At 48.0% G+C, this 106,846-nt stretch overlaps 2 protein-coding genes and 1 non-coding gene across 4 annotated transcripts; all 3 read left to right on the forward strand.

The window, feature by feature from the left end:
* The first annotated feature begins 6,251 nt into the window (after positions 1–6,251).
* Positions 6,252–84,791, forward strand: FAT2 (FAT atypical cadherin 2). 2 transcript variants are annotated; one of them, XM_050961496.1, is made up of 24 exons: positions 6,252–6,469; positions 19,274–22,568; positions 23,318–23,632; positions 36,555–36,616; positions 38,414–38,725; positions 39,508–39,718; positions 44,114–44,253; positions 46,387–46,662; positions 47,096–47,306; positions 49,112–53,164; positions 56,405–56,601; positions 57,688–57,841; positions 58,761–58,994; positions 59,813–60,202; positions 62,027–62,241; positions 63,206–63,343; positions 63,967–64,110; positions 65,955–66,152; positions 67,450–68,257; positions 70,483–70,628; positions 75,970–76,411; positions 78,618–78,771; positions 81,591–82,183; positions 82,858–84,791. In XM_050961496.1, the coding sequence occupies exons 2-24, from the start codon at positions 19,304–19,306 to the stop codon at positions 83,385–83,387; spliced, it is 13,188 nt and encodes a 4,395-aa protein (XP_050817453.1). In that variant the 5' UTR covers positions 6,252–6,469; positions 19,274–19,303; the 3' UTR covers positions 83,388–84,791. The 2 variants fall into 2 exon arrangements, with proteins under 2 accessions (XP_050817453.1, XP_050817454.1); XM_050961497.1 differs by having other exon boundaries at positions 56,408–56,601.
* Positions 28,162–28,246, forward strand: TRNAR-UCU (transfer RNA arginine (anticodon UCU)). Its single transcript is given in 2 exon segments — positions 28,162–28,198; positions 28,211–28,246. It is a non-coding gene; the product is annotated as a tRNA-Arg (tRNA).
* Positions 84,792–95,261: 10,470 nt separating the features above from the next.
* Positions 95,262–100,004, forward strand: LOC127055213 (melatonin receptor type 1A-like). Its single transcript, XM_050961925.1, has 2 exons — positions 95,262–95,736; positions 99,220–100,004. The coding sequence occupies exons 1-2, from the start codon at positions 95,553–95,555 to the stop codon at positions 100,002–100,004; spliced, it is 969 nt and encodes a 322-aa protein (XP_050817882.1). The 5' UTR covers positions 95,262–95,552.
* The last annotated feature ends 6,842 nt before the right edge of the window (positions 100,005–106,846 follow it).

A 106,846-nucleotide genomic window follows, 5' to 3' on the forward strand; every position in this document is an offset into this window, starting at 1 on the left:
CCTGGGAGAACGGTGCTCAGGGGTCCATCATCCTGGCACATCTCTGCTTTGAATGGAGGATAAAAATGAGACTGCCCAGATGCCCAGTGCCAGCAGGTCTGCTGTGTGTTTGATTGCATTCCCCACAGAGTCCCACCTTCTCCTGGGCTCTATTGTGGCATCTCTCTTTCACTCATCAGGGTCCCATCTGTTTGCAGGAGTGATGACATCCTCCTCAGCATGCCGACATCCCAACCTGCACTAAACCTTCTGTTTCTCCGAGTTCCTGAAGCCGTCATGGTGCCAGATGGCTTTGGCTGCAGATGACTTCATCTCCTTGAAAAGCACAGCATACCCTTCTGCAGTGCATTGTGGGACCTATTATGAATTTTGGGTTGGATTTAAACTCCTTTCTCATTACACGTTCAAAAAGTCTATGACCTAGCAAGGGAGAAGCTGATCCAGAGAAACACGGTCTAGCGGTTAGGATATTGGACTGGGGCTAAGAAGAACTGGGGTTTATTCCCAGCTCTGCCAATGACCTACTGTGTGATCTTAGACAAGTCACTATACCTGCCTTGTCTATTTAGGTTGTAAATGCTTTGGAGCAGGAGCTGTCTCTCGTTATGTGTTTGTAGTGCACCTCGCACAGTGGGTCCCGATCGCAGCTGGGCCCTGTTGATGCTTCTGCAATATAAATAATAAAAATAAAAGAAGGGAAGATCAATGCACTGAGTTTAGCTCCAGGGACCAAATTCATCTCAGTGGAACTAGGATTGGCCAGGGGGAAATTTGGGAGAGTTTGGTTTGCCTCCCATCTCTTTTCTCTTCCAAATCACTATTATTCACTTGTTTATACTTACCTTGCACCCAGCACCTGAGCAGATGTTCCCCAAATTAACCAACTGCTTCCAGAAATCAATTAGCACTAAACAAACCCATCCCCAACCACTGATGAGATCATTCCTGCTGGATCCCAGCCCACATGTGGGTTGAGGGAAAATTGAAGGAGATGAATCTCAGATCATTGCATCCCCCCTCTTCCCCCCGACTGGGCCCTATGAGCAATTTAGAGGTCACCTTTATAGGGAAAAAAATGTGTGCATGCCATTTTTGCTCTTCATAATGGATCAGGAGGCACCACAAGTTACCATTTTCTGCTAGTCTTTTACATTAGGAATTTAAGTCTTTTCCTGGAAGACCCTATGGCGCACAGGACAACCAGTAGGTTTATGGTTTCAAAGACACCCATCCGAGTGAAACCTGATTGACTGAGAAGGGAGCTAAGTGTCAGTGAGCCTCTGCTTTTTGTTTGGCTTTACACTCGACATGTAGCCGGATCAGGCCCATGGAGAGTTGAAACCTCTGTGCCTACACTGTATGGGGAGAAGTTTCCATCACAGCCAACTCTCCAAAGCCCAGGGGCAGGAGCTCCACAAGGAGTGATAGATACAAAGCTCAGCCCAGGCCTACTCTAGCTGCACCTCAGGAGATAATCAACCATTTTATCCTTGAGATGTGAGCAGGAAGTGTTACCCTGACTTGAAGCTGTAGAAAAGGGAGGGTGCATGAGCAACAGAAGTTCTGTTTTTGAAAAACACCCCCCTTTCCCCTTCTTCTCCAGTCCCCCACAAAGCTAATCTGTTCCTATTGTTTCACTCAAGCAATGCCCCCTGCCCTGAATGTTACCGCAGGCTCACACACTGCCTACATACAGAGCAGTAAAGTACACCAGAGGCTGAGGCTGGTAGGCCAATCCGGTATAGAAATTATGTACGGCAACAAAGAAAATAAGTTGTCTGTCCCTGAGAGGTAAAGATCTCCCTGTCTGGTTGGTCTTAGTCTGTCTCTGGTCTCCCTAAATGCTTATCAGACAGCTGACTGCACCTCCACATGGGTGGTCTACCACGTAAGACATATCCTGTGGGTTTCGGGCCTAGCTGACAGATCAGCCTTACTAAAGTAAGATCTCTTTGAAAAACAAAAGGACACAGTACCACTCCTCAACTGATATGTTACAGGCAGATCCTGGGTTAAGAAACCAGTTCTTACTTACAGAGATGAGCCAAGATTGTAAAAAAGTCCAGCTCCTAAGTTTTCATTTAAGCATCTAAATAAGTGGCCTGATTTTTAAAAGTGCTGAGCCCCTCCATGAGGACATCAGAGTCTAGCTGTAGGCATACCCAGTTCTGAAAAACTCAGCCACAGTGACTACAGTCATGAGAAACTGGAGGTGCCCACAATGCGCTAGGTGCTTTCTGAACATCAATAAAAGTATCCTCTCGGCCATGACCTATAGATCCTTCCCAATCCTGGATTCACATGGATGTTCTACCAGGACTTAATGAGAAATGCACCCATCTGGAGGAGGATACGAGTTGCAACCCGCAATGAAAGACGTATGGACAGCAGGGTCCCTGTAGCCGTCTGTGCAGTGAAGGTACTGGTGATTTCCCAAGCGCCTGTTGGAACACTCTGTTTCTCTTTAAAAATGCTTTACAGGAATCAGATTTGCAAGACTGTATCCTGGATGTATCAAATGGAAACCCTGGAGAGGACCCAGGAAAGGGAATAGCTACCAGTAATTAAACCTTCTAATTGTCAGAGAAGTGACAAAACCTACGACATTCTCCATGCACTGGGAAAGGCTCCGTTGGATCCAAGGTTGGGTTCACATCAAGAGATTTGGATGGGAGTGAGGGAAACGTCGGCACCAACTAAAGATGTTCATTTTTGGTTTGTTTTATCAGCTTAAAAAAGTCAGAGGGGAAGTGTGGGTTGGACAGCCCCAGTCAGGAGCGGTGCCATGGTTTTTGCCGCCCTAGGTGGCAGCGCTCCTCCTCTGAGCATTAGGAGGCGGGTCCTTCACTCGCTCCGGGATCCACCACTGAATTTCTGCAGAGGGCAGCAAAATGCCGCCCCCCAAATCCTGCTGCCCTAGGCGACCGCCTAGGCTCGCCTAGTGGAAGCACCAGCCCTGGCCCCAGCCAGAACCAGACAGGATGGACAGGCTCTGTTCAGTCTTCCCACTCACAGCCTGGCTAATGCCCTTTGCTTGCAGTCATTGGTAACTTTGCAACCTGCATGCTTCTACAGAGAAAGGAAGAACTCCGGGTTCATTTATCAAGCCAGAGCCAATGGGTGTCATTTGGATTCAGTATTGGTCTGTGCTTTGATATAAGGATGTACCCAGGGAGGGGAGAAGGCAGAGTCAGATAATTGCAACAGGACCCATAGTCCCACCTTCCACAAAAGGTCAGTGTAACGACCAGACCTCACTAAAGCTCTGGATTCTCTATGCAGAATTTCTCCTTCTCTCCTACAACTCCTGTCCCTCCCTTGAGGACTGGGATATCAATGCAGGGAGACACTAAGGACTGGGGTTCCCCCTTACCGCAAGGGCAGTCTCCAGTCCAAACCATCCACATCTTTGGGTCTTAATTGCTTTTTCATTAGGGATTTCCCTGAGCTAGTCCCTCATCCTTGTCCAGTGGATATGAGTGCTACTGTCTCTGCCCCCTTTTCACTTGGAGAGAGAAGAGGAGTGGCTGACACTAGTGTTTGCACTGGTGTTCTTTGCCTGTGTTAGCTAAGTCAGACAAGGCCCCCTCAGTTGATGTGAAGCTTAGAGACTATCCTCTGACCCATAGCAGGGGAGACAAGGCATGCTGCTCTTTGAGACCGGAGACTAAAACCCACCAGCTGCCCCACTGGGAGCACACGGCACTAGCAACTTGCTCGGTCTGGGAGCCACTGGTTTAGAGTGAGCGGGGGATTCTTGGTCCCTGATCTAGTGGAAACTGGGTGGGTGTCTCAGTGACCTTTTTTGCTTGCCGTCAAGGAAGTCTGTGTGTGCATGTGTGTTTGTCTGAGTATGTGTTTGTATGTGAGAGCATGTGTTTGTGTAACATTAATATGCACTTGGGTATGGTGCTAACCTGCGTTTGCCCATGGTGTAGCATGGGAACTTTACTCATGGGACTATTATGCCCAGCGCTTGCTGAAATGGCATTTTAACACAGAAACGTGGCAAAGAAAAAGGACTGAAATAGGGAGACTGACAATCTAGGGTAGCAAATATACTATGCAGGTGTTAGAGTTGAGGGCGGGGGTGTCTCACAGATGGCGCTGCATTGTCCAGAATGGTATTGCCAGCCATTCTGGCTGAGAGCATATGATTCGCTATACCAGATCAGACCAGTCACCCATCAGCTCTAGTATCCTGTCTCTGCAGTGGCCTATCTCGATGCTTCAAAGGCTGGTGAAATAAAACAATGCACCTGGCCAATTGTGCAAGACTTTAAATGTGGGAAAATCACCTCCCAACTCTTGTGGAAATCAGCTGATGCCCTGAGGCCAGAGATTTGATCACTCGTAACTTAGCACATCAAATTACAATGTCAGTAGTGTTTATCAAGTGAGCTAACCTCCTTGAAATCTAGGCACCAACCCCGGATTCTCTCACCTTCTGTGGCTGTGAGGGTCACAGCTGTGTGAAGTAGCGTGGCCTTCCATTTGTTTTGAATATACCTACCCTTATTGTTACTGAGTGAGCCCTTGTTTTCTTCTTCTGAGACATCCCAAAAATGAGGGGCTGATTGTTCTGTAAACCCTGTCATGTTTATAACCCGTCTTGGGACTTATTCAGTCCAGGTCATTCCTAAAAGGGCACGATCAACTTGAAATCCAAGTCAGTTTCAAAAACTGAGGCAGGTATGTAAGTTGCGGGGCTCACAGCGTCCTCTGCCAATTTTTGTAGCTCTCCATTCACCTTTTCCTGTTCCCATGGTGCTGTGAGAACTTCCCACACAAACAGCAAAGGCTAAGGTCCTGGTCTGGAACTCTTGAGTTCAATTCCCAGCTTTGATGCTCTCCTGTTGTGACCGTGGGCACATAACTGAATCTCGCCGTGCCTGAGGATCCCATGGGGATAATAGTACATCCTTCCCTGCCTCACCGGGGTGTTGTGAGGATAAACCCATAACTACTTGGCAGTGCTGAGGGCTATATGAGCAGACAGAGAGAATTAAAGGTTGGGATCTCCATGGAGGGACTCTTATGGCTCTATGGAATCTCTTTGACTTCCTTGGGACTCTTTGTGCAGATAAGAGTCTCCGCTTGTAGTATAGGCCCTTATCTGATTATGCAGGGGAAACAGTGAACCTGGCTATACACAAATGTACCGCCAACCGCACATGTTCAGAAATCATGAGTCAAGCCCCCAAAATCATGAGACTGGCTTAAAAATCATGGGATTAAAAAAATTACACTGACATTCTTTTTATTTGCCTCCTGGCACTGGCTCATTTTCAAGCTTCTCTCCACATCCATGAAGGTCAGAAGTTTCCTTTTTGTTTTAAATGAAAGCTCAACTTCTCAGGTAATAACCAAATTCCAGCAGCTGGGGCTTTAAGATCCCAAGTATCATGGGATTCGGATAAAATCACAAGAGCTGGCAACAAGGAAGGGCTTTTCAAAAGCCCTGGCCAAGTTGTGCTCCCATTGATGTCAGTAAGAGCTTTATGATGGACTTCAGGGAGAGCAGAAGACTCCAGTGCTGAGGGCCTTGAAAAATCCCATCCAAAGTGCTGATAAAAGAAAGAACTATTTTTTTCTCTAATCTCATTACTTTGTAGTGCTGTTTATGCAGAAAAAAAAAGGGAAAATATCTTCAGACTCCACTGTTTGTGCTCAGCAATACATGTAGCTAACCCACACACAGGAGGTGTGTGGGTTACACTTGTATTCCGCTGTCTGCCTGTTGTATCCCCCTGTTATCTCTTATCTTATGCTTAGATTGGAAGCTCCTTGGGGCAGGGGCTGTCTTTTTGTTCTGTGTTTTTACAGCACCTGACACAATGGGGCTCTAGTTCACGCCTGGGCTCCTGGGAGCTACCACAACACAACCCATCAATGCCAGTAACATCTCAGGTGCCTTTTCAGCGTTCAGCTCCTCCAAGATCTGAACAGAATTCTCCCTCCTTTCCCCACCCCTCCCCCCAGCACCTACCTGGTTCCTAGTTAAAAACAACCCCTGTTCTTTTAAACTGCATTTCTGGATTTCATGGCAATGCTGGCTAATCTAACAGTAAAAAGCTCAGCCATTATTTGTCTCTGAGGCTTGGGAGTCTGCCCAGCTCTGACTGACAGACAGACACACACACACACACACACACACACACACACACACACGTGTTCCTTTCTCCAGAGTGAGAGCAGTGCCTCTCCTCCTCCCCTAGTCGGTCAGGGAGGGCTGGAACTTCAGGGAACAAGTTACACCTACTGCACTGTTCTTGCTAGCTGCTTTCAACCTGTGCTGCAGGGATTTCAGCCAGCAAAATCTCCTCTTGCTGGAACTTCTCTGAGCGTCTCCACTTCACAACCACCATGGATCTCCTGCAGCTTATGGAGTGCTGCACAGTGACCGACGACTCGGCGGAGGGGGCAGAAAGACGATAAATTTCAGGAAAGGTCTTTCCTGCTGCAACAGGTAAGGGCATGCTGCTCACTGCTTTTGCAAACTCAAACTGACTCAGGGAGCCCTGTGCAGCAGAGTCTAGGGGGAAGCCCAGGGAGGATGGACAGATCTAGGATTGTCAGAAAACCGTGCTTGTATGTGAGTAAATAGATTTAACCTTCAATTTGAAACAAATAGCCCAAGCCTGAAGATACATACTTTTAGCAGAAAAAACCCCATCCCAACCAACAACTTTTTGTTATTCTTTCATTCTTTCCTTTGCTCTTGTCAGTCCTAGTAGAAGGAACTGTGAACTGGGCTAGGGAAAGCTGATGTACAATGTTTGCATTTGTTGAGCCGGGTTCGAGCAGGGCAGTAGCCTTTCCAGTTCATTCCTGTAAACTTTACCAAGAGTTCTGGGCAGACCGTCACATCCGGTGAATGGACTCCGTACAGCAGCTCAGATTGAATCCCCCAGGGAATGCAAGCGAAACTAAAATGATTTAACAATGCATTGTGTGCAGGCTGTATCTACACCATGCTTTTCCTTATTATTTCCCTGTTATGCTACCACGAGGGCCAGCTCTACTGGACCGTGTACAGGAAGAACCCTAGTGTAGGCAAGGCACTGACATTTTTGCTACCCTGACGGCTAACCGCACTCAGAGTGAATCTAGACAGCAAGGTGGTGAAGATGTCCGGGCCCCTCGCACCTTGCCTACCCAGGCACTCCCACGTCTGTCGCTGCAAAGGTGGGAAATGAAGGAAAAAGCTCAGCGGAAGCAAGGCCTCGGTGTTTGCTCTGCATTCACATAGGCGTGGGCACATACAATGTGTGTGTGTGTTTGTGTCAATGCATGTATGATTCTTTGGGCATTTATGGAGGCCTGATAGCAATCTACACCTAAATCCCTTCGTAAATGAAGATCAATGAACATGCAGCTGTTCTTTCCCCAGCACACATGTTGCACTGCAGACAAGGGAAAGAAGAGAATAAGAGGCACTCATGCACTTGCAGCATGGAGATAATATATGAAAGCCCTTAGCAGTAGCAGCAGCAAGCAGGTAATTAACCTCCTGAGGGAATGAAAAGCAGACCAAGTGGAATGCAAGAATCCATAAGGACAAAGATCACCTCTCCAATGACATCTGTTGCTTGGGATAGTTAGAAAAAAACCTGGCTCAATGGAGCTTTCTTCTAAAAAAGAAATGCTATAACATTTACAAAAGTTTGAAAACTCTTTATTTTTGCGTGATTCCACCAATTCACAGGTTGATGGGCACTGGCACATACACCGGTGGCGAGGCTGGGGCTGCTGCCAGGACTGTAGGTTAGCTCATAGTTATCTGGGCCTGAAGTGGTTGAAAGTGGCATTGGGTCTGAGGTGGGAAGGGGAAGGTGTCTGCACAGGTAATATGGATGCTTCATGGTCCCAGCGGCATCAGTTGCAGTTTGCCACTTAGAAGCCTCGCTTCTCCCGGCCACTCATAGATCCAGGAACCTTCCAAGCTGCGGAGGGGAAGACTGCCGGCTGGGTGACTGGGCTGTCCAGCTTGCTAGCTAGTAAGGCAAGTCCCACTGTGAGATCAAGAATGAAAAGCAAACACTTTGTGTCCCACCTTTGAGGAAAGTTGGGTAGTATCAGCATTTAGTGATGCTGAAGTCATTTGACTTCTTGTTGTGCTACCTTATCACCTCTTAACATCCAGCACTATCAGGCTTATCTGAAGTAGTTCAGGGACATCAGACTTTGAGATAAATGAAGTTGGGGGTAATTGGGGGATCTATTGTGTAAAAGAACCAGTTTAAGATTTTATTCTGCAGTTACAGGCTTGATCTATCCACTGCCCTTGTTTGCATCACCTACACACGCACACAACCCCCTTATAATCCTGAACATTCTTTTTAAAATGAACCCAAACTGTACTCTCTGCAGGGGCCATTGTTTTCCGAAGCCCTTCCCACCTGCTAATATTTTTAGTCTGTGGGAACTTTAAAGAGGAAGCTTTTGCAGAAGCTGCTGGGTCTCCTGGCCCTTTAAACAAATAAGCATCATTCTTGGGGGGAGGGGGAAAGGAGTAACAAACTCACACCTGGAATCAAACATCTATTAGAAACCAATTCATTTTGCATTATGCTCGGTGGACTCTTGGCTCCAGTGCAAGTCACACAGGATCATCGTGCCAGCCCGTTGCAACCAAAATGGTATTTTCGTTGTGAGCATGTGTTTATTTGTGTTCACCTCTGTGCATAAGTGGGGTGTGTGTGTCTGTCTGTCTGTCTGTGCATATATCAGTGGGTATTCGTAAGTCTCCATCAGTGCAAATGCATAATAGGATTAAGAAGCATCAGACCTTTTTTTGGAAAAGCCAGTGCCCCATTGTCCTGTTAGAAGTCTGATTAGCTGAACAAGCAATTTGTCCTCTCTGCTGCGGTTTTCCTTGGCAGGCGGGCAGGTTTGTTGCAAAGAAACTTTCCTTCCTGGTTCTTGGAAGAAAGAGCTGGGCGGTGTTCGAAGAGGACAGAGCAGATTGTGGGGTATTTTTAAGCAGCAGAAATGTTTGTAGCTAGGAAATATTATGGACTGATCATGGTGTAGATAGAAACTGCAAATACATTCTTTAGGTAGAGACATTGTAGATATAGTAGGTATGTCATACTTAACAGGTAGGCAGAGATTGCATTATAGTTCTCGCTATGTAAGATACTTATATCTATTCCGAAGCAATAGGTTGATATAGAGAGAGTGTGAATAGATATCTACTGCTCCATATCGATCTACTCTGGATAAATATTGTAGGTAGATGGCTACACTTTAAAAGCCTATCTTCAGTAGACAGTGTAGAGAAAAGTCCCGAGGAGACACCTCTTGCTATTGTAAACTGAGTTGATAAGATCTCATTAGGACAAAGTGTGACTGTGACAAGCAGCCCATTGTGACTACCTGCAAACATACCAGTCTCTACGGTTAGCCTGCTATCCCCATCACATTTGTCACCGATCACACACTGTCACATACCCAGATGGTGAACTGTCTGGGGTAGGGACCATCTGTGTTATTTGCTTGTACAGCATCTAGAAATACACCTCTACCTCGATATAACGTGACCCAGTATAACATGAAATCGGATATAGCGCAGTAAGGCAGCGCACCGGGGAGGCGGGGCAGTGCACTCCAGCAGATCAAAGCAAGCTCGATCTAACGCGGTTTCACATATAGTGCGGTAAGATTTTTTGGCTCCCGAGGACAGCGTTATATCGGGGTAGAGGTGTAACTAGTGAGAACGATAGTATTACAGCTCTGCTTGGGGAGACGATCCCCCTGCATTTACTAATGGCATGCAGGCCTGGTATTTTAATAGGCTATCTGGGCAGCAATTCCATTGACTGAAACACCTGCCCTGTGGAATTTAACAGGGCACATTTCTGTGGAACAGCTCCCCAGAGATCTGCCAGTGAACCTTTTGCAGTGCGCAGCTGAATTTGTTGACTCACCCCCATTACCCTACTTTACACACACACTCTGAACTCAAGGAAGCCTCTGGAAGAACCAGTGCAGAGGAGTCAAAGCTGCTGTAGACCGAGCAGAAAATTGGCTTGGTGGGGCACATGGGTCCTGGGACCAGAACTAACAACCAGCAGGTGAATTGGGTTGCTGACAAAGAAAGTCAGCAGCGGAGATGGGTTATATAAATTCTATTAATCAAATGATATATCTGGGAGAGAATCAGAATTCTCTTGTGAGTCTGTTTGGGATAGAGAGGCTGGGAAGGAAGCGTAAGTGCTAGCAGGATTTCTGCAGGGCAATCAGGAGGTGCAAATACAGCACAGACGACGCATACCTGAGCTAGCTGCGATCAGGCTAGCAACGTAGCTGTGGCGGCACGGGCTAGCCCCCTTAGTGCATGCTGGGGGTCGCTGGAGGGACTGTACTCCGATCGCTCTCCATGCCACCCCGTGCCCTTGCCGCCACGACTAACCTGCTACCCTGCTTGGTCAAAGCTTACTCAGGTATGTCCACACACGCTGCTGTCGCACCTCCCAATGCAGTGCAGATAGACATGCCCTGAGTTCCAGATCCCTTTTCTGGGGCCAGTCCTGCAGGCAGATGGGAGCTCTGTGCCTAGGCAGTTGGCAGGAGTGACTCCCAAAAGATTCTGGGCAAGTGGCTTTTAAAGAAAAATCAATATGAAATAAGGTGTTAGCAGCCGGAGCACAGAGAGACAGGAGATAAGTAGCTTATGTTTGATGCAGCAGAGAAAGGGGAGCCAGTGGCAGTTTGCAAACAGAGCGTGACATACTCAATGTGATCAGCTAAGAAAGTTATCTTTGCAGCAGTGATTTGAATGGACGTGAGTTGGGTGAGATTGCATTTGTTAAGGCTAGAGGACGTAGTAGTAATGGGGACAAGAGATGCTGAGCATTTTCGCTGTGTGGACAGATCAGAAAGGCCATAGCTTAGAGCTGTTATGCAGGAAGAATCAGCAAGCTTTAGACACAACCTGGATGTGAGGCTCCAGCCAAGGGAGTGCTATCACCTCAACTAATTCTCATAGGACTGAGGAAGGTCCTCTGGAGGATAAGGTAGCTGTTGCTTAAATTAAATACCTCCCTAGTAGGGAGTCATTTATCCACTTGCAGGATGTTCAGCATAGCAGGAACAATTATTTAATGGGTCATTCCAACCTCCGTCATAAAATGCACACGCACCAGGTTTTAAATGATCAGCCATGCTGTTCCTGACTGTTAAGCCATCAGGAAATGATTTTCAGTGCTCAGGCCAAGCTATTTTAAAAACGCTGCTTGTGATTGAAAGGCTGTGGAGGGTAGCAGGATTGTTGTGAAACTAACTATGTTCTTACAGGGGGAGGGATAGCTCAGTGGTTTGAGCATTAGCATGCTAAACTCAAGGTTGTGAGTTTAATCCTTGAGGGGGCATTCAGGGATCTGGGAATTGGTCTTGCTTTAAGCAGAGGGTTGGACTAGATGATCTCCTAAGGTCTCTTCCAACCCTGAGATTCTATGATTTAGAGGGATGCTGTCCAGTCAAGTCTCCCCCAAACACACTTTCACATGACATACAGCATTGCTGACCCCAAATGCTCAAAAATCACAAGTCAGCCCCCCACAAAAAATCACAGGATTGGCTTAAAAATCATGAGATTCTAAAAATAATAAAAGTAGGGTCCTTTTTATTTGTCTTCTGGTGGCATAGTGCTTAGGGGTCACATTTTCAAGTTTTACTTCACAACTATGAGGGCTGGAAACTTTCTTTTCTTTTAAAAATGAAAACAGAGATTCTCATGTCAACACATGAATCCAGGAGCTGGTGCTTTAAGAAAAACCCCAAATATCATGAGACTACGATAAAATCATGCGAGTTGGCAACACTGACACCTAAGACTAATAGAAATGGTTCCATCACATTGTTTTTATTTTTTAAAGTCCAGTGGAACCCTTTATTAAACTGCAACAACCTATCTCTTTAGCCCTGGTAACTCAGACATGACAGGATAATGCTAGTGCATGAGCACAGGGCAGTGAAACTGACTCGAAACCATCTAGCTACAAGATCAAATTGACCAGCCTTTTTAACACTGACCAAGCAGAGAAAATGACAAATTGTAAACAAACAGCATGAATCATGAAAAGCAAATCAGATTTTTTTTTCAAGAGGGTTCAGTGTTAATCAAAGGTGGTGTCAGTGACATGGATAAATGTCCTCTTTAAAAATACATACTTTTTAATCCTACATTTTCTATATTGAACAACAGTAATTATTTTCTGGTTGATTTCATTTTGCAACGTTTGGCCCTAACTGAATTTCTTATGCTGTGTTCCTCTTGTTCAGGTACATACTGAGCTAGGAGAAGGTGCATTCCTGGAGTCCTTCCCCCCTCAGGTTTGGCTCCCACCTTGCTAAATAATTTGCTCCCTTAGCTCTGTCCTGTCTTCCTTTGTGACCCTTGCACTTTAGAACCACAAGAAAACTGACCCTGTCATTTGTAATTTGAGCAGCTACAGGGCTTTTCCCCCCTTACAACCTTTGGCGAAGAGGTAGGCGTGTGTCTACCTGTTTGTCCTGTGAGAAGTCTTCTGACCGGGCTTTGTGCAAAGTTTTAAACAGGTGAGTGGGAAATGAAGGGGAGGCGCAGGACAGGGAATATATGACACAGGGTGGGTAGATATCCTGCAAGAAATAAAAAGCGGGGGGAGGTACCGAGAATGGGACTCCTAAATCCAGTCTTTCCTCCAAGTCTCATGGAAAAAGGGCATTTCTAGGAGCAGAGTTCAGGGTGTAAGCAGAGTGCATTTCTAGGAGCAGAGTGCAGTCCAGGCCCTTATGGTGAAGAAAGCAAACAGAAGGTTTGAGCAGACCCTGTGATTTCCTGGACAAGCACACAGTAGTTTATACCTCTGAGAATTACAGTGACAATCATCCTCCCCCTGACTATACACCTGAGGACCACAAAGTCCTTTCTGGGGGCGTGGAGTTTGAGACACCTAGGCCCAGATCCTCAACGGTATTTAGGTGCCTAACTCCCATGGGCCTGATTTTTCAGAGGTGTTGAGCAGCCTCCCATCCCAGTGACGAAGCTGTGGGGGCTCGACCCGTCCAGATGTCAGGGAGGTCTGAGCAGGGCATCCAAAATCTGGGCACCAAAATGAGAGGGGCCGTGACGTGCATGTGTCATGCAGTGGAAAGAGGTGGAATAATGCGATTTACAGCTTGAAAGTCAGGGATCCCTTGTGAATGTTGTGGGTCTGCTGGGAGGTATCATTACTCTGCATTGCACTTACACCGCAATAGAGCTTTATTTTTAATTTCTAAGGCTAAAAAAGAGAGAATGTTGGGGACTAGAGTTGGTAAAAGAAACATAGGAGGGCGGAATCCACAGGAAACTGCCCCCTTCATCAACATTTCTCTCGTTCGAAAATATTCAAGGCAGGCAGCAGAAATGGGGCTCAGTTCATCCCATAGACTGCAGTGGAGTTCCCTGAGGGATGAATTCAGTTCAACAGCTATGTTCAGTGTTAACTTGCATGAGATGTTTTTTTCTGCTTCTCTTGCGGGGGGATGGAACTCAGGGAGTTATTTGGCCCTGACTTCCCTTCCTTTCTGCAAGGCTACCCCCACTTTTCTGAGGCACTCCCAAAAAGCAGACAAGCTCTGTACACCGCATTATGCCTCCACTTGCTACTGCAGAAGCACAAGCTAGCATTACTCTGGGAAATTACCAGAGGCAGTTCACAACTTTTCTTTATGTCAAATGCTTGCTGTGAGCCATACAGGGTAACTGGGCCTGGCCTTTATCATAAAGCTATTAGTTATCATTTTGTTTCTGCATATTAAAAGGATTTCCCCCTCTGAGCCTCATCACCACACTAGTCTCTTCATTTCAATTTGTCAGACTTCTTCGACACGCTTTTAATACAGAGTCAAAAATGGGATATTTAAGTCAGGTTCACCAAGATCATTCCTCAGTTAAAATGTAGCCTGACTAAAAGCATGATAGAAGGGTTTACTAGATACTTGAGTCTATAAGATTCAACCCTTCCAGGAATTCTGATCCCCTCTTGGTCCTCGTGAATGAAGCTGAATCACCGAGGAATGATCTCCTGGCATTCAGCTTCTGGCACTTTAACAGGGAGCAATGTACAGAATGGTAGAATCCCTGCAACTGTCTGTGCAGGGAGGATTGTGGAAGCAGAGCACAATAGTGAAGACTGTAGTGCTGTCAGGCCTTCTGCAGGCAGAGAGCAGAAACACATCCACCTCCCATGTGCGCCCAGATAAAGGCCTCAGGAGGTGAACGGATCCTGAGAAGGGAAGTAAGTGAAGGGCAGAGGATGTGAGTTTTGTCTGCTGGGCAATGAACAGCTTCCCTGGGACTGAACGTGAAGTGCCCGCTGTCTGTCTGGGGCTGAAAATCATGGTACAGGATGTGTGATTTAACCCCCATAGACAACTTTTGCCACAGCCAGGTGTACAGCCCAGGTCACAGTATTCTTGTGTCACTCTTGAGTCACTGCTCCGAAGGACATGGAAGGGATTTGTTTTTCTTGCTTCCTATAGAAAATAACCTGTCGAAAAGCGTGTCCGTTTTGAATATTAACATTTAATAGAGAATAATGTCACTCCTATAGAATCCTACAGGGTAATCAAATCATGGAAAGGATTTCATTCTCTATTAATCTATAGGCAAAACCCAGACCCTATGCAGGACGCTACACCTAAATCATGATTCAGGCATCCCTGAACTAGGCAGCAGAAACCTCAGAGTTATGTACCACCCCTCACCTTAAAGCCTCTTCTCCCTTAATGCCCTTCTCCCTCACCAGGCTAGTTCAGTACATCCTGCACACTATTTCCTGTTTATTGTGATATTAAATTCAGTTTATTTTACACCCTTCACATACACAGCCTAATCTGTAGGGTTTCAAAGTCACAGAAACCTCCTATGGTTCTGCAGGGCCTTACTGGTTCCATTCCAAATTCTATCTGTCTTTTCCAAAAGGGTTTTCCGCTGAGTCCTAGGATAGGCCATAACGGACCAGTTTTGTTCCCATGGGCAATTCTTTTTCCCCAGCTTTCTGGCTGAGCTTTGTCAGTGCTTTCTTAGGTGTTCTGGTTCCATCTCTGAACCGTTTTTCTTGTGAGTCTAGTCCATGTGAAAGGTATCAGGTAAGCAGTTCCAGGGACAGAAGTCATGCCCGAGCATCAGCAGTGTTGGGGAATCAATCCTTTTGCTTCCCATCGCATGTGATCTGTAGAAACCTGACCCGCAGGAGTGAGAGGGTAATCCCAGCTGTGAGCCCACTGACCTCTGCTGACATTAGGGTGCCAACAGTGGTGGTGGTTCTTCAAATGCAGACACATGTCCACTGGGACCTGGTGACTGGGGAGCCACCAGATTCATTGCACATAAGAACCTACCAAACAGCTAATAGCTAATGGTAACTTTTGGTCATTACCAGCCTGGGCTTGATTTAAAGCAGCAACAAAGAAGCCAAATGCTCTGTTTCTCATTACCAACAGCCTGTGAAGACCTTCCACTTCTTCAGGAATGAGAAAGAAGGGGACGAGGGAAAACCATAATAGGTGTTGGAAGGGAAGGAAATGCAGCCTAGAGAAATCAGATGCAAAATGGCCACCTTAGGGCTGCAGCTGCTTGTTTCCAACTCCCAGAAGAGCATGCTGGGAAAGGCTCCTATAAAAGGGTGAACCTACACTAAGGAGTTTAGTAGCCATGGGACAGTCACAGTGACTGTAGCTCATAGGAAACCGCTGAAGCTAGGGATCTGAGTGGAGGCATCTTGAGGATTTTAGAGCTGAATTCTGAGATAGTTAAGGTGTTTTTGCGTTCAGATTTTTTTAAAAAATCTGCTGCTTCCTATGCTTGAAGTTTAGCACCAATGTACCGAACCCTAGAACACACAGTCTCTTCACAACAGAACATTTCTTTTAAGAAGGAGGGAGTGAACTTTAACAGACTTGCAGCACATCATATCTTAAGGAGCGTCATATTCTATTCTATTTTATTCTATTCTCTTTTATTCTATTCTAATCCATGCTCCTCTCTACAGTAGCTGAGCACCATCCAGTAATACATTAACCAACATGATGACACATTGGTCACCTGTTTGTTTTCTCATCCTCTTTTCCTATTCCCACCTACCCACAAAAAAAAAAATCTTCAGCTAGTTCCACTTCATACGCTCTCAGATCTTTGCTGTCTGAATTATATGCAAGCTTTGTAAGAGAAACAAAGTCTTCCCAGGATGTTTCTGGTTCCTTTCCCTTCCATCACATTACCTAAGTAAAGAATGACCTCACACTTGGAAGCTCCAGGTACTGGCTTCCTAGGGTGATTAGATGTCCCAATTTTATAGGGACAGTCCCGATTTTGGCATCTTTTTCTTATATAGGCTCCTATTACCCCCCTTCCCCGTCCCAATTTTTCACACTTGCTGTCTGGTCACTCTATGGCTTCCAGAAACCATCTGACTGAACCTACCAATGTGGCTAAAGCCTAAACCTAAAGCCTACCCAGCATTGAGGAACCCAAGGTGCTGTGCCAAACCTGAAGGGAGAACAGAATAAATGAAAACTGCATTGAGTCATCTCCTTGCACTGGAAATTTAGAGCTCTAGTGCAAGGGAAAGGATGGCCCATAACACTTCACTGGAAGAGGCTGGGTTTTTTAATAAGACTGACATCCTCCACTCTTTAAACTCTATGTATCTCCTTACTCCTGCCCACGAATAAACCAAAAGACAACCTGAGGGTGTGACTAGGTTAGGAAAATAAGAGCACAGCAGTGTTATTCACGCTATGATTTTCCTGCATGCTCAGTTTCAAAGTTTCCCCTTTTGGAGAAGTCCAATCAAATTTAATAAGGAAGACACCAATGGGTGCTATCAATATTTAGTCGGGGTAATAGAAATTACTCTGCAAACCTATTGAATTTGACACATGATGTTCTCCTTTCTATAGACTTTTAAAGTCACTCAATAGAAGAGATAGGATTCTCCATTCAATTCTATAGAATGGTTAAAAATAACCTCAGAAAGATTACTGTTTTCTAGTAAATTCTATAGGGCCATGGAGTGCTGGAAAGGCAGGTGGGTCCATGAGTAGTTCTCTTAGGAAGTGGTCAGCAGAACGAAAATGTTAGAGAACCTCTGGCTTCAGTGACTGGGCTTCCCTTGGGCCCACATGTGGGAGAGTTTGAAAACAGGGATTATTGTCCACTCACAAAATGAAAAGGGGGAAAAATCTATAGAAATTTCATTGCTATTTCAGGAGATCAGGAAGGGAACATTCTAGTATTGGCTAAGTGCAAAATTCTGCTGTCACATTTGCAAACACAGCTTCTATTGACTTTAATGGGAATTGCACAAACACACATGCGGGGTTAGAATTCGGCCACAGTTATGTTTGTAAAAATAATATCAGTGGTTGCGCATGCTGAGATAAGGGTAATTAAATTGACTGCTTTAGGGCATAGGTTAATAACGGCGGGAGTCAGGAGGAATGTTTTGCCATATGCTAAAGCATTAGGCATTGGCCCTGCTAGAGAAAAGATAGCAGACGTGAAGGTTAATTGTCTGGTGCCATTTGGAAAATCCTACCTTCTCTCTCACTTTTTCTTTTATTGCTGGCTCACTCTCCTCATGTGTATAGTATGAGACAAAAAACTCTTCCTGCTTTGCAGTCCTATGGGACACACACACTCAAACAAACCCACATGTCTTCTTTCTAGGTTCCACCATTAAAACGTTGTGAAGGAGCAGCTTCAGACAAGTCCCTACATGTTGCCAGACTCTTTCGCTCTCTTAAGTAGCAAGCAAATCTTTTAACACAGTGCTCAGACTTAGAAGAAACCGCACGTCTCTCTTGACAGATTAGCCTTGTCCTCCCAGGACTTTTTTAAGCACACGTGTGTTGCATCGTTTGCTCAGGACTCAGTGAGTGTCAAGTTTTTTGGAAATGAAATAATATAGTAGGAAAGATTTTGCCAGCTCTGTACCAAATCCACATGACATTTTCTTTTGCTTCTCATTCTGGTATTTGCACTTCCCCTGTGACCCATGCTACATGTGCAATAGCTAAACTTCAGTTGTCTTGTTCCAGAAAGGAAGGCGCACCAGTCAATTAGACTGCTGGATGACAGACCTTTACTTATTCATGAAGGCTGGGTGTGAATGGTAGTGTCTAGTGGACAGCCCTTTACTGGCCATCTCAGCAAGAGAAGCTGACATACACGCGCACAAACTTGGGTTTGGTTTAACTAGGAAATTGAACCAGTCCCGGCTTTTAAAGAGATGAATCTTGAAAAAGCATCTGGAAAAACAAGTCTTTCTTGTTTAAATTAGTAAGGTGCCAAACAAGTGGCAGGTGCTCGATATGCAATTTGAAGTTAAAAGAGGAAGGGACAGTCCTAGAAAGTGATCTCCTGGGATATCCAAGAGAAATAGAGGCACCTAAAAATATCTTGAATTATCAGTGAATATCCCCAGTTTCATCCCCTATGCAAAGAGAAAAGCATTCATCTAGCTTTATAAAAAATACCCTGGCCATTTAAAAACCATTGTCACCCTTGCTAATAACATTTCTCCATATTAATTACATGTCTGCTGCCCTTAAGTCACGTCACAGTCACATTCATGATGATAATGTTATTAATCCACAGACTCAGGTGTGATGCTAGTGAAGGAACCTGGCAGCAGTGACAGTAGGATTGTACCTGCCGCAGAAACACTCGTGTCTTGGTACTCAGCAAGAGGAAGGAACCTCAGAAAGCACACAACAGCTCAATGAGGTTTCAGTAAAATATGGGACATCGCCTCAGCAGGATTCAAAGAAGGACTGGACATTTATAGGAATAAAAAGGTCACCCTGAGTTGTAATAGCTATTGCTAAAAAAAGAGAGTTTTGGAAGGGACCGAAAACCTCATGCGTCAGGGTTTAATGCAATCTCTAGCTACTAAGGATTAGAATGAGATTAGGGCAGATTTTCCCACATCTCCCCATGGTGGAGTTTCCATGAGGCACCTGGTGCTGGCCACTGTCAGAGATAAGACACTGGACTAGATAGACCATGGTTCTGATTCAGGCTGGTAATTCCTGTGTTCCTATTTTATGACATTTGCTGGAGAGTGATACTGTTTCTTTAAATCAGGTCCTGCTGGATGTGAGCATAATGCATAGTTCAATTACATCCTTACCTTGTGTTGCATCTTCTTTCGTGCTGTAACATGCAAAATTTAATATAACTGCCCCCATCCATGTTAGCTAACAGACTAATTGTTTGTTCTTTGCCTCCCTTCAGGGCCCAAGGAGACACCCTGCCTCACACACCATGGCCGTTGCTACAAAGAAGCGTGTCCTGAGCTCTGCTTGTTTTCTGATGCATTGTCTGGCCTGTGTGGGGAGCTCTGAAAAAGGCAACTCATCCCCCTTGCATTTTACCCACCCCTTTTATAACGCCACAATCTATGAGAATTCGGCCCCTAAGACCTATGTAGAGAGCTATGTCAAAATGGGCATTTATGTGAGGGACCCAGAGTGGGACGTCAGATACAGAATAGCTTCCGGGGACAGCGATAATCTCTTTAAAATCGAGGAGAACACGCTTGGGGATTTCTGCTTCTTGAGGATCAGAATGAGGAGCGGGAACATGGCGCTTTTAAACAGGGAGGTCAAAGACAATTACATGTTGATAATTCAAGCCACAGAGAAAGCCTTTGCCTATGAAGCGTGGGCCAAAGTGCTGATCCGCATTCTGGACAGGAATGACTTGAAACCTCTCTTTTCACCCCCCTCGTACAAAGTCACCATCAGTGAAGACACACCTCCGAAAACTGCCATCACTGTGGTCAGCGCCACGGATGCTGACGTGGGTCAGAATGCAGAGTTCTATTATGTCCTCCACACCCGCTCACACTTGTTCACAGTGCACCCCACCAGCGGAGTAGTGATGACTTCCGGGAGGCTGAATGGTACATACCGAGGGAAACATCAGCTGCAGGTCCTGGCTGTGGACCGAATGCGAAAAATCTCTGAGGGCAATGGCTTCGGTAACCTAGCTAGTCTGGTGATCCAAGTGGAGCCATCTGCCAGGAAGCCCCCAGCTATTACCTCAGTGACCGTGACACCAGCTGACTCTGCTGAGGACCTCCTCTATGCTACATTGTTTGTGGAAGCTAGTGGTTCAGAACCTGGGATCGATTCAGTTGATATTGTGGCCGGAGATCCAGGAAGGCATTTCAAAGCCATGAAATCCTTTGTTGGGAGCAATGAGTTCATGATTGTGTCGACCAAAGAGATCAACTGGTTGGCTAACCCCTCTGGTTTCAATCTAAGTCTGCAGGCCAAGGACAAGAGCAAACCACCTCTGTGCTCACAGATTAGAGTTATCCACATACCTCCTTCCAAGTATGTCTCTGCCAGATTTCAGAGGGAAGTGTACAAAGTCCAGCTCAGTGAATTTTCCCCACCTGGGAGCCAAGTTGCTATGGCTAAAATCACTCCAGCCTTTCCAAAACTGAAATATATTTTGAGACCCACCCCTGCCAGCACAGGGTTTAAAATCAACCCTCAAACCGGGCTCATAACTACAGTCAGAATGATGGACTTCCAAGACCAGTCTCACTTTGAGCTTGAAGTTACAACGGCCAACAGTCAGGCCTACGCCACTGTTGTCATTGATATCATTGATTGCAACAACCATGCTCCGACTTTTACTCAGTCTTCCTATCGTGGCACCTTTGATGAAAATGTCCCACCTGGCACCAGTGTTTTAACAGTGCAGGCTACAGACCATGACCATGGGGAGAATGGCTTTGTCACCTACAGCATAGCCAACAAGAAAGCAGTTCCATTTGTCATTGACCCATACTCAGGCATCATCTCCACCTCCACGCCAATGGACTATGAATTGATGCAGAGATGGTACCATCTGCGTGTGTGGGCATCAGACTGGGGATCTCCCTTCCGCCATGAGACTGAGGTTTACGTTTCCCTCATTCTGAACAACCTGAATGACAATGCCCCAGTGTTCGAGAAGGCAAACTGCAATGGAAGCATCCCACAGGACTTATCTGTTGGGCACCCCGTGGTCACAGTATCTGCCATTGATGTCGATGACCTGCAGCACGTAAGATACCAAATCACATCTGGCAATGAGCTGCAGCATTTTGACCTGAATCCTGTCTCTGGAATCATTTCCCTTAGAACCTCTCTCAGAGATCTTCCTGCTGGGCAATCACCACTCTATTCTCTGAAAATAACTGCAACGGATGGAGAGAACTATGCTTCACCTACATCTGTTAACATCACTGTGGTCAGCCCAGGCTTCCCAGTCCATGTGCAGTGCGAAGAGACGGGGGTGCTGCAGCAGCTGACGGAGAATATAATGCACTCCATCGAGTCTCTGTCTCAGGACCAAGGCTTGGAGGAGGAAACCTCTGTGAACCTGTATCATGTGAATCATCATGCACCTCAGTTTGATGACAACTTTCCAAGGTCTATCGATATCATGGAGATTGCCCCAGTCAACTCAACCATTGTTGACCTTGCAGCTGTTGACCCCGACCCTGGCTTTAATGGTAAACTGGTCTATGTGATCACTGATGGAAATGAAGACAGTTGCTTTACAATTGACATAGATATGGGTCTCCTCCAAGTTCTCTCCCCTTTAGACCATGAACGAACCAGCTTCTACATCCTTAACATTACTGTGTATGACCTTGGCACTCCTCAGAGGTCATCATGGAAACTCTTGGCGGTGAATGTGCTGGATGCCAATGACAATGCTCCTAAATTCCCAGTAGGTGCATATGGGGTGGTGATACTAGAAGATGTAACACCAGGGACAACTGTAGCACAGGTGAAAGCAGAAGATGCTGATGCAGATGACAATGGGAAGGTAAAATATTCCCTCCTAGCCCCCACTGATAAATTTGTCATTAACAGTGTCACCGGGGAGGTGACGGTGACTGGCCCCCTGGACAGAGAATTGTGGCCTCAGTATGTGCTAAAAGTAGAAGCCAGGGACCAGCCTAGAATGGGTCACCAGCTGTTTTCAGTCACTGATCTGGTAGTGACTTTGGAAGATGTAAATGACAACTCCCCACACTGCATCCCAGCCCTGAACCATGTGAAGGTCCCTGAGGACCTGCCCCTGGGGACCATTCTGCTCTTCCTGGAAGCCTTTGATCCTGATGCTGGCTCTGGGGGAGAGGTAAAATATAGTCTTACCAACAATGAGGAGAGGACGTTCCACATGGAGAGGCTGACAGGGGCTCTCCGGGTGGCGAAAGAGCTGGATTATGAGACGAGGAACTTTTACAATCTGACCATACAAGTCAGCGATGGCGGGAGGCCCATCTCTCTCTCGTCATTCTGCCACGTGGCAGTTGATGTCCTTGACGTCAACGAGAACCTACACCCTCCTCGCTTTGCCTCCTTTGTGTTCAGCGGCAGGGTGCAGGAGAACAGCCCCGAGGGCGTGTCGGTGATGACGGTAACAGCTCAGGATGGCGATAAGGGGAAGGATGGAGAACTCCAATATTTCATCCGAGAGGGCACTGGCCTGGCAGTCTTCCGCATTGAAGAGGATACAGGTAATGATGGGCCAGTGTACGGGTATGTCAGGGGGCACAGTGAAGATTGGTTTAAATGACATCCTGTGGTTGGTCTGAATTTTGACCCACCAGAACCTTTCTGTATTCTGTTTTCAAAGTCCGTGGGCTCAGATCATCCTTGCTTGTGCAGGGAAGTGGAATGTGCAACCCCATGAGTTGGCAGGGGCAGCTGCTCCCAATGGGAATTCACCAAGGTGTGGATCTCCTGCCTTCCTATGGGGTTCTGCAAGGGGAAGATACCTTGCAAGAGCAGCCAAAGTCCCATAACAACCCCACCACCTGAAGCTGCTCAGGGATACTTGGGATTGGTGTATGTCCCAGACACACTTTCCCTGCCCACTTCCTGGTTTTCATTGCCCACATCCAGGACTGCCTGGGCCAGCCGCAGACCCAACAGCAGAGTGAGGTTTGCATGCACCTTGTTCAGCTGGACTGATAGGGTATTAATTCAAGACTCACTTCAGCCGTCAGGGTCTACAGCTGCAGCATTTCACACCTTTTTCTCCCCCTCCACCACCCAGCAACCCCAAGGTATGCAAGCTTCATGTCTGAGATAAGCCCTACCCCATGCACCAGATTCAGTGCTGAGACTCAGATCTCCTGCCTGGTAACACAGAACTGGTAATGGACCACACACAAATTCCAACCCAGAGTTTTGAAGGGGATTGCTGTGCATGTTTTTTGGAATTCTTGGAATCCATTGAAAGAGCTTTTGGTAACTCTCCTAGGTACAATTCAGACCGTGGGACCACTGGACCGAGAATCTACCTCTCACTATTGGCTGACAGTGTTAGCTGTTGACCGAGGTTCAGTTCCTCTCTCCTCGGTGACTGAAGTTTATATTGAAGTCACCGACATCAATGACAACCTGCCCCAGATGTCGAGACCAGTCTTTTATGCCTCTGTCATGGAGAACTCCCCACTGAATACCTCTGTCCTTCAGCTTGATGCCAGGGACCCAGACTGCAGCTCTGCAGGGAAGCTGACTTTCCACATCGTAAATGGAAACCCTCAAGGGTTCTTCACCATTGACCCTGTCACAGGTAAGGACTAAACAGACTCAGTGCCTCCATCGTTCACACGGAGCGTTGCACAGAGCATACTCAGTGCAGGAGCGAGCACGGCTGCTAAATTACGGCTGGCCTCTGATGAAGTGGGTCAGTTTAACAGTGACTCTTTCAGATATCCAAATCCCCAGATACAATGTCTGCTTAGAGACCGATTGTCTGTCACGGGCACTCCCACAAGTGGTCACAGTCTTTATCTGCAGCCGAGTGGCTCTCAGAAAGAAACAAGGTTGTTTTACCTCTTTGATAGCCTCAAAGAGAATCAAAGAAATTGTTTTTAATGTTTACAATCAACTGCCCGGCTGAGCCGCGTAAGCCAGTGGCAAGTGTATCAGCACCAGCAGGAAATGTCCTTTTGGAAGGTACTCTTTGGTTGTAGAATAGAATGATCTCCATATGACGGGATCAATCAGCATAAATTCTGCTATACCCGGGGACTCCTCTGGTTCGCCAGTGCGATTAGTGCAGTATTGACTCAGCCTGCTTCTGCCATCACTCCAGACTATATCTTTCATCCCAGCATTAGTTGCCAGATCTGTTAGAGCCTTCCAAAGCCCACTGATGCTTAGTGTAAACAGCTTCCCCAAACTACGAGAGTCTGACAGGGGGCCGGTCTGAAAATGAAAGCTCTGCCAGGCCTCTCACTATATCAGCTCTTGGGAACCGGGGAAAGGAGGGCAAAGACTCTGAGTATGGGATAGGGTTGAGTAAATGAATCTGGCATGGGCAGCACCACGATAGTGCAACAGGTTAAAGTTCTGAACTATGCTTACTTCCTTGCTCTCAGTATGCTACAGCAGCTGGATGTACCGAAAAGGCATGTGAACTAACAGCTTTTGGCAATGGATGTTGCTCATCAGTCTTTAGTAACCCCTCCCCTGGCTTGTTAAGAAGGGTGACTGGTGGTCTCCAGATGTTGAGATATTGTAGGGTTGACCAGGTGTGGGGAGGGCAGGTATGGTATAGTATAGTAAATGGTTAGAACCTCCAGGTTTCAATAGAGACTCTTTTTGTACTCCCTGTAAGATGGTACTGTATGTTGGCCACAAATGGCGACATGCTGGATAGTGTTACATGGTGGGCTCTGGAGTCCTCCCACCCATCTGTCTTCTTCAGCAACTGCAGCTCTACGTTCCTCTGCACCCCTAGTAACTATTCACTCTGCTGGAGAGTTGCAGCATCCACGTAAAAACAATATTTTAATTTTATGTTAAATAACCAGGCTAAAATCCAAACGAGCTGATTCACCTCTAAGGGAAATGTCTATACACAAACAGAAAATGTGTACTCACATGTAAGCTGTCTCCTATCCCTCTCTCTGTACTCTCCATCTCAGGGGTTGTGTGCATCTGATGAGAGGTGACCTTATCACTTGGTGGGAGGACTCTTCCTTAAACTCAGAGCTTGAGAGCAATGAGAGGACCTGCTTCCAAAATTGATCTAGTTTCCTTTCTCTTCCCCTTTACTTGCATGTCACCCAAAACCAAAACGATTGCCTGGAAACCCTGACATGCTCCCCTAGGTTTACATGCAGGTATATACAGATATTAAAAAGAAGGCATTGATTGCTGTTGCCAGATAAAGTAACAGCTTGTCTAAATTTCTGGCCTGTCGGCAGTTTATTGTTAACACAATGCTGATTTCACAATGAGGAAGGGAGCGTATTGGTTGCCCCACTAAAATGGCTTCAACTACAATCTTCTTGTGTCTCATTCTGAGGCTACCAATGGCTGAAAAGTGGTGGAAGGTAGAATGCTGCTCTTTGTCATCAGTGATGATTTACAGTGTGTTTGACATGGGGATCTACTTGACCATCTCAGGCCAGTGAATAACCATCACAGTTGTGAGGGGAAAAAACATTCACCAATGGGTGATTTTTACCTAAATTTAAAGAGACGGGGAAAGGGGTCAGAGAAGTTTCTGGCACCATGAAGCCTCTATTGCTTTTAACACACGCTGAAGAGGTTTTTCCAATATTCTAGCTCTTTATTCTAAGTGCTTTTTCAAAGGCAAAAACTGCCTCTCTCTCTTTCTTTACTAAATGGAGGAAAGACTGTGAAAGGTTCTAGAAGGGTTTAAATTCCAGAACCAGCAAAGCTCTAAAAGAGGTTATAAATGATCACTTCCAAATTCTACCACACTTACTCTGAGATCAACCCAACGTTCAAAGACAGGAGAATATTTTGAATGATTGAATTTGCTGAGGCAGAAGTGGCTGTGACTGGACATGACTGGGAGTCTTACTTTCTTTAAGTTCTTCGGTTATGAGCTATGAGTAATTTCAAGTGGAAACCACAGAGTCTATTGTTGTTAGTCATGCAATTTTAGCAAATACTGAAGAGATGAGAGTCGGCACAAAGGTTTCAGAGTCATGAGCCAACAGCACACTCAGAAGGAAACTTCCTAAACTTGGAGAAGACCACAGTCTAGGTCAGGGGTGGGCAAACTTCAACCTGCAGGCCGGATTCAGCCCATCACGACTTTGGACCTGGCCTACAGGATTACCAGCCCTATTACACAGCAGGGCTAAGAGGGGATCCCAGCCTTCCCTGGCCCCGCTCCGCTCCCAGAAGCAGCCGGCACCACATCCGTGTAGCTCCTGGCGGAGGACAGAGGCAGAGAGCTCTGCATGCTGCCCTCACCTGCAGGCACCGCCTCCCCTCCCCGCAGCTCTCATTGGCTGGGAACAGGGAACAGCAGGCGAGGGCAGCATGTGGCAGAGTCGCCTGCCTCACCTCACCCCCAGGAGCCACTGCTGAACATGCTGGCCACTTCTGGGATTTGACACGGGGCCAGAGCAGGTAGGGAGCATCCCCTTAGCCCCGCTGCATAACGATGCTGTGTGCCGCTGCCACCCCAGAGCCACGCGAGGTAACTGGTGACAGGCCGGAGCCCGCACCCCAACCCCCTGCCCTGAGCCCCCAACCCCCTGCAGGTCTCAGTGTGGTTCCCTGTGGACAGAGGGCCCCTTCCCCCCAGTTGTCATTTTGCTGGTGGTCTCAGAGAAATCAAGAATTGCAGGGGCCACAGAGATTACACTCCACCTCCCAGTCCTAGAGAGAGGTTCCTCTGTTTGGAGTTGAGACACACTGGCAGACACAGCCCACACTGCAGCTATTCTGTGGAGCAATAGGAATTCAGTCTCTTTAAGTCAGTCTCTCAAGCCACAAGGCTTTACAGGGAGCAGAAAGGGCCCCCCCGCGAGACTGATCCCTCAACAAGGGGCTTCTCCAGACAGCATAGAGCTAGCATAAGGGACTCAACCCTGTCCCCCCTCTCAGCTACCTGAGAAAGGGCAACGAAGGGGGTAATAAACAAAAGGTTAATAAGAAGAGGGAATAAACCCAGCGAAGATAAGAGCTTCCTGCCACTGGCAATGGAGTATCCCCAGCCCAGCCCAGCCCAGCAGATGGTACAGATGATTTTTTACGAGACACAGTCTTAGCTGGAAACGTGTGCAGACATCTACATTGGATTTGCCTAGTATTCAGAAGTCATTCTTTGATGTAAATTGTGTTCCAGTGTATGGGGAGTTTGCAGGTGGCACTGTGCAGGGAATTGAAGATGTCGGCGTTACAGGGTGGTTTGGGTCACTTGTCCTGTAGACAAGGAAATGTAGAATACATGGTAACCACTTTGCCTCAGAAAACTCGTACCTTCTTCCCTTTCATCAACTACTCTCTCAGCCAGTTTCTCTTCCTCAGGAACACCCTCCACCTCTGAGCTCTCTGCTACTACTGGGTTCCCGCATCCGGAGGGGCTAGTGCTTCCACAAACCCATTTTTTTCCCTGTGTGTTTCTTTCCATGGAGGGAACGAGAAAGTCTTGCAGAGATGGCTCCCCTCCCTCTTTAAACCCGAGTTCCTCCTTTCAGGAGACCAGGGCTGGGAAACATGCCTGAATGCATTCTCCTTATCCATCACCTATCAGCTGGGCTCCCAGCGTGCAGATTTAAGAGTGCTTTGAGACATATGGGCACCTTATTCTCAGGGAGGAAAAGGTCACTTTCTGCTTTACTGCTGTGAGCTCTAATGGGGTGTGGTCTTGTAAGTTAGTTACATTGGCTATAAAAATCCCACAAATGCCTGAACAGGAGGCAGCTGGGAGCCTACTACCTGAGGATCAATGTGGTTTATGCTTAGAGGTATGCATAATTTTCTCCAGCTCTGCCTTTTCAGAGGCCATCTGCTATCATGGCATTCCCTATGACTTGTAGTAGCTGTGTGCCCTCAGATATGTCATGTCTTGTACAACACATGTATAGCTTTGTCTTGGAGTAGGCGAGGCTGAAAGTCTGGCAATGAAGCTGCCTGTCTGTAATGACCCTGCAGCAAGCAGTGCCTGATGACATGCTCAGCATGTCATCTCCTACAGACACAGTAATCAATGTCGTTTGTGGATCTTCAGACTTTGATTTTAAGAAGGACATCTGAGCAGGAATGTGGCAGTTGCTCATGGGCTGCTTTGGCATATAACATCCCCAGTCTTTTCCCTTCAAAAAAGGTGGCTCTGTGGCACAATGGATAGCGCATTGGACTTCTAGAGGCTGAAGGGATTCAAAGGTTCTGGGTTCGAGTCCCAGCAGAGTCACATTTTGGGGAGGGATAGCTCAGTGGTTTGAGTATTGGCTTGCTCAACCCAGAGGTGTGAGTTTAATCCTTGAGGGGGCCACTTGGGGATCTGGGGCAAAAAATCAGTACTTGGTCCTGCCTAGTGAAGGCAGGGGGCTGTACTCAATGACCTTTCAAGGTCCCTTCCAGTTCTATGAGATGGGTATGTCTCTATATATTATGTTGGGCATTGTTTTAACCCAGATCTAAGACACCTGTTTTCTGTTCCATCCCACTGAGCACACCATGCCCATCTGACTGTAAAAGATTTAGGAAACCACAGACTGTTCTAACATCAACTGTGCAGTGTGTTACATGATGCTGGCAATACTTGTGGGGTGGATTTTTTCTTTGTCACCTTTAAACAGAGGGCTGCATACAGTACTGACTTGCAAATGAGACTGGATTTAAAGTCCTTGTAAAAGCTGAAGCCAGAATAAGTCTTGGGTTTCTACCTTCATGCCCCTGCAACAAGCCTTTACATGCTTGGGTCTGTTCCAGCTGCAAATCCTTCGGCTTTTATTACCAGATCTCACATTCCTGAATTTGACTCTTGGAATTAGGAGCTGGAGACACAAGCCAAAGAGGTGCTTGTGAAACCACCCCTCACTCGGATCACCTTTGCAGTGACCTCCATTGAGCAGAGCACAGGAGATACCTCTCTTCAAAGACAAACCATGGTTCTTAAAGAACCCTGGAAAGCATTTGCTTCTTTCCAAATGAATTACAGAAGTGAAGACTGTTCACTCCTAATCAGCAATATGCAGGGCAGATCTGATGGTATCGGGGTGACCCTGATACCAGGGAAATCATTCTCATCATGGAAAGCATTCACTGCTGATTTCACTCAAAATACTGAAATCCAGTGCAGTCATAATCTCACTTCGTATTCTTAAAGGAACAGTACTTGAGGCTTGCGGAACTCACTTTCACAAGACATCTCTGAGGCTAAGAGCTAAGCATGATTCAAAAAAAAGGGCTGGATATTTATATGGAGAACAAGCACATCCACTGTCACATTAGATGGAATCATTTTACATTGGATAGACATTCTCATGCTTTAGGGAATAAGCCAACCATTAATGGGTTAGGAAGAAGTGTCCCCTGTATAAGGGACTAGCAGCTAGAACCCAAGTCTGCAGAGCCTGGAGCAGCTGATATTCCCACAAGCCCCTAGGCAGCCATGCAGAAGTATAGCCAGGGAACAGGGTGGAGGATAGATGCCACAGGGAGTACCGCCCAGGAGATCCAGAGTGACAGTATCATGAGGCTTTCTGATTGGCCAACTGCACCTACTTAACCCCAGGAAGTTGTCTGGGCAACCACACAGATGGTGGCCTGCTGTAATGCCAGACTTCACCTGGTCTCTGCCTCCATCCTGACTTTGACCCCCTGATTCCTGCCTCTTGATTCTAGCCTGGTACTGCCTCTCATCTCCAGCCTGACTCTGGCCCTGATTCCTGAAGACCTCAGCCCAGCTGTGACTGCTAGGCCAGACTGCCTGTACCCCAATCTCTTACACCTGCTGGCTAGCTTTGTCCAGAATTGTCTACTGAGGGGTGGTTCTTGAAGCTTCCTCTCATGCATGTGGTGCTGGCCACTGTCAGAGAGAGGATGCTGGAATGTATGGACCCCTGGTTACTTCCAATGTCCCCATGTTACTACTGGGCTAATGTCATCCCAGCTGTAACTTTCTAAGGACCAGTTGCACAGCCCTTACTCACCCTGGTGAAAATGTGTTTTCCCCCTTCTGGAATATCATATTATTTCCATATGAACTGTCTCAGGCAGCCTTCCCATTCACTGCCCAGGCTGTGCCACTTCCCCAGTGGCTAGCAGGGGAACCTGGGCCTGTCCACTAATCCAGGTTCCTGCTCAGGGACCCTCTAATCACCAGCCAAAGTCTGCACCATCCCAAACATTGCTGCCCTTTCCCTGAGCCTTTTCCTACTCCATCCCTATCGGGCTTCTGCTCCACCACCCTTCTAGGTAAACTCTTCCTTCAGGGCCAGGATCCCAGGACTTTCTCTCTACCCCTGGGTCTCCTCCTTTCCCTCTCTAAGTCCGGAGAATAACTGCAGGCTTCCACACTGAGCTCCTTTCTGCTGTAAATGTCCTTGCTTTATACTAGCCCCACCTGTATCCTTAATCAGGGCTTTCTCATCAAGGCTCATTCTCCCTCAGATGTGGCCTATTGGATGACTTAATCCCGCCTGGGCCATATTAACCCTTTGTGGTCTAGTGTGGGGTGAACATTCTGTCACAGGGAGATATAAGGAAAAAGGGGATTGTTAGATCATCTAGTCAGATCTCCTGTATGTCACCGGCCATTAACGTTCACCCAGTTGTCCCTTTAATGAGCCCAATAACTTGTGTGTGGCTAAAACGTATCTTCTCGAAAGGCATCTAGTCTGGATCTGAAGACATCAAGAGATGGAGAATCCACCCTTGCCCTTGATAGTTCGTTTCAGTGGTTAATTGCCCTCACCCTTAACAATTTGTGCCAAAAGAAAGAAAGAGGGAGAGGGGTCTACTGAGGAGGTGAAATGGGAGAACACAAAAAAAGAAAGAGGGTGAGGGAGGTAAGAAAGCACATGAGAGGGGGTCCGGGGGAGTAATGAAAAGAAGGAACGGGACAATATAAAAGAGAGAAGGGATTTCAGGCAAACTACCTCCTCCTTTTTCAGGACCTTGTGGTGAAAAGCTCAGGTGCTCTTGACCTTGGAGCTCCCTGTTTTAACTCTTTGGGTTCTGCTCTTGCCCAAGCTGGGCATGAGGTCAGAACCCTATCACCAGCTCTGCCAGCAGAAGCTGTTGTTTTCTGTTGGCTGATACCAATGCGCTGTTGATTGCTGCTCCTGTTCCAACATGCCTGGCTTTCTTTTTCCTTATTCTGACAGTGAGCAGGAGGCATTCTGTTGCTGCAGGCAGAAATGATCTGTTCCCATTGCTCAGCACATGGGCTCGGACAGGCTGCAAGCACAGGGCTTGTGCATTCCTGGCCTTGCAAACTTTTCTTCCAGCTGGAAAAGAACTTTAAAGCCGATACAGTACCTGAGTTAGTTTGCAAGTGATCTTCAGGACCAGCCTGAAGATTATTAGGAGGAGACGACCTAGGAGTAAACACGTTTGTGTTGGTTCTTGTCTGGGATTTTGTAAAAAGGCCACCCTGCTCAATGATTAACCTGGGCAGTAAAAACTTGAGGGAGTTAACCGCTCCAATGGCATCTAACCTCCATGTTGTGTGCAGGGGCTGAGTTGGCCTCTGGAGCTCCAGCCTCCTGGCTAGTGTGCCTTTCCAAACAGTGACAAGGTACCTTTACCATTAATGAGCACTGGGGCAAAACCAAGGAACTCAGCCCAAAAACCCAGAGTGGATTTCAAATCCCTTTAGAGAGCCTGCTCGGTGTTGGCCAAATGAGAAAGGAAAACAGCAATGATCGGGGGAGGGTGCTTTTTTCCAGCTCCTAGGAGGAAGTGTTTCAAACAGCTGTGTGTAAACATCTCTTCAGGGCACAATAGCTAAGGGAAGTAATGGTTTTGCCTTCCACTCTAGCCCTCTGATTTCAGAGTGTGCGTAACAGAATGGCAACAAAGAAAAAATAGGTATTAATTCCATCTGGCTTCCCCTGAACTTCATGTCCGGTCTCAGCCTCTGGGGCTCTGAGTGCTCAGCTGCCAGAGTTGTGTGAACACACTTTGCATTTGTGTGCCTTGGCAGGCGTGCAGCACTACAGCTCTGTTTGGGACTTAGAGCAACTAACCATTAACCACATGCGCTTTCTGGGCTCAAGGCAGGCTGGTTAACAAACCATGGAGAGGCATCACCACCAGCGACTGGGCATGGGATGGGGGGCACAGAAACAAGTCTGCCCTAGTGGAGCTTACCCTGGGGTCAGAAAGAGAAGCCAAATGGAAGAGGGACACCCTCCCCCCATTGTACACAGAAGTTATGGACATAAAGCAAAATCACCAGTGCTGGTGAGCAGGGTCCTCCATTATCCACAGGGAAGGTTTAGCATGGACCATGATACTTCTATCATAGAATGATGATCAGCAGGACCGAGTCCACCCACCCTCTACTCATTTCCCAGCTACTGTGATGCTCAGCCAGAACCCAGTTTGTTTTCAGTTCCACCACCAGCCCAGCCCAGAGAAGGATCTCAGGCTGGCCTCCTTTTTGTGACTAACTTTCTACCAGTGTGACAAGGTGGGTGAGGTAATATATTTTATTGGACCAACTTCTGTAGGCGAGAGAGACATGCTTCCGAGCCACACAGAGCTCTTCTTCAGGTCTCACAAGCTTGTCTCTCGCCAACAGAGGTGGGTCCAATAAAAGAGATCATCTTAACCACCGTGTCTCTTTAATATCCTGGGACTGACATGACTACAATTCCACTGCATACATTTCCCTCATGTTCCCCCTTTCACATCCACTTACCCACCTGGCATCCACCCACCTCTCCCAGCTATTCTCCCGTAAGCCATTGCTACAGGATTCAGCAGCCTCCCCAGGTGCCATTGCTTATGACTCAGCATTTAGGCCCTGATTCAGCATGTGCTGAAGTGTTTTGCTAAATCAGAGACTTACTTGTTCTCATAGATATATTTATTCCTGCCTCAGCGTGGAGGGAGACTTAGATGATTTCTTGAGGTCCCTTCTAGCACTACATTTTTATGACTCTATGACAAGGGAAAAGATTCAAAGATTCATTGATTGCTGTCTTATTGCTTCTTGCTCTTCTATCTCTGCTCAGATGTAGAAATGATGATGGAGTGTGGGGGGCGGGAATCCATCACATGTATCCAAACGTAGTCTGTTAATGTATCTTATAACAAGAGTAGCTTAAGAAGACCAGGTTTACTGTTCGAAATGCATCAGATAAATATTTATAGTGGCAGCTGCCACAGCTGCAGGGTGTTTCTCACAGCCACATGCAATTTTCTGCTGCCTGTGGCACTTAAACACTTGTACACAAAAGTACCTGTGACAAAATTTAAAACAGCAGTATCCATCCAGTAAATTTATTAGCCCTTGGATCAGAAACAGGATTTTAAAACATTTGGGTTGTCATTTTTGACACCCCTACAAACGTTTAATGGCATCTGATGCCTTCCACTCTCTTTTTAAAGGCAAATCCAACTGACAGCAGGTGGCGAAATGAAAGCAGGGATGATGTAAGCACAGCGTTGCCAGTGCGAATTACATATCCACTAGACAGACTGATACAGGCCCACACTACCACCCAGGCACACTATTCAACAATTAGTGTTCAAAAGTCCTAGGTCAAGCCTCAAAAATCATGAGATGATCTTAAAAATCATGAGTGTTTTTAACTATATATTTGGGCTTTACTTGAATTTGCTTTCTGGTTCCTGAGCCTTTGGAGTACATGCAGTTGCATTTTCAAGCTTTTATCCCTAACTGTGAGGGCTAAAAACTTACTTTAAAAAAAAAAAGCTGAGATTCTCACATCATCATTCGACTCCAGGAGTTGGGGTTTAAAGCACCATGTGTCCCAAAATTTCTGATAAAAATCACTGGAGTTAGCAACAGCACCACACACATGTTCAGTAGCATATGAAAAATACATAGAGTCTATTCCCACAGGGGATCTGTAATGTGTAAGGCAAAGTCTAATCCTTCCCCATTTATTTTCAAAGGTACTTTCCGCATATGGAGATATTTCACTAGGAGCTGGCATTTGTGTAGCAGACAATGGATGAGATTCAGGGAGGCCAGCCAGTAGACACAGCTGCTGTGTAGTATGGTTGCTGAGGGTGGGCAACACTGTGAAACAATGTGGTTTTTAAAAGGTGCCTTTAGAATCATAGAATCGCAGGGTTGGAAGGGACCTCAGGAGGTCATCTAGTCCGACCCCCTGCTCAAAGCAGGACCAATCCCTAAATGGCGCCCTCAAGGATTGAATTCACAACCTAGAGTTAGCAGTGCTCAAACCACTGAGCTATTCCTCCACCCCAATGTGGTTGTTAAGCCAAACATGCACTTAAACGATGGCCTCATCTGGAATCTCTCAAACCCTGTCCTCTCCCACCTCTGCACAGTGGTCATGCCAATAAAGAGAGATGAGGAGAAGAGGACATTTTTGTCATGTTCCTTATAAACTGTAAATAATAATAATGCCTAGCTTTGCAATGCCAGATTTCAAAGTGCTTTTCAAAAGAGGGTGGTATCATTATCCCCATTTTTCAAATGGGAAAACTAAGGCACACAAAGGGGAAGTGACACCCAGTAGCAATGGTGAGAATAGAATCTAGGTCTCCTGAGCCCTAGTCCAGGCTACTAGGCCACACTGCCTTGTAATAGGGTGTGTAGTCTAATGGTTAAAGCAGGGGACTGTCAGACAGGCCCCTGAATTCTATTCCCAGTTCTGCCACTGACTTACTCTGTGACCTTGTGCATGGTCCTCAACCTTCCCTGCTTCCATTTGTCCATCTGGAATAAGGACATAATAATATTTATATTGCAGAGATATTAAAGGTGCCAAAGCACCTTCATGAATGTCTGGAAAGCTGTTTGGGATTCTCAGATGGAAAGTGCAATAGATAGTGCATTATCATAGTAAGCGTAATTACAATCATAGAATCATAGGATTGGAAGGGATCTCGAGAGGTCAGCTAGTCCAGTCCCCTACACTCATGACAGGACTAAGGATTATCTAGACCATCCCTGACATGTGTTTGTCTAACCTGCTCTTAAAAAATCTCCCATGATGGAGATTCCACCAACTCGTTAGGCATTATGATTGGTTATCGTAAGTATTATTATTGGTCCAAATCTGAGGTCCTCGCACAGGGTTCACACAAATTCCCATTGACTTCAGTTGGAGTTTGCGTGAGTAAGGGCCCTCAGGATTTGACACATAATAAATCAAGCAGTGACTGCTGGCCACTGCAGAAACAGGGCTGCAACACAGAGTGCTCACAGGTAGGAGGCTGTTCATTGTCAGAAAGTCATGCATTATATATAAAATTTCCATCAGCTGGAAGAGCTGGTTTTGTTGCTTCTTGTTCTATCCTTAGAGGCTAAGGTGAACAAGTTTTCTCCCACCTCCCTATGACACCCTTTTAGATACCTGACAACTGCTATCGTGTCCCCTCTCAGTCTTCTCTTTTCCAAACTAAATAAACCCAATTCTTTCAGCCTTCCTTCACAGGTCATGTTCTCAAGACCTTCAATCATTCTGGCTGCTCTTCTCTGGACCCTCTCCAATTTCTCCACATCTTTCTTGAAATGCAGCGCCCAGAACTGAACACAATACTCCAGTTGAGGTCTAACCAGCGCAGAGTAGAGCAGAAGAATGACTTCTCGTGTCTTGCTCACAACACACCTGTTAATGCATCCCAGAATCATGTTTGCTTTTTTTGCAACAGCATCACACTGTTGACTCATATTTAGCTTGTGGTCCACTATAACCCCTAGATCCCTTTCCGCCATACTCCTTCCTAGACAGTCTCTTCCCATTCTGTATGTGTGAAACTGATTGTTCCTTCCTAAGTGGAGCACTTTGCATTTGTCTTTATTAAATTTCATCCTGTTTACCTCAGACCGTTTCTCCAGATCATTTTGAATTTTGACCCCATCCTCCAAAGCAGTTGCAATCCCTCCCAGTTTGATATCATCTGCAAACTTAATAAGCATACTTTCTATGCCAATATCTAAGTTGTTGATGAAGATATTGATTCATTGATTTAAAGGGCAGGAGGGACCATTATGATCATCTGGTCTGACCTCCTGCATAACACAGGCCAGAGGATTTCACCCACTAATCCTGCAACAGGCTCACGCTAGAGCATATTTTTTAGAAAGCCATTGACTCTAGAGCTAAAGACTTCAGATGATGGAGAGTCCACCATATCCCCATGGTTAATTACTGTCACTGTTAAAAAAGTGTACCTCATAGCCTGGATTTATCTAGTGCCAGCTTCCAGCTGCTGACTGGGAAAGAGATTCTTCCCCTCCATAAAAAGGAACTTCAAAATTTTGCCCAAAATACTGTAACATTTAGAGATCAGTGTTCAAAATAGAGAAACAGGAGGCAACATTTCCACATTGCACACCACTTCTACTCGCAAGAATGGGAAGTTTGCTAGTTTGAACCAGGAAATGTTCTCTTCCCACAGTCCTCTTGCTTTTTTCCATCCATTTACTTAAGGGGGTAATGTCGGCATTGGAATCTCTGGCTCTGGCTGGCGAGTTGGAAGAGCAGTTTGTGCCATCCCCTCCTATGAGGCTTGGAACTCAAAGATTATTTCTCTCTTGGCAGGTCTGATTTCCACCACTTCTCGGCAGCTGGATCGAGAACACAAGGCTGAACATATCCTAGAGGTGGGTAATGACGAAGCTGTAATTAGCTTTATTTACCTACCAGTGATTCAAGTCCTCAAAGAACATTGCCTTGCAAGTTGGCTCACAGAGAAAGAGGCTCGTACCATCAGCTTCCAAGCGCTGGGAAAGATAATTAAATGTTCTGCTTTTTTTCCCCTGTGTTGCTCCAAGTGCCAGCTGCACAATGTTTTTGAAAAGTGCCTCAAGATTTCCTAACGGAAGAGCAGAGAAACATAAGGCCTGTTGCCAAACCATGGGGAACAAAGGGTAGGAATTACAGTTCTAACCTCTAACAACATAGACAATGATTCATTTGTAAGAGGTCAAGCCAGAGAGATTTGCCCTTATTTGTCTTAGTGTATGACATAATCTGGGCCTCGTCCTCAGCAGCACTGACCTGCCGTTGGATTGGAGGGAAGGGAAGGAGGCCTCCCCAATCCTGGAACACAGCTGCAGCCAAACTAACCCCCAGTACAAGTTAGAGAAGGCACAGCAACCATATGGGCCATTCCACCAGCCCAGGATTGCCACTTGGCCCCTGTGCAGAAAGGAAAGCAAGGGTGGTACAGAACAACCTAGGCTGCCTTTACATTACTAGGAGATTCCCCTACAGTAGGGCGATTCCCATAAAGCTAAAGGAATCCCCAGTTGCCTTGAGGAACCAGCCCCCTCCTTCCTAACAATAATGTTTAGTAATTCTAGAACACTCTACACACACATACCTTTTCAGTGTCACAGCATCCCCAAGAGATCTGATTATACCCATTTTATAGAGGGATAAACTGAGGCACAGAGAGGTTAAATGACTTGCCCCAAGACTTGGGGCAAGTCAGTATTAGAACTCAGAAGCTCTTGTCTCCAGTGCCAGTGCTCAGTCACATCAGTACATTTATCAGCATCTTCCTTATTTCTAAATACGCTATAGTTCCAGGTGAGGGGGAATTTTCTTGCCCCTTTTCTATATGTCTGTGGATTCCACGGTCATTTGGGACATATTTCAGCACACTACCTATTCTGCAGTTTCAGGACCTTTGTGTTCCTTTTCTCCCACCCTCCAAGAGTTTCACAAACACAATAGTGAAATGGCCAAATCCTAAACCTTCATCCCATTCGTTATAGTCCCTGTATACAAAACATCATCAATAACTTGTCACACAAAGATCACAGGTCTGCTCAATCTAGGTTAAGTCACCTTTTTAATGGCTTTTCGCACAGAGCTTACATACACCATAGGGAGGTCATGACTGCCTGTTCATGCATCCAGAACCCTGGAAGAATGTATATATTTGTGTAGCAAGATTAGAACCGGATTCAACCACATCCATTTTACTCCACTGATTTCAATGGAATTACTCCTGATTTATTCCAGTGTAAATGAGAGGAGAATCAGGTTCTTAGATTTATATCTATAATGACCCGTGGCCTGAACTATTAGTGGGATTTGAACCTGGGACCTTTAGTGGTAAAAGCAGGTATCTCTAACCCGTCAGCACAAGGTGTAGTTGTAGTAAATGCATCTCCTCTTATGTGGACCAGCCCTAAACAATACCACGTTGTGTGACTTACATAACTTCTGAAAGCTGCAGACCTCAGAGAACAACTTGGTCACATGCAGTTGGATAGGTCTGAAATTTCATCCAGGCAGAGGAAGTGACATTCAGATCATGTTCACGGACAAATACACATACACACAACACACCTTATATTTTCACAACTGCCCTTCATGATGAGGGTTGGCTGTTGTGCCCTGGGTCATGACAAGATGCTCCTTTACCTAGTCCCCTGGTTTGCTTGCAGGTTGCTGTTTCGGACAACGGAGATCCAACCCTGAAGTCCACCGCCAGAGTTGTGATCCAGGTGCTGGATGCCAATGACAATCCTCCCAGCTTCCCCCACAAACTCTTCATGGTTCAGCTCCAAGAGAGAGCTGCTTCCGAGGCTCCACTGCCAGTCTGCAGGCTGATTGCCTCAGACCGTGACATGGGACAGAATGGACAGATCACCTATAGCATGGAGGAGTATGATGAGGGGATATTCACCATCAACCCTGCAACAGGCATGGTGCTCTCCAGAAAGGCTTTCCCTGCCTCGGAATACAACATACTAACGGTGAGAGAGGCACAGAGAGAGACTGCACATGAAGGGAGAAGAGTAGGGAGAAAGAAGGCAGGAAAACAGAAGTAGGAGGGAGGGAGAAAATGAGAGAGGAGAGAAAGAAGATGGATAAGATGAAAGGGACACATGGAAGAGAGAGGGAGAGAGAGAGAGAGAGTGAGGAGGGGGAGATGGACACAGATGAAAGGACAAAGAGAACCAGTGAAAGTGATATGGAGGTATGAAAAATGGAGGGGAAGTCTGAGGTGGAATACACCACATTCTTCCAGGGAGAATATCACCTTCCACATGATCTCACCTGGGCTTGGATCCGAGTCTGAGCTTTCCCATAGTTTTAGAAGTGTTTAGATTTGGGGTTCTGGTTCAGATCCATTGCAGAGAGGAGCTGGGACCCAACTCATAAAGTTTCAATTGAGGTTCAAACTTCTGCCAACTTCAGGGGCCTTTGGATCCAGGCAACTGGCCCAGGTCCCTCTCTGCTTTGCCACAAGCAAGAGTCTGATTTGGAGTGAGCCTGGGAAAGTATAAGGGTTTGCTTCGTGACCAATAGGAATTTGGTTTGCATGACAGCACTGTGAAAGCAGGTGAACCTTTGCCCATATGACTGAGGTTGGCTTTGTGGTTTACGGGTGCGTTCAGGCTTAAAACTCAAAGAGAAACTGCAAGGAAGTATCATGCAGAGCCGGGCCCTGAGAACTTCAGCCCAACCTGATTAGTGTGTGAGATTGCTAAACCAGCACTTCTCTCTGAAACCCGGCCTGTGTATTCATTGGCAGGTCAAGGCGACAGACGGCGGCAGCCCCCCACTTTCCTCCAGTGTGCGGCTTCACATCAGTTGGGTCTCTAGCCCAGGCCCGTCTTCAGAGCCGCTAGCTTTCGATGAGCCCCATTTTAACTTTGCTGTGATGGAAACAGACCCTGTGAACCACATGGTGGGAGTGATCAGCGTCGAGATCGGACCCAGCCAGCTCTGGTTTGACATCACAGGTGAGGCACCAGTGGGAAACTAGTGCTGTGGTGTCTAAGAGCTGGAAGAATTTTGCCCTAGTTCCCTTGGCATTCAGCACATACATGCCCTGAGCTAACAAAGCTGTTTACTTAAGATTATAGGAGAAGCCTCCATGTATGCATTGAATGGCATTCAGGCTGACTACACAGTAAACATAGCTGCCCCACTAAAAGAGTTGGTGCCCAAGAACAACTACCCATCATATTTTACACTGACATTTCTGGCACTTACCCATCTCTAATGAAATCTCCTGCTCTGGAAGATGCCGAGGGTGAGACAGACTCACATGGGTCATGGGAAATGTGGCAATCCTGGCCCTGCAGCTTGGTAAATCACTTTTTGGGTGTTCTGATTGGCTGACCCGGTTACCATGCTTGCTTTGCTCAGGGCACTGTATGATCTCTCTGGAAAACAATTCCTTTTGGACGACTCCTCTTCTTCCTCCTCTGAGTCTGCTCTTAAATATCCTATGATTTCTATCAGATCAAGTTTGATATAGACCAGGGGTAGGCAACCTATGGCGAATGCGGCACACAAGCTGATTTTCAGTGGCACTCACACTGCGCGGGTCCTGGCCATTGGTCAGGGGGCTCTGCATTTTAATTTAATTTTAAATGAAGCTTCTTAAACATTTTAAAAGCCTTATTTACTTTACATACAACAATAGTTTAGTTATATATTATAGACTTATAGAAAGAGACCTTCTAAAAACATTAAAATGTATTACTGGCACCCAAAACCTTAAATTAGAATGAATAAATAAAGATTCGGCACACCACTTCTGAAAGGTTGCCAATCCCTGATACAGACAGTGTATCCTTCCCTTACTTCTGATGGAGGTGCTTACCCATGACGGTTCTCCTTTTTAGGACTCCCCTCTGGGACAACTTTGTGGGAAGGCAGACTGTGAAGCTGGGATGAATTTGTTCCTGGATCGTACTGGGCAGAGATAGTGGTTCAGAACTGTCATGCCCTTCGGTGCTCAGTATGCACCTAGTAATGGGACTATGGCATATGCCTATTTAGACTAGTCCTCGCTGGGGTCCAGTCTGTAGGGATTGTCCTTCACAGACAGAGCTTGAAGTGTGAGAGTAAATCCTTCTCCCTCCTCTAGTGTATTTGGGCAAGGATAATGAAGTACAAATACAATTAACAATGGGAGTCGACATTGTGTAGTGTTGTAATGAGGCGAGACTCACCCGGTGGCACCTCCTGCTGGTCATCCAGGGAATTAGTGTTCCAGCCTCCAGACCACTCTCTGTCGGCCGGTGTCTCTCCCGCGCTGGGCACCCGTGTCCCTCCCAGACCCTAGTGCCCCTTTCCGCTGGGGTGCTGCTCCCTCGCAGTACCCCTCCAGTCTCACTGGGTCTCCTCACCCAGGGGAAATCCCCAACTCCCTATCCCCATCTCACCTCAGTCATGGGCTACTGCCAGTCATCCTCTAGCCCCCGCTCACTGGGGCAGACTGCAGTGTAAGAACCACTCATCATAGGTGGGGAGGGTGGTTGGACCTGCTGCCTCTGTCTACCATGGGCTGCCCCTTTGCACCTCAGTACCTTTCAGGCCTTTAGCACAGCCTGCAGCTTTCCAGGCCAGAGTACCCCAGCTCATCTAGTCTTTCCTCAGCCCTGCTCCAATCTAGGTACTCTGCTCAGGTCACTGCAGCCAGGTCCCTCCATCTCAAAAGCTAGAGAGAGAGTCTCAGTGCCTGGCTCAGGGCATTTTTATAAGGGCCAGCTGTGTTCTGTTTGGGGCGTGGCCCCAGTTGAGGCTGTTTCCCCAATCACAGCCCTATCCTGGGCTGTTCTAAGCCCTTTAAGTGACCACCCGCTACAAGCACTGACAATGCCAATGCAACATTTCTCTTGCTTTATTATCGCTTGCCTGGGTTTTCTAGCCCCAAGGATATTTACTCTGAATTTAATCACAGCGTTTATCTTCCCTTACAGTTCACACCCTTTCTGACCTCCTGCATGCTGAACACCAAATTCAGAAAAGGCCGTTGTTAATGCAGTCTAAGTGCTACCTCACCAGGCATCTGAATCCGCACTGTTTAATTTATTTTATGCTGCTGATGAAGTTGTGATCTGCAGCAGAATGCAGCACTGCTGATGCTGCAGAAATCAGGCAGCCTCGGTGCATAATTTGAGACTAGCCTTTCACCGATATCAGGGTTTTTCTCACTGGAGGCAGGGGCGGCTCCAGGTACCAGCGCACCAAACGTGTGCCTGGGGCGGTAAGCCGCGGGGGGCAGCCTGCTGGTCACCAAGAGGGCGACAGTCAGGCTGCCTTCGGCGGCATGCCTGCAGGAGGTCTGCCAGTCCCACGGTTTCAGCAGCAATTGGGCGTAGGCGTGTGACTGGCGGACCTCTCGCAGGCATGCCGCCGAATCTGCATTACCAGCAGACCTCCCGCAGGCATGCTGCCAAATCCACGTTACCAGCGGACCTCCTGCAGGCGTGCCGCTGAAAGCTGCCTTACTGCCGTGCTTGAGGTGGCAAAATACACAGAGTCACCCCGACTGCAGGCAGGCTTTGACAGTTGAGAGGATGGGAGCCTAGACTGAGCCGCCTTCAAGGGGGTAGCCGCTGAAGAGAAGGGGAGGGATTTCACATTTTCCCTGTGGGGCTGTGAGCATCTCCTTTCCTCTTCTGTTTGGTGTCTTTACTTATCTGGTTTCCTCCTCTCCTCTGGCCTCATTTTCCCACAGAAGTGAGGTTAGAGTACTGATCTCTTATGCTGGTGGAAGGGAATCCACGTGTCTATTTCTTTTCCTCAGCCTCAGCTTCTTTCGTCTCTCTCACACTGTATCAATAGGATTTTCCCACATGCTTTGATAGCTGCGCCACTGGATGCTCATAGGAAAATAAGCCTGATTCAGAATGTCAGGGAATCTGGCTGCTGTCTGGCAGAGGCATTGGGGCACACGATAAATAACTGAAACAGCCTCGAATGGTCTGTAAACCAGATTATTCCAATGGCATTTTGCTTGTCATAAGTTAATAACAAGCAAATAGAGTGTGAGACGCAATGAAGGGGCTGTCATCCTTGGGCTGCCTGGCAATAGCACGAGGAATGACTCTTCCGCTGCGTTCCTCACGTCTGCGCTATGCGGCCATCTGGGCTGAGGGAAACGGTCTTTGCCCACACTGCGAGCGCCGTCTGCTTCTGCAGCTGTTCAGCGTTGGGCTTCTCTAAGGGCTTGCAGGCTCCCTGCCATGACAGGGAAGGACACCACTAACCTACTGTCAGTGCAATCCTTGAGCCTGAAATCCACTGCAGCTTTCCCTTGTGCTAAGTCACCCCCTTTCCCAGAGGTGATAAGCCTATAGCTCTAGAAATCTGGAGATCTGATGCAAATGAGGTAATGCCCTAATTTTCAAATTTGAATATCCATGGCATCATTTGAATAAAATCACTCTTCTTCCCTTCTGTCTCCCATCTGAGATTTCCCCATTTCACATCTAGTGTTTCCCCTGGCCACCTCTCTGGCCTAGTTTCTCCCATCTCCACCGCCTTTCTGGTTCCCCTCTTTGTCCCTCAAATTTCCCACTGCTCATCCACAATGGGATGTCCTGACCACAAAAACCCTGCCTAGAGTGTAGCCCCCAAACTGCCCATAGCCACAGAAGTACAGCTAGAGCTGAATAGAATAGTACCATTCTATTCACTATCAGTCCTTGGTGGCTGTGAGTGAGCTGAGGGTTATCGTCCTCAAGGCCAGATCTTCATGGTTACATTCTTGAGGGCTCCTAGGGGTCTGTATGGTTTAGATCCCTAATACTTCCATCCAGGACTCTTACCATAGAGATGCGGCCTATAGCTCCTTCCTCGAGACCATTCCCCTGCTCTCCCAGAGATGGTGCTCAGCAACGGATGCCCAGACTTGGGAGTCTCTAGCCAATCTGGGGGACTTAGCAGCTTTGCCTTCCCCCACCCTGCTCTTGCAGTGAGGGCTAGAGGCAACCCAGAGACTGGGAGGGGGGTAAAGAGAGGAAAATTCCCACCCGATATGAAACCAGCCCATTCTGTCTCCCCTGACAACTCTAGCCCTGAGTCTCCTTCCTGGTTCTTCTCTTCAGCTGGAGATGCTCCATTGTTCCCTCTGCCTCTGATCAGGCCTTTTAGATCTTATATCAAACAACAAGAAAGGGGCTGTCACTGAGTTATCCTCCTTGTGGGACCTCCTTCCTGTCCTACCTACATAATTCCCTCCATGTCCTGGTGGTGAGACACCTAGAACGCCTGCCAGCTGCCAAGCTTTAATTCACTCACACCCCAGCTTCCTTGGAGCAAAATTCTTCTTTTATACTATAGTATGATACAGCTTCCCCCCCGCCTCACCTCTGTTTTATTTCTCTTCCCCATCCCAGGTGGTGATGACGACATGGATTTCGATATTGAAAAGAGCACAGGCAGCCTGGTCATTGCGAGAGCCCTAGATGCAAAGAAGAAGCCAAGCTATAACCTTACAGTCGAAGTCACTGATGGGTCGAGTTTCATCAGGACCCAGGTAAGTTCCTGAAGGCTGTTAAAGTCGCTAATCTTTCCATTGTCTTCAACAGGCTTTGGATCGGGCCTTAAAAATGCAAGTCTCATTGCATTGTGCCCATTTGGGCTGGGCTATAAATCCTTCTTACACTTCCCGGGCTCAGGGTTTATATATTGCCAGAGAGTCACATGATGAGGGAAGATGAGGCCTGTGCCCTAAGGACTGTACACTCTCATTTAAACTCTTGCGCACAATCCCTTAGTCATTTATATCAGAAGAGTCCCGCAGGAAATCAACCTAAGTGAAAGAAGGGAGTTGAGAGGGATGAGTAAGAAGGAGTCTGTTTAATCCTTTTATCCGGGTGCTTTGCTCAGCTCTTCCGGTTGGAGGAGCAAGAGTGAGACGTCAGAGAGGACACGGAGCATTGGAGGATCAGGATGTGTACACAGCAGAGACACAAGGCCCTGAGAACCGAAGAGGCAGCAGTGACCGATATAGGGGGGATACACCCATTCAAATGTTATTCCCATTTCTTCCCTGTTTGGGACTGCAGCGACCTCTCTCATTCTCAGCACAAAGGAGACTAGCCTCAGGCTGGTGACGTGGAGAGAAGGCTGGGGAACAGAAAGCAGGAGGCCGAGGCTCTCTGCTCTACTCCTTCCTCAATTCTGTATCCAAAGGCACAGCCCTTCTCCACCTGTACAGGCTGAGGAGGCTCTACCCTGAGAGGGATTGCTCGTTCTTGGACCATTACCCTGCAGAGAAGTCAAAAATCAACAAGCATTTTCCAATGGGGTTCTAACCTTGACTGACTCATCAGTGTGCCTTGTGGTAACTCGTGGTGGGGAATCCACTGGTGTGGTTTGTAGGGGGAGGTTAGCAAGGATGTTAGATAGGCAGAGTCTGCCATTCCACCGAAATTCACTGGTGACCACCAGCTATCTTCAATGTCACAAACTATAATTCCAAATAAAAAACAGCCACCACCTTGGCTGCAGTAGCATAGCTAGGGGAGGAGCAGGGGGAGCGGCTGCTCCCACTGAGCACATTCCCCAAAAGTGGTGCTTTTTTAATTTTTACTCACTCGGAGGCCGGGCGGCACCTCGGCGGTGGGTCCTTCAGTCACTCCGGGTCTTTGGCGGCAATTCGGTGGCAGGTAATTCAGTGGCAGGTTCTTCAGTCTTCGGCAGCAAGACTTGGGTTTTTCTTTTTTTTCCTTTGCTGCTTCACGGTGGGCGGCACCTTTTTTATGTATTCGCTGCCCCTGCTGTCAGAACCTGGCTACACCTGTGCTTGGTTGATGCCCATTTCCAGCCTCCCACAATCTCATCATCGTTTTATTTTGGCCCTGGTGGGCCCTGCTGGTTGTCAGCGAACTTGCTGTTGCAAAACACCGTGGCATGTTTGATTTTCTTAAATGGAAGCAAATCATTACAGCGGGCTGGGTAAGATTTGGTCAAGAGATGCAGAGATGGGGGTGTAATGGAGATGGGAAGAGAGGGATTCAGGAGGATTAGACATTGGAGAGATCCAGCCAACCTCCCCAGCAGAAACAGAGTTTGCAGTCTGCAGGCTTTGCCATAAAATATGCAAGGGGATTTTTTTTTAAATAAGTGCAAACTGCAACACTTGTTTTTGGAGCCATATTTTCATGCTGCTCCTGATATGTACAAGCACCTCCCACTCACCATTCCCACTCCCTCAGTTTCCCAATGTGAAATTAACAAGAAGCAGCATGACATTAGCCAGCAAAGCCAAGACCAGTGGCTGCATTAATGTTTTCAGGGCAAACCATGAGCGTTTCTCCATACACCAACAGCAGACACTTTCAGTCTAAATGGCTTTTTAGATTGAGAGATCAGCAAGACTACAGTAAGCAAAAGTAAAGTCTCAATGAAAAGAGCACAGTGTGCATCTTCTTGGACAGGCTGCACTGAAATGAGCACAAAATGGCTGCTAATCCTTGCAGAGTCCTAGGGGATTTAAAGGTGCTGCATTCAGCAAACCGAGGCACAAGAGTTACATACCTAATTGTACCACACAATATTTACTGGTCAGGCTGTGTTTTTAATTTTTCCTGCAACCCTTTGATTAGTAAATAGGATTGGCCCCCAAAACAGGATTCCCCTGCATAATATACTATTTCCTCTGCAGGCCTACATCCATGTGATTGACATTAACCAGCACCGCCCCCAGTTCCGGGAGAGCCATTATGAGCTGATGATTCCTGAGGACACGCGACCTGGGACAGAAATCCTTCGGGTCAGTGCAACAGATGAGGACAAAGGGAAGGGTTTGATCTACACCCTCCATGGCAGCGTGGATCCCAGAAGTGCCCGGCTTTTCCAGTTGGATGCGAGCAGCGGAGCTATCGTGACTGCAGAGAGGCTCAGTTCTCAATCCATGCTGCAGCACGTCTTAACAGTGATGGTATGTTAGAGCAAAAGCATCAGACTGCTGAGCTGGAACATGGTATGGGGTCCCTTTGTCCATCAGAAATACGGCTGGGTGACTTGAGAAGTTTAAACTGGGCCAACGTTTTTGAGGGGAGGGAAAGGCAGGCCTTTCACTTTCACCATGTAACACACCAGATAAATGTGCTAATGCCTGATCCACATTGAGGTTAAGAGCCTATTGGTGCTGCCAGCTAACAAGGTTACTCCTTCAACTCAATTGGTAGAGGCCTGTGCTTTGGCTCTGAAGGGCATAGGTTCAGTCCCTGCTGAGGATAGTACAGGGTTATTACAATCAAAACATCTCTGTCTTGATGAGCATTTGGAAGAGTAACTGAGAAGCACTACCCCATAATGGCCCTCCCCTCACTGAGCATAATGTTAACCTGCTCTTCCTCTCTGCCATTCAGGTGAGGGACCAGGAAGTTCCCATCAAACGGAACTTTGCCAGGGTTGTCGTCCACGTGGAAAACTGCAACATTCACCCTCCACAGTTCGCCAGGGTCCACTATGAAGCAGAGGCACTGGACTCAGCGGCAGTAGGCACAGAGGTTGTACAAGTCAGAGCCCTGGATCAGGACCAAGGAGCTAATGCTGAAATCCGCTACTCTCTTCAGGCAGGTGAGGGACATGTTAGTAAAGAACTTGCGTGCAGCATGGATCCAGACACTGGAGCAATCTTGTCAAATTAGTGGGATCCACCATTCGGTGGCTGGTCCTATTTCTATGTACCCTCAATATTACCACTGCTGAGCTCTTGTGATCTGCAGAGCTGAAACAGAGCTATCTCCCTGGCTGAGGCAGCAGGAGCCAGGCTGAACTTCTTCCATTGGGAAGTTGCTTTTGCATTCCCCCTTGTAGAAACAGACCTGTTGACCTCTCCTGATGTGCACAGACTCAGCTTCACCTGATGTAGAAAGTATCATTAGGAACCCTATACAGTCGTGGTTGGTTATCCAATCTCATTCCTCTCTGGGTTCTGGTAGAAGGAAACAGGCAGCTCTTAAAAAATGGAGAAAGTGCCCGGAAAATCAGCCCTGTTGGTGAACTGCAGGAGAAGGCTTGCTAGGAATAATACGTCCTGGCATTTCTTCCTTGTGCCCAGTCCCCCGACTCTGACTTCACTTCAGCACAAACTCACATTATTCCCTATCGCCTCATATCTTCAAGCCACCAGAGCCTAGCTTCTGCATGAACATGCTTCCAGGGCACACTTAATGTCTCTAATTGACGTACAGGCTGACTGCACAGGGTTAGCAGAGCTGAACGAGCTCCAGAGTCCTGAATATCTTAAAAAGAGCCAGAGCCTGCCAGACAATCACAGCACATTATGCCATTTCTAACAGCTATATCTATCCCCAACCTGTGTTGGAAATGGAAGCAGTACATGGATGCACATTTAGAAATGGTTCATTCCTCTATCATATTACAGAATATTAACATACTTTCTTAGAGAAGATAATTTCACCCCTCGGCCACGAGTTCAAGTCTAACCTAAGACATTCGTGACTGAAACCCTGGGATCAGCTGCAGCAGCCTCCAGACTACTGTTTGATGGCCTCTGTGAAATAAGTGGATGGTCTCTGTCCAGCCGCTAATGATCCCTAAACTTATCACCACCTTTCTTGTTGGCTGTCTCTGTAGAGGCGCCAAGAAATTAATTGCTATAGAAACTGAAGTACCTCTTTTCAACTCCTAGTGATGGTCCCTCCAGTTCAAAGGTGCCCACAGACTGCAATGATCATGTCTTTTATCACTCTAACAGTACAACCCAGACACTTAAGAATGTGCCACTTTGGCTGCTTAGATTGTCAGCACTTTGGGTAGGGCCTGCCTTTTTGTTCTGTGTTTGTACAGGGCCTGGCACATTAGGATCCTGGGCCATGACTGGAGCTCATAGGTTCTACTGAAAAACACATATTATAATAATAATAGTAATGGCGGGGGAGGGGGGATATGGCACAGCCCACGCTGTACCTGTTCAGTACAGAAATAGAAAACTTCAAGTGCACATTTCACCAGCATTAAATTCACCCAAGTTAAAGAATAATTTTTCTAATAATCCTTATCCTTTATTTACAAGTTTGCCTACAGTTTACAGCAGGATCATTATGTTTAGAGGAAGACCAGCCTATAGGTGCTGGAACTAGAGGTGCCAGGGATGCTGCTGCACCCTCTGGCTTGAAGTGGTTTCCATTATATATGGGGTTTATATATGGCTCTCAGCACCCCCAATATACAAATTGTTCCAGCACGCCTGGACCAGCCTATCCATTAATATAGACTGTTATTTCCCAATAAAAGAAACAGACAATGGTTAGCACAAGTCATTTGCTATGATACCAGGAATGTCCCTGGAAACAATCCAAGAGAACACAGCCAAAGAGTGGAGTCATCTCTTGATTTTGCCATTTCTTTTATTTCAGGTAACAATGAAGGGTTCTTCAGCATTGACTCGCTGTCTGGAATTATTACAGTTGCCCAGAAACTTGACCAGTCCAAGCAAGAGCAGTTAACACTCATTGTAAAGGCAGAAGATCAAGGGTTCCCCCAACTTAAGGACTCCACTGCTGTCCACATTCACATTAAACCCTCTGACAGCACCCCTCCTAAATTTCCAGAGGTGGAATACATCGCAGAGATCAGCGAATCTGTTGCTGCTGGCTCTCCTCTTATCCTGGTTTCAGCCACAAGTGTGTCACCTGTCAGCTATGAAATAAAAGAAGGAAACGGGGATGGTGTATTCTCTATGAATTATCAATCAGGTCTTATTTCCACTCAGAAGAACTTAGATTTTGAGCAGGTCTCATTTTACCAGCTGAAAGTCCGAGGCACCAACATAGGGGGAGCATTTACGGACGTAACAGTGCTTATCTACGTCATGGATGAGAACGACAATGCACCTGCCTTTGTTAAGCCTTCCTTCGTTGGCTGGATCAGTGAGAATGCTCCATTGCAAAGCATGGTTATGGATGGAAACCATGCCCCACTGGTAGCACATGCAACAGATGCTGACCAAGATTCGAATGCCTTGCTGGCCTATGAAATTTTAGAACGGGAGGCACTGAAATATTTTAATATAGATCCGAGCATGGGAACACTTACCACTCGTGCCGACATTGATTATGAGCTCATCCCAGTTTTCTACTTCAGCATACATGTCCATGACAGGGGCAATCCCTGTTTATTTGCATCCACGCCTGCCAAGGTCATAGTCTACGTTAAAGATGTGAATGACTCTCCTCCAGTATTTTTAAATGACACTTACGAACTTTCTGTCTTGTTGCCTGCCCACCCAGGCATGGAGCTTTTGGCAGTGCAAGCAGAAGACACAGATTCGGAGGTGACTTATAGCATAGCGGAAGGCAACCTTGACAATGCTTTCTGCATTCACCCACTCACCGGTCTCATCTCCGTGCTTAATGCTACCCTCCTGGGAAGTTATCGTGAGCTCACAGTCAGAGCTGGTGATGGCTCATATAAGAGTACGGCTCTAGTCAGGATAAATTTAATCGAAGCCCAAGTTACTGCCTTAAAATTTGATCAGGACTGGTACACAGCAACAGTGCTGGAGAATGCTACAGATCAAGAGACCCTGATTGTTCTTGGAGTCAGGGGGAATCAGCTAAATGAGCCGCTCTTTTATTCCCTTTTAAACGGCACGGAGAAGTTCAAAATGATCCAGGCGTCAGGAGTGCTGCAGACCAAGCGTGTGGAGTTTGACCGTGAAACACAGGACACGTATGAGGTTGCCGTGGAAGTAAAGGACAGTAGAAACCCACCCAGGGTGTCTCAGGCTACAGTCAAGGTTTACGTGCAGGACGTCAATGACAATCCTCCACAGTTTGAGAACGTGCCGTATTACACATTGGTTCAGGATGGTACGGAACCGGGCGATGTCCTTTTTCAGGTATCTGCCACTGACAGAGACATAGGAGACAATGGAGCCATTACTTATTCATTAGCAGAGTTCTATGAGTACTTCTGGATTGACCCCTACCTGGGGGACATCTCGCTCAAGAAACCCCTCGATTATCAAGCTTTAAATAAATACACCCTTAAAGTTATCGCTAGAGATGGTGGCAAGCCTCCCTTGCATGCTGAAGAAGAGGTTTTAATCACTGTGAGGAACAAATCCAATCCTTTGTTCCAAAGCCTTTACTATACTGTGAAAGTGCCGGAAAATATCCCCCTGTACACACCTATTCTCCACACGCAGGCTCGTAGTCCCGAAGGCCTGCGACTCATCTACAACATCATGGAAGAAGAGTCCCTTAAACTGTTCAACATGGACTTCAAGACCGGTGTCCTTACTGTCACTGGGCCGCTGGACTACGAATCAGAGACAAAACATACATTTACGGTGAGAGCCACAGACACAGCGTTGGGGTCCTTTTCGGAAGCCATGGTGGAAGTAGAGGTGGAGGACATTAACGATAACCCACCTGTATTTTCTCAGATGCCTTACACAGCATCTGTCTCAGAAGGCTTGCCAGCTCAGACCCTCGTTGTCCAGCTCTTTGCTTCTGATAAGGATTCAGGACGAAACAAAGTAATTTCCTATCAGATCTTGGATGACAGTTCAGATGCTACCAAGTCCTTTGATATTGACCCTAACACAGGAGAAATCACAACGGCCCATGTGCTGGATCATGAAACAAACCACCAGTTTCTCATGAAAGTAAGAGCTACAGATCACGGAACGCCCCCACTTAGCAGCGAAGCCCTGGTAATCATTGACGTGGCAGACATAAATGACAACCCCCCGGAGTTCAGCCAACCTCAGTATGAAGCCAAGGTGAGTGAAATGGCCACTTGTGGCCACACTGTGATAAAGGTCCAGGCCCTGGACCCTGACAGTGGAGACATCACCAGACTGGAGTATGTAATACTCTCAGGCAATGACAAAAGACATTTTGCCATCAACAGCACTTCTGGAATAATTTCCATGCTCAACCACTGTAGAAAGGACCTCGAGTCATCTTACAACCTCAAGGTCTCTGCTTCAGATGGGGTTTTCAAGACCACTGTGCCCGTGTACATCAATACCACCAATGCAAATAAATACAACCCATCTTTTTGGCAAAATGTATATGAAGCAGAGCTGGCTGAAAATGCCGAGGTAGGAACCAAGGTGATTGAGCTTCTGGCTATTGACCCAGATGATGGCCCATATGGCACTATAGATTATACTATCATAAACAAACTTGCCCATGAGAAGTTCTCCATCGACAATAAAGGCCACATTGCCACACTGCAGAAGCTGGACCGGGAAAATTCCACTGAGCGAGTCATTGCTATTAAAGTCATGGCAAAGGATGGTGGCGGGAAGGTGGCTTTCTGCACAGTCAAGATAATCCTTACAGATGAGAATGACAACCCACCTCAGTTCAAAGCCTCCGAGTACACCCTGTCCATTCAGTCCAATGTAAGCAAAGGCTCCCCGATCATACAGGTCCTAGCTTATGACGCCGATGAAGGCGGGAATGCAGACGTCACCTACTCCGTTGATTCAGTGGAAGGCATTGCAGAGGATCTTGTTGAGATCAGTGCTTCCACTGGGGTTGTTAAAGTCAAAGAGAGCCTCGTTGGGTTAGAAAACAGAGCATTTAACTTCAAAATCAAAGCTGAAGACAGCAGACCCCCTCACTGGAACTCTCTTGTCCCCGTGAATCTTCAGATTGTCCCCAGAGAAGTGTCCTTGCCAAGGTTTTCTGAGCCACTGTATACATTCTCAGCATCTGAGGACCTTCCAGAAGGATCAGAAATAGGGTCAGTGAAAGCTGTGGCAGAGGAGCCCATCATATACAGCCTGGTGAAAGGAACCACCGCTGAAAGCAATAAGGATGAGGTATTCACACTGGACAAGCAAACGGGGGCTTTGAAAGTCAAGAAGGCTGTGGATCACGAGAAAACCAAATGGTACCAGATTGATATCATGGCTCACTGCTCACACCAGGGGACCAAGTTGGTCTCATTGGTCTCAGTAAGTATCCAAGTGAAAGATGTCAATGATAATAAGCCAGTTTTTGAGGCAGATCCCTATCAGGCTTTTGTCACGGAGAACATGCCATCAGGAACCACAGTAATTCAAGTTACCGCTAATGACCAGGACACAGGGAGTGACGGGCAGGTGACCTACAGCCTGGAAGCAGAACCTGGCAACATTAGAGGACTCTTCGCCATTGATGGTGAGAGTGGGTGGATCACAACACTGAAAGAGCTGGATTGTGAAGCTCAGGAGACCTACCGTTTTTATGTGGTAGCCACAGACCATGGCAGGAAAGTCCAGCTGTCTTCCCAAACTTTGGTGGAGGTCACCATCTCAGATGAAAATGATAATGCTCCACAGTTCACCTCAGAGGTCTACAAAGGTTCGGTGACTGAGAACGCTGAGCCTGGGCAGATCATTGCCACACTCAGAACCACAGATGCTGATATCTCAGAGCAGAACAGACGTGTCACATGTTACATAACTGGTGAGCTGCTATTAATTTTAACTCTTGAGCTGGCAAGAATAGTTAGCATATAATCTTAGGGACAGATTCTGCTACCTTTAGTCACACTGAATAGTACCTTATTCTGCAAACAGTCCCATTGCACTACGTATTCCATGTATTGTATTAAGGGCGTTCCAACAGGGGTGTTGCAGCGATCTCAGAGCGAGTCATAATGTTTTGTTTCTTGTGGAGAGCTCTGATACACACACACACACACACACACACACACACACACACACAGTATGTGCCTGATTTTCTGGTATTGAACATGTTCAGGATGCAGTTAATGAGATCTATGGGCACTCCGCACTTCTGAGAATTAGTCCTTATATGTCTTGTAATTGCCTATGCTTACCCAGTGATGTAGTTAGCCCATTGTCTGTATCAAATAATGTCCAATATTGTAGTTTCAAACATACTAAAGTTTTCCACTATTAAGAAACAATAAGGAGATTATTGCATACCCAGAATGGAAGCCAGGCCAATCAAAATTAACCACAGCCTATACAAAAAAAAAAAAAAAAGTCAAAAGATGATTGAAAACTCAAATGTCCATACTTTATTTCGACAAGTAATTGCATGATTTTGTAGTATGTTTTGACTACAAAGGGTCTTTCTCAACAGTGAAACAAATGCTTAAAATTAAAATGTTTGTTCCAGCTCAGATAAAGACCCTTCAGGGTCAAAGCATTTAGCCAGATCATGCTGTAGCCTGTGATCCGTTCAATCTTTTAAAACAGAAGAAGTGTGTCTGTTTTTTCAATCTCTTTTTAGCCTGTTTTTTGAATGCCTGGTTATTTTTAACTCATCTGGCTGAGTATGTTAGGCTGCTTTTGTCAGAACATTTCTGGCTGAAGATCTGGTTTCAGATTACTTTACGCCCTGGAAAACGCACTTTGATGTTGTTTGGGCTTTATTTATGTTTTCACTATTTTGGGTTGGGCGGCTTCATATGTAGTTAAAATTCTAAACAAATGTACTAACGCAGGCCCTACAAACTGTAGCAAAATAACACAGAATGCAGTCAAGAAGCACTTATCCTTTAGGATCCATAGAAGAGAAACCATTCAGATCAGTATTTTAGGGGGGAATCCTCTCATGCATTCTTTCCCCCTTCCCCCCTTAACTGAACTGCCTGTTTTTTTAGCTAATGGGGAATGCGCATCGGAGAGAAAAGTGGGGTTAATAGGAGGTAAGCTGATGCCTGTCAAGCGCTGATGAACTGGATCATGGGACACAGCACATGCTATTTTGAAGTAAATTTATAGAAGGGGTTCATCATAAATATGCTAACAAATCCGGGGCATCCTAGGTCTTGGTGGTGTCACTCTTCTGTATGCCAAGGCCACTTGGAACTTCCTGGGGTTGTGATGATAGAACTCTGAGTGCACAATACAAGGATCTGTGCTGCCTCAGGTAATGGTGAGTGTCACATTGTTAGGCCTGCGGTTTTGTAACAGGAGGATCTGGGTGCTATTGCCATTGCTGCCATGAAGTTCTCAGTAGCCTAGTGAATAGCGTGACAACTGAGAAGGCCTAGGTGGCCACTGACTGGCCATTAGATGTTTTAAACCAGTGGCTCTCAAACTAGGGCACTGGAATTGTGCCAGTGTAAGCAGAGGGTGTACCGGGTAAGGGGAAGCAATGTGTGTGTGTGGCATAGGCGCTGCTACACCAAGTTCCTCACTTACATCAGGCCATGAAGCGCTGTACGCCAGCAGCATATGTTCGAGTCACCTCCTTGCTACTTTCATTTACACTGGGGCGGGGTGGCTGAGAAGCAGGGAGCCAAACCGGCTTCCTCCATCGCACCCCAGGAGAATCAAGCCCAAGCATTTTTATTTTTAACGGGGACTGCAGGAGGGGTGGCCAACACATCCCTCGGCCTGTGCCACTTCCCACAGCTCCGCATTGGCCTGGAGAGGCAAACTGCCGCCAGTGGGAGCAGCAATCGGCCGAACCTGCAGATGTGGAAGGTAAACAAACCTGCCCAGCCTGCCAGGGGCTTTCCCTGAACAAGCAGCGGCCCTAGTTTGAGAAGCACTGTTTTAAAACACAGAGCAAGTTAAAAATAAAAATGCTTGGGCTTGATTCTCCTGGGGTGCGATGGAGGAAGCCGGTTTGGCTCCCTGCTTTTCAGCCACCCAGCCCCAGTGTAAAGGAAAGTTGCAAGGAGGTGACTCGAACATATGCTGCTGGCGTACAGCGCTTCATGGCCTGATGTAAGTGAGGAACCTGGTGTAGCAGCACCTATGCCATGCACACACAGATCCATTGCTTCCCCTTACCCTGTACACCCTCTGCCTCTGCTTGCACTGGCACAATTCCAGTGCAGGCCATCAGTTCTTTGCCACAGGAGATTCCCACAATATGGGTGAATTCTCCAGGAGTAGTCATAGGTGCTGGAATTAAGGGTGCTGCTGCACCCCCTGACTTGAAGTGGTTTCCATCAGATGCAGGGTTTGCAGTTTGGCTCAATGGCTCTCAGCACCCCCACTATACCAACTGTTCCAGCGCCCCTGGAGGTAGTTTCTGGCCACTTTAAAGTTCACTTTCTGTCATGTTAGCAGCACAAAGCGAACTTCGCAGACTGGAGAATCTGGCCCGCTAGCATTTACGCAACCGCCTTGATTCACTTATTATATCATTAAAAGTAGCTACAGGAGATCAGTTGCACTAGTACATTTAAAAAAAATCTTTTCTTGCACTGCAATAATGAATAATCAGTGTTTGCATTTCTATGTATGTGTAGCTTCCAGGTCTCTTTCGCCACATATAATTCTATTGTGTTTGGAGAGTGAGAAAGAGATGGACGGACTTTTGGAAATGGGATACAATACGTGCTTTTGTGCTGGCTCATGGGTATATCGCTGGGACATTTCAAAGCTCTTGAAAATAACTTTTTGAAAACAACTTGTTCTCCCCCCAAGTAGCTCATGTAATATTTAAGGAACCAATGACTGAGGCATAAATGGTATTTCCTGGGGCTTAAAGTGCAGTGGGGAGGAGTTAGAGGCCTCAGATGGAGCCAATAGGACATTCCTGCCCATTTTTCCTTACAGCTGCTTCTAACACATGCAAGTTCTGCAGCAGGTTGCATGGAGTGGGTGAGGTGGTACAGGAGACAAGCAGCATAGCTGTCCCCAACCCCTGTCCCTTCACACTTTCAGTGCTCGCTGGACACTGTATTTACTCACTCTGTCTTCTGTATCTTTCCAGAAGGAGACATGTTAGGACAGTTCAGTGTTAAACAGGTTAAGGAAGACTGGAAAATCATTTCCAAGAAGCCTCTCGACAGGGAAAGTATAGAGAAATATCTCCTCAAGGTCACAGCGTCTGATGGGAAATTTCAGGCCATCACGGAAGTGGAGATTTTTGTCCTCGATATCAATGACAACAACCCTGAATGCAAGCAGGTAAGGCGAGGGGAAAAGGCAATGGAAGTGGAACTGATGACAGAGCTGGCAAAGTGAACGTGGCTTGATCTTGTTGTAATTCTTGTGCAGAGCTATCTCCTTATTACTTTGACCATACTCACCATCTTTTAATTAAGCAACATGGTAACTAGAGGATCAGACCCAGACTCCAGATGAGTAAGGTAGCTGTGGGTTACAACACGAGCAGTGTGACGGATAACATATAGAGGCAAAGGGTGGGGGAAGATTTCTGGGTAGGGGAATGAAAATCGACAAGCCAGGTCTCCTGTTAGGCTAAAGGATGTCCATCACAGGGGACAGCTAAGGGGTTTGGCAGTAGTGACCTCTAGGTCACTGGTATGAATCAAGCTCACGTTGGGAATGACCAAAAGTTGTTACTCTCCAAGCGATGTTCAATAGCCTCTGTGAAATGAGTTTGCTGACCTCAGCCCAGTTTCCAGTGGGCAGGCTTCCTCATCACAAAAGACACAGATGCTTATTAACAATCTTGAGGCACTCTCAGCAAAGAGACCAAGGAGCAGACATTAAATTATCCTCTCCCACCAGAGGTGGTCCCTCTGGCACAGAACACTGACCAGCCACATAGAGGCACATTGATCTGTGCATAGTGGATTGAGTCCCCAGGCCTATCATTCTACCACTGGTTATGAGCACTGTAATACACACCCACACATATATCATAAAACAGATTTCCCTTTATATCAAATGGAAGCAGCAGTGAAACCTGAAGGAGACTGCTGCAGCTGAAGCTGCAGGACCCAATTCACTGGCAAATCTGATAGCCTTGTGTTTCAGAAAACTCTGCTAAAGGTTCACAAAGACAATAATAACCCACTCAAATTGCCATAGACATGGCCTCCCCATTTCCATCTGCTTGGAGAAGAGGTGGGAGAAAAGCAGGAGAAGCCTGGACAATGTCAGCCTTCTTTTTACCAGCTCCCTGCTCCTTTATTTGAAATCACAACATCTAGCCATAAAGTTTTGTTATGTTGGCTGGAGCGTGCATGTCCTGTACACAGAATGACTCCAGGCACATCTGAGCGCGGTAACTTCTCTCCTTTCCAGATTCTCTACCCCAGGAAAGTCTCTGAAGATGCACTCCCTGGGTTTTTCATTTTGAAAATATCAGCCACTGACTCTGATGTTGGCAGCAATGCGCAGATAACGTATAGTCTGCACGGTCCTGGTGCCGAGGAGTTCAGACTGGATCCACAGACAGGTAAGACCTTCACCTGCCATATGGCAGTTGGCAGAGAACAGCGGGTTTATGTTCTCTTCCCCACCCACTCAGTTCGGAGATCAGTTGCAGCTGCAGAGGAGGCTCCCTGGTGCTGCCTGCCCCTTATCTCTTGTTGAATAAACAAAAAAGCCTTTAATTTCAGCTCTGTCAAGGTAGCAGGAAAGGGCAAACAGGGAGCCTCCTTCATTTATTGCAATATCTTTAGAATACTGGTTCTTTTCTTGAGTTAACTGACTGCTCTTGTCACTGACTTCCTTTAAAAATGTTTGGAGTTACCCGGGTGGGTTTTTAGTGCTTGGGGAAGGGGAAGGACTAAAGTTACAGTCTACAGCCAGGCATAAGAGGAGAAGGTGGATTTTAGGGGGCAGGAATGAACCAAGAGCTTTGAGCAGGGGGTTGGACTAGATGACCTCCTGAGGTCCCTTCCAACCCTGATAGTCTATGATTCTATGAAGAGACATGGGTTCCATTCGAAGCTGTAGCAAGGTCTTTCTGCATGACCTTTGGCAAGATTTCATCTCCCTGGGTCTCAGTTTCCCCATCTCTAAAAGAGAGAGAAAACTTATCTGCCTGGGGGGTGATTAACTCAATGTTTGCGAAGACTGAGATCTTGCTATCAAAGTGCAGTTTATAACAGCTCAGACACATCCTGTGCAAACTTCCCTTGCGCAGCGTCCTATCTGTTCTGGGCCACTCCTGTGCAAAGGCAGAGATTGATATTGGAATAGCTTATAGCACTGGGATGGGCTTTTTCTTGCTGCTAACTGGGCCGGAGCTAGGTTTTGAACCCAAGTTTGCTGTCTCCCAAGGCTTGTGCATTGACAGAGTGTGTCATATAGCCCTCTTTACCAAAATTCTCTTAGATTGCAGCCGTTGCCATCTCTTCTTATTTCACTAGGGGAGCTGACCACTTCTGCACCTCTAGACCGGGAGCAGAAACCTACGTACCATCTTGTCGCCAAGGCAACAGATGGTGGAGGCCGTTCCTGCCAGGCAGATATAACCCTAGTCATAGAGGATGCGAACGACAACGCTCCAAGGTTCTTTCCCAGTCATTTTGCCGTAGCTGTCTTTGATAACACCACAATGAAGACACCCATTGCAGTAGTCTCTGCCAGGGATCTCGACGAAGGTGAGTCAGAACGGGATTTCTAGCTGGAGTTCTTTTACGTCATGGATAGAATTTCTCAAAATAAAGGGAAGGAATGCAGCAAAGGGCATAGACGGCTGTGACTTGGTGCAAAGGTGTCTGGCTCTTTGAGCCAATCTCCTCGTTGCTTGCACATTCTGGAAGACCTTGAAGACCCTATAGGAAACTTGATAAGTGCGTAAACTGCAGAAGATACCAGCTGAGGGCATCTTAGTAACTTAGAGGTAGCATTATGCACAACCAGGTAGAAGACTGAAGTTCCAGTCTTTACTGGCCTCTTTCTCATTGGGCCAGTATTTGCGGGAGCACTGCAGAGCTGCTGGATGCAAATATCACTGCTGATGGAGAATGGAAGCCAATGGCAGTAGTGAGGAAGGCATATAAATGGGGTGGGAGGAAGAGAAGGCGAGGGAAGAGAAATGAAAATGATCTTCGGGAAATTGCTGGATTTTTCTTGTGACCCTGAGTTTCCTGAGCCCTGAATAAGGCTCCTGGAAGAGCTCCTCTGTGAAGGTTTTTTTTACAGTGGTGATTGTATATGTGAGACTAGAATCTCAAAAACTAGGGAGGAACAGCATATCAGAGACAAATATCTGATGGATGGCTGCAGGGATGGATAAAAGGTTGGCTCCACATTGGATGGATGCACACGTGAACTGGGACTTAAATGCAACCAAAAGACTCAGTGTCTTTCTTGGGTTTAAGTTCATTTGGGTATGCGTAGTTCTACTGATTATAAACTATGAACCCATGTCAGTGCTGCCCTGTGATTAATCCAGTCTGCCCCGTTATCCTTCCAGGCTGCAATGCAGAAGTGATCTATTCTCTCACTGACTTAGCTGATGGATACTTTTCAATTGAGGAGACTACTGGGATAATCCGGCTAGAGAAGCCCCTAAAGGACACTCATATTTCAGCGTTTGAGCTGACGGTTTGTGCAACAGACCGGGGCTCCCCGCGCCCCCTCTCTGCTCTCACCACCGTCACTGTCTCTGTGGTGGATCTGACTGAATACCTGCCGGTTTTCCTGAGCACCGAATATGTGGCCATGGTCACGGAAGACGTGGCTGTGGGCACTGAGGTCCTCCGCCTGTCCGCGCTGACCAGGGACGGCGCTGAGAACACGGAGATCAAGTACGAAATCATGAATGGGAATGATCATGGGAAATTCCGAATCAACTCAAACACAGGTAGAAGATCTTGTTCCACGGCACGTCCTGCTGGACTGGCAGTGACACCATCCTAGTCAGTGGCCATTTTCGTGGTTTCTCTCTGTCTGCCTCATGCTGCTTCTCCCTTTCTCCTTCATATGGTAATTCATGTCGTTTGTTTGCATTCCATAAGCTCTTTACCTGACTTCCCTCTTTTATTCTAGCCCCTTCTCATGATTCTTAATACTTTCTTTTCCCCCCTCATCCTCCCTTCCACACACACACCCTTATCTTTCTCTGGAGGTCTTTTCTTATCTTCTTTCATTCCCATCTCTCTCTCCCCTTCCCTCCCCTTTGATCTTTCTCTCTCTCTCCCCTCTTATCTTCCCTGCCTTCATTTAACATTTTTCCTCCCTCTCTCCCCAAGTGCTTTTTTAAAACCATGTTTCATATTTTAAAATAGCTTCTCTCGTCTTTCCCCGCTCGATGGCTCCCCACCCCTATTCCCCATCCCCTACGCTCAGCCCTGTGCTCTTTCTTGCCCAGATACGGAGTATGATTTGTGAGGAGGGAGGGATATGTAATTCTCCGCTACCCTAAATACAGACACCAGATTCTCTGAGGGAACAATCCAAAGTCCATTGAAGTTAACAGAAAGACTCCTATTGACTTCAGTGGGCTTTGAATCACGCTTCTGGGGGATGATGGATAAACATAGAACAGAGAGTGAAGATTTTTCCACTCTGAATGCTCAGGATGGTTTTGTTCCCTTGTTGTTTGGTACTGGAGGAAAAACACTCCATCCTGATCCCACAAGGAATCTGACAGAGCAGAGAGTGCTACAATAGGTAGCTATTCAATGAGCATGGATAAAAATGGGATTATTACTCATGCAGCAGGTGCTAAGTCAGCCCTGACGAGCTAGCGTAATGCGCCATATTGTTTACCCAAAAAGATGATAAAGGCTGCCTATTGCAAGAACAATGTCATATTCCCTGAGATAGCCACTTCAGTGTGACAATGGAGGCCTTCAGCCCTTCACTAGATCATCCCAATCCAAGATGCTGTCCTTATCTCTATCGTCCCAGCCCCAGTCCTCTCGCTAACTTTTCCACAAAGATCACTTCTTCAGAACGTCCATCCTAATAGACTTGGAGCAGAATAATTCCTAGTGAAAAGTTAATATGGGATTTTGGTAATAATCTCATGATGACTTGATTCGAGTACATGGCAACATTCCATCTCCCTCTTTGCTTTCCTGTAGACCTCGGTTTCTTGCCAATACACAGAGACATACCCTACCCTTCTGCTTGTATACCCACAGACAAACCCAGACTCTCATGCCACCACTTTCAAAGGGGGACAGCTGGCAATCTCCAGCTGATACCCATCTGCCGATTGTCCCTCATATGTCCACATAGGCTTCGACAAGCACCTTTTCTTTCCTGGACATGGCACTTTTGATGGAATACCTATCATGTTCTGGTTTCACCATAACCTAACCTTATCACCTTATGTATCTTTCTACTTTACCGCAAGGTGCTATTGGTTTATATTGTCCCAGATCTGATCTTTTCCACATACGAATCCAGAAGCTGTTATGCAGTGAAAGGATATTTTACTTCTTCATGCATTTGACAGAGTTGGGCTAGTTATGAAAAGAGTCTGTCTGATTAAAGCTCATTTTATGTGACTTCACAATTTTTAGTGGCCTGGTATGATAGAATAGAGGTGTAGCCACCATGGCTTTATCTTCCGATGGTTTGGTTGTTGTCTCCTTGATTGATCTGGGGGTCTCTGTAAGACATTACATGTCCTGCATTCAAAGGATCTCCTGTCTTTGCTGTCTGTACACATATACAGGTATCTTGTACGTTAGCGGGAGCCTGGATTTTGAAGTGAGCCATGAGTATTACTTATCTGTTGAGGGCACAAGGAAGGGCTCTGCTTCTCTCAGTGACATCACCATGGTGGTGATTAATATCACCGACATCAATGATAACATGCCAAAGTTCACCCAGGATTCTTACATCACCGAAATCCGCGAGGATGCAGCTGTTGGGGAAACTATCCTTACGGTAAGACAGAATGGAACAACTCTTGCTTAGCAGCCTAAAGCCAGGTATCCACCCACATTCTCATTCACATTGTGGTAGAGCCTAGAGGTCTCAGTCAGGGGTTGACGCTGTACACACACATTGATTAGAAGATCCCTGCCCCACAGAGCTTACAGGCTAACTGTATTACCAGAGACAACAGGTGGATCCAGAAAGTGCGGGGCCAGGAGCGAGAAGCACAAGACAAGAGTAAAACTGTTACAACTGTGTGAAAAGTAGTGGTCCCAGCACACTGACTGCAAGGCTATTGTTGAGTGTTTTGTAGGCACCATGGCAAAGGTGAGTTTTAAGGAGGGACTTATGAGGAGAGGCTGAGGGAACTGGGATTATTTAGTCTGCAGAAGAAAAGAATGAGGGGGGATTTGATAGCTGCTTTCAACTACCTGAAAGGGAGTTCCAAAGAGGATGGATCTAGACTGTTCTCAGTGGTGGCAGATGACAGAACAAGGAGTAATGGTCTCAAGTTGCAATAGGGGAGGTCTAGGTTGGATATTAGGAAAAACTATTTCACTAGGAGAGTGGTGAAGCACTGGAATGGGTTACCTAGGGAGGTGGTGGAATCTCCATTCTTAGAGGTTTTTAAGGCTCGGCTTGACAATGCCCTGGCTGGGATGATTTAGTTGGGGTTGGTCCTGCTTTGAGCAGGGGGTTGCACTAGATAACTTCCTAAGGTCTCTTCCAACCCTAATCTTCTATGATTCTATGATTTGAAGGAAGATAGTGGAGTGGCCTTGCAGAGTTTTCTCTGTTCCTACCCTTGGCTTCTCCAAGGTACTCTTAAGCCTTGTACCAAAAGCAAACAGTCCGTCTTCCCCTCTCATGCCTTAGTCAGAACCTCCCACCCTCAAACAACCAGCAAGACATTGTCTCTGAAACAGGAGACATTTATTCAGGAGCACCCCGCTTCTTATCGCTCCCCCAATAGGTGTCAGCTGATGACCTGGATGGGGCAATGAACAATCAGATCACATACTCCATTGTGGGAGGGAACCTCCTGGAACACTTCACCATCCATCCCAAGAGCGGACAGATCTGCATTGCCAAGCACCTGGACCGGGAGGAGGTGAGTTACAGTCCTAAGATAAGGGCCACCTAAGGCTTGATGCTGTAGATGGGTGAGTTAGAAAACAATGTTATGTCACACCACCAGGAAGAGGCTGAAGAAGACTGGGGAAGCACACAGTGCTCATCTGTCAGCCAGGTTTGGAATGATCCATTTAAAACATCTCACTCAGCAGGCCAAGGTAATCAGTTGCCATGCACATGAAACCTTTGGACCCAAGATATTGCTGAAGGGCCAGGAACACATGTGCTGGGGGGCTGGGCTAAAGCAGAGAGAGTATGGTGTAATGGTTAGCACACCTGACTAGGAGCCAGGAGACCTAAGTTCTCTGCCTGGCTAAGCCACTAGCCTCCTGTGTGATCTTCAGCCAATCAGTTCCCATCTTTGTGACTAAGTTTGTCCACTTGCAAACAGGGGTCAATAATATTTACTTTCTTGGTGAAGCACTTTGAGACATACGGATGGAAAGCTCCAGAGAAGGGCTAAGTGTGATTATCATTAAACTGCCCATTACCCTGTGCTCTTAAATAAGCCTGCACATGGGGAGAATACAACATCGGGACACGAATCCCAGGCTTCCTTCCGCTTCTCCCAATAATCAATGCATGCCATACACCGTCTAGATTCCCAGCTATACCCTGACGGTCCGAGCCACAGACAGCGGCCAGCCCGCACTGTTCAGCGACGTTGCAGTGCGCGTCCGGGTGACGGACGTCAACGACAACCCGCCCAGGTTCTTCCAGCTCAATTACAGTGTGGTGGTGCAGGTAAGACAGAGCCTCTGCTCAGCGGAGACACTGTGTTGCCTCTCTTTCATTTCAGGACACCTAAGGGACCCTAAATGAATTACACCAGGGCTGGGGGTGGCGGTTAGCTGTGAAGGAAGATTCTGCTTTGTGTTTGTGACATGATGAACTAATGGCCCTGGGGTCCTGCCCTGCAGCACCCTCCTCCCTGTCCTCTTTGGTCTACATGGCAAGAGGCCAGGCCCTGCACTTCTTCCTGGTCCTTAAGCAGGCTGTGCCCTCCCGCACCACTACACCTACAATTTGGTCACATGTAATTATGAAGGCATTTTCTTGCCCTAGATAACCTGGATTCCCTGGTTAAAAACTGTCCAATGCTTTGGGTAATTTGGGGTGTATGGTGATGGGTATAATAGGAACAGTTTAAGAACTACAAGTCTGATTTGTGGTCTGGTGAACTGGTCTAGTCTATTTAGTTATCAAAGAGAAAGTTAAGAGGCAATTTAATCATGGCTTATAAATACCTACTCAGGCAGAAGACATCTGATAGTAGAGGGCTCTTTAATCTTTCTAACAAAGGCACAGCAAAAGCCAATGACTGGAAGTTGTATCTATAGATTATGAATTAATTATTTTGATTACTTAAGAATTCCCAGCTATCATTCTGAGGTTTGACAGGTTCTTGTTCCAAGATCAGGCCCATTATTATTATTTTTAGAAAGATAGATAGATAGACAGATAGATAGATAGATAGATAGATAGATAGATAGATAGATAGATAGATATAATTATATATAAGTTACTGAAGTCGCAAATACTCCAACTCAGTAAAGTAGATAGAGCTGTTACAAAGTGGAAGTCAGCAAAGTTCAAACAGGAAATACGATGCACATTTTTAACAGTGAAGTTAATTAACCATTGGACCCTTACCTCGAGATGCTGTAAATGCTCCATTACTTGGAGTCTTTAAATCAAGAAGGCAGTTTTAGCCATTGGTAGTTGGGCTAGATGCAGGAATGCCCAGGGTGAAATCTATGGCCTGGGTTATGCAGGAGGACAGAATAGATGAGCACAATGGTCCCTGACGGCTCTACAGCAGTGGTGGGCAACGTAGTGGGATCAGGGTAATCCACTGGTGGGCCCCAAGACAGTTTGTTTCCATTGACCATCCACAGGCACAGCCATCTGCAGCTCCCAGTGGACGGGAACAGCAAACCGTAGCCACTGGGAGCTGCAGACGGTCGGTGTAAACAAACTCTCTTGCGGCCTGCAAGCGGATTACCCTGATGGGCCATGTGCACCCATGGGCAGCAGGTTGCCCACCACTGCTCTACAGTCTATTGAACCTGCCCAACTGACTCCAGTGAAAACCTTGAGAACTGCCATGCCCTGGGCTGTCGGAGAGACTAAGAGAGCCAATGCTGAACGACAAGATTCACATAAAGGGCCAAACCAATGAAAGCCCAGGGAGAGTTAATTCCCCAGGAGGCAGGGGAGGTTTCTACCTCCTCCCAAAGTTACAAGGAACAACAGCAAGTCAGAGAGTTACATGGATTTTCAGCAGTTAGCTGCAGCCTTGCGTCCAGCCCTGCTCACTGTTCTTCCCATAGCACAAGTGGAGTTGCCATTACAGGAGTTGTAGTAACAGTTATTTGGAATGTAAAAACGGAGGTAACAAAACCATGCCCGAGCTGCTGGTTGTTTCCCCTTATGTTTCCATAGGTGTCTGCTCACATCACCATAACCACCCTGTGCCTTTTCAGTGCCACAATCGAACAGCAACCCTAGAGGCAGAGAAATTCCAGCCTTATCTTGGCCAGGTGTCTTCCGTCACTTTGCTCAACCCCTTTTCTCCCATATTTCAGGAGGTAGCCCCAGCTGGCACAAGTGTCCTGCAGCTGGTCATGAGCGACAGAGACTCCCCTGAGAATGGGCCGCCATATTCTTTCCAGATCACCGAGGGAAATGACGGGAAAGCCTTTGATGTCACCCAGGATGGTCTGCTGGTGACCTCGTCTGTTCTGGATAGAAGAACAAAAGAGCAGTATCTCCTACAGGTCCAGGTAGATCCTGCCTTTCCCTTTTAGGATATGAATTCACCAAGGCCTATACAGTAACAATGAAGGCAATGGAAATTACATCCAAAAGTCCAGATAGAAGCAACTCCAATCTTTGGGAAGTTTGGATCCAGATCCAAATTTTGAAGCCTGGATCCGTCTGTAGAGCTCACTTCCCAAGAGCTGTGTCTGCACAAAACTAGGGCCAGCTTTTCCAGCAATAAAACCTGCTGGTGTAGTCATGGGAACCTCTGCGGTGCAACTGACCCTGTATGATGCTTTCCCCGATATAGTTCAGAGACCTTCCACTTCGGGAGAGACTCACGTCTGTTCCTGAAAGCTTCACCTAAGTACTCTAGCAAGGAGCTCTTCCCTTCTATTCATGCTCGCATCAAGTAAACAAATCAGGGGAAAATAGCTTGTTTTCAGCCTGAACTGAAACTGGGGGAACAAATCAACAGGGTCGGGAAATTATTTTTTTATTTGCAAGTTAAAATGCCTGAGCAGGCCTCATCCCCACAGCCCTGCTAGTGCACCCCAACCCTGTGCTGCAATGCTCAATGCTATTCTACCCCTGGGCTCCACACCCAGCTCCCCCCGTGCCTCCTGCCACTTCTGGAGCTCTGCTGAGCCCAAACTGACAATTTTCCAAAACTACATGGAGGTGTTGTGATGCGCACAAAGTTGGGGAGTCAGATGAGATCCAGCAAAATCATATTGCCTGGTAAATAATGAAGAATATAAGCCACAGTCTCCAGAGATGCACTAATCCACTGTTCCACCCATAGAATGAGAAGAGGTAACAAGATTAGAGAGCGTGATCAGGCTCTTACTGAAATCAATAGCAAAGGTCTCATTGATTCAGTGGTGCAGAACCAGAGCCTAGGACTATATATAGCTTGAAGAAAGAAGGATTGAGAGGTGATATGAGAAAGAAATATGAAGCATCGTAGCCATGTCCATCCCAAGGTATTGGAGACACAGTCCTGGACTATAGATGAGCTCTGTGTAGCGCAAAAGCTTGTACCGGCTTTCCCCGCCACCCCGTTGGCCCTGCATACACTCCTAGTCTCTCAGGACTTTTGCTTCAGCTGCAGAGACAAGGAGTGGGTGGGCCAGTGGGGGGGGGGGGAAATAGGAAACTGGATAGATCAGGATTGAGGTGTGTCAACAGTGCAGCGTGGAAAGCAGGCCTAGCACCTCAAACACAAGCAGTGGCACCTCCTCTTGATCCTCAGCCTGGGTGCAGTGCCAATGTAACTCAGCACAGGCCTGTAATGGGTCCTTTTGTTTTCCTTGACAGGTCTCGGACAGCGGCATCCCTCCTCTTTCATCCTCTGCCTTTGTAAACATCCAGGTGAGCGAGCCGAGCCAATATGCGCCTTCGGCGTTGCCCCTGGAGGTATTCATCACTACGAACGAGAGCGCCTTCCGAGGCGGTGTTCTCGGCAAGATCCATGCCACGGATCGAGACCCCCATGACACCCTGGTGTACACCTTGGCAGCAGAAGTACCCCAAGAGGGGCGCTTCTCAGTGGGGACAACAGATGGCAAAATCATCGCTGGCGAGAAGCTTCCCCATGGCCACTACACCCTGAATGTGTCTGTCAGCGATGGCACATTCAAAACCACCACCACCATCAACGTCCATGTGTGGTGTTTCAGCCAGGAGGCACTGGACAAGGCCGTGGTGTTACACTTCCAGCACCTCTCCCCTGAGGAGTTTGTGGGTGACCACTGGCGCAACTTGCAGAGGTTTCTGGGAAACACCCTGGTCACAAGACGTCAGAACATCCACATGGCCAGCCTACAGCCCACGGCAGCCTCTAACGGCGTGGAGCTCCTCTTGGCCGTCGGAGAGTCCCCTGGTGCCTTCTATGAGCCCCGCGTCCTAGCAAACAAGATTTCTCTGTTGGCTGGGGAGATGGACCAGCAGGTGGGGCTCCAGTTGAAGAAGGCCATTCACGTGCCATGTCATGGGCCAGCTTGTGCCCGGCGTGTCTGCAAGGAGACAATTCAGCTGGATCCAAGCATGGTGTCCACCTACAGCACTGCCCGACTCAGCGTTCTCACGCCCCGGCACAGCTTGGAGCAAATTTGTTCTTGCAATGGTGAGAAATCCTCCTTATTGCTCTTGAATTCTCCCCCTTGGGAAAGCAATGCCAGCCTCTAGCATGGGGGATTATCCCTTCAGCACATTGTGAAACTCAGGGAGTTCTCATGCAATTACACTGGTCCATTAACTGGCCATGCTGGCTTCGCTTTCAGGGCCAGACCTAGCATCCTTGAGTTTTAAATTCCATCTGGCCTATAGGAAGAATTCCACTGGATAATGCTAAGCTCTTATCATGTGTCATTAAATAATAACAGGATCTCTGTTGCCCCGATGAGAGTACAGTCACTCATATGTGGAGCAAAATGGTCTGGGCTCTACGGGTAGAACTTCGATCCTTGGGTTCCCATGCTTTGCTCCTGTGCCCAGCAAAACACAGACTAGTTAAAAGTGGTGAATTCAAATAATAGAATCATAGAATATCAGGTCTGGACAGGACCTCAGTCATCTAGTCCAACCCCCGGCTCAAAGCAGGACCAATCCCCAAATAAATCATCCCAGCCAGGGCTTTGTCAAGCCTGACCTTAAAAACCTGTAAGGAAAGAGATTCCGCCACCTCCCTAGCTATCCCATTCCAGTGCTTCAAATTAAGCCAAAGAATTTGTATTCATATTTTAGGTACAGTAGCATCCACTTAGCAGCAACCCGGCTATAGTAGGAAGAGGGCCGGAAACATAAGACCTTGTATTAGAGGCCTGGTACGAAGCCTGAGACTAAAGTAATGATCAAAACATCTCTATTCATCATGCTGTCATCCTGACCTTATCTTTAGGATGGGTCAGCGTGTTCCTGTTATGTTTGGGGAATGTGCTGGTATTGAGGTGTTCTGGTACCACCTTTCTGGAATGTGTTTGCGTGTATATTCTTATGTCTGGCACTACTTAGGAATGTGTGTTTCTGCAATATCAACCCTGTTCTTGCCAGATTCTATGAGCAGGGCCTGCCTCTTGCTCACAACTTAACTTAGCTTTATATCAGCAAGTTTTGGCCATTACTTTAGCCCAGGCCTCAGGCCTCCTACCAGGCCTCTAATACAAGGCCTCATGTTTCAGGCCCTCTTCCTACTATACCGGCTATTGACAACTTCCTGTTAACAGCAACATTTTGCCAGGCACCAGTCCCATCCCATTGACTTTAATGTTAATGGGATTCGGGTCCTGGCAATGGTTTGCTGCTGATTACCGACGTTTTTCAGAAGCCTGGCCCCAGCTGCAGCCCAGGTTTGGGAGGGAAGCTGCAGCCGGGGAAGGAAGTGCTGGGACCTGCCTTCTCTGGCGACAACCCTGCAAACCAACCTGTGGCTGGTGCTCAGCCCGTCCCATTGCTTCCTTCTGGGACTGCAGCCCAGCAAACCTGCTTGCATAGCAATGCTCATGACATAAGGTGCTTTGGGCTGGGAGGGGAAGTTCTTGGCAGGGCAGATGCCTCTCCAGGCTGTGCCCTGTTGGGGAATTACACACAGAGAAAGAAGTGCAGAGGCATGCTCTGCCCCAAAGAGTGCAGGGAGAAGCATTGTGCAGCCCCAGGGGTCCCCAGCGCCTCTGTTCCCCATAGAAAGTCCCAGCATCCGGGCTGCAGCCAGGGAAGGCATGGCCCAGTGCTTCTGTCCTGGCTGCAGCCCTGCAAACCTGCCTTCTGCTTATTAGTAACTACAGGGTAATAGCAACTTTTTGCTGCTGACCAGAGGGTTACTAATAAGTGGAATCCACTGTATTTCCACATTGCCCATGGAATAGCAGGGGTTGGAAGGTTGGGATGAGCTGTCCTGGCAAAGCTGTTTGCAGCCCCCTAACAGGAATGTCTGGGGATGCTGCAGGACAGGCCTGAGCTGCCTAGGCAGAGCCACATGTTCTAGGTGAGAAATATCAAGAGAAGCTGCAGCTCAGGACTGAAGTGCACTGATAAGAGTTAGTGAACTCTCAGGACAGGAATAGGAGGGCTGCTGCAGGTCAGGACTGGGCTGCAGGTCATTATGGTGGAAGAGCTGTTGGGGAGGCTCAAAATGTGAATAGACAGGGGGCACTGCAGGTCCTCACGAGCTTCACTGGCAGAGCTATGTAGCGACTGAGGGCAGCAAGGACTCCTTCAGGTCAGGCTGGAGTTACGGTGCCTGAAATAGGGGAAAGCACAGGGCTGGGGAAAGCACTGGATGCCGTAGGTTGACCACAATCCAGAATCTCAGACTGTTTTCAGATGATCCACCTGGCCTGGTTATATTTCTAGGCACGGCTGTGAGATTCAGTGGACACAGCTACATCAGGTACCATCACCAGGAGAGAGGGGACTGGCAGATGCAGTTCCGCCTGAAAACGCACCAGCTGCACGGTGTTCTGCTCTTCATCAACGGGACCAACACTGCTGTTCTGGAGGTAGGGTTTGTAATATCTAAGGATTTATTTCTGCATTAAGGAACAGTTCCATTGCATGTGCACTGGGAAATATCACTAAAGGAAGGAACAGACTGAACAAAGAAATACCCACCTATGTGTAGGTGTAAGCCATACTAAAATACCATGTTGTGAAGACTCGTTGGTAACCTGGGTACTGTGCAACTTGGTATGTTCACCTAGGCGGGTGACACATGATTACAGCATGACACGTAATTTCAGCATGACTGCTTGAGATGGGTTTTTTGCACCGACAGATTGTGCACGCAGCTAGTCTGTGCTAAAGCTGCCTAATGCTACTACCTCTCTTCCTTTACCCCTCCTTGTTTGTTTCATCCTTCTGTTACATCATGTCCATTTGACTGTTGGCTTCTTGGAGAAAGGACTGTTACATACCAGTTATGTTTTCAAAACTGCTCTCCTCCTGTTTAGCCAATGCAAAAATTCCCACTGACTTGAACAAAAGCACAAGTTAAGCTGATGCTGAGCATCTTTCGAAATGTCACCTTATATGTTCGTACAGCACCAGGTACAATGTGGTCCCAACCCCGACGGTACCGCGCTAACTAATAATAGTCCGAACAGCCCAGAAGACAATTCCAGATGATATACGCACAGAGTTCCCATATACACACAGGAGTCACTCGGGGAGCACGAGGAGCCAGATTCTCAGCTGATACAAATTGACAGTGCTCCGCTGACTTCAGCAGAGCTGAATGGACTCACATCCGCGGAGGATCTGGCCCATGGTACCTACAGACTCACAAACAGGTCATTTGAGGGCCTGTGAACACCAACCCACAAGCTTGTAAGTGAGCAACCCAACCCCATTTATCCGCCAGGGAATTAGTCAGAAACCCGTAAACATGGTGTTACCCATTAACTTACCACAGGAAACAACAGCTGCTTCTTCTAGTTTCCTCAGTGGCTGAGCTGAGCACAGATCCAGTGGCCACCCAAAAAGATGCAGAGAGGTGTCCAGATGGACACCAATGGATTAAAGGCTCTTTGTTTTAATGGCGGACAGGGAGAAGTTGAGGACAGAAGTCTTATAAAATGGCTTCTCACATCACTTACTATTTTATGAACAATCCAGGCAACTTTAGCCAGTATCTCACTGTTACTGGGTTAATGGGAGGATAACCCATTCAAGCTTAAACTTGCAGGCCTCTTAGCTTATGTTTCCTGCAGTGGGTTTCGTCATTCCGGACAACTGCCAGAACCAGGAACATCTTAATCTGATCTCTCCCCTTTCTTTGGCTGCACTTGCTGAATCTATAAAGAACTCAAAGGAGCACGTGTCTGCTCCCTTCCACCTTGGCAGCAGAAGGAAACGAAGAGCCCTCCAGAAAAGGGTTTTACTGTCTGTGCCTCATTAATTATAATGGGCCTAATTTAAGTTTCATATCTTATAACTCACTTATTGACTTACTGGGTTTTCTCCCCTGACCCTATCTCTGCGTAATCTAGACTTACGACATAAATTAAATACAGCACCATGCTCATTTAAAGGGACCCACTCCATTTTTTAAACTGAGTTTAACATACTGTGAAGTGCTTCTCCGGCCCCTGAATCCCCTGCCTATTTCTCTGGTGTTTTCCGATTGTAAAATGTTTTTCTTGCCGCTGTTTTGGCATAAAAGACCCCCACAAACAACAAGGGAAATGGGCTAGCAGGGGAATCAGTGGTGCTGACAATACACCACGTGCTGTTAAATGAACAAACTGAAAAAAATACAGGGAAATATGTTTTTTCTTCTCTAATTTCTTGCAGCTACAGCAATCATAGGGGATGGCTGGAACACTGGTGGGGGAATAACATTCAGACAGGAGGATGGTTTTTAAGATGACAGTGTCCATTTCAAACTGCTCAGAAGAGGCAGCTCACACAGTCCCCACCCCTGAGCCCCATGGTGGCAGTAAGCCATTGGCTGCAGAGCATTGGGGGAGATGCGGAAAGGGTCTGCTTACCAGCAGGAGTCCCTGGAGGAATTTTCTCAGCCAGAATTCCTTCTTGGCCATGAGGAAGAGCTCGCTGAACAAGCAGCTAGAGGGCGTGACCTTGCACAGCTGCTCAGATCTGCTGGCTCTTCTGGCTGGGAAGCAAGACTGGTGCTAGCCTGCACCAGTCATTGAGCACAGTGAATGCAGGGACTGTGATTGTATCTGCCCATTGCCCCTGACCATTGCACAGGCTCATGAAAGCTGCAGAAGGCTCTTGTACCCTCTTCTGCACCTTGCACAGCTCTGGAGCGCCCTCTCTACTGCCCCAAACAGCCCCAATAAACCATTCAGGGAGCTCACATCTGATCTAAAAGGGGTGCCTCAGACTTCGCCCTGAAGGCCGGCAGAGTTAGGCTCCAGCAGGCGCTTGGAACAAGAAAGTCACATAACCAGGGATGCTCCACTGGAAGCCCCTTGCCTCCAAGTCTTGGAGCAGCTTAGAGACTGGTCAATAAAATCACCTCAACTGATCTTAGCCCTCAGGAAGGTGCTGAGGAAAAGAGGAGGAGGCCTGCATAGTAACCAAAGAGACAACTTATTAGCCAACCCCGACCTCGTGACAAAAGGCTAGTTAATGACTGAGTCCAAAGCCCCAGTCATTTGGCTATAAATAGACAGCTGTGCCTGTCCAGTGGGTAAGTCTGCCCTGCAGCTGGAGGGGCAGCAGTGCCTCTGACTCATTTCTTTGTCACGCTGTTTGTGGAGTGCATCGGAGGGACCAAAACATTGCCAGGACGTGTTGTCTGAGAAACTCTGGGTGCCCTCGAGTTTTTAGTTTTGCAAAACTAGGCAAATAAGCACAAGTCAATAGGATCTGTTATTTATTTGCTTATTGTCTCGGGTTTGTAGTTCCAGTGTTTGGAATAAATTCCTCCCAGGGTGAACATACCTGCCTTGTCCTCATGATCTCCGAGCACTGCACCCGTGCTGAAACGGCTTTGTGAACCAGGAGGAGCAAAAAGACAGGCTAGCTGGAGGAGACTCATAAAGGAGTGTCTTTTTGCTTCAGGGGCATTGAATCCTAACTTGTCCCCAGAATCTGAACAAGCCAGTTACTGATGCTCAGCTTGTATTTAAAACAGAAGGAAAATGGCAAACCCTTCTCTGATATTCTCACCCCACTGTGCAGAGATTCACACACACAGCTCCCCCAAGACTCACTCGGGGGGATCATCCACCAGCTTCTACGAGTCCTTCCAAAACAGATTTCCCCTTATCTAGATAGATAGATGGATAGCTAGATAGAGGGGGTGTCTGGGGATAGATAGATGTGGGGGGGTGTCTGAGGATGGATAGATAGATAGATAAATGAATGTTTAAAATTCTACCTGTGCATTCTCCCTATTCATGGCCCCCTCGGTTCTATAGAAGACACTCCCTTACAAATCAATAGGGTAGGAGAAAAGAGGAGTTTTCACCTGAATTCAGCCTGAAACCACATTTACATGCTTCTCTCTCTTTTCACTATCCCACCAAAGTTTTTAAGAGCAGTCGCAGGCAATGGACAGCATTTTTCCCCCACTGCCCCTCCATTATAATTCAGAGGACGTTTGTGTGGTTAGTAATCAATGATCTGATTGTGTCATTCCCAGGCCCTGGGGCTAGAGAGGGAGTATTGGATTGCAGAGGATATTAGCAGCTTTGGCCCTGGTTTCCAATGTGCTGATAAAAAGCTGGGGACTACAGCAGGTCTCTTTCTTTCTTCTTCGCCTCCTTCACCTGGTCCTACAATGTAGCCCTGCCAGCTGGTCTTGCATGCCTAGATTCGTTCAGCACTTCTCGTTAATGCCAAGAGAGAAGCTCCAGCACGGGCAGCTTCCACGCCGGTAACAAGATACCAAGTAATCGCTTGGCAAATGGAGTTCACTTGTGCACAGGCATCCTGAATGCCAGCACTACGGTGATCCAGATTAAACCCCAATGCAGCAGGTGGGGGCTGCAAGCAGCTGGGAAGTAAAGTCATGCAGCTTCTGCATGCTGCCACATGGCGGTGTGGTCTGGGGCACAGTGTGGAACTCGGGGTCAGAAGATGGTTAGTGCCTTAGGATGGTAATTGTCTCACTGTGCCTATGTACAGCACGCAGAGGGGCTCTGATCTCTGTTGTGGCTTGTGGGTGCTACCACTATCCAAATCATACCTATTATAGCATGATGAATCACAGCACAGAGATGATTCCTTCCCACCTCCCAACTCTTTACCAAGGGAAACAGAAGGGACTAAATCCCGCCTGTCCTAGCGTGCACTCTGAACCCACAGGGTGATGCAAGTATAAGTTAGAGCAGAATTTGACCTTACATATTACAGGAGTCCCGGGGGCAGCTAACAACGTATCTTTGGCCGACTGAAAAAGTGACAGGAGCTGGGTTTTGGTTCAGAGCCATTTCTAGAGAGAACGAAAAACAAAGGAAATAATGAAATGCCGTTAGGTTTGTTCACATTAAGAATGGTTTTCTCCTGCCCTGCCCTCTTCCTCCTCATTGTAACTGAGGATTGGAATGGTCCAGCAGGTAGAAGGAGGTGATCCTAGAGCAGCTCTCTAGAGACCTCACAGCCCAGTATGATCATTTATAGAAGCAGTTCCCATCTAGCTGCTGGGGAGGACACAGAGTCCTTCTGTGCACTGTCCCAGCTATGCTGATTAGTGCACAATCTGCTTGAAACCCCTGCTAAAAATGGAGCAGCGCAGCTCCTGGCTTTACAGGCCATCTCATGAGCAGCACTCTCCACCTACCAGTCAAGGGCTGCAGGAGAGGACAGGGATCGAGCTGCGGGAGCAAGAGGAGACGGACTAGTTGTTTTCCAAAATAGCAATGTAAACCTAATTTTAAAGTAGGTTTGACTTCTTGGGTGCGAAGTTTAGCCCTGGCGAAAGGCGGCTGCCTTCTCCAGGCCAGCACCTACCTACTCCAGCTTCCCCCAAGACTGTCCTGCCAATTGGCAAGAGGAGACTCTTGGTTGCAAGGCTCATGTAATTCTTCAGCTTCCTGCTGAGACTGCGAGCAGAGTTAATGGTGAAGGTGGTAGTTCAGTCCACCACGAACTGCAGTGAGACGCATTGTAATTTAAAAGATATATACAGTCGTCCCCCACCATGGACAGTCCCATGGGCATTTCATTTCTAACGCAAGACAATACCTCAAGAGGTTTAGCTGGTGGAATGGTCCTATTGGCTGAATGTTCTTGGGTCCTGGAAATCCCAGGTGTTTGCCTCTTGCCTTGCACAGAAGGGGAAGGAGGAAAGCAGGGAGCGTTGAAAGCCCAGCGGCACAACGGTGTTTGCATCGCTGCTAATTCTGGCTGTTTGGGCATGTTTTGCAGCTCGTTAACGGGGTGCCTCATCTTGGACACCGATGCCGTGGCAATATCAATGGGAACATTTCCTCCCTGCGTTTTGTGAGCGACGGAGAGTGGCACTCGGTCCTTCTGGAAGTGAAAAGCACATCCCTCCGTTTGCTCATCGACAGCTTGGGAAATACATCTCTCCGGCTGCCCGTGGCCTGCAGCATCTCCCCTTCCAGGAGAGATCTGCTCTTCGGGGGGATCATCCAGTCCCGACAGCCCCAGCGGGTCACTCAGGGGTTTAGAGGTTGCCTGGATGCTGTCAGAATTGACAGAGAAGACGTGATGCTCCTGCCTGGGGACAGCCAGGCGAAGGGGATTGTGGAGGAGGTGGGGATAAAGCAGTGCTGCCCACACACCGGTGCATGCAGCAGCAGCCCCTGCCTCAATGAGGGAATGTGTGCCGAGACTCACGGAGGAGGTACGTGCATGTCCCGCTGTGACTTTCTGGGCATTTAGAAATCAATAGTCTGGAGGCGAGCATGGAAAACAGCTGAGCTGAATAGGCCAATTTAAGGGGGCTGCCCCAGAGGAGGGGAAGTTCTGGCTTTTCACAGCGCTGCATCTCCCAGCAGACTGTCAGGGGGCAATGTCCTCAATCAGTGAAACAACACATTGGAAGCATTATGAGACAGTTCTTGGCAGATCAGACTGGATGCACTGCTGTTTCTGGGTGGAGTGAGCAAAGGGCCATGGGTTCAGCTGTATTTTCATTTAGGCTTTTACAAAGCCTCAAGGAGCTGGAATAACGTGAGGTCTGGTCATCCCGTGACGTTTCAGCTCCCGGAAAGTGGAAACACTGTGGGAAGCCGAGATGTGGATTTGTTCCCATCCTATAAGTGACTGCCGGGGGCCGGGGAGGGAACCTGTGAAAGTCATTAACACAAGCTCATGCCTGCAATTCTTGAGTTCATCTGAACCTGGTTGCCCAACAGTTATTTGTAGCAGGATTTCATCCATGTCACAAACACGAGTGTATCTATCTGTGCACCTCATCAACCTCACAACTCCCCTGTGAGGCAGGGCAGTGCTATCATCCCCATTTCACAGATGGGGCACTGAGACACAGAGAGACTAAGTAACTTGACCAAGGCCTCACAGGAAACCTGTAGCAGAGTTGGGGATTAAAGTTGGGTCTCCCAATCCCAGGCTAGCGCCCTAACCACTGCACTACCTTTCCTCTCCAGAACATCTTGCTCTGATTTCTGTGGGTGAACATAGTGTGAGAGGAACTCATGTGGATAGCATAACATTACAGCACTGAGTCCCTTGAGACAGCCACTGCCCATGCTTGGGCTTTCCTGCTCTGATTTCCATTCCCCTCTCTTGGGGGCATCTGGAGGCGGCTCTGATACAGCTGCATGGTGATGGGAGACATGCACAGGGGAAGCCTTTGAACTCTGTCTGTGCTTATTGATGCTTTGGTTTTTCTGCCTGAGGTCTGCTGCAGAGTCCCACGCCCTATTGGGTTAGCAGCAATCAAAGGGCTGAGAGCACACCTCCTTCCTTCCCTCCCTGCCTGCCCCCTCGGGCAACAGGATTTAGATTCCTGTCAGCTAGGCAGCTGTTTAACTCAGGTGAACTTGTTCCAGGTAAAGTGCACAGACACAGAGTGTATGAGTGTACAACCCTGCAAAAGGGTGCATGTGTGTACAGGTGGACGTGTGCACGTATGTGCAAATGTGCTTGTGCAAGTGTGTGGTGTGTGTATGCTGGAGTGCAAGGGCATGTGTGTTTGTGCAAGAAAGTGTTTGTGTAAATATGCTTGGATGTCATGCAAATGTCACAATAATGCCAATCAGCAAGTGACAGGATCACGCTCAGGGATACTGTGTGTGAGCACATGTATAAGACTGAACGTACATGTATCTGTGTTAGCATGGCTGGATGGTTGTGCCTGCCATGTGTATGAGTGTGTGCACATGTCTTTACTAGTGACGTGGAAGTGAGCTGGAACTTGCCTGAGTTACTCTATGCACAGAGGATGGAGACGTTTATTTTGTGGGTCATAACCAGGCACTTTTCTAGGATGCTCCCGGGTGGAGGGGCTGCACTTCCCCAGCCAGCTTGCTATTGCATGGTGTGAAAGAGCTCAGCAGAGCGGTTGCAGTTCCCAGGATCAGAATTTGATTTGGCAGATACCAGAAAAATAGAACCTCAGCCACCCAACCCATTGGGTTTTCTCTCCTGCTGTGGACATGACAACTCCCATGGGGAGGTGGAACAAAGCGTGTCTGGACAGGAACTGCCTAGCACATGGCCTTTTGCTGGGCGCTGGGCGGGCTAAAGACTATCATCTTTAGACATCATGTCTAAAAGAGTCATAAAAATCTGCAGCCAGTGGATCAGCTTTGCCCTCCGGGGAGGGAGAGGGCCACCGGCTACATTTAGGACCTCACTTGAGCTGTACTTTGGCTTCCCCAGTGTTACAGGACAACACCTCTATGCTCTTCAGATGGCGCATTCAGGAGAGGCTCGGCACTGGGCGGTTGTGGTGTGTCTTATCATGCAGCCTCAACCCCAGGTTCACCCCCGCTACTAATTCCCACTGTGTCAGATTCCATCTCCAATACCAGTTCCCGCCTAGCTGGTGCAGCAGTCTCACAGCTCTCTATTGCCCTCTCTAGGTTACACTTGCATCTGCCCGGTGCTGTTTTCTGGCGACCGCTGTGAGCTGGGGGACAGCCCGTGTGAATCCAAGCCCTGCTTGCATGGGGGCACCTGCCTCCTCTCCGAAACAGGCTACACCTGCCGCTGCCTAGATTGGTATCTGGGGGAAAGGTAAGGCCAAGGAATGGCTTTTTGACTGCATGTTCCCCTGTGCGGAGCCCTCAACTTACAAGACACGTTTAACTTTGGGCACCTTTTTCATGGCTGGGGTGAATACCCAGGAACTGCATGTTCTTGCAGTTTACCTGGTCACAAATCTTAATACCCCAGACAGCCACTCCAAGATTGATTGCCACGTTCCATGCACTTTTTGGATTGCATTCTCAGACTAGGAGGCAGAAGGAACCAGACAATGAATTAATCCCCCTGCGATTGCATTGTCACTAGCTAAGCCATGTATTCACAGTTCTTAGAGCCTGAGAGAATAATCTCCTTTAGTCAGCATTTCGCTGGGTGCCTGTGAATGTTTTGTTTGGTGCCGATTCAAAGTGTCTTCTTGCGACAGGGCTGTTCCTAGAACTGTTCTTTTAACAAGTACACACTTCGCTCAGCTGTGTTACAAATTACCCCTGACATGTCAGGGCTCCTTCGGAACTGGGACCAGCACAGAGGATGCATTGTTCTGGGGAAAATTGATGACGGCTCTGTATCTGATACCTGTCGAGTTTTACAGCTGAAAAGCAAGTTGGTTAATATCAGCCAGGAGTCAGATCCTTACAGTTACCAAGTCACTGCTGGTGGGGATATTCCAGGGGCCACATTTGTCAGACACCAGATCTGCAGTGCTAAGGAACATAGGAATGTCTACACTGGATCAGACCCAAGGGCCATCCAGCCCAGTATCCTGTAGCTGATAGTTGCCAGCACCAGATGCTTCAGGGAAAGGTGTAAGAACCCTACAGCAGGCAGATATAGGATAATCTGCCCCTGTAGTGGGTCTCATCCTGGTCTCCAATAATTAGAGACTGGCTTAAGCCCTGAAGCACACAGTTTAAGGCACCTTCCCAAATTATTGTTGTCATTAATTTTGATAATTCTGGCTATTCTTCATATCCACATCAGTGCACATTCAGAATACACATTCAGCACTGGAAGAGTTAACATGGCTCCAGAAGTAGATTTCACTGTCCACGCCACCTTGGGTCATCAGTAAGGAAGCAGTTACGCCTGCCGTAACCACATGTCCCTCTCTGGGCTCCTCGCTCCTGCCTGCCCTGCAACATGGCCAAAAATAGCCCAGCTCAAGTGGAATGTGAAGTGAATCTAGCACATCTCTACTGCCTTTCAGTTAAAGCTGCCCGGCATGTAGACAGGCCTCTTGGGTGAATCTGAAGGTTGAAATTATACACACTATTTTTGGGAAAATATGCAACTGATCACCAGGTGGCACTGCTGTACCTGAAACAAGCTGCACCCGCTAGTCAGACAAGGTGGGTGAGGTAATATCTCTTATTGGACCGACTTCTGTTGGTGAGAGAGAGAAGCTTTCGAGCTCCACGGAGCACGTCTGCAGGTCTGGGAAAGGTACTCTGAGCATCACAGCTAAGGCAAGATGGAACAGATTGTTTAGCACAAGGAGGTAGCCTTAAAAGGTGTGCGAATGTCTCCCTTAAATAAATTGTTATGCACGAGAAAGCATTGAGAGGAAGCTGAAAAAGAAAAGTAATGTGATAAAAAAGGCACCCGTTCAGGGTGGAAGGCTGATGCTTCTGGATGGGAGGATCCCAAATCCAACTTTTCGAGCCCTGAAGGAGTTCAGAGTTCTAGAATCATTCCAAAGTTGATGGGATTCCTGTTCTATTCAGGAATGAGAGTGCATCAGGTTTTTACATGGGAGTGGGGATTTAGATCAGTATTTTGGTCTTGATTCCTCGGACTTTCCATAAAATCTCTAAGTGCCTAAGGGCTGGTCTTTACTGGAGCTTCTAGAAATTCATCCATTTGTCAAAGCTACTCTGGACATTCCCCAGACGTTTGCTCCAGCCAGCAAACATCTGTAGCTTCCCTTGTGGAGACAGCCTAGGGTAAACTACATCTGAGGAGGTTTCTTAAAGATCAGTGCAGTTCAAAGTGTCCCTGGATTTCCTAGCCTGATTTATCAGAGACTTCAAGAGTGGAGAGGTTCCAAGCACCCAGATCTCCCCAGCAAAGGAGAGGAGTGTACTGGAGAAGAATCTTCCTCCAAACTTTGGAAAGAGGAGTTGTGTCTCTTGGCCTTTCATATTGCAATGATCTGTTTTATGTCTCTGTGGTGTGGTGAAATGTACTGGGTAATGGCTGAGGGAGGTGGAGGCATTTTCAGGGTTGCTTGGGTGGCATGACAGAGGTAGTGCATCACCCTGCAGAAAACCAGGGAGAAGGAACTTCATGGTAGCCAGTGATACCATGAAAGGACTAAAAATGGGGATAAAGCAGCCTCTCCAGTCCAAGTTTGCCTTTAAGAGCTGGCCATTCCTCTGCCCCACCCCACAAATCTCCTGCTAGTTGGCAGAATTGGAGAAAAGGCAACTTTGCTCCTGTTCCCTGAAAACTATCATTTAACTTATTGCCAGGGACATGTCCCTGTGGGCCCCTCCTCACCTTCACCACTAGAGGAAGCAACACACCACATTCCAGAGAAAGGCCCATTCAGAAATAAACCTCACAGGTTCCCCAGCCTGGCCCCACCTCCATCCAGGCTAGAGAACTTGGGAGCGCAGTGGACAGATAAGTCCCACAAAATCCCCTGGGGGCAATACACCATCTCCTGAACCGAAGGGCTGGTTCTTGGCTGGCAAGCAACCGAGGCCGGGCATAATTTGGGCCAGCGGGTGGCTGGGGCTCTGAGAACAGTTGTGTGGAGCAGCTTCACTGCTTTCAGCTGGTTAGAGCTTCTAGCAGGTGTCCCCAGCTCTGATGGCCGGTGTCTCCCTTACCCTTCCCCACTGCAGGTGTGAGAAGGTAGCTGAGGAATGTCAGGACAACCCTTGCCGGAACGCGGGGCGCTGTGTGAACGCCGGCGGCTCCCTCCGCTGCATCTGCACTGGGGAGTACCAGGGGACATTCTGCACGCAGAGGCTCGTTACCCCCGACATCGCGCCCACCAAGTGGGGGATGGGTCCCGAGGAGATCGGCGAGATCGTTGCTGGGGTGCTGGGCGTTGCCATCCTTGCGGCGGCCTTTGCCTTAGTCCGTAGGCGCTACTGTCGCCCCGCCAAGGCTCACAAGCCGGTGGCCAGCGAGGACCCAGACCTGCTCTCCAAAAGTGAGTTCTCCAAGAGCGTGGGAGTGGCCACACACGCCCCGCCACCCATCGAGCTCAACATCCTCAGCAACGGCCTGCACAACAACCTGGACAGGGGCACACCGGAGCAGCGCAAGCCCACCCCCACGCCGGAGTTTGTGACCTTCAGCTCAGGCAATGCCCAAAAACCCCGGGGCACCATTGTGTGCAGCGTGGCCCCCAACCTCCCGTCTGCCGCGACGTCCTCCAACTCCGACAATGAGTCCTTCATTAAGAGCTCCTGGGCCAGGGAGCAGATGGGTCAGTGCTCCCCCTCCACATGCCCCTTCCTCCTGCTAGAGATGGCTCCCCAATGCATTCGGGCTTCAGGCTTGTGAAGAGCCAACAGCACTGGCAAGAGCCAGCATAGTGTGGGCAGATGCTGTCCAAGCCTGTGCCACAGCCCTCCCCATGCAGTCTAGTCCCTACTGCTACACCGACTATTCCGCCTCCCAACCCCACCAACACCCATTACTCTTGACCTGCTACATCCCTCACACCTCACCAGCTACACCCGGTTATTCACCCCCACAGCCCTGCCAACACCCCTCACTCCTAACCTGCTACACCTCTCACACCTGACCAGCTACACCCCCCTATTCACCCCCACAGCCCTGCCAACACCCCTCGTTCTTGACCTGCTACACCCCTCACACCCTGACCAACTACACCCCTCTTTTCTACTTATTCTCTCTTCCTTTCTCTCTAATATACCCAGATTTGACTGGATGGAGAGAGAGGGAAAGATGGCTAGAGAGGAAGAAGAGATAAAGAGATATTGGGTGACTAGATATATACTTATGTATACTTAATTCTGTCTCAGCACAGGGGATAGACTAGATGGCCTCTTGAGGCCCCTTCCAGCCCTACCTTGCTCTGATTCCAAGTAGGAATGGCTATGGACAGCTGCTAACCTGGTTCTGATTTATTTCCAGTATATCCAGCAGAAACCACCTACTGGCCTCCCAGGTATCACCCATCGGACGTCCAGGACCACCCCCACTATGATGTTATTCAAGGCCCTCTTCTGCCATCTCCCCATCCTCCTCCTCTTCCTCCTCCTCCACAAATAGACTCTGAACCAGCTGGTCTTTACGGTGGCTTTCCCTTCCCACTAGACCAGAGCAATAAGCGGGCCCCCATCCCTCCACGCTACAGCAACCAGAACCTGGAGGACTTCCTGCCACCTGACCCAATGGAACTGTCCGCCTCCCAGTGCCAGAACGAATACACCGCCATCAGCTACTACCCTTCCCAGCTGTTGCAGAGCGAGGGGACCCCCTACCCACCGGACGCTGGCTACAAAAGGGTGAGCATGCGCCTCAGCGTGGCCCAGCCATCCTACGCAGACTGTGAGGTGGGGCACCAGCCCGGCATCAGGGCCCAGCCAATGCCACCCCCACACTATGAGGGCTCTGACATGGTGGAAAGTGACTATGGGAGTTGCGAGGAGGTGATGTTTTAATGGGGCCGTGTGCTCGAAATGAGAATGAAGCAGCATGAGCAGTGACTGGGATGTGTATGGAGGGAGAAGTTACCTTGTTTTAGTCCCCTCTCTCCTGGGCCATACAATGCAACCTGTCCCCCATTAACCGCTTCCCCGTGCTCAGTCGGGCTGTAATATAGCATGGACTCTCGTCCCTGGCGTTCTATAAATCGCTCCTGCTGCTGCTCCGGACTGGATCACAGCCGGGCAGAAAACACAAAGGCCAGTGCCAGGGAACACAAAGAGAATTCCTCAGATGCCAACAGGCACTGATGGCAAATCACTCTTCATGCCCAGAGCTTCCTTAGACAGGGAGGCACCACCTCTCCCTGCCCTGGGCATGGAGTCTGGCAGCAGGAGAGAGGACCACGGAACCTTGGGACAGTCGGTTGCCAGGGTAGCGGAAGGTGGGACTGGATTAGTTCCTCACCATAGTCCAGGGAGATCTGAGCTATGTCTCTGAGCAGTCTCTTGTGCCTGGCTCCAAGGGCCTCAGGTGGGCTAATCATTCTCCAAGCAGAACTGTGGAGTTTTGACGACAGCCTGCCCCCAATGCCGTCCATCCTCAGGGCTGGCCATGAGGAGGGAGAGAGAAGGGGGAATTTAGCCTTTACATTAGTTCATTCCTGGGCTTGTCTCCCTGCAACTGTAAAGAGCCCAGAAAAATGTCCATTTCTACAGGAGAAACTGAGCAAAGAATCCTTCCTCCCTAACCCACATCATGAGGTACCACAGGTTGCTGGCAGGAGAAGGCACAAGATATACAGGCAGACCTGAATTCAAAGTAGGTAGGTGTTTGACGGGACTGTTACTTCAGCACCTTCCCATCTGGAAATCTGCCAGGCTACATCTGCACTGCAAGTGTTACCGGTCATCTGTCCACATCTGCAGCATCCCTCATGCTGGAGACATGGCTCTGTTATCGTCATATAAAGGGGGATTCTTCATAAAGGCTGCTGGGTTCAGAGGGGAACCTGAGGTTCTCGCTGGCTCTCTCATGCCCAGACTCACACAGCCTATGCTGCTGAGCATCTCCATCCAGGGTCTGCCCAGGTCCTGGCCTAGGGATCAGGGGCCCAGAAAGAACTGCTGCCTACACTACAGCAGCTCACTATGTGCAATGACCCACAGACATGTGAATGCACGTCCTGTGCATGTGCGAGTGTTTGTGTGCGCGTGTCAATGTGTGTATGTGCAGCCATGAATATCCGCACGTCAGCGGAGGAGGAGACTGTGTGCTGGTTCCTCCCAGGTCCCCTCCCAGCGAGAGAGGATTATTTAAGATGGGATTCGCCTGGATCTCCTTGTGCTTGGGAATGGATTGTTTCTCTGAGAGAGTTTATCTTTTTTTGTTTGGTCGGTTTTTGAAAGCAATTAAAAAAGAGGCAGTTTTGTATTATTATTTTACTTGAAAACTAACTGGGGCTCCTTTGGCAGCGTCAGGCAGCTGCCTATCTCAGAGGAAAGAAAGGCGTGAGGTGCACCATTTGGATCTGGATGTCCTACATTTCAGGTGCAATCAGATTCTGGCTGTTGACTGAACCTGTTCTAAAGACAGAGGGCACCTGCACATTTTGGCTCTGGATCCGGCTCAGATTTCAAACACTCTCAAAGTCTGCAGGCCTTTGGATCCATGGATTTGGGCCCTGGCTCTAGAGGATGGGGAAAGTATGAGCAAGTTTGTGCTGGGGTCACAAGCGACCAGGAACAGAACTCCAGCTTCTGTACATGTTTTCCTAGTGATGGGCGCGAGATCCCCCAGTGTTACGCGGGGAGTGGTCAGGACTCACACCCTTGGTAAACATCCCTGCTTCAGTCAGAGGAGAGTGATTTTTACAGGAAATGGGATGTTTCACACGAGGTTCCCTTTTCATTTCATTTATCAGTCAGCTTGAAGCCCTGGCATGTCGGGCATGGGGGGGCATGATGCAAGCAATGTGACCCCCAGAAGCAACCCCAAGTTGTAAACCCAAAGTCTCGCACCACTAGATAGTCGGTCACAAACCTGAGATGCACCAAGGCGAAAGAGATCCGCAAAGCAGGACACGTACAGCCCCCCATGCAAAGGAACATTCATTCTCTCCCCCTCAGAAACCAAATAACTGGGCAAAGGGAGAGAGAGGTTGTCCAGGGTGCTCACTGGCTGGCATTACTAGACCCTATCAAGTCCTGAATTGATACATAAATGATTTTGTATTAGGAAGGCAAGTGACGATGACCCTACCCCTTCTCAGACTCACATAGGGTCAGTACTGCCCATATAGGAACCAGTTGTCCCCATGGGGGCAGAAAAGTTTGTATGGAAAAGAGATGCACTCAAAGAAGAAATGCAAACAGCACTCTGTTGTCCCCTGACACCACTGGAGACTTGAGTGCATCCAGGGTTAATGATGTCCTAGGAGTGCATCATGCCCACACAAGGGCACAGGGAGGTAGAATTATAGCTGCATACATAGCTCAGGGGAGCAGCCATCCCTGGACAGAGAAGAACATGGCAGGACCAAGGAGTGGTGCAATAGGTAGACTGGTGTAAAGGAAGAGTCTGAGCCACAGGTATTAGGGCAGTGGATGGAGCAGGCCTGGCAGAGCATGCCAGGATCAGGAGAAAGACCACTCTGGAAATGCAGCAGAGACAGCCCGAAGGACACAATGATGCACCAGGCTTTGCTTGCAGTACCAGGGCACAATGCAAAAAAACCAGCACCCAAAGTCAGGATTACCCCATAAACCACTGAGCACTGGATCGCAGGCAGCGGCACTGCAGTCTCAGCCCATAAGCCACTAGATCCTGTTCAAGTGGAACAGGAAATAGGGGACACGTATCAGCGTGATCCCCGGCCCCATTTCCAGTTGACAATGTTATGCCACAGGGGTTATTTGGGGCATGTTTGCCAGCAGGTCCAGTGTTAACTGAGGGAGGATATGCAAGATTTCAAGACGGCAATCCAAGAGCTTTCCTCTGCCGCAAGTCTCCACCCGCGCAGCAGTCACGAGGATCCGGATGACTTGTGCTTTCCATGTGTAAAACACCCCCACATGTAGAGATTCAGGGGAGTGAAGGCCCAGAACAGGCCACACTGACCAGAACAGAACTGCTTTTTTATTGGAACCAATATTGGTGGACACTTGTTTGCACTCTTCAGCCAGCTCCCCCCAGCACCTGTCCAGGTAAACAGGGAACTCCCCCTCCCCAAGCCATGCCAGCCTGTTGGGCTGCAGAGACTGACAGCATAATGATTGGGTATTAACCCCTTCCATGCTGCATGGAACGAGGCTCTCCAGCACAGATGGCTATGCTGGGTGCTCTGCGGGTGCGAATGAGCAACCCAGGGATACAATGGTGGGGATGCGAAGCCCTGAGCAACAGCCGGGCATTGGAAGGTTTCACACAGAGATGGGGGCAAAAAGCAGAACCATCTATCCAAACCCCTCCCCCTGCTGCTCTCCTACATAGCATCATAGAATATCAGGGTTAGAAGAGACCTCAGGAGGTCATCTAGTCCAACCCCCTGCTCAAAGCAGGACCGACCCCAACTAAATCATCCCAGCCAGGGCTTTGTCAAGCCTGACCTTAAAAACCTCTAAGAATGGATGTTCCACCACCTCCCTAGGTAACCCATTGCAGTGCTTCAACCACCCTCCACATCAGAACTCCGGGGCCTGATTCTGCTCTCTCCACAGACCCTATCGTAAGTAACCCCATTAGAGTCCAGGGAAACCTCACAGTGTCAGTGAGTGGACAGGCAGGCTCTTGGAGTTCAGACAGCATTCACCGCAGCATCTGAGCACCGACCCGTGGCACATTAAGCAAAGTGACTAAAATGTGTCCTGTGTGGTTGGTTCTCTCCCATCAGCTCTGTGTTCACAGTAAGCCTCCCCGTCAAATAAAAACACAGCACATTCTAACAGGGACAACTTGTCGCAAGCAACATGAGTTACTAAATCTTTATTGCAACAGCATACAAACGTTCGGACTACAGCCAGCAGTGGTGAGGCACTCACCACTCGGCAATGGCTTTGGGGTGGTCTCTCAAATGAGCCAGGCAAGCATTAAGTGTAACCCTTTAAGCATATGCACCGTAACCCTTCCAGACTGCACATCTGTGCAAGCAAAGATGGGAACATGATCTTACATACCAGTCTCAGTTTGGGTCACCTGAAGAGTTAGAGGGTGCCAGGCCCTCCTTTGGGTATACATGGACGGATTGAGACCATTTTGGCTCACATCATGGTTTAAGAACATAAGAAGGGTCATAATGGGTCAGACCAAAGGGCCATCCAGCCCAGTATCTGTCTTCCGACAGCGGCCAATGCCAGGCGTCCCAGAGGGAGTGAACCTAACAGGCAATGATCTAGTGATCTCTCTCCTGCCATCCATCTCCACCCTCTGACAAACAGAGGCTAAGGACACCATTCCTTACCCATCCTGGCTAATGGACTTAACCTCCATGAATTTATCTAGTTCTTTTAAACCCTGTTATAGTCCCTGCTTCACACCCTCCTCAATAAAATGGCAATAGTTAGATCTCCAGTGCCATGCAAATAAAACAAAGCCCACCTAAAACCTTTCCTCTACACTTCCCTAGGCAACACAAGAGGCTCTGGGAGGCATGAGCTGGCCTGTTCTGCTCCATGGGAAGGTCTCAGCTGAATGAGAACACCCTATGGGGAGGATACAGCCTAAAACAGCAGCTCTGAGACCTCTGAACTGCTCCTCTCAGCTCAGTCGGTGTGCCCGTCCCCCCTCCGGAGTGCTTTAGAGCCTGTGATATGTATGAAGCATGCCTGTTCTCAGCTCCCCCACAAAGGACAGGCCTTCCCAGAACCTGGCCCACATGGGGGCAGCAAGAGGGACTCAGACAGCTCCAGAAGGGTAAGGGGCCCCATATCCCAGCCCCTAGGAGGGGGACAGGGAAGTGAGCTCAAAATACCCAAGTGGGGCAAGAGCCCCCCAGATCTGGGCACACACATGGGAGGGGAGAACGTGGGCTGAGAGGTGCCCCTGCCCCTACTCTCCCCCAGTTACTCTGCCACTCACCCTTTCCCCATGTCCCACCTCTCCACTCCCTCACCTGAGCCTCCCAACCCCCTCTCCCCTCCCCTGTACTACTCATTCCCATTTATCCCCCTTCTCATAACCCTGTCCCCTCACTGAAGCCCCAAGCCCCCTGCCTCCTACGGCCCCTCTCTTCTGCCCCCTGATACCTCTCCTCTCCCAGGAATGTTCTTCTTAACCTCTGAGGATAGGACAAGAAGCAATGGGCTTAAATTGCAGCAAGGTTGGACATGAGGAAAGACTTCCTGTAAGAGTGATTAAGCCCTAGAATAAATTGCCTAGGGAGGTTGTGGAATCTCCATCATTGGGGATTTTTAAGAGCAGGTTAGACCTGTCAGGGATGGTCTAGATAATCCTTAGTCCCGCCATGAGTGCAGGGGACTGGACTAGATGACCCCTCGGGGTCCCTTCCAGTCCTTTGATTTGTGCCTCCCAGTTTAACAGTACGAGACAGTGCCACATCCCCATGAGGCACACCATATTTCAAAGCAATCTGAGCAGCTAGTCGGATTTCAGAGCCCTTACAAGAGTCAAGTTGCAAAGCATAGAGAACAATGGGAATGGAAATTCTCTAGCAGTTTTTTTTTCTACGTACCTGTCTGTGTAGAAAGGTACATTTTCTGAAACCTGTTCTCAATTTGGGTCCCCTAAAGATTTAGGGGATCCACACACACCCCTTTGGTAAAACTCAACAGCCTGACCATTCTGACCGGCATCATACCAAGAGTTTGATCTTTAGTTCTGTGGAAACGACACCCTAGAAACTAAAATGGCTATTTTTTTCAGGGCTTATATCTCAAACGACCCCAAATTTGGGACACGACCCCTACCCTGCACCCTTCTGAGGCACACCAAACCTCAAAGGCATCTGATTAAGTATATCAATTTTATAAGATTTAGAAAGGTCGCCCTTTGAAAAGAAGCAGTGATGCAACCTTAACTACAGCCACTCTGATGTAGCCAGCACTTCTCATTAAGGAAGGGTGAAACTGAATTGCACCAGAGTCAGGTTTGAATGAGTCACACAGAGGGCCTTAAGGAGATGGGTCTTGCTAGGAAAAAAAAAATCAAAGTAACACCCCTCCTCCCTTTTTCCATCCCTCCAGCCCCACCCCACCCCCCAGTGTGCTGAAAATGGGCTTGGAGTGGAGGTGGACAGGTTTATTCTGCAAAGGAGCCTTTGTTAAAGAGAGCAACTGCCATTTATTACTGTCCCCTGGCTTTCGGTTAGTGCAAAGAAAATAAATTGTTCTTTTTTAACAGCTGCTTCCAAGAAGCATTCTGTATGAGTGTGATTCCTCCTCCCAACCTCCTCGCTTTAATGTAAAAAATGGGGCTGATTTGTTGGGGGGAGGGGCCTTTTATAGCTCAGTGCTCGGAAATCTTCCTTTGTGCCAAGATAATGAAAGTGGGACACCAATCACAAACTCTGGTGGCTCTTCAGAATGAGGCCCACGGACACAGAGGTGGGGTCTTAAACTATCTCCCCCACCCCCTTTTTCAAATGGACTCTGTCATTGGAAAAGGGAGCACTCTCTTCTCTCTCTCCCCCCGCCCCCAAAGGAAGAACCCACCCACCCCCATCAGACACCAGGTGAAGAACCATGTAACTTTTAAGCTGCAAGTTCCTAACCAGCTGCAGCAAGGACCATCAGAACTAAAGGGAGGACACAGTGAATGCGGCTCAAAGCACCCGGCCATTTTCATTCCTTCCTTTTTAGAAGGCAAGGCAAGAGAAGTTAAATGTTAGAGGCCAACCTGCCCCTTCTCATGAGAGGGGCTCTCAAAGGGGGAAATTTTCCCAGAAGGGTCTCAGAGCAGAAAAGGGGTTTGTCCATGCCCCCCATCACCACCAGAAGGAAGAGAGGTTCTAGCTACAAGGCCCATAGTCTCACAGGATGTTCTGGAGTTAGTCATCTGCCTGGAGGCTCTGGGCTGGCTCCCAAGCATGCAGCCCATGGGGTCCCACTGACCAGGGGCAGATTTCCCTAAAGCTATATGGGCAAGTTCCCATAGCACCAAACAGAGGCCTAGGCTGCATTAACTCTCTTGCATTGCTTGGGGGGTGGAAGGGGGAGTGGTGCATGTCCCCACTAGCCCTGCATCCAGCCCTTCCAACACACCGAGCTTCTGCCTGACAAAGGCCACTTGGTGGGGGATGCAGAACAGGGGACCCCGTTTCCCGCAGGTGGCCGACCCCATCACCACCACTCCCAGCCTGCAGGATGGAGGGCTGCCAAGTGGGAAGGGTTCCTTCTGCACACTGCTATGTGGGGATGATCCCGCTTTTGGATTGTTTCCTCTTCCTGTGAGCAGGAGGGCCAAAATCCACCTTGGTGGAAGTGGCCACAGTTCCAATACCTTCAGCGAGGTCCTGCAGAGAGTGGAGAGTGCTCAACAAACCAGTCTGAGGGTGGCTGCTGTGACTGTCCCCACAAAATACAAGAGAACTGGCTCAGCACAGGACAGCAGTCAGACTGGGTTTGAGACCTTGGCCTTCTGATTGTGATCAGGGGATCGAGGGGGTGGCTCCAGCCCCACCTTCCCCCTCCATCCACACCATTGTGCCCCAAAATTGAGTTAAAGACGAACGTCCAGCAGAGCAGCTAATGCCCTGGTGCCGATGGCTGGAGCATATGGTTTAGCACCTCTGCACCTCTCCTGGCCCACTGTGCTTCATTGGCTGGCCTCTGCTTTCTTTCCCAGCTTTGCCTGCTCAGAGCTCCCTATTGCTGGCAGCCATGCACTAGTCTTAAAGGTCGTGCTGGTTTTTACTGGCCATGGGTTCACTGCTGCTCTCCGTTACACCCTGGTCAATCAGGAGTCACTCCACTGACCTCCCAGCAGATTTACACCAGTATCAGAGACACAGGATTGGGCCCCATGAACTCAGCTGGTTCTGAATCTCCCCAACAACAGGGGGTGACATCAGCACTGAAGCTCTTCAGTGTCAGTGATGTCATCAGCAGTTGCCATGGAGTCAGACAAAAGGGAGAAACAGGGGGGTTGGGCTCACAACCCAGGGTAAAAAAAAAATAAAATCACCAGTGATTTAGATAATGCCATAGAGAGTACACTTTGCAGACAATACCAAGCTGGGCAGGACTGCAAGTGCTTTGAAGGATAGCATTAAAATTCAAAATGATCTGGAGAAACTGGAGAAATGGTCTGAAGTAAATAAGATGAAATTCAATGAGGACACATGCCAAGTGCTCTTCCCAATCAGGAACAATCAGTTGTACGCATACAAAACGGGAAATGACTGCGTAGGAAGGAGCACTGTGGCAAGGGATCTGGGGGTCATAGTGGAACACAAGCTAAATATGAGTCAACAGTGTAACACGGTTGCAAAAACAGAGAACATCATTCTGGGCTGTATTAGCAGGAGTTTTGTAAGCAAGACACAAGAAGTAATTCTTCCGCTCTACTCCGCACTGATTAGGCCTCAGCTGGAGTATTGTGTCCAGTTCTGGGCACCGTATTTCAAGAAAGATGTGGACAAATTGGAGAAAGTCCAGAAAAGAGCAACAAAAATGATTAAAAGTCTAGAAAAAATGACCTATCAGGGATGATTGAAAAAATTGTGTTTGTTTAGTCTGGAGAATAGGAGACTGAGAGGGGACATGATAACAGTTTTCAAATACACAAAAGGTTGTTACAAAGAGGAGGGAGGTAATTGTTCTTGTTAACCTCTGAGGCTAGGACAAGAAGCAATGGGCTTAAATTGCAGCAAGGGCAGTTTAGATTGGACATTAGGAAAAACTTTCTGTCAGGATAGTTAAGCACTGAAATAAATTGCCTAGGGAGGTTGTTGAATCTCCATCACTGGAGATTGTAAATAGCAGGTTAGACAAACACCTGTCAGAGATGGTCTAGATAATCCTTAGTCCTGCCGTGAGTGCAGGGGACTGGACTAGATGACCTCTCGAGGTCCCTTCCAGTCCTATGATTCTATGAAAACTGAGCCCTGGATGGCAAAGTCTGTCACTCAAACGAAAACCCGCTGCCCTCAATAACACTCAGCGCTTTGTGCCTAGTGAAGGGTGGAAGGTCATGCCACTGCTCACCCCTTCTGAGTGCTGCTCCTGCTGGAAGAGCACAGAGGCCAAACCGACACAGGGAGGGGACACCCAGGAAAGTGGAGGCAAATGAACTACAACTGATGTTAAGGCAACGTGCATGAATTAAGGCCCCTTAAGTCCCGGGTGGATGTTTTCAGTTCACCGTAACTTAACTCTCCAGTTGGCAAGGCCACTGCACTCCCGAAAGCATCTGCACTGGGGGGCAATGGTGAGCTGTGAGATGTTTCGCCAGGCATGCAAGGCTACACATGTATGCAAAATAGCCCCCTCCGCCAGGCGAGTCCTTGCACATACGCTGCACGCCAGGTCATGCTGTGTGGAGGAGGCCATGTTATCCTAGAAAATGGTGTCCTTCAGGCACATGTCTGGGGTCTGAAGGGATCATCCTGCAGGCGCAGCTGGTCCTGGGCCATGTGTTGCATATGCAGACAGCAAGCCACTGCTGGGGGTGTCATAACATTTCTTCCCAGATCTGGACCTTAGCGTCCAAAATACGGGTGTTAGCATGAAAACCTCCAAGCTTAATTACCAGCTTAGATCTGATATCGCTGCCACCAGCCAGGAATTATACAGTGCCTAGCTCACTGTGGTCTCCCCAAAACCTTCCTGGGGGGACCCCCAGACTCAGATGCCTTGAGTCTTACAACAAAGGGAAATAACCCCCTCCCCTTGTTTCCTTATTACTTCCTCCCAGTTTCCCCTCCCTGGACGACCCTAGGAGATTCCCTGCTTCAAGTCCTTGAAACACAAATACTGAGAGATCAAATCTCCCTCACCCACAGGGTATGCAAAGTCAGGCTTAGTAAATCTAACACAAAGAGAGTTTCCCCCTGACTTCTTCCTCCCACCAATTCCCTGGTGAGCTGCAGACTCAATTCCCTGGAGTCCCCACTAAAGAAAAAACTCCAACAGGTCTTAAAAAGAAAGCTTTATATAAAAAGAAAGAAAAAGGACATAAAATGATCTCTGTATTAAGATGACAATATACAGGGTCAATTGCTTAAAAGAAAAATGAATAAACACCCTTATCCAAAAAGAATACACTCCAGCAACTACACACATGTAAATACAAAAAAACAATATAAACCTATTGTCTTACTATCCTTGTACTTACAACTTGGAAACAGAAGATTAGAAAGCCTGGAGATTCCTGTGGTCACTCTCAGAGCCCAGAAAGAGAACAGACCAAGAACAAAGGACTCAGACCCAAAACTTCCCTCCACCCAGATTTGAAAAAGTCTTGTTTCCTGATTGGTCCTCTGGTCAGGTGTTTCAGGTTACTGTTTGTTAACGCTTTTATAGGTGAAAGAGACATTAATCCTTAGCTATCTGTTTATGACAGGGGGCGGTGGGGAAGTGGATTAACCAATGTGCATCAACCTCACACTTTGGGTTGATTTTCCCCTAACTTTCCTGAGCATGCCCCTGCGGAGGAGCCCCCAGACCAAGTGGAAAGTGGCTCATACAGCTTCCCCACACCTCACAGGGCAGCAGCATGCCATGACCACACCGTCCTCTCCAGGCATCCCAGCCTGGTGCCTGTAGGATGGAGAACATTGGGGCAGTGCTGCTGCGTGCTGCTTTGGCAATTTACTCTGTCATGTTTGCCTTGGCCTCCCTTTGGCTGGAAGAGCAGAGAGCCAGAGAAACTTGTGGGAGATCAAACTAGCAATCCTGGAGCCAGGCTTCCCACAGCGACCAAGCCCGCAATGCCGGGACTGTTACCAAGTGGCCAAAACAGGCAGAATTGAGGTCCCACTTCAGACATTGTTCACGGGGACTCCTTTGCTAGTGGGCTGATTGTACCGGGTCGGACAGGCGGCAGCACAGCTGGCCTCGCTGAGAGGGGTTGAGTGACTGTGACCAGCTGCCTGCAGGGCTCCTTGCCTTCCCCTCGCACCATAGGGACCCGTTCCCCACCTGCGCGCATCCAGAACTGGGTTCAGTACGCGGGGCTCAGCGCGCCGCGGCTCTCCGCCCCGGGCAGGGAGGAGTTACCAGGAGCGAGCAGCGCACCCAGGGCAGGTGCCTATAAATGCGCGAAGGAGACAGCTGCGGTGCGGAGGCTGAGCCTCGGAAGCTGCTTCACGGGGACTGGGAGACACGGGGCTCTCCTGGCCCAGAGCCGCAGCTCAGGGCGGCTGGGAGAGGCGATGGAAGGGCCAAGGGCAAAGAGGGGAACGTGACCAAGCGCCGCTGCAGGAGACGGGGACTGGAAGGCGCAGGGCAGCGGCAGGGCTCCGCCAGCCGGGGCCCCGGGGGAAGCGTGGCGCACGGGCAGCCTGGCGCACGGCTTCGCGGCGGTGTCCGGTTCTGCCGCAGGCTGCAAAGTTTCTCCCCACCAAGGGGAACTTTTCCGGAGGAGCGCACGGGACAGCGCGGAGCGCCGGCAGCCGAGGGAGCCCGGGGACGGGGCTGAACGGAGCCGAAGGGATGAACGAGGTGGGAAGAGCATCAGCGGGGCTGGAGAGGTGCCCGAAGCCCGGCGCTTGGCACCCACAGCGCGGCACCGGGAAGGGAGCGCCCCCTGCAAGGGGCTGGCTGCGCTGAGCTCCCCCGGGCTCCTGGCGCTGCCTGCGGGAGCGGGACTTCCCCAACCAGAGCCACAGAAACCACTTGACGCGTGTGGGCAGCGGCCCCCGTCCGCCCCCCAGGCACGGGGCTTTGGAGAGAGCGCCCCGCGGAGCAGCCACAGCGCCGGTCGCAGAGCCGCGTGTGCGCAATTCTTAGCTCCCGCCGGGTGCCCGAAGCGGTGATCGGCCGGGGAATCCCACCTCCCCGAGAGGCCTGCGGACAGGGACAAAAGGCGAGACCCTGCCACGCCGGCCGCGGGAGCGAGCCAAACTTCCAAGGAACTTCTCCGGGAGGGGCCCATGCGCCTCTCCTGGCGCTTTGAGAGGGGCACTGACCCTTGCCTGACCTCCTGGATCAGGGCCACTGGAAACTCCTAGTCCTGACTGGCTGAAGACTCTGCTCCGCCCTGGGAGGCAGGTTAGATGACCCAGGATGGAGGAGGAAGGTTCTCTGCTGAAGATCCTGTCTGCTGGCTTGGGAAGGGAGGATGGTCTCTACCCCACCTGGGTGGTGATCATGCTGGCTGTCATTCTCATCGTCACCATCATTGTGGACATCTTGGGCAACCTCCTGGTGATTGTCTCAGTCTTCAAGAACAAGAACCTGAGAAAAGCAGGTAATGGCCTTGCTAGGACGGGGGTGGGTTCGCTCTCCAGGTGCCCAGGAGCAGCTCTGCCTCCCTCCGCAGGGCCCAGGAGCAGTAAGCCAGCCTCCTGCCCCACTAGTGCAGTGACATGCCAGTGCTAGCAGACTCCATCTTTGTGTCTGTGTGTTCGTCCGCATGTGTGTCTGCCTGTCCGTCCATCTCTGGGTGTAAACTTCTCCCACCCAGCACAGCTGGGATTCAAGGCAAATTTCTAGTAGGTGCGGAGTGCCTGGAGTTGGAAAGGCTAGTAAAACAGGCTACCAAAGCTTAGAGGGGAAAATTCTGTTGTCCATACTGACCCGAGCTTCCATGCCCGAGATACATTGCACCCATTGGCTTACAATCTCAACCAGATCTGCAGCCAAGTGACTAGTGATTTTGGCTGCTCAACTTGGGACACCCTAAAAAAGAGCCTTATTTTTCAGAGGGTGGGTACTCAGTGCTTTCTGCAAGCCCTTTTGAAGAAGTCTCAGCTGGGGCACCCCAAAAACTGAAACACTCCAAATCACTCATCACTTCTGAAAATCTTGACCCAGATTCCACCAGCTGGCTTCAGGGCTCATCAACACCCTCTCCAGGGGAATTCTGGCCAAGTTCCTTGTAGGATCTAGATTCTTCTTAGCTCAATTAAGGGGTTTGGAGGACCTAAAGCTCCCCCCTCCTAGCCTGGCTGGTGATTTTGTAAGTGCATGGGTAGAGTAGGACACAAAATGAATGGTAAGAATTGTTCCAGCCTTCATGCAGGAGGAAACAGCTATTTTCCATTTGCACAGCCTGATTCTAGCAGCAGCTACTGTTCAGTTGGCATTTAATAAATCCGGGTGTTTTGGTTTTTGTCCATCTTAATGCACTAAAAAAGTTACCAGTAACTCCAGGTTAGGTTGTTTCTGCTGCAACGAAGTGAAGAATTTTGCTGACCTCACTCTCTGCTTGCAAGCTCCACATAGGTAGAAAGTTTTCTGTCTTCCCTTGCCTATAATAAACCCAGGTTACAAACCAAGGTCTTGGTCAGTAATCATGTAACAATACCTTGTACTTCTGCAGCATTGGATCCCGAAGCATTTTACACTAAATCTGACTCTTAGCACCACTAGGAAATTATTATGGGGGGAAACTGAGGCAGCAAGCTGGCAGCTTATATTGTCAAGGATGTCTACTAGTTTTTGATGTCTAACTGGAGATAAATTGGGTCTGATTTTTCAGTGGTGCTGAGCATCCAAGAATCCCAGGTGACTTCGGTGGGAGCCAGGAAAATCCCATGCCTCTTAAAAGCAGGCTGTCTTTCTTCCCAGAATTCCGTGACTCAAAGTCAGCATACATCAGAAAGCTCAGGTCTAAGAGGCAAAGCCAGGAATGGAATCTAGGCATCCTGACACCTAGTCCTGTTCAGTAACTGCTAGACACTACATTTCTAGTTGTCACCTCCTTATCTCTGAATAGGTCCTCTCTTTGCTGGGCAGGGACGATGGAATCCTTACGACATCACAGTCTTTGCAATGGGAGCGGCAGCAATGCTATGTATGCTCCAATACGACAGGACTTCACTGGCATGACTAGGTACAGAAGCGTGGAGGGCTCTCAGGCTTGGCAGAAGTAGGTCCGTGATGGCCAGGGTTGGGTTCCAGGCTGTGTCCAGGGTTTGATCCCCTGCATCCCAGCATTCTGACTTCACTGCCAGGAAAAGGCAGGAGGGGCTGAGAGAGCAGACAAATAACTTTGATAGGCGTGTGTGCACCTGCATGTCCCCTACCAGGGGGCACCTAACCGCTGCTTCATTTATGCTGCCTAGACTGTCACTGCCTAACCAAATTCGAAGTCAGTGGCTGGGGATAGGCCAGGTGCGACTGGTGCAATCTAACACCAGGATCAATCTGATCCTACAAAGCCGAGAAATGTCAAAGGATGTTGAAAAGCACAAAGCCAGAACCAAATCGGTCATCATAGTAGGACTGACTTTAACATGGTCCCCAGTGTCAAAATCCAGAGCCCATCCCAAGCATCTGAGTATAACCAGCCCCTCCAGGCATGGAGCGGCCAATTCCACATCCCTGCTGGAGCGGAGCCGTGGCGAGGGCAACTAAGTGCAGCCAGCTTGAATGGACTCATTGCATTAAACTGAGTGGTTACCATCTGCTTTGGCTTCAGCTGCAAGTGCCATCCAGGAGAACAAGTCTCAGTTGTATTGTCTACCAGGAGAGCAGTGATTTAAACCCCTCACCTGCTCTTTTCTTTCATTGCAAACCATAGAGGGGTCAGGTTGGGTACAGAATATTGCAAGCTATCTGCCTCTTACATCACACAGTTCCATCTGACTGGTGTCCTGCAGCCAAGACATTGTATTGTATTCTCTCACCTACCACAGCACCACCAGTGCACCATTTCCCTAGAGCTGCTCCAAAGAGAGGGAAAACCCCACCTCTCGCCTGTCACGGCGAGGAAGAAAGAAGATCCCTGCATGAAAAGACACTGCCGGTGGCTCAGGAGTCCTCTTGCAGAAGAGAAGGTGCAGTTAGCTCTGGGCAGCATTATCCCTTTTGGGGCTTTAATTCCCAAATCAGCCCAGCAGAGAGCAAGCACACTATTGTGGACCAAAGAACTGCAAAGCATCCATTCGGCTTTCCTTGCCCAACTGCTAGATACACAACTCAAATTTGGCCCAGTGGTTAGGGCCTGACACTGCAGGAGACCCAGGTTCGATGCCTGGCTCTACCACAGACATTCTCTGTGATTTTGGGCCCATCACTCACAGCCCAATTTTCAAAAGTGGGTTTCACTTTAGAAAACAAATCTAGCCACTAGCTCGTCTGTTCCTCAGCTCCCCATCTGTACTAATAGCACTGCCCTTAGATGGATGGTCAATGTTCTTTAAATTGTGGGAGCACCTAAAGGCAATCAAGGCCCCGTTGTGCTAGGTGCTGTACAAAATGAATAAAACAGACTGACTGCACCAGGGAGCGAAAAAACTAGGATTGTGACAAGATGCAACAAAGGGATAAACAGACAAACAAGGTTGGGGGTACAAGGTAGCGATGAAAGGAAGCAGCCATGGTAGTTGAAGTAGTAATAAGTTAAGTATCAGAGGGGTAGCCATGTTAGTCTGGCTCTGTAAAAAGTGACAAAGAGTCCTGGGACACCTTTATAGACTAACAGAAGTATTGGAGCATAAGCTTTCATGGGTGAATACGTCTGACGAAGCGGGTATTCACCCACGAAAACTTATGTTCCAATAATTTAAGCTACTCTGTAGCTGATGCACAAGCCAGAACAGAATCCAGCTCTCAAAGCCATCTCTGCCATGCAAAGAGAAGTAAAAAGACAGTATGGCAAGCAGGTGTAATTTGAAGTAGGCACAGGAAGCTGATCTGTTTGACAAGGAGAAAGCGTTTTCCTGGCTGCTGCTGCATTCCGATCATAGGTTCTAACTGTTTTTTTTTTTTGTGTTACCCTCCCCAGGCAATGCCTTTGTGGTGAGCTTGGCCATTGCAGACCTACTAGTGGCTTTTTACCCTTATCCCCTGGTCCTGATGGCTATTTTCCATGACGGCTGGGTGATGGGGCACCTCCATTGCCAGGTCAGCGGCTTCCTGATGGGCATCAGTGTTATCGGCTCCATCTTCAACATCACTGGCATTGCCATTAACCGGTACTGCTACATCTGCCATAGCCTGAAGTACGACAAGCTTTTCTCGGGCGCCAACACCATGTGCTACGTGGGGCTGGTCTGGGCACTCACCTTGCTGGCCATTGTGCCAAACCTCTTTGTGGAGTCCCTGCAGTACGACCCGCGAGTGTACTCCTGCACTTTTGCCCAGTCCGTCAGCGTCCTCTACACCATCGCCGTGGTGGTCATCCATTTCTTCCTACCCATTACCATCGTCAGCTACTGCTACCTGCGGATTTGGGTGCTGGTCATCCAGGTGCGACGCAGGGTCAAGCCGGACACGCAGCCCAAAATCAAGTCCCATGATTTCTGGAACTTCCTGACCATGTTCATGGTCTTTGTGCTCTTCGCTGTCTGCTGGGCACCGTTAAACTTCATCGGCTTCACGGTGGCGGTCCAGCCCACACTGGGTTCCTTGATACCCGAGTGGCTCTTCACAGCCAGCTATTTCTTGGCTTACTTCAACAGCTGTCTGAATGCTGTGGTTTACGGGGCGATGAACCATAACTTTAGGAAAGAGTACAAGAGAATCATACTGACTGTGTTGCAGCTGGCTTACAGGGCTGATGGAGACTAGCACTCATGTGCTGAGACAGACGGGAGGAGGTTTTACCGTATTCACACTGATCCCCTGCTCCACTTGTAAGTGAAGTGCAAAGAATGCAGCCAAAACAGCGAGAGGTCGGCAGAGGACACTGCTCCATATATAAGCTGTCTGCAACAAGAACAGTGCAGTTCTGTGACATACTATCCTTTTTAGAATGCAATGAGGTTTGAAAACGGCTCCTCCTCGCTTAATTGCCCTGGCATAGTCTCCCCAGCCTCAGTCGGATAGGCATGCTGGAAACAGCTAAGGCCAAGTGATTCCTAGTAAATTTATTCAGTGAACTATCCACAAACTTCTCAGCATTTTCTCTAATTTCTCCACGATTCGCCAGCTAATTCTGTGCATCTCAAGGACGTTTGTGAACAGTTAGCTGAGTGCTGAAGACCCCAAATCCAACTGGTTTCATTTGGACCCATGAAATAGTTACTGTTCCATCATTGGATGAGCAGAAGTCCTAGCACTGAAGTTTCCCATGTGAACACTCACCTCTATGACTTGGGATCTGTCTTCCCTAAGTATTCTCCAGTATTGACTATTTGCACTGGCCACAAGGTTACCCCAGAGTGAAAGCAGAAAGGGGTGCAAACTCAGCCAAAGGGAATTCAATATTTTTATTGAATGGTGGGATTTTCCAGAAGCTCCCGAAGGAGACAGCTGCCCATGAAAGCCCCACCATACATGAATATACACAACAATTGTAGTGTTTGCTAAGTCATGTGAATGAGCTGAGGTAGTGAACCGTTTCCCTTCTCTTTGGAGCCAAGGGTGAACCCATCACCAGACAACTGAATCCACTTCAGAAGAAGACAATTGTCAGTGAGACTTGACTGCTCCTCTGATGAAAAACCATCACAATGGGAAGTGGAAACCACCACAGTGAGGCTGAACCTAAAAGTCAGAAGATAATCCACAATGACAACAAGTCCTTTGCAAATGGCAGTGGCTCGAAGAGAGCATGTTACTTTTAAATGAGACCAGACTGGGAGGCTCTTGACAAGATATTTAGAACACAGGTGTGAATACTGTTCCCATGCTGAGAGGAGCTTATGGAAGCCAATTTTTCTCTTGATGGGTATTTAATTCAAGAGATATTTTGGACTAGAGGAAAGGGAGTTGGGCCCAGATCCTTAAGGTATTTAGGATTCCAATTTCCATTGATTTCATTGAAGAATCTGGGCCTTGGTCCCCAGTGGTCCCAAATGGCAATAGTTTGTTGGGCTTGAATTTAACAGATTGTGGGACTGAGGAGAAGGGAATAAGGAAGACAGAGCCAAGATGGCTCAACAAGTCTGACCAGCAGTAAGAAAATTATCCACTTGTTGTACTTGCATATGCAACATGTTCCAGTGTGCAATGGGGCGTGGCACCATAGAACAAATTTTGCATGAGATTTTCCTTTGATCCCTGGAGATGTTCTGATCTGGTTAACCCAGCATGTAAAGCATAAATCTGCTTTTGTGCATGGCCATCCAGGAAGACACGAAAATATGTTTTAAATCAGTGATACTCAGGCTGAGGTTCTTGAGCTGCAAATGGCTCTTTAATGGGTTTCCTGCGGCTCTTCCCAGCACATGTTATTAAAACACTGTGTGATTGAATTATTACCCAATCAGGAGGCTTCTACTATGTTATTAACCAATTGTAATTTATAAAATAATACTATTTGGTCAGTCATTTTGCTGTGAGAATAGTAAACTAAATATTTCCCGTCACACTGTTTAAATATGACTATATAGTAAATGAAATAATGAATTCACACAATCATGACTCTTTTGGGTAATGTTGATCACTAATTTGACTCCTGAACCACTGAGGTCTGAGTATCACTGTTTTAAATGCAAGTTTACAAGTGTGAGTATGTCTGTAATGCATTATGGGTGGGATTTTGAGCCTAAATTACTTATAAGTGTAAGTCCCATTGACTTTCAATGCAACAAAAGTACCTCCCTGTATGTATACGTGTGTGTGTGTGTGTGTGTGTGTGTGTGTACACATACATACCCCTATCTTGATTAAAAACATCATCTTGTCTTCCTTGATAGGCATGAAAGAGAAAAGAAAAATCAATGTTTTTTCCCCAGATGCAGTCATTGGTTTAATGAGGTTATTTTTACGTGGGTTCAAAAAACAACACAAATACCCAAGTGAAAAAGCTTTTCTGTAGATTCAGTCAGATCTGATTCACCTGCACTTCACCCATTGCTCGGACAGAGCAAAGAGATAACTAGGTTTACAACAGGTATGAACTCGCCTATTTTGCTCACCCTGCTCCCAAATAAAAATGATATTTTCTGAATTGTGGTTATAGAATCTTTGTTGCAACAGCACTAGAAAGGCAACAAGCAAGATTTAAGAGATTTAAGTCACACAGACCCCGGAATTGCTCTATGCCACCATAACATTGTGATGAACTGGCGGGGAATGTCTTTGGGACACTAAATAGCCACCATCCCATTGCCACAAATAAAGAAGTTCCTGCCACCCCAAGCCACTATCTTAGTACATGCCACCAAAAAACCCACAGTGTAATAATTCCCTTGTCGGATTGTGCATCAGCACGTGAACTACAGCCTCACTGCTGTGCACCTCACTGCAGAACTCCGAGGCCACGCACAAGCCAGGAAACAAACAAAAGGCAGCAGTGTCAGCATCTGATCCAAGCCTGGCCATGCAAGCTGTTTTGACAGAATACTGGGGGGCTGATGGAACATTCATGCTTTCACAGCAGTCTCTACTTTCCACAGAAAATTTTGACATATCAAAAATGAAAAAAGATTTTGGTTGAAAACCAAAACTTAACAGGTTTTGAGTTTTTTGACCAAAGGAAAAAAAAATCCAAATTTCCCACAACCCCCCTCCCTGAAAAATAACCTTTTCTCTGACTAGTTCTAATTGGCTCCATTAGAAACACCTGAGTGCAACAGAAACGTTACCTTGTGTGACGGATTCCTAGGAAGTCTGTGAGCTCACATGGACACAGCCATTCACTTCTTGGTCGGGACACCGGTTTGACGGAGCTTGTGGAGATTATTGTGCCTTCCATTTAGCATAGAAACCTCTACTTTGTGCCAAAAATAACAATGTCTCTGCACTTTATTTCAGCTGGCTCTGAATGCTTTGTGCCACGGTTCCTCAGACCCTGATGGGAAGGCTCAGACAACCCAAAGAGAGAATGAACAATGCTAATCTTTTATTCATACCGACCCTTTCAGCTGGGAGGATCCCAAAGCACTGTAAAAACTGATCCATGAATAATACACAGGGATCGCTTCATCTGTCACTGAAACACAGCCACCTGTAACAGTGCCCAGCAATACTACCCCAAGATGTGGGGCACAAGATAAAAGAGAATACTGTGGCCGAGGAATCTGCAGCCAGAATATAATTCCAGAAATGAGCTGGCTAGGACAATCCAAAGAGCATTACGGGATCTCTTCTGATCCCCAGTCACTCAGGCCATCAGATTTACATCTCATTCTAGTTAATAGGATTGAAGAACCGCTCTCAGCTTCAGTGGTGTTACACTAGGGATAAGTTTTCCCCCCTGTCTCCAGCAACTTTGTATTTTCACTTATCCCAGCACTGAAGAGACAGTTTCCAATGGGTTCTGTCCGAAGTGTAAAAATCCCATCAGTAATGGAGCAATGAACAGCCTGCCTGCCCCCACATTTTACATACACATGCCCAATCATCACATCAAGGCTTTTCTCTAAGAAAGGTCCTTCGCTTCCCCATGCCCCAGCAACGTGTTTAAAATAGAAGGTGCACATTCGGCCAGGCCACTGGACTCCAGGCATAGCGAGGAATGTTTGGGGTACTTGCTCCGCAGTTTTGGATGGTTTGGTCAGCAGCTGCTGAAACCTGCTGTCAATCCACTGCTAAAGCCCAGTTCCTGAATGAGTCCCTAGCAGCACACTCCATGATGACACAACCCAGAGCTGTGTTCATCTGGCCTAGTTACCAGATGCTGGAGGTGCTGCCATGTGGTGTGCCTGGCTAGTGGTCAGGATAGAAATAAGAAATTGAGCAGGTGAACTCAGGGGCATTGGAACAATTTGTACAGTGGGGATACTGAGAGCCATTGAACCAAACGGTAAACCCTGGATATAATAAAAACCACTTCAAGCCGGGGGTACAGCAGCACCTATGGGTGAACTAATGTTACAGGGAGTTACTTGCTCAAAGCAAGGCTAGTGACAGATTCAGTAAAGGACTTTATTGAGGATCAGGTTAGTTGTCCAGAATCCCAGTTGCTGCCCTGGAGTCTGGTTGGTATTTTAACTGTTTACGTAAATCAACGAGACATTTATGATACAAAATTAGTCTGAGTCATCTTCATGTCTCAGTGCTAGATCCTTCCTGGTTAATCCCTATGGTGCTGCTAGATTCAGATACCAAAATGTATCTATCACCAGAAAAGAAACAGGCAGTCCCACCACTGGTCCACTGCATCTCCCACTATTCACAGGTTGAGAACCCAACCCCAGGCACATTGTTCTAGCTCTTGAAAGAATAGCGGCCTCTAGATCTATGCAAGTGTCACAGATCATCCTCTTATCTTTGTACATTACTCCCAATGGTGGCTGGAGCCCAAAGCCGGAGATGGGGATGGGGGTTGCATCCCATCGTGAGAGAGACCTCTGACGCTGGTAGGTGCTCAAATGTTGTCGTTCATACAACATGCAATTAAAAAGCAAAACAGACTCGCTTAACTGGTTTTATTTTTACCCAGTATTTTTTGTTTGGATTATATTAGCGCCCAGAGACTCTCTCCCTGTCCGATAGACTGAAGAGTGACCACACACTCAGGCACAAAATCAGTTCAGACTTGACCAAACAAAATAATTTCTGACCAACTAAACAAACAAACAATCAACCAATGGTGGACCCTCCCCTCCAATGAAACAGTCGTGACTCCACCAAATTAAAAACCATTTCTGACACACACACACGATAGTCATTTCTGTCACTTTTACAAATATCGCTCCCCAAACCTGCCACACATAACCTTCCCCACAAAATCACTTCGGACACCTTCACACAAACTCCTCCCAAACAAAAAGTACTTAACAACCCCCACCCATACAGCAAATCATTTCTGAGCAAAGGCCTAAATTGCTGAGCAGCAAAACAGCCGTGCCTCCAACACACACCAAGCGAAATCCCAGCTGATCCCCCACAGTAAAACCATTTACAACCCACCACATGAACCCAGCTGCAATTCCACCCCACAAGCACACACAAAAACCCACTTCTGGTCCACCCCTTAAAAAGCAGCAATTCCCCCAAATTACAAAGATTCATTCTGAGCTAGCCCCCATCGCAGCTCCTTGCCTGCCTCCTGCAGCTGCTTTCTCAACCCACTAGACCAAAACAGGAAAACACCCCTTGAGAAAAGATTGTTCAATCCCCTTCCTCAATCCCTGAACACCAAGACCCCACACTGAGCCAGGAGGACTCTCTGTGGATCCCCTGCTGGGCAGAAGAGCCCTCCTCCATGGGCCAAAAGTATTCCCCAGACGCCCCACTTCCTACCTGGTTCACTTGCTGCCAGGGATCTTCCAGTTCAAAGGGTGGTGCTGGCAAACTCCCCCACCTGGTGCTCTCCCATTCAGGGACGGCGCTCTGCCTTGAGTCCGCTTAGACACCTGGCTGCAAATCCTTTGCCCCAGCGGGATAGAAGAAAGCAGCCTAGGAGCCTGCTCTGACCTCAGCCCTGCTCCATGTTTTCAGTGGCAGGAGGAGCTCTCTCAGGGACTGGAAATCACCTGCCTTACCCAGCATGAGCTCCATAGGCAGCTCCTCCCTCCCAGGCCTGCACTCAGAGAGCAGCAGAGCACCTGTCCCTGCATCCGCCGTCACACAGAATGCACTGGGAAAAGGCACTGAACAGAAATTGTGTTTCTGAAGAAGCCAAAAGTGGGGCTGAGCCCCTTAGACCCTCATCCCTGGCTGCCCCTGGGTCCTCTGCACTCGGTGACAGCAGCCAAGCATGCCAAGGTGTTCTGTGGGCTTCCATGGGCAAGTCACTTGCTTACAACCAGGGCGCATAGACCTCGTGCATTAGTATCATTCTGGTACAGCTGCCCTCTCTCCTTCCCCACCTTCATGCCAGCATGAGGAAGGAAGGGTCTGCGTGACTGGCACCAGGTACAAGCAGGGTCAAATTCAGCAAAGGCCAAAGGTCAGAGAAACGAGGGGGGGCTGCAGTAAACCCAGCCCCTCCCCCATAAGGGGCTCTGCTTGAGGTCCAAGGGGAAGGAGACTGACTGTTCTGGGGAGAACAGTCTCCTGTAATTCAGTGCTACAATCAGGAGTTAACAGGGCTGGGAACTGTCCCAGAGGGACTTAGCCCGGTGGCAGCACCATTCCTCTGCATAGCCTGGATGTGGGGGAGAAAGGAGCAGCCATGCAGATAGTGCCTGCCTCCCTGCAGGACTGGCTGAGGCAGGGGCCTGCAGTAAAAACCAGTGCATGATCATGTCCTTTCAGACTGTATGATAATGCACAAGGGGGCAAAATGAAAGTTATACAAGCACCCTGAATTCTGGCATTTCCTAACTTTTCAGTGCTTGGCTTTGCGACCTTAATGTTCTTTTAATTCGTTTTTTGGATGTAATTTCCTGTTTTAAAAAAAAAACGTAGCGTGGAAAAAACAAAATGTTCACCACATGGAGCCCATCCTGAGTCATTTGCAGGCATGGGCTCTTTAGATTCACAGCATAGCCCTCACCACCTCTTGAACTAACAGAGTAATAGGTAGCAGTAGAAAGTTGTTATCTTCTATATGGACCTGCTACTGGAGGGGGATG

Source organism: Gopherus flavomarginatus, chromosome 7 (assembly GCF_025201925.1).
Source record: "Gopherus flavomarginatus isolate rGopFla2 chromosome 7, rGopFla2.mat.asm, whole genome shotgun sequence".
Lineage (NCBI taxonomy): Eukaryota > Metazoa > Chordata > Testudines > Testudinidae > Gopherus > Gopherus flavomarginatus.

Coding starts and splice junctions, on each gene's coding strand:
- LOC127055213 (XM_050961925.1), top strand. CDS start 95,553: ATGGAGGAGGAAGGTTCTCTGCTGAAGATCCTGTCTGCTGGCTTGGGA. Junction 95,737..99,219: donor CAAGAACCTGAGAAAAGCAG/GTAATGGCCTTG, acceptor TACCCTCCCCAG/GCAATGCCTTTGTGGTGAGC.
- FAT2 (XM_050961496.1), top strand. CDS start 19,304: ATGGCCGTTGCTACAAAGAAGCGTGTCCTGAGCTCTGCTTGTTTTCTG. Junction 57,842..58,760: donor CAGACTGGATCCACAGACAG/GTAAGACCTTCA, acceptor TTATTTCACTAG/GGGAGCTGACCACTTCTGCA. Junction 68,258..70,482: donor GCAAATTTGTTCTTGCAATG/GTGAGAAATCCT, acceptor TTATATTTCTAG/GCACGGCTGTGAGATTCAGT.